The 144,179-nt window shown below is 39.0% G+C and overlaps 1 protein-coding gene and 1 non-coding gene across 4 annotated transcripts; one reads left to right on the top strand and one right to left on the bottom strand.

Moving 5' to 3' along the window:
- Positions 1–56,930: 56,930 nt before the first annotated feature.
- LOC124612697 (WW domain-containing adapter protein with coiled-coil homolog) lies at positions 56,931–143,516 on the bottom strand. 3 transcript variants are annotated; one of them, XR_006979563.1, is made up of 11 exons: positions 143,323–143,516; positions 143,135–143,168; positions 142,499–142,709; positions 140,478–140,563; positions 127,134–127,223; positions 109,094–109,292; positions 93,146–94,102; positions 62,731–62,909; positions 58,910–59,037; positions 58,655–58,833; positions 56,931–58,534 (listed from the first exon to the last, which is right to left on the bottom strand). XR_006979563.1 is itself a non-coding variant. In XM_047141040.1 (10 exons), exons 1-10 carry the CDS (start codon positions 143,361–143,363, stop codon positions 58,755–58,757), a joined length of 2,004 nt encoding a protein of 667 aa, XP_046996996.1. In that variant the 5' UTR covers positions 143,364–143,516; the 3' UTR covers positions 56,931–58,754. The 3 variants fall into 3 exon arrangements, 2 of the variants coding, with proteins under 2 accessions (XP_046996996.1, XP_046996997.1); XM_047141040.1 differs by having other exon boundaries at positions 56,931–58,833; XM_047141041.1 differs by lacking the exon at positions 127,134–127,223 and having other exon boundaries at positions 56,931–58,833.
- On the top strand, positions 92,344–92,418 carry Trnat-ugu. Its single transcript has one exon. It is a non-coding gene; the product is annotated as a tRNA-Thr (tRNA).
- Positions 143,517–144,179: the final 663 nt, after the last annotated feature.

Raw genomic sequence — 144,179 nt, 5'->3', positions numbered from 1 at the left:
CTCAAGATTTATTGTTGCAACAGTGCATATGGATACATCAAATTATTCATTTCAGGTCAATAGCACAATCAGTTCTATAAGAACTTGGTGTAGCCTCCTTGAGTGGCAATGCAAGAGCTGACTGACATCCAGACGATCGCACAGATGGTAAATACTGTCCTGGGATATGTTTTGCCACACCTGCTTGATCTGTTACCATAGCTCTGTAACACTTGTTCATTGATGCGTCACACAAGTCACTTCTGGTCCCATCATATCCCAGAGACAAGTTTGGATTTTAATTGGGCTATAAAGTTCATGATATCAGCCAATGATGGATGTAAGTCTATCAGCTACACACGTGAGTACATTTGTTAATGAAAGATGTTTTACTTTTAGAAATTTTTCGCTTTCTTTTATATAGAAAGGTGTTTCTTCTTTTACAAATTTTCTTCTTTCTTTCATACAGAAGTTTTTGTTTTATTAAGTTTTCTCATTTCTGGCATACACGAGCTCCACCATTACCTCGCCATTACGATTGATGTACTTGTTATACCAAGACGACACAAAATTTATGGAACATAGTACTTTATAGAGGCTACATAATTTACAATGAAGTACAGGTTGCATGTAGCACTGAACACAATGGACAACAGTAATACAGCTTGCAGAGTGGACCAGGCACTCGTTTGCGATCGCTTAAATAATATCGTTTCTTTGGCTGCTCACCAGAGCGCGCCAGGGGTCCGATTCAGGTGGGCTTTATAAGCAACCCTGTGAACTGTATGGACGTGGCATCTCTGAATTCGCGCGCGCCTTGAGTGGAGTTAGATCACTCCTCCCATATAGTGAATGAGAAAACGAAATACATACAAAAAACACTAGGCAGAGAGAGTACCTTGTACACAAAAAATAGGTGGTACAGAAAAAAAGCACTGGTACAGAAAAAACACTGGTACCAAAAAAGATCACTGGTACTGAAAAGGCACCATTACCGTGAAAAAAGTACTGATCTCACGAGGTACTGAGATTACTGGTCACAGAAACATCAGCGACAGCGCTGACATCCGTTTGATCGTCCAACAATGGCGGATGCTACAGCATGTGGCAGGCAGGCACTGGCGATTACGGCCAAAGTGATGAGGACGCAGTTTGGGGGGCTTTCCCCCTCTCATGAGAGGCTGTAGGGCAGGACTGAAAATGGCATCTCCATAGCGATTTTGTCGTCAAGGTCAGCAGTCACGTCGGAGGCAATAGTGGGGGTGTCAGAGATTGTGACCGCACAGGACCCAGCAACGGAGGCAGTGGTGGGATGCAGCATCAGGGGCAACGGTGGGTGCATGGCGACAGCAGTCGAGTGGGGGGTGGAAGCAAGGACCCCGCACAACAATTCACTAGGCAGCGACCACTGCTGCAGCACGAACCGGACCGCCTGCAACACAGGGACAGGTACTGGCGACGGCAGGGATTGGGGAGGCAGTGGGCCCTCTGTAACAGACCCTAACATAAACTGGTCGATGTGACGGGCGTCTGCCCATCAGGAGTGCAGGCGACGCGCAGGTGTTGGCCCCAGTGATGCTAGATAATTGCAGGAACCCAATTCAGGCAGTAACCAAAACCATAAGCCCAGACAGGCACACGCGATCCAAACCTTCGTGGAGCCAGTGACGCCAGGGGATGCAGCATCGGATGCAGCAGGTGGAGGGGGGTTATAGTTGGCGCCCATGCAGCAGCTCCACCAGGCTCTTGTCAACCCCTGGAGTGAAACAAAACGAACTCAAAAAACAGTATAAAGCAGCTTCAGGGGACCTGTCAGATAATACTTCAGCATCTGAGTTTTAAACATGTGAAACATGTCATTGACCTGACCATTAAATTGAGGATGAAATGAGGGAGCTTTGAGATGGTGACAAAAAGATGCAAATTCTCGAGAAACAGACTGGGGGCTGCTACCGAACTATGGTATACAGAAGTACCTCAACTACAAAAAACTTAGACAGGGCAGAAATTGTGGCCACCATAGACGTGCACAGACAATGCGCCACATAGGGAAATTTGGAATAGACGTGCACCACAGTGAGTCAACACCGATTTAGGAAGGGCCCATCAAAATCGACTTCTAAACTCTCTCAGGGACACTGTGACTTTGGCTAGGGGGAATAAAACCTCCCACAGAGCCACCCGTCACTGAACACAGCGAGTGTAAGCGCCGATAAGTGGCATAATGTCCCTATGTACAAGCTGGTGGGTCAAGGCTTTGGTGCGAGAGGTCCCCCAATGACTGATGTGCAGAAGCCACAGCACGAGGAAGTGGGGAGCAGCGTCCTCTGCAGCTAAGAAAAGAACCCCGTCAAACACAGAAATGCTGTGCTGGAGGGACAAGTAATTATGCATAGGATTCCAAGGCATGACCCAGGGGTTTTTCCAGCCACACATGCTGCACAAAAGAGAGGACCCAACTAAGTACAGGATCCATGACGATGGCCAATGCTATGCTGGCACTAGCGATTGGAAAACCATCGACTGTGTTCTGGTTCTCAGTATCGAAATAGAAACAAAGGGACTCGCCCTGACTAAACGCTGGGTCCACCCCAACTGGAAGTCAAAGTAAGGCACTGGCGTTGACATGTTGCGCCGTTGGCCGATAATGGACCTGAAAATGATAATTGGAGAGGAAGAGAACCCACCACTGCAAATGATGCACCACCTTTTCTGGCACAGGGGTCAAAGGGTTAAAAAGGGCGACCAACAGCTTGTGATCTGTGATTGAATGGAACTTAGAACCTTACAAGAAGATGTGATATTTCTTGAGGGCGAACACAATCGCTAAAGCCTCCTTTCCAACCTGAGAATATCGTCGCTGAGTGGGAGTTGACGTCTTAGAAGCATACGCAATGGGTCATTCCGACCCATCCTTGTCTTTGCGCACCCACGCCGCGACAAGACCAAGCTGAGAGGCATCCCTAGCCAGCATCAGATGCTGACCCGCCCGAAAAGTGGCCAAACACGGGAGAGATTGAAGCTTAGAGTTAAGCAAGGCAAATGCTCTGTCACAAGCCAGGGACCAGAAAAAGATATATTTCTAGGGAAAAGAGCGTGCAGGGGCTGAGCAACAAGAGATGCATCCGGTAAAAACTTACATTGGTATGCAACTTTATCTAGAAATGCCTGCAGTTCCTTAACGGAGGTTGACCGCAGCAAAGCCATAATTGTGTCAATGTACTGATACGACGACTTGACCCCTGTGCAAGAAACCTCAAAATCTAGGTACTCAATAGACGGCTGAAAATACTGAGATTTGGAAAGATTGCACTTGAGACCCAGAGACTGCAAAACAGAAAACAATGAACGGAGATTGCTAAGGTGGTCTTTGGAGGAAGAACCTGAAACAATTACACTCCTGGAAATGGAAAAAAGAACACATTGACACCGGTGTGTCAGACCCACCATACTTGCTCCGGACACTGCGAGAGGGCTGTACAAGCAATGATCACACGCACGGCACAGCGGACACACCAGGAACCGCGGTGTTGGCCGTCGAATGACGCTAGCTGCGCAGCATTTGTGCACCACCGCCGTCAGTGTCTGCCAGTTTGCCGTGGCATACGGAGCTCCATCGCAGTCTTTAACACTGGTAGCATGCCGCGACAGCGTGGACGTGAACCGTATGTGCAGTTGACGGACTTTGAGCGAGGGCGTATAGTGGGCATGCGGGAGGCCGGGTGGACGTACCGCCGAATTGCTCAACACGTGGGGCGTGAGGTCTCCACAGTACATCGATGTTGTCGCCAGTGGTCGGCGGAAGGTGCACGTGCCCGTCGACCTGGGACCGGACCGCAGCGACGCACGGATGCGCGCCAAGACCGTAGGATCCTACGCAGTGCCGTAGGGGACCGCACCGCCACTTCCCAGCAAATTAGGGTCACTGTTGCTCCTGGGGTATCGGCGAGGACCATTCGCAACCGTCTCCATGAAGCTGGGCTACGGCCCCGCACACCGTTAGGCCGTCTTCCGCTCACGCCCCAACATCGTGCAGCCCGCCTCCAGTGGCGTCGCGACAGGCGTGAATGGAGGGACGAATGGAGACGTGTCGTCTTCAGCGATGAGAGTCGCTTCTGCCTTGGTGCCAATGATGGTCGTATGCGTGTTTGGCGCCGTGCAGGTGAGCGCCACAATCAGGACTGCATACGACCGAGGCACACAGGGCCAACACCCGGCATCATGGTGTGGGGAGCGATCTCCTACACTGGCCGTACACCACTGGTGATCGTCGAGGGGACACTGAATAGTGCACGGTACATCCAAACCGTCATCGAACCCATCGTTCTACCATTCCTAGACCGGCAAGGGAACTTGCTGTTCCAACAGGACAATGCATGTCCGCATGTATCCAGTGCCACCCAACGTGCTCTAGAAGGTGTAAGTCAACTACCCTGGCCAGCAAGATCTCCGGATCTGTCCCCATTGAGCATGTTTGGGACTGGATGAAGCGTCGTCTCACGCGGTCTGCACGTCCAGCACGAACGCTGGTCCAACTGAGGCGCCAGGTGGAAATGGCATGGCAAGTCGTTCCACAGGACTACATCCAGCATCTCTACGATCGTCTCCATGGGAGAATAGCAGCCTGCATTGCTGCGAAAGGTGGATATACACTGTACTAGTGCCGACATTGTGCATGCTCTGTTGCCTGTGTGTATGTGCCTGTGGTTCTGTCAGTGTGATCATGTGATGTATCTGACCCCAGGAATGTGTCAATAAAGTTTCCCCTTCCTGGGACAATGAATTCACGGTGTTCTTATTTCAATTTCCAGGAGTGTATATCTTCGAGGTAATTGATTCAGCGATGTATAGAAGGTGTCAGCTTTCCCAAAAAAATAAGAAAAAATAAAAAAACTGAAAAATTGCAGCCACGCTAGCGATACCAAAACGCAAGTGTTGATAGTGGTATAGGCCAAAAGATGACAATGAGAAGGCGCCTAGTGGTCTCATCGAAGAGGAGCTGGACGACGCACCCCTCTGACAAATCAGTGTTGAAAAAGTAGTGGTCACCCAACGATTTTGCGAGCAGCTTGTCAAGGGGCGGGGAAAAGGGGATCTATCTAACACAGACTATGCATTAATCGTGACACTGAAATCACCACAGAGGCGAAGCTTGCTGCAGAGGTGTAGCTTGCCTCTCGGCTTCTTAACGATGACCAGTTGTGTAGACCGTTCACTGCTGGGAGAAATAGGCTAAATGACACTGAGTGTCGTCTAACGGTATAATTCGATCTTGACGCGGACGCGCAGTGGGACAGGCACCGGCTGCATCTGAGAAGAACGAGGGCGAGGAGACTGTTTCGTGGTAATGTAGGCCTGAAAACAGTTAGCACAACACAGGGGGAAACAGCGACGAAAACTCACAGCAGAGGGACTCAAGTCGCTCATAAGGAATTTCATCTGACACTACATGTACCTCATTGGCAATGGAGAAAGTGGAAGCATTAAACGCATAAAACCTAATGAGATCCGTGGTGTGAGAATGATCTACAACAAGGAAGATGAGAGGACGAACAGATTTGTAAGATACAGGAGCAAAGAACTGTCCTGTGATAGGAATCTGCTGTTTATTGCAGCTAACGAACTTCCGTGAAACCTGTGTGAATGATAATGATGATCTTTGGTTTCTAGGGCACTCAACTGCGAGGTATCAGCGCCTGTACAAAGTCCCAATTTTTACATAGTCCAATTGTTGAACAGTCCAATCTTCCACTGTCACAAGTGATGATTACGATGATGAAAAGATGAGGACAACACAAACACCCAGTCCCCAGGCAGAGAAAATTTCCAACCCGACTGGAAATCGAACCAGCACACCATGATCCAGAGGTAGCAACGCTAGTCACTAGGAAAACTGTGTGAAGGGAGAAGCGCCCAAGTGCATGTATCTTTGTGCATTTACTAAAGTCACTGCATTTCCTTGTCCAATTGCATTTTAACAGTTTATTAAACACATACAAGTCAATAAACAATTTGCTCGGTGAGACAGTCATTATGGAGAAACAGTTTGTGTCCATCAGTATTACTGTGTCCACCACATTTGAAGAGGAGTTACACACCAATGTAATGTGGCTTTTCTTTCGACACTTGTTGCAAACAGCCCAACACTTAGGGCACGCAGCACACTCTTGGTGGACGAAGCAGTATGGGCAAGGTGGGTGGGGGGCATGCAGTTGCTGTCATGACACATAAAAATCCACAGGGTTAGAAAATATTCCAGTCAGCGTCCTCAGAAATATATGAGCAACATAAAAACCTCATTAACAACAATAATTAATGACTCTTTCAGATCTCACTGCTTTTCTGAATACCTGAAACAAGCAAAAGTAATACCAATACTAAACAATGGTCATGCAGAAAAAGTAGAAATCCACAAACAAATTTCTTTCTTATCTTGCATTTCCAAATCAATAGCAACCATAATGAAAAATATACTAACGAAATAAAATAAACACAACCTTCTCTGCATTGAACAGTTTTGCTTCAGGTCCGCAAGAGGCATACAATCAGATACAGCACTGTTTAGTAAATTCATACTTGAAGCACTAGACAAGGGCAAGAATGCAACAAGCTTTTTATTATTATTGTTATCATTATTATTATTGATCTACCAAAAGTATTTGACACAGCTGACCACAGAATTTTATAAGGCAAATTAGAAGTGTTAGGAATAAGGGGTATGGCAAATAATTGGTTTCAGTCATATTTGGAAAACTAGATACAAAGAGTTAAATATTTCTAAAAGACTGTAGTAAAGCGCTTATCAGTTTTAAATGCATTAATGTAGGTGTCCCCCCATGGAAGTGTATTGAACCAATCCTGTTCCTTCTATAAATAATTCCCCACAGAGTGCCAGGTATGATGAAAAAAAACTATTTGCTGATGACAGCACCATAGTGATTACAGACAAAAATTCAACATAGTTAATAAAAAAATACAATGAAGCTCCCAAAGATGCCACTACTGGTCATTAAAGAATAGAGCAACTTCAAATGTGAAAAAGACAAACTGCACCAACTTCTGACTAAATAAAAATCCCAATTGCACTACAATGAAAGTAAACAATAATGTACTAGATTGAGTAGCTGATACCAAATTCTTTAGGATGAATGTAGACTGTCAATTGAAGTGGGCAGAACACATGAGAATTTTGGCAAAGAGGCCATCATCAACATGTAATGCCCTGCAAATCCTTGCACCAGAATATAATATTTCATGCCTCAAAGAAGCCTACTTTGGATATATGCATTCAGTCCTCAGTTATGGCATAATGTTTTGGGGAATAAGTGCTGGGAACATACAGACTTTTTCCAAGATACAGGAAAGAGCTGTACAAATAGTAAAAAATGGTAGTAACAGAGGACACCGTAAAAAATTATGAAAAAAGCTGCAAATCTGACAGTCCTGTGTGAAAGTATCTATCACAACATAATGTATATAAGAAAAAAATCTTAATCTGTACACCACAAACAGTACAATACATGAGCATGGAACCAAATCCAGACACTGTTCATATTTTAAATTATTATTTAAATTATAAATAGTTAATTAACTATAAATAGTTAACTAATATTCATGGACATTGTGTTGTGTAACAAATTATGACATGTTTAGAGAAGTAGGACTAAGTAAAGAAGCTATAAATACTGTAAGAGCCACATTTTTTAATAAGAAATATTGTGCAAATATTTGTGACATCCTTACAATGTATATTGTTTTATGGATGAATAAATAAATCAAGTCAAATAAAAATGGTAAATTTCATGTGAGCTAATGTGTATTTATAGACTTTGTGGCACCACTCAACAGAAAGGAAGTTTGACTAAATTTAAAAACATAATAATCGTTAGTGACTGCATGACTTGTAGTTGTGGATATGTGAATGAAGCATGTAGATGTATCGGCATTCTGTCTTTCAGTAACATATTCCTATTTCTGTGAATATAATTAAGGTGGGAATTTAAGGAGATGGAACCTGGATAAACTGAAAGAACAAGAAGTTGTACAGGGTTTCAGGGAGAGCATAAGGGAACAATTGACAGGAATGGGGGAAAGATATGAAGTAGAAGAAGAATGGACAGCTTTGAGGGATGAAATAGTGAAGGATCAAATAGTGAAAAAGACGACAGCTAGTAGAAACCCATGGGTAACAGAAGAAATATTGAATTTAATTGACGAAAGGAGAAAATATAAAAATGCAGTAAATGAAGCAGGCAAAAAGGAATACAAACGTCTCAAAAATGACATCGACAGGAAGTGCAAAATGGCTAAGCAGGGATGGTTAGAGGACAAATGTAAGGATGAAGAGGCATATCTCACTAGGGGTAAGATAGATACTGCCTACAGGAAAATTAAAGAGACCTTCAGAGAAAGGAGCACCACTTCCATGAATATCAAGAACTTTGATGGAAACCCAGTTCTAAGCAAAGAACGGAAAGCAGAAAGGTGGAAGGAGTATATAGAGGGTCTATACAAGGGCGATGTTCTTGAGGACAATATTATGGAAACGGAAGAGGATGTAGATCTACATCTACATCTACATTTATACTCCGCAAGCCACCCAACGGTGTGTGGCGGAGGGCACTTTACGTGCCACTGTCATTACCTCCCTTTCCTGTTCCAGTCGCGTATGCTTCGCGGGAAGAACGACTGTCTGAAAGCCTCCGTGCGCGCTCTAATCTCTCCAATTTTACATTCGTGATCTCCTCGGGAGGTATAAGTAGGGGGAAGCAATATATTCGATACCTCATCCAGCAACGCACCCTCTCGAAACCTGGCGAGCAAGCTACACCGCGATGCAGAGCGCCTCTCTTGCAGAGTCTGCCACTTGAGTTTGTTAAACATCTCCGTAACCCCATTACGGTTACCAAATAACCCTTTGACGAAACGCGCCGCTTCTCTTTGGATCTTCTCTATCTCCTCCGTCAACCCGATCTGGTACGGATCCCACACTGATGAGCAATACTCAAGTATAGGTCGAACGAGTGTTTTGTAAGCCACCTCCTTTGTTGATGGACTACATTTTCTAAGGACTCTCCCAATGAATCTCAACCTGGTACCCGCCTTACCAACAAATAATTTTATATGATCATTCCACTTCAAATCGTTCCGCACGCATACTCCCAGATATTTTACAGAAGTAACTGCTACCAGTGTTTGTTCCGCTATCATATAATCGTACAATAAAGGATCCTTCTTTCTATGTATTCGCAATACGTTACATTTGTCTATGTTAAGGGCCAGTTGCCACTCCCTGCACCAAGTGCCTATCCGCTGCAGATCTTCCTGCATTTCGCTACAATTTTCTAATGCTGCAACTTCTCTGTATACTACAGCATCATCCGCGACAAGCCGCATGGAACTTCCGATACTATCTACTAGGTCATTTATATATATTGTGAAAAGCAATGGTCCCATAACACTCCCCTGTGGCACGCCAGAGGTTACTTTAACGTCTGTAGACGTCTCTCCATTGATAACAATATGCTGTGTTCTGTTTGCTAAAAACTCTTCAATCCAGCCACACAGCTGGTCTGATATTCCGTAGGCTCTTACTTTGTTTATCAGGCGACAGTGCGGAACTGTATCGAATGCCTTCCGGAAGTCAAGAAAAATAGCATCTACCTGGGAGCCTGTATCTAATATTTTCTGGGTCTCATGAACAAATAAAGCGAATTGGGTCTCACACGATCGCTGTTTCCGGAATCCATGTTGATTCCTACATAGTAGATTCTGGGTTTCCAAAAACGACATGATACTCGAGCAAAAACATGTTCTAAAATTCTACAACAGATCGACGTCAGAGATATAGGTCTATAGTTTTGCGCATCTGCTCGACGACCCTTCTTGAAAACTGGGACTACCTGCGCTCTTCTCCAATCATTTGTAACCTTCCGTTCCTCTAGAGACTTGCGGTACGCGGCTGTTAGAAGGGGGGCAAATTCTTTCGCGTACTCTGTGTAGAATCGAATTGGTATCCCATCAGGTCCAGTGGACTGCGTGAAGACTTTGACAGAGCACTGAAAGACCTGAGTCGAAACAAGGTCCCGGGAGTAGACAACATTCCATTAGAACTACTGACGGCCTTGGGAGAGCCAGTCCTGACAAAACTTTACCATTTGGTGAGCAAGATGTACGAGACAAGCGAAATACCCTCAGACTTCAAGAAGAATATAATAATTCCAATCCCAAAGAAAGCAGGTGTTGAAAGATGTGAAAACTACCGAATTACCAGTTTAATAAGTCACAGCTGTAAAATACTAACGTGAATTCTTTACAGACGAATGGAAAAACTGATAGAATCCGACCCCACGGAAGATGAGTTTGGGACACGTGGGGCAATACTGACCTTACGACTTATCTTAGAAGAAAGGTTAAGGAAAGGCAAACCTATGTTTCTTAGAGAAAGCTTCTGACAATGTTGATTGGAATACTCTCTTTCAAATTCTGAAGGTGGCAGGGGTAAAATACAGGGAGCGAAAGGCTATTTACAATTTGTACAGAAACCAGATGGCAGTTATAAGAGTCGGGGAGCATGAAAGGGAAGCAGTGGTTGGGAAGGGAGTGAGACAGGGCTGTAGCCTATCCCCGATGTTATTCAGTCTGTATATGGAGCAAGCAGTAAAGGAAACCAAAGAAAAGGTCGGAGTAGGAATTAAAATCCATGGAGAAGAAATAAAAACTTTGAGGTTCGCCGACGACATTGTAATTCTGTCAGAGACAGCAAAGGACTTGGAAGAGCAGTTGAACGGAATGGACAGTGTCTTGAAAGAAGGGTATAAGATGAACATCAACAATAGCAAAACGAGGATAATGGAATGTAGTCGAATTAAGTCGGATGATGCTGAGGGAATTAGATTAGGAAATGAGACACTTAAAATGGTAAAGGAGTTTTGCTATTGGGGGGCCAAAGTAACTAATGATTTTCAAAGTACAGAGGATATAAAATGTATACTGGCAATGGCAAGGAAAGTGTTTCTGAAGAAGAGAAATTTGTTAACATCAAGTATCGATTTAAATGTCAGGAAGTCGTTTCTGAAAGTATTTGTATGGAGTGTAGCCATGTATGTAAGTTAAACGTGGGTGATAAATAGTTTAGACAAGAAGAGAATAGACGCTTTCGAAATGTGGTGCTTCAGAAGAAGCTGAAGATTAGATGGGTAGATCACGTAACTAATGAGGAAGTTTTGAATAGAATTGGGGAGAAGAGGAGCTTGTGGCACAACTTGACTAGAAGAAGGGATCGGTTGGTAGGACATGTTCTGAGACATCAAGGGATCACCAATTTTGTATTGGAGGGCAGCGTGGAGGGTAAGAATTGTAGAGGAAGACCATAGATGAATACATTAAGCAGATTCAGAAGGATGTAGGCTGCAGTAGGTACTGGGAGATAAAGAAGTTTGCACAGGATAGAGTAGCATGGAGAGCTGCATCAAATCAGTCTCAGGACTGAAGACCACAACAACAGCAACAATTAACTTACAAGTTAATTAACATTAAAATTTGTAACAAGTTACATTTTCCAATATAGTTTTTGCCTATGTGCTTGTTAGATTCTGATATTTGCCGTTAATGCTTTGTTTACCTATCTTTTAGGCAAAAAAGCAATATACCTCACTAACTGATTAAGCCATTAATTAAAATTTTTGCATAATTTACTGTAATTTTTAATATGGTGCTTGTGTGTGTAAATGGGGTATTCCCAGTGCCAATGCCTAAAATGGTTCCATTAACTTTTCTAATTTTATAGACAACTACGTATTTCATAAACACAGTTACTTTCAATACTTATAGTTCCTCCCAAGTAGCAAAATCTAACCTAACAGTTTTCCAAATGATTTTGTAATTTCTGAAATCACAATGCTGTGATGTTCATCTTTACAAGATCCACACAATTGCTTTACAAGCATTACATCGGTACTGCATGTATCTGGTTGTTGCATAATGTACTCCAGGAAGACCTCAGCACCTTCAGCACCAGCAGTGTAAGAAATCTTCATGCTCTCTCCTCCTGTGTCCTCTTCTTCATCACTTTCATCATTACTTTCTTGCACTCTTTTGATTATTTCTTTATCTGTTAAAGTTTGTTCCTTATCACAGTTTTCCTCATTCAGCCTCTTAGTAACATCTTCATCATCAATTTCTTCTCCTCCTGTAAGGTTGTGGAACATGTCAGTGTACAAAGTAATTGATAATTCCGAATTGACTGGCTCATCACTGTCACTCACTACTGGATCCAACTCGGCATCAATAGATGGCCACAATTTTCTCCAGCTCTTCATTATGGTAGTGCTGTCCGCTTATCCCATGCTTTGGCTGCTTGGAAAACAACATCACGTATGTCAATTGCTTTCTACACCCTCAGCATAGTCTCGATAGAGTCGTTTTCACTTTCATTCAGCAAGGAGACAAGAAGTGAATGTCGATAATGACGTTTAATTGATTCCAAAATTCCCTGGTCCTTGGGCTGAATTAGGGCTGTCATATTGGGTGGGAGAAAGAATGCTTGTATGTCATCAGACTTTAGAGAAACATCTGAAGGATGACTGGGGGCATTGTCAATTATAAGGATAGCTTTCAATGGAAGCTTTCTCTTCTCTAGCTCTTTTCTCACTGCTGGTACAAACATTTGATGGAACCGCCGAGAGAATGTCTGTCCATCCACACTTTCTTCTGAGTGCAATACTGCACTGGTAGAGTATTTACGTCAGTGTTTTGAAAACAACGTGGATGTTGGGATTTTCCCATCACCATAAGCAGTAGTATACGACTCCCATTTGCATTACAAGACGCCATTAACGTTAAGCGCTGTTGCCGTTGCTTGTAACCACATGCTTCCTTCTCGTTCTTGCCAGCTAATGTTTTTGAAGGAATCATCTTGTAAAAGAGTCCTGTTTTCATCAGTATTATACAAGACATCAGCAATTAAATCTTCTTTCTCTATTATCTTCTGTATCTTGGTTACAAACTCATCATCCTTATCGTTAGCTGAGCGACTTTCCCCGGTGAGGTGACTGTCAGCTGCCGAATGCTATGTCGTTTTATTTCCAGTTTGACAGCCAACCTTCGCTCGCTCCAAACAAGTTACTACCGCCAAGCACACTCCACTGCAGAGTGAAAATCTCATTCTGGAAACATCCCCCAGGCTGTGGCTAAGCCATGTCTCCGCAATATCCTTTCTTTCAGGAGTGCTAGTTCTGCTAGGTTCGCAGGAGAGCTTCTGTAAAGTTTGGAAGGTAGGAGACGAGGTACTGGCAGAAGTAAAGCTGTGAGTACCGGCCGTGAGTCGTGCTTCGGTAGCTCAGTTGGTAGAGCACTTGCCCGCGAAAGGCAAAGGTCCCGAGTTCGAGTCTCGGTTGGGCACACAGTTTTAATCTGCCAGGAAGTTTCATATCAGCGCACACTCCGCTGCAGAGTGAAAATCTCATTCTGGATTTTTGCACATGATAATTCATTGTGCACGTGTTTTTGCAAGTGTGCCGGATTACTGAGAGGTCGGACTACTGAGGGCCAGATTACTGAGAGTTTAGTGTAGTTAGTCTGTGAGAGCCATCGACTAGGTTAACACCTCTGCATTACTCTTGTGAGTAAAAAGGTCAGTGTTCAAATGCAAACATGCTAACATCTTCAAGACAGTACCTGTATCAGTACCTGCAAAAATAAATGTGAGTGCCTAATAACCCACCAGTGAATTCTCTAATGCAAGTTTATGTTTATTTTGACTAAATTGCATCACAGATAATGGAAAAGTTGGGTATCATTGTCGTTGAACAGTTGGTTATTGTTCGTTATGACTTTTGTTAAGGGCTGGATTGAGTTAAATACCTCTGTGTAACTTTCTTTTGAAGTATTACTGCAAGACACTATGTTTACCGTTCCACACTCAGCATTTTTTGAAGACTTTTATAACAACAGTTGATCCATTGATATTATTTCTAGACACTTTGCTTCAACAACGTTATAATTTATCTGATCAGTTCTTCCACTGAACAGTTGTTAGATGTCAAAGCTAACCTGACTTATGTGCTACTTATATTTCAAAGTTAAGGAACTTATCATCGTCCCTACAATAAGACATTAAGTTTAATAAATGTGTGAAAAAGTCCACCCAAAGCTGTGGAGGTGCATACACTATTTGTTAAGGTTTTCAGTTTCATTGATACAGGCTGGCGTGCTACTGAGGAGGCAAAGAATAAGTGATGATAAAAAATTAGATTGGTTATCTTACATCCGCTTCTGCATTTTTTCTGGTAAGCTTCCTTTGTTTTTTGTAGACACATTTCATGAAAACTATCGCAAACTATTCAGTTTCTAATGCACTTATGAGTAAATGGTGTCGCTGATGTTCCTAATTAAACTGATTTTGCTAAAAGCTGACAAAACTTATCAATAAAGACCTTTTTTGTTTCACATATAAAATAATGTCTGACAGCACAAAGAAGGAATGATTCAGAAATAAAAAAATCCATGTCCAAGGCAGTGAGTGATGTTAATAGTGACAAGTTCTCATTTCAAGGGGCAAGTATGATGTTCTGTGTATCTAAGTGTACTTTACGCCATTATGTGGAGAAATATGACGCCATAAAAAGGGCACAGATGGGTGGAAACTCATAATGACAACTGAACAAGAAAAGCAGGTATACCAGAGTCTTTTCTGTGTGTCTTCTGTAGGTTATTGTCCATTAACACATAAAATCCTTACAGACAACATTTATAATTTCTGCTAAGAAAACAGGATCTCAGCCTTTTTAAAAGTACTGTTGGTTGTAAGTGATTCTATAGCTTTGTGAAAGGAAACCTGACCTAGCACAATGGATATCTCTAAAATCGGGCTCAGGACAGGCTCTAAAATGGAACAAATTCGTAGTTTTTGATCACTGTGAAACTAAGAGAGAGTTTGAGTGGATACATTGTCTCCCAAATTCACTAAATCAATTTTCAATATACATGAATATGATGTCAGCTCCACTTCCATAAAGATCCAAGAGTTGTAGCTGGAAAAAGGACTCCATGAGCTTATATTGTGGGCCAAAAAACTGGGAAATTGTTCTGTTGAAACTTGTAGAAATGATGTGGGCCTTATTATCTCAGCATTACTTTTGTACTCAGCAGTGTGAAAGAAATAAGGCCTGGGAAAAATCTCCCTCTTGAGATCAATGACTCCTGCACTTATTTTTGACAGAGCTTATGCATGCCTTAACTACAATGCTAAAAAGAATGACATTATTCTCTATTGCTTGCCGTAGAAAACAATTCATATATAACAACTGCTGGACTAAAACTACTTCAGGTGCACAAAAGTAAAAGACTTTTTGACTGACATTGAGGAAAGTATCACATCACTTGATTGACCTTTCTTGTTGTGATTACCCCAGTATGGAGCAGACAAACGACACAATTCAATATGGTTACTGTCTTCACAGCCACAGGCATTTGCTCATCCAATCTGACAATGATCAGCTGAGGACCAGTTCCTTCTTGCAGCTCATTGGAACAACCCATTTCTCTTCTGGCGTAAGTCGCTCACATATCTCTATTAAAAGTCTTGATTTGTTGTCTTTATCTAACTCAGGTGAACCTGTTGACATTAAAACTTTCTTTGTTGATAAATATGAAGAAAGGAAGGGAAGAACAACAAGCGTCATAAGAACAGCCAGGATGATCATGAGATTGAGCTGCAATAAGTATTTACCAGTAAAAACAGTTCAGCCGTCCAAACCAATATAGGACCAATCATGAAAAAGTTATCTATGAACAAACTAATGAATAAATACCAGCAGTCCACCAGGAAAAATACTGATAAAACTACTGAAATTGAAAGTAGGTATTGCACCAGTTGTCAGGAGGAAGAAATGAAAGCATGTGCAGCTTAACATAGTCTTTGGGAATTTCTGCAATGAAGAGTTTGTTGGTCTCACTACTGCTGATAAAGATATTTTAATTTGTTCCAATTGCAACCAATAATTTTTTATCGATCTCATTTTTTTCTCTTACTCTTCTTTTGAATAGTTTGAAATAAACTGATGTTAATCATTTAAACACTTAACTTGTAACAGAAATCCTGGGTTGAACACACTTTTGAATAGTAAAAAGGATTATTTAATATCATGTTTATTCATTTTACACCAAAATTATTTAATTTTAGCAGAAGTGAACCATGAACCTGAAGAAGATATGACCTGTAAAACATGGAACAACAGGGGCTATATCTTGTTGTTTCAGAGCCGAAAAAGTCAGTATAAATTATTACAGACAAATAAATGCTACCAATCTTGAGAAGTGAGTACATGAAAAATTACTACTCAGTTAACCCAATGTTAGTATTATCATTGTTTATGATCGTCTTTACCAGAGTTCATAAAAAACAAAGGTTCCTCACAGTACGCTGTCAAAGTCAATATGATTAACAGGATGAGGAAGAAAAGTCATGAACACACAGTTCTATAATCACCTCAGTAAATGTGTGTTATTAATGCCAGCTATACAGCCTGGACAAAATATAAAAGAAATGTGTGAGACCACAATACAACAGAAGTATTTCTCTAGAGAAACTGCAAAAAGGTAACAAAGAATTCCGTTGTAGATGACTGGGAGATATTAGATAACATGAAATAAAATCAGAGAATATGTTTTGGGAAAAGGATGGATTAATACAAGACAACACAATAGACAAACTTATGTAGGATGTATTCTGCCAAATATTATGACGATGATGGCAGTAACTCCTCACGTTTTGCTCTGACTCATCCATCATATTGCACTGAATTCATTCGAGCTAGTAAGACCAATGAACTTGATTTTATTCCAACCAAACGATATTCAATTACAGGATGAGTTTCTGATATGAGTATGTGTCTCAATGACATAATTTAACAGCACGTTTTGGGCATTAAATTAGTGCTGTTCATAGCTGTACCATGTATGCAAGTAATGGAATGTATTTTTTGTCGTCATACACACAGAATCTTATTTACTTAAAACTTGTCAGTATTTCTCACTTAAGAAGGGGTGTGTTGCCTGCTCCAACATTTCACATGAATTTACCATTGATACTGGTTTCTTGCCCACATTTTATTTGCTAGGCCACCTCATAGATATGCATTATGAGGGTTCACAAATTTTTAAATTCAAATAAAGATGAGAGTGCAAAATTAATTGTATCTGCTGTATAATAGTTATCCTCATCAACTTATTTATACAACTTCAGCCACTGCCAATAATAATAATAATAATAATTATTATTATTATTATTATTATTATTATTATTATTATTATTATTATTATTATTATTAATTATAATATATAATAATAATTATTATTATTAATATTATTAAGTCTGAAAAAGGAAGAATTGTTTTGTGGAATTTTGTTGTTTTGTACATAATTAAGTAAAGTTTACAGCAAGAACGAAATAATGTTTAAGCTTTCACTACTCTCCGTTTCACATTTTTGTGTAAGTGAGAGTTTTCGTGCTTTTTTTTCATTTTCTTGGACGAACATACAAGATTCCTAATTCATGTATTAGTTAACGAATTAACTACTGGGGTGAAAATCAGGCATTCTTACATTGCACCCATTTAATTACTTTCGCTTATTGTACACTTCTTTGTTAAATGTTCACTTGTAGTCACGCTTATTTGATTTTGTCACTTTCTCAGACAACGAATCTGGTCTGGAATGCCTTGGTTCCTTTGCGGCTAACTTTTCCTGGTAATTTTCTTTTATGTTAGCTCTTAATACAGGTTCAACAGAGTTTATATTGACACTCCACAGGAAAGCCGATTCCTCCACAGTAGACAACCAACTCCAAACACAAACCGCCATTTGCGGAAATGATTAACGCTCAATCGGTGTTGTGGGGTATGAGGACATCCCCTCCAAAATTCCAATGCGCATACGTCAGAATTTTACGTGCTGCGCCTTTCCGCTTCCCGGTAGCCTTCATTCAGATTGTTATGAGCAATCGCAGTGAGCAGTCATTGTTGCGAGCTGCTGTTATTTTGACTTGGTAAGTAGAATAACTTGCTTGGGGTATCACACAACCCCACCACACACTTTACATTACAAACTCTGTAATTTTAAACACTTTATATTTTGCATTTCTTACAGAAATATCACTGAGTATGGCTAACAAGGCCACAGTGGGAGTTTCTGATACAGATTTTCAGACTGATATCACTCAGTGGTTACAGGATGTGAAAATATTGAATACAGTGATGCTGAAACTGATAACGAAAATGATCCTGAACGCAACAGTGAACACGATACTGAATCAGAGTCACCGAGCGAGGTGGCGCAGTGGCTAGCACACTGGACTCGCATTCGGGAGGACGACGGTTCAATTCCGCGTCCGGCCATCCTGATTTAGGTTTTCCGTGATTTCCCTAAATCACTCCAGGCAAATGCCGGGATGGTTCCTTTGAAAGGGCATGGCCGACTTCCTTCTCCGTCCTTCCCTAATCCGATGAGACCGATGACCTTGCTGTTTGTTCTCTTCCCCCAAACCAACCAACTGAATCAGAACTGGATATATCAGATAGTGACGAGTGTGAGCGAGTTAGAGAAGGAACAAAACATAACACTTTCTATCAACGCAACCGCTATAAGTGGTCAACAGTGGAACCTAAGAGAAATGTTCGAACGCCTGCTCACAATATTATAGTATATCTTCATGGACTCAAAGGGACTGCACAATGTCTTGGCCATTCTTGTATACCACTGCAGGTATGGGAATGCTCTGTCTCAGAGGACATGCTAACTGAAGTTATAACATACACAAATGAGAAAATCAAACAATATGGAAGTAGATATGCTGATGAAACCAGAACAAAATTGAGAGATGATTCACTGATAGAAATTAAGGCCTTTATTGGATTACTACACTACACTGCAATTTTCAAATTCAATAAAGAGAATCATCTCTCTTTGCTTACGATGGTACCGGTCGTGATACAGTGTCATTGAAACGAATGTTAGTTCTGCTAATCTGACTTCAGTTCAATGACTCTGGAACTAGGAATGAGAGACTGTAAATCGATCCTGCAGCTGCAATATCATATCTATTTAATTCAATTGTCAGAAACAGTCAATACTACTACCGCATAGGAGAAACAGCCTGTATTGATGAAATGTTGCTACGATTTCATGGAAGATGCAGATTTAAAGTGTTTATGGCATCGAAACCTGAAAAATATGGGCCCAAAATCATGATATTATGTCATGTCAGAACATATTATCTCGTAAACGCCTACTTTTATACTGGCAAAGGCAGCGACGGAATGGGTTTGTCACCAGAGGAGAAGAAATTATTGATACCATCACAGAGTGTAATTCGACTGTCAAAACCTGTCCAGGATACTTGGAGAATTATCAGAGCTGACAATTACTTCAGCTCAATAGAAATGGTTGATGAATTGAAAAAAAAAAACAGGAGCTAACTTATGTAGGCACTCTCAAGGAAAATAAAAGGGAAATTCCATTAGAGCTCTTGCCACAAAAGAAATGTAAACAGGGCTCTTCCGAATATGGGTTTACTAAAGACAAGACCCTGGTTTCATATGTGCCCAAGAAAAATACAGCAGTGGTATTAATTTCATCTGTGCATCACTGTTTCCATCGCTCATGGTCTCACGGTAGTGTTCTCACTTCCCGAGCGCAGGGTCCTGGGTTCGATTCCCGGCAGAGTCAGAGAATTTCGCCTGCCCTGAGATGATTGGGTGTTGTTGTGTCGTCTGCATCATCATCATTCATCCCCATTACGGTCGAAGGAAGGCAACTGCAAACCACCTCCTTTAGGACCTTGCCTAGTACGGCGATGCAGGTCTACCACATCATTCCCCTACGCTCTGTCAAGAAGCATAGGACTTCGTTTCCATTCCTTGCATCACTCTAAAAGCACGGATAATGAGACAGGTAAGCCTGAAATAATAGTTTTTATATAATCAAACAAAAGGAGGTGCTGACGGATTAGATAAAAACTGTATGAGATTTTCAGCTAGCAGGCGCACCTGTCGTTGGTCAATGGCAATGTTCTTTGGAATTCTTAACATTGCTGGTGTAAATTCAGATGTACCTTATTCAACCTTCAGAGACAATAAACCCCTCTCAAGATTGGATTTCCTAAAGGACCTTTCAAGGTAACTGTGTGTGATGTGTCTAAATGAAAGGTTACTCAATGTAAGACTTCCTAGAAAACTCAGAGGTTCTGTTGGATGTATTCTCAATAAGCCATTGACTTCTTCATTTCAAGGAATGTTGACATAATAAATAAAAACTGAAGCTAAATAATGAAACAATACGGAAATAATTCGAAAAGTTCGAAGAGAGACAATCTCTATTATTTTAGTGAAGACAATTCCACTACTTCATTGAGTGGACGTGGCCATGTGGCAAATCTTAACACTAGTCAGAAACTGGATTTGTGGTACCAAAGGCTAGACCACATTCACATCAATAAAGCAAAGAAACAAATCAAATGCAGTAGAACAACTCCCGAAGCGTCTAACGACCAGATAAATCAAATTTGCAGTGTGTGCATTGAAGACAAGATGAAAGCTAGTCCTTTCCCCAAACTGACAAGAACAGAACAAATTCACTGCCATGTTTGATACACAGTTATGTAATATGTGGCTCTGGCCCACAGTCACTTGGTGGAGCGAAATGTGTTGCCACATTCATTGATGATTACTCGAATATGTAATGATACATCTACCAGAAACCAAAAGTGAAATGTTTCAGCCGGCCGAAGTGGCCGTGCGGTTAAAGGCGCTGCAGTCTGGAACCGCAAGACCGCTACGGTCGCGGGTTCGAATCCTGCCTCGGGCATGGATGTTTGTGATGTCCTTAGGTTAGTTAGGTTTAACTAGTTCTAAGTTCTAGGGGACTAATGACCTCAGCAGTTGAGCCCCATAGTGCTCAGAGCCATTTGAACCATTTGAAATGTTTCAGCCATTTAAAGAGTATAAAGTGTAAGCAGAAAACTGTCAACAGACGATAACAGAAACATTGCATTCAGGCAGCAGAGCTGAATGTATGAGTAACGAATTAAACATACCTGGTAAAAGTAGGAATTCAGAGGCAGTTAACTTGTTCCTGGCACACATCAACAAAATGGTGTAGCAGAACAGCTAGACCTAACTCTTGCAAACATCGTGCCTTCCTGAAATATTGACATAGAAAAGGAGACCAAAAGGGAGGATGATAGTGCTGTAAACCTGTGCAAACTCCAATCATCATGACTGTAAAGCTACAAAATGCAAAAGATGAAGACAAGCTCAATGAACACGATGCATCAAGATACAGAACCACAGTCGGAAGTCTTCTTTACTTGGCAACAGGTATAAGGCCAGATTTAGAATACCCAGCAGCATGATTAAGCCATTTCAACAGCAATTCGAGTGAGAAGCACTGGCATGCTGTCAAACAAACACTACGTTATTTGCGAGATACAACAAATGATGCGCTTGCTTAGTGGAAGACTGTTAAGAAAACTGAAACGTCTATTGATGCAGACTGGGGAGTTGTCCCAAATCATCGTAAATCCTTTAGTGAATATTTGACAATTTTTGGGGTTGCAGCAACAGGAAACAACGAACTGTGGCACCCAGTACTGTCGAAGAAGAGTTAGCTGCACTGAGTGAAACTGTAAGAGAAGTAAAGTGGATGAACAGTTTTCTCAGTGAGATTGCTCGAAATTGTTTTCTGTATCATCCTATGAAAATTTTCAGTGATAATTAAGGTGCAAAGAAACTTGCTGAAAATCGTGACACTTCAGAAAGAACTAAACAATGGATCTAAAGATGTTCTTCATACAAGAAGAGGTGGAGGCCAAGAACATCAGACTGGAATATTTCTTAAGTGAAAAGAATGTCACTGACTTTTCGACACACACAATCTACAACCTGAAGTTGAAAACCCATCTGAAGTTAATTTGGGTCATGAAACAGTGATGTGGACTACCTTTCTTGTGTGTTCTTTGATATGTTGTTACTTTTGTTGTGATGTATTGAAACGCTGGACTTCTACCCATGTAAGTGTGTCATGTCACAATAAAATACGTTCTTTCAGCTATGACGAGCTGTGCATTTGTTTGTGTTCCCAGACACATACAAAAGAAGATTAATAAGTCGAACCTGCATCTTAAGTCAAAGCTTGATTAACTTTTTGAAAAATAATTTTCTTTGTATGAACATTAACAATGTACACAATTATTTGTCACCGAGTACGCCATTATCCAACAATGACAATTTTGACCTGAATTTAATGTTCATTTGAACTTGATTTTATTTAAATTGAAAGATAATCTATATTTAAAACAATTTTAAATGAAGATGAGAATAATTGACCGCCTCCTTTTTTTACTACCTTTAAAATGGAATCTTTTGTTTGACAACAAACAATATTGCTGGCGGAACATCCACAACTGGGCGTTATAGCAAAGATTGAAAATAGTGCTTCAGTTTTAAGGTTCTTTTTATTTTTCAGTGGTTAAAATATGACTAGTTTCGAGCTCTTACATGCGTATCATCAGGTGTTATACTGAAAATAAACAGGAGACTGGAGCTAATTATAGTTTTCACTCACAGTAGTACATATAAAAAAGCAAAAAACGAAGTCCCATATAACCATTTTAGAACACAGAGCAGTAAAACCTAAGTCAATGGCAAAGTGACACCAAGCAATACTACAGACGACTGTGTGGGTGACGAAATATGAAATGAACATCAGGACACTTATACTTTGTGCTATGACCCGAGTGCCATGATGGATGAGTACAGGATGCGGTGTCTCACCAGTGAGTGCAGAACATGCAGTAGCATACATGAAGGGGAAAGCAAACTGGTCAACCAGAGTGGCAAAGGTACTGCCATCTGTTGACAGGAAGACCAAAACGAGGCCAACTTGCCCAGCCATACACAGTTTGAGTTGGTGATTTACGTTCAAAAGGATAAAAACCATTAAATAGAAAGATGCACGAAAAATGTTAAAAGTACATTGTGAGTGTAAAGTAACATACTCAACAGGGACAGTACAGAACTGTAGTAAAACTAACTGGAAGCTGGTTATGTAAAGTTATGTATAAACCATAAAACACAATTAAAATTTTTCCGTTTCCATAAATGGCATGTAAGATTTTAATCTAGTGGGGATACACATCACGACTTGGAATAACATGCCACAGTCATGAGTTTAAAGAACATATACATGTGCCACTCCTATTAAAGAGCATCTCGCTATTGAACAAACTGGAAGGCACCAAACCTTAGAGTACACACTGTCAAAGCTGCTATACCTACACCAAGAAGAAATGCAGATGATAAACAGGTATTCATTGGACAAATATATTATACTATATCTGACATGTGATTATACAGGGCTATTACAAATGATTGAAGCGATTTCATAAATTCACTGTAGCTCCATTCATTGACATATGGTCACGACACACTACAGATACGTAGAAAAACTCATAAAGTTTTGTTCGGCTGAAGCCGCACTTCAGGTTTCTGCCGCCAGAGCGCTCGAGAGCGCAGTGAGACAAAATGGCGACATGAGCCGAGAAAGCGTATGTCGTGCTTGAAATGCACTCACATCAGTCAGTCATAACAGTGCATCGACACTTCAGGACGAAGTTCAACAAAGATCCACCAACTGCTAACTCCATTTGGCAATGGTATGCGCAGTTTAAAGCTTCTGGATGCCTCTGTAAGGGGAAATCAACGGGTCGGCCTGCAGTGAACGAAGAAACGGTTGAACGCGTGCGGGCAAGTTTCACGCGTAGACCGCGGAAGTCAACGAATAAAGCAAGCAGGGAGCTACACGTACCACAGGCTGGTGCTCCACCGCACTTCCATCATGATGTTCGGCATTTCTTAAACAGGAGATTGGAAAACCGATGGATTGGTCGTGGTGGAGATCATGATCAGCAATTCATGTCATGGTCTCCACGCTCTCCCGACTTAACCCCATGCAATTTCTTTCTGTGGGGTTATGTGAAAGATTCAGTGTTTAAACCTCCTCTACCAAGAAACGTGCCAGAACTGCGAGCTCGCATCAACGATGCTTTTGAACTCGTTGATGGGGACATGCTGCGCCGAGTGTGGGAGGAACTTGATTATCGGCTTGATGTCTGCCGAATCACTAAAGGGGCACATATCGAACATTTGTGAATGCCTAAAAAAACTTTTTGAGTTTTTGTATGTGTGTGCAAAGCATTGTGAAAAAATCTCAAATAATAAAGTTATTGGAGAGCTGTGAAATCGCTTCAATCATTTGTAATAACCCTGTATTTTCACGCAATTTGGGTGCATAGATCCTCAGAAATCAGTACCCAGAACAACCACCTCTGGCCGTAATAACCGGCCTTGATACGCCTGGTCATTGAGTCAAACAGAGCTTGGATTGCGTGTACAGGTACAGCTGCCCATGCAGCTTCAACACGATACCACAGTTCATCAAGAGTAGTGACTGGCGTATTGTGACGAGCCAGTTGCTCGGCCACCATTGATCAGACGTTTTCAATTGGTGAGAGGTCTCGAGAATATGTTGGCCAGGGCAGCAGTCGAACATTTTCTGTGTCCAGAAAGGCCCGTACAGGACTTGCAACATGCGGTCGTGCATTATCCTGCTGAAATGTAGGGTTTCGCAGGGATCGAATGAAGGGTAGAGCCACGGGTTGTAACACATCTGAAATGTACATCTGAAATGTAACGTCCACTGTTCAAAGTGCCGTCAATAAAAACAACAGGTGACGGAGACGTGTAACCAATGGCACACTTCCACACGCTTCCAGTGTGCGTTCACCGCGATGTCGCCAAACACGGATGCGACCATCACGATGCTGTAAACAGAACCTGGGTTCATCCGAAAAAATGACGTTTTGCCATTCGTGCACCCAGGTTCGTCATTGAGTACACCATCGCAGGCGCTCCTGTCTGTGATGCACCGTCAAGGGTAACCGCAGCTATGGTCTCCGAGCTGATAGTCCATGTTGCTGCAAACGTCGTCGAACAGTTCATGCAGATGGCTGTTGTCTTGCAAACGCCCCCATCTGTTGACTCAGGGATCGAGACGTGGCTCTACGGTCCGTTACACCCATGTAGATAAGATGCCTATCATCTCGATTGCTAGTGATACGAGGCCGTTGGGATCCAGCACGGCGTTCCGTATTACCCTCCTGAACCCACCGATTCCATATTCTGCTAACAGTCATTGGATCTCGACCAACGCGAGAAGCAATGTCGCGATACGATAAACCGCAATCGCAATAGGCTGCAATCCGACCTTTATCAAAGTCGGAAACGTGATGATACGAATTTCTCTTCCTTACACGAGGCATCACAACAACGTTTCACCAGACAACGTCGGTCAACTGCTGTTTATGTGTGAGAAATCGGTTGGAAACTTTCCTCATCTCAGCACGTTGTGGGTGTCGCCACCGGCGCCAACCTTGTGTGAATGCTCTGAAAAGCTAATCATTTGCATATCACAGCATCTTCTTCCTGTAGGTTAAATTTCGCGCCTGTAGCACGTCATCTTCATGGTGTAGCAATTTTAATGGCCAGTAGTGTATTTTAAGGGTATGGGTAACACAGAAGGATGTGCCAGAATTGGCGTTCAAAAAAAACACATGAAATTCGAAAAGTGTACCAGAAAATCGTGGGAGGAGATAACTAATTACTTAATTTGGCATCAAAGGCGGTAGAATAGTTTAAGGAAATTGACATGAAAAACCACTTAACAGAACAATAGGTTAAGTGCTGACAAAGGGCCAAACATTAGGTTAAGACAACCAGAGTACAGTGTAGAACATTAGGTTATGCAACATGTTTGCCCCATATAATTGCGTCTTGCAAGACCTAGATGTTTCCAAACAGCAGAGTATGATGAGCAAGAGAAATCCAACCCCCACAAACTGAATATTTTATAAATAAACAATATAACTTTTCATTGTATTCCATACATTGATACTCTGTTTAAACAATATCCATACAGAGCAATCGATTCCTCTCCAATGACCGAGATCAACTGAGTATTTTTCCCCCACTTTCTGGGGAGGAGAGGGTGGGAGGGGATGGGGGTTTACCAGAAGGGGGGAGGTTGCGTTAATTGATCACCTTAATTAAGTAGTCAATCAATTGATAGTAGTGATAGGGTGTATTCCAGTAACTCAGACCTGGGAAGCCTTGAATCACCTAAAACAATGTTCCATCGACAGAAATCGATTTCCCTCTAAATGACCGATCAATTGAGTCTTTTTTCCTCCATTTCCAGGGGGAGGAGGAGAGGGTGGGAGGGTAGTGGGTTTACCAGAGGGGTAGAGGTTAATTAAGTAGTCTCTCAAACTAATAGTAGTGAGAGGGGCTATTCCAACAGCTCAGACCTCAAAGTGTACCTGTAGCAGCGAGGGGAAGGTTCCCTTGGGGGGGAGGGGAAGAGTTGGAGGGGGAGGGCGGAACAATAGGTTAAGTGCGGTGAAATGGGAAACCACTTAATAGAACAATAGGTTAAGAACCTGTCAATCAAAGGAGAACAATAGGTTAAGGACCTGTCAATCAACGAACAATATGTTTGTCCCCGAGTGCATACCTGCCCTTGATGTAGACAATCCGCACTAACAGAGTGCACCAGCTTCTGCTTACTCCCACTAATTACGCGTCCACCTCCTGAGGCCCATAACGAGATATCGAAGGCGTCGCTGCTGCAGCGTGGGCAGGTCCAGCCCCATCGACAGGACGAGAGGAGGTGGAGGAGGCGAAGGCTCCGTCTCCATGGGGTCGTCCCGCGGTGTCGTGATGACACCCTCAGGCGGCTGCCGTGGCCGCGCTGTCCTCGGGATCCGTGAATCTGGAGGAAGATCACCGTGCACATGACAGTGACGAATTTGATTGTGATGTCGACGCTGCAATCCGACTGGGCCTGAAATGACATACATGCATGCTGCAAGTCGACGAACGATCTCGCCTCGCGCCCACCGTCTGCTGCCGCTAAAAACCTTGTAAAACATAATACCATGCGGCGCGAAGCGATACTTGCGACCTTACGTCGGCGCCGAATGCCGAGGAGGGTGAGGCAGGTGGAGCAGTATCCGATGGCGGCGGCCGTGAAGCAATACCGCCGGCGATGGTCCATCTAGTGGATGCGAACGATAGGAGGCGAGAAACAGTTGCAATGCTTGATCCCTGGTGTGTGCGGTGCGGAGCTTGGCCATCTGTGGCTTGAAGGTTCTGACAAAACGACCGCTTCGCCGTTTGACTGTGGGTGGAGCGGTGCCCTGGTTAGTTCACACAATGTTTCAAATTCATGTGACGTGAACTGATGGCTGCCGTCCAACACTATAACTTGAGGCAAATCCTCGAGGCACAAAATAGAGGACAACGCCTGAATTGTACTACGTTACGTTTTCGAGTTCACTGGCACAGCAAAAGGAAACTTGCTATAAGAGTCAACCACAATCAACCATCGAGTGTTCCAAATAGGTCCCCCAAGGTCTATGTGCACATGTTCCAATGGTGATTGCGACTTGGGCCTAGAAGAGAATTTTTGTTGCGGAGCGAACTGATTTTCCGCACATGCGTGACACTGTGACATCATCTGTTCGATTTTGGTGTCTATACCCTGCCAAGTACAGTGTCGTCGCGCTAACTGTTTCGTACGACCAATCCCCCAGCGTCCTTGGTGACGTAATTGCAACACTCGTTTTTGCAAAGCTTTAGGGATCAACAAACGTGGCTGTCCACTGTCATTTTGAACAAGAATCACAGCTTTCTGCATAGCGAGGCTATGCCGAAGTGCAAAGTATCGGCGCACTACAGAATTCTTTGTGCTATACAAGCGAGAGAGCGTGGCCAAAACAAGCGATTGTATTTTAGCAAAATGTTCAAATCTGAATCAGCTTCCGTAGCCTGTGCAATTTTCCGACAACTCAGCGGAAAGAATTGAAGCAATTCAATATCCTGAGCGTCGATGTGACAACAAGATGCAGCAGAAGTGTCAAAGTCTGTATCAAGGCCACTCGGAAGCCGTGAAAGTGGGTCCGCATTACCATATTGAGCTGTTGGACGATACACAATCTCGTACTGGTATTGAGACAATAACAAAGCCCATCTTTGCATTTTTTGGGCAGTTCGTATAGGAACCAGCTTCGTCGGTTGAAACAAAGGCCGCAATGGCTTGTGATTTTTCTGCCATGCAAATAGTGGTGGAATTTGGTGACACCATACACAATAACCAATGCCCCTTTCTCGATTTGTGAATAGTTACACTGAGCTTTGAACAACACTTTCGATGCGAAGGCAAATGGCTTGTCTTGTCACCAATTCTGTGCGAAAGCACAGCACCGATCCCGTGAGAGGAAGCGTCAGCTTGCAACACGACTGGTTTGTCAGGATCAAAGTACACCAAATATCGATCACTGAGGAATGCATCTTTTAAGTTTTAAAAAAGCTTCTTGGCACTCATCTGTCCAAACAAAGGGAACATTCTTGCAACGCAAGCGATGCAATGGAGCTGCGATTTGTGCAGCATTCGGTATGAACCGAATATAATAGTTCATGTTTCTAAGACTGACTGCAATTCTGTGACACTACGAGGAACTGGCAAATCACGTATGGCTAACTGATGCGACTGAAGAGGATGTACGCCTTGACTGTTTATGACACGACCAATATACTGAAACGCAGATTTTAAAAAAATCACACTTGTCCAGTCTACACTTTAGTCCTGCATCAGATAACTCACGAAACAAAGCAGACGAATTTGCAGAGTGTGCTTCGATAATATCGTCCAAATAGTTTGAACAGTTTGGTACTTGAGCAATCAGCAATTCCAAATCCGTTGGAAAATGGCGGATGCGTAAGCACTGCCGAAAGGCAAACGCAAATACTTGAACAAGCCCAAATGAGTATTCACAACACACACCTTTTGAGATTATTCATCTAGTGATATTTGAAGATATGCGTCGCGCAGATCAATTTTCGAAGAATAGTTACCAGCGCCTAAGCCGTCCATAAGATCCTCTGGGGGTGGCAATGGATAATTATTAAACATAGTTTATGGGTTGACTGTAGGCTTAAAGTCAACACAGAGACGAATGCGACTGAAGATTTGGGGAGCAAAACCAGTAAACTTGCCCATTGTCTAACTTGCATGGGCGCAATAGCTCCTCTATCCTGCAATTCTTTAAGATCAACAGCGATGTCAGGGATACCAACCACTTCCTTCACCGACTCTTCACCATACCCAGTTATGTTCTGGATCACTACTCGTCACTGTTGATGGCACTTCCATTTACACCAACATCCCTGATGCCCATTTTCTTGCTGCCATTGAACACTAGTTCTCCCAACGTCCTTCAGAGTCTCAACCCACTACCTCATTCCTGATACACCTTACTTGCTCTGTTCTAACACAGAATCACTTCTCCATCAAAGGTAAGGTGTACAACCATATCTGCAGCATAGCCATTGGCACATGCATGATACCCTTCTATGCCAAGGTCTTTATGGGCAATCTAGATGAAACCTTCCTAGCCTCCCAAACCCATAATCTGGTTCAGGTTCATTGATAATATCTTCATGCTCTGTATTCAGTTCCAAGGCAGCCTATCAGCCTATCCTCAATTCTTGACACTTAACACCTTCTCTCCCATCTGCTTCGCCTGGTTCTCTTCAAACCAATGGCCCACCTTCCTGGACATCCCCTCTCTGACTCCTCCTCTCTGATGGATCCATCCACGCCTCTGTCCATGCATTTCGACAGCTGTCATCTCTTCCAGACCAAAAAATGTCTCCCATACAGTCTGGCCACCGAGGACAAAATATCTGTAGTGACAAGAACTCCCTTACCCAAAATGCAGAAGGTCTTGTAAAGGCCTCCACAGTCAGGTACTAACACCCTGATCTAGTCTGCAAACAGATTTCCATGCTACACCCCTACAGACACCCGATCCTCATACAACCACCAAGAACCAGCTACAAAAGAGTACCCCCTGTGTTACCCATTACCACCCTAGACTAGAACAACTGAACCACATCCTTCATCAGGGCTTTGATTATCTATCCTCATGGCTTGAAATGAGGAATATGCTGGACAATCTTCTTCCCACCCACCCCCAAAGCGGTATTCCACCGCCCACTTGAACTCCACAACATCACAGTCCATCTCTACGCCAGTCTCAATCCCAGAGCCTTGCCATAGAGATCATATCACCCAGGTGCAAGAACTGTTGAATCCACACAGCCAGCACTTCCTATTCCAGTCCTGTCACGGGGTTATCCTACCCCATCAGAGACTGCACCATGTCATATACCAGTTTTGCTGCAATCATTGCTAAGCTTTCCACATTGGTATGACTACTAGGGTAAATGACTAATAACAAAGTGTGGCCAAAAGCTAAGTGGACACCCTGTGGCAGAACATGCAATTGATTTCAGTGGCCAGTTTCACTGCCCAGGCCATCTGGATCCTCCCCTCCACCACCAGTTTCTCTGAACAGTGCAGATGAGAAATATCCTTCAAAGCATTCTCCATCCCCGAAATCCTCCTGGCCTCAACCCGAGGTAACCTACTGTCCCTACATTTCCATCCAGCAATTTCTGCCTCCTCTATCCTATCATTTCTTCCCAATTCATGTCCCACATCATTATTTTGTTCCACTCTCTGTCGACACCACGGATCTTCCCCCCTCCCCTTCCCCCACTGCTCTCCTCCTTTTCTGTTTTCCACTTCCCTCTGTTCTCTCCTATAGCGTCCCTATGCTGTGCCAGGCAGCCTTGTCTGACCACCAACTGGTCCCTGCACTCTCTGTCAGGCAAGGTTGTCTCTTCAACCCTGCTAACCCTCTCTATTACCTGACCACTCCAGATTGCTGTTTCTGCTCCACATGACAGCACTTCAATCTGATTGCAGTGGGCAGAGAGAGCAGTCATGTGAGGTATGCTTGCTTGTGTGAATGTGTGTGTTTTCTACTCTTTACTGAGAAGGCTTTGGCCAAAAGCCAAGTGTGTAACAGTCTTCTTGTTATGCCTGTTTGCAACTCAACGTATCACCTTTACAATGAGTAGCAATCTACCCTTTTCATAAAACTGGTGAAAACACTCGACATTTACCTCTGAATTCTCATGTACTTCTGAAAATAATCCAACACATTTTCTTTAATAAGCAATGCCATTCTCTCATCTACATACATATACATACAGGGAAAGACACTAGCTCATAAACATCCATGCCCAGGGTTAGTTTCAAACTAGCGACCTCCAGTAAGCCATTATGATGCTTTATCAAAGAGAGCAACAAGATATAACAAATACCATGGGACAGGTCCCAGTGTGACAGGGCATTCATGAAAGAGTTAGGTTAGGTTAGGTGTTTCTTAAGTTCAGCTGTTGGAACTGTGACATTGTGGCCTACATTTCTGGAATGATGGATGATGAGACTCTGATGCTCTTCCTCTACATAACGGTTTTGATAAGGGGTTTGAGAATTACTTATAAAGGACAATGTCAATCATTCTGCATATTGGTAAATTCATAGAAGGTGCAAAGGAGCAGTTATTTGAACCTGAAAGCAAATGCTACAAAGTGGTAGTAAATTTGCCAACTATTTTGTGCTAAAAACGAATCTCTTATTTCAATGGCAGCTGTCATGGAACCACTATGCTGGCAATTTCCAGCTGATGTCCCATTTGTTCCATTGATAGCATTTCAAGATGTTCAAAAAGGCAGAAACTTAGTTTCAACTAAGTTTCTTTGGGATTTGATACTCTTAGTCCCCCATTCATATCTCTAGGCGGGGACTACTAAGGAGGGCTTTGTTATCAGGAGAAAGAAAACTGGCATTCTACGGATCGGAGCGTGGAATGTCAGATTCCTTAAGTAGACAGGTAGTTTAGAAAATTTAAAAAGGGAAATGGATAGGTTCAAGTTAGATATAGTGGGAATTAGTGAAGTTCAGTGGCAGGAGGAACAAGACTTCTGGTCAGGTGACTACAGGGTTATAAATACAAAATAAGTTAGGGGTAATGTAGGAGTAGGTTTAATAATGAATAAAAAAACAGGAGTGCAGGTAAGCGACTACAAACAGCATAGTGAGCGCATTATTGTGGCCAAGATAGACACGAAACCCACGCCTACTACAGCAGTACAAGTTTATATGCCAACTAGCTCTGCAGATGACGAAGAGATTGATGAAATGTATGATGAGGTAAAAGAAATTATTCAAATAATGAAGAGAGACGAAAATTTAATAGTCATGGGTGACTGGAATTCGATAGTAGGAAAAGGGTGAGAAGGAAACGTAGTAGGTGAATATGAATTGGAGGAAAGAAATGAAAGAGGAAGCCACCTGGTAGAATTTTGCACAGAGCATAACTTAATCATAGCTAACACTTGGTTCAAGAATCATGAAAGAAGGCTGTATACATGGAAGAAGCATGGAGATACTAGAAGGTATCAAATAGATTATGTAGTGGTAAGACAGAGATCTACGAACCAGGTTTTAAATTGTAAGATATGTGCAAGGGCAGATGTGGATTCTAACCACAATCTATTGGTTATGAACTGTAGATTACAACTGAAAAAACTGCAAAAAGGTGGGAATTTGAGAAGATGGGACCTGGATAAACTGAAAGAACCAGAGGTTGTCGAGAGCTTCAGGGAGAGCATTAGGGAACGATTGACAAGAATGAGGGAAAGAAATAAAGTAAAAGAAGAATGGGTAGCTTTGAGAGATGAAATCGTGAAGGCAGCAGAGGATCAAGTAGGTAAAAATACGAGGGCTTATAGAAATCCTTGGGTAACAAAAAAGATACTGAATTTAATTGATGAAATGAGAAAATACAAAAATGCAGTAAATGAAGCAGGCAAAAAGGAATACAAACGTCTCAAAAATGAGATCGACAGGAAGTGCAAAATGGCTAAGCAGGGGTGGCTAGAGGACGAATGCAAGGATGTAGAGGCGTATATCACTAGGGGTAAGATAGATACTGCCTACAGGAAAATTAAAGAGACCTTTGGAGAAAAGAGAACCACTTTACATGAATATCAAGAGCTCAGATGGAAACCCAGTTCTAAGCAAAGAAAGGAAAGCAGAAAGGTGGAAGGAGTATATAGAGGGTCTATACAAGGGCGATGTTCTTGAGGACAATATTATAGAAATGGAAGAGAATGTAGATGAAGATGAAATAGGAGATATGATACTGCATGAAGAGTTTGACAAAGCACTGAAAGACCTAAGTGGAAAACACGCCCCGGGAGTAGACAACATTCTATTAGAACTACTGACAGCCTTGGGAGAGCCAGGCCTAACAAAACTCTACCATCTAGATGTATGAGACAGGGGGAAATACCCTGAGACTTCAAGAAGAATATAATAATTCCAATCCCAAGGAAAGCAGGTGTTGACAGATGTGAAAATTACCGAACTATCAGTTTAATAAGCAACAGCTGCAAAATACTAACACGAATTGTTAAGGGACGAATGGAAAAACTGGTAGAAGCCGACCTCGGGGAAGATCAATTTGGATTCCATAGAAATGTTGGAACACGTGAGGCAATACTGACCCTACAACTTATCTTAGAAAATAGATTAAGGAAAGGCAAACCTACATTTCTAGCATTTCTAGACTTGGAGAAAGCTTTTGATAATGTTGACTGGAATACTTTCTTTGGAATTCTGAAGGTGGCAGGAGTCAAATACAGGGAGCGAAAGGCTATTTACAACTTGTACAGAAACCAGATGGCAGTTATAAAAGTCGAGGGGCATGAAAAGGAAGCAGTGGTTGGGAAGGGAGTGAGACAGGGTTGTAGCCTATCACTGATGTTATTCAGTCTGTATATTGAGCAAGCAGTAAAGGAAACAAAATAAAAATTCGGAGTAGGTATTAAAACCCATGGAGAAGAAATAAAAACTTTGAGGTTCGCCGACGACATTGTAATTCTGTCAGGGACAGAAGACTTGGAAGAGCAGCTGAACGGAATGGACATTGTCTTGAAAGGAGGATATAAGATGAACATCAACAAAAGCAAAACGAAGATAATTGAATGTAGTTGAATTAAATCGGGTGATGCTGCGGGAGTTAGATTAGGAAATGAGACACTTAAAGTAGTAAAGGAGTTTTGCTATTTGGGGAGCAAAATAACTGATGATGGTTGAAGTAGAGAGGATATAAAATGTATACTGGCAATGGCAAGGAAAGTGTTTCTGAAGGAGAGAAATTTGTTAACATCGAGTATAAATTTAAGTGTCCGGAAGTCTTTTCTGTAAGTATTTGTATGGAGTGAAGTCTCGTATGGAAGTGAAACATGGACGATAAACAGTTTGGACAAGAAGAGAATAGAAGCTTTCGAAATGTGGTGCTACAAAAGAATGCTGAAGATTAGATGGGTAGATCACATAACTAATGAGGAGGCAATGAATAGAATTGGAGAGAAGAGAAATTTGTGGCACAACTTGACTAGAAGAAGGGATCGGTTGGTAGGACATGTTCTGAGGCAGACCAGGAGATGAATACACTAAACAGATTCAGAAGGATGTAGGTTGCAATAGGTACTGGGAGATGAAGAACCTTGCACAGTATAGAGTAGCATGGAGAGGTGCATCAAACCAGTCTCTGGACTGAAGACCACAACAACAACAAGGGGCTGAAAATGGTTAAGAGGATTAAGACAACCAAACTGCTTTAGTTTCAAGAAGGTACACACTTGTTGATCTTCTTCTCTCACATAGCAACACATTCCTAGATGAATTGTAGGAATCGCGTCACTCTATTTATTTTTATCCCATACTCTGATTGATGCCTTCGATATCCAATAGCATATCTCTATTTTTCCATTTGATTGTGGATGATATGCTGTTGCTTGAGTTAATTTAGAACCACAAATGTTACCTAATAAACAGGACAGCTCTGACCGGAACCCAGTTCTTTGGTCGGTCACTATTTACTTAGGTGCTCCGAATCTAGTGATCCAAGAGTTACAGAACACTTGTGCTATGGTTTCTGCTTGAACATCACATAGTTACTAAACTGATCAATACTTGTTAAACACCATATGAATTCATCTGAGAGAGGCAACGGGCCAATCAGATCGATGTGTTCCACCTTATATCGCCAATCTGTGCTTGGAAATTGACGAATAGCAGATTTAGTATGTCTAATCACTTTTTTCTTTTGACATGATCCTACACATGATTTTGCCCAGTTTTGGAGATCTTGTTTGATGTTTGACCAAATAAATCTGCATGTAAGTAATTTCACAAAAGATTTAATAGCAGGATGTGTCATACTGTGTCAATTCTGAAAAACAGAATACCTAAATTGCTGGGAAATGGAAGGATGAGTGTTACTTGTTGATGCATCACACAATAATAACCTTCCACCTGGGGTTCCATGCTGTTTAAATTTCAGTGTGTCATGAGGACTAGAGTGAAGTTTCTCGAGTTCTTCCTCACTCACTTGAGCATCTGCTGTATTCCCATAATCAATTAGCACTACTTCTTCCACTCTGGATAGGTTGTCAGCCATGGTGTTTCTTTTTCCAGAAATGTGTCTTATATCTGTTGTAAATTGTGGTATGAACTGCAGGGGATGCTACTGCTTATGGGTTGCCTTATCATTTCGTTGTTTAAAAGAATGCATCAAAGGAGCATGGTCAATATGCACTGCTAATGAACCTCCGTCAAGGATGTACTTAAAATACCTTTGTTGCCATTTACAAGCTAAGAAGTTCCCTATAATATGTTGAACATTTCTTGTGGGATGCCGAGAACATTTTGGAGCAGAAACCAGTTGGTATCTATTTCTTTCTTTTTTCTATTGCAGCTCTCCACTGCATGCAAAATCTGAAGCATCTATAAATAATGGAAGATCATTGTTCACATTCAGGAATCTTAACAGGGCTGTATCTGCAAGTTTAATTTTGCAATTCTCAAACTGCTTTACTGCAGTGTCTGTCCACTGTATGCTTCTTTTGTCATTTTTCTTGGTATTCTTCAGGTAATCATTTAGAATAGCTTGATGTTCTGCAGCATGTTCCAAATGCCTTTGGTAAAAATTCAGTATGGCAAGAAAATGATGTAATTCTGGCAAGGTACCTGGAAGTTTGAGATTAGTTACCTCCTGTACTTGTTTTGGGTCTCGATTGATACCTTCTGCAGTAATCACCTGACCTAAAAAGCTAATTTCTTGAACTCTAAGCACACATTTTCCAACATAATCATCAGCCCGAAAGTGTTCAGTTGGAGAGCTATAAGCTATCAGTACACCATCTAAATATGCAAAACAGCTATATAAACCTCTCAGAGCTTGATTAATAAATCTCTCAAAGGTATTGGGTGCATTCCAGAGGTCAAATGGCATGAAACTTAATCCATGAAGTCCAAAAGGTGTGACCACAGCAATATTTTCCTTATCACTTTCAGTTAGTGGGATTTGGTAATATGCTTTGAGACGATTGACTTTAGAGAATATTTTCTTGCCCATAAGGATGAAATTTACATTATTTATGTGACGAACTGGATAGCAGTCAAGAAGGATCTGGCCATTAAGACGTAAGTAGTCTCCACAAACCATGTGCAAAGAACTAGCCCAATGGGATTTAGAAGGAAAATATTATATTATGGTTCATTAGGAACTGCAATTCTTGTTAAGCCAAATTTAGTTTATGTGAATCTAACCTACATGCTTTAGAGTAAACTGGTGAGCCGCTAGTGGTTGCATAAGTGTGGGATTCGTCAGTTCAGGACAGCTTTTAAGTGGTTCAGTGTATTTACAGTTAGCATGACATGAACTAATGGCAGCAGGCAAATCAACCGCACACTGTAGTGGAGCCAACTAATAATTTTCTTTTCAGGTCTATTAATAAACCAAACTAATGAAGAAAGTCTACACCGATTATACATTTTGTTGTGCTGGCTACAATGAAGACCCACTCAAAACTGTTTTAAAGTTAAATCTAGATTCAATAACTTTCATCCACAAGTTTTAACCTTAGATCCACTTGCATCATAAAATTTGTAGTCTATCACTTTAACCATATCGTTGGGACATGCTACTATAAGGCCAGTTCAAACTGGCCATCATGGCACCGTCACATCAAGGTATATCCACATTGCCCATCATGTCACAGCCCATGGTACATTAAGTCAATTCAAGTCACGTGATCTCAACTCCCACAGTCGACCTCAGCTGTTTCTTTTTCGCGGGAATTACGATCTTTCTAAGATAATTTTCAACTGTTTCTACATGTGAAGTGCACAAACACAATGCAGTAGCTTATATAACTGGATGCTGGAGTTCACAGTTGTATGAAAATGACATTTGTTGTACTCAAATAGTTTGCACCTCGCAGGGATAGCTTGTATATTAGAGAAGGAACACAGAAGTTCAAAACAACACAAAAAGAGGATGTGGGTCAGAAAAATGTCGTTATGTTGTACTTTACAAGGAGCTCAAGGAAGAAGAATCTACATTTTATATTTTAGAAAGTTGAAGCATCAGTTTCTCATTTCTTACATAAAATTGCACCAAGATTTACTAAAAAGAACACATTGTTATGAGCTGTCATCACATCCCATGAAAAACTGGTGTGTGTAATGTAAGTTTAGTTGCTAGTCCAGAGGTAATTTTTTTGCAATAGTCATATCTCTCTCAATGCCTTTTCGTTTAAGATTTATAGGGTTTCTTTACATCTGGTATTTGGCTTTTAATAGTTCAAGTGTTTTATTTGTACTGAGATTAGCTAGTAAACCACATAAATACTGACCACTGATGCTTGGAAAACTATACTACATCCAACCCAGAGAGCTACTTAACCATAAATAAGCCCACCACAAACGCATATTTAAACAAACATCTTGCAGTATCTGAAGGTTTCCGTTTATTTCTTTATGGAACACTACATATCCATAACATACAAATAAATTCCACCTAGTAATCAATGTAATTCTACACACAGTACTATTTCTACTTTCAGTTGCAGCCATAATGAAATCCACTTCATTGTAAAATATTAAATGCGGTACTGGTATGTATAGAAATTCACTTCATAATATTAGTAGAGCACAAGTAATTTAGGATGCTCATGTTATACAGTTCAGACAGCTGCCTGAATGCTTCAATCAATCTTTCGTCATTTATTGTAAATTTTAACAGAAGAAATAATGAGAAGAAAAAATTTACAACAAATAATGAACAAAAAACAACTGATATCAACCATGATGAAACGAAATATGGAGACCCGTCATGGCCATGTATCAGGAGGAAATGAGCTTGGTGGTCACGTGTTCAACATCAACTATCAAAACTTTCTTCCCAAGAAATCTTAACAGTGCTGCGACGTGATGCGATGTGATGTGACGTGATGGGCTGGGATGGTCAGTGTGGATGCTGCCATTTGAAATGCATTGCAGAATGTTTTGATGAGATGGTATGTGACATGACATGATGGTGAGTGTGAATTGGTCTGTAATGGAAACACCAGCACCGCTATTAACCAGAAAATATAGCCCTGAAATTTTATCCCTGACAAACAGTCGATATTAGCGGCCTAGTATAACCTTTGGGCAGAACACTTGGGTGCTACCATAGTCTAACATGACAGTCACGACACTTCGCCTCGATTTTGTTGCCTACCATGCCAGCAGCGCCCCAAGCGGCCAGTAGCTTAAACTGTGAGTTGGACGCGATCGTGAAAGCGAATAGTGGTTGTTTCTTTTGATTTCTACAATGGTTTTTACAAGCGGAAGCGTTTGTAAAGCAATAAATTGCAGCAACAACAGAAGGAAGACACCACAACCTAATTTTTTTAGGTTCCCAAGGATCCTGAGAGGTATATACCATCACGTTACTAAACTGTATCGTCAGGATTCACTTGCAAACTACATGTGTATTAATGATTAATGTTTCGTTTTAGGAGCAGAAAACGGCTAGTTAATAGCAGACGATAAGACCTTATGAAAAAATACCCAGTTTACCTGCATAATAATATCAGGTTTTGTTCACTTCATTTCGAACAAAACCAGTTCATGAACACAGACAATAACAAACTCATGAGGAATGCAGTACCCACACTGTTTGACATCTCAAATAAGCCACCTCAACTGACGATGAAGAGGAAACTGCCACAAAGATTCGACAATCCATCCGAAGCTGTAAAACAGTCCTATGACACAGAGGCAGCCAGTTCAATTCTCCATGTATCGGTACCAGATTCGTGAGAATCGTCAACAAAGACCTGCTTTGACGATGAAGTGGTTAGATTAAGTGCAGTTATTCGTGTCTTACAGATGCGTAATGTTTGGTATGTATTTCATTCACTTCTGTTGTTAGTCACTTAATTTTCCTTGCTTCCTTGGTGTGATGACATTATTTTGTTAGCACCTTGTTCACTGACAGATTGTTTGAAAATTATTCAAATATTTGGTTTTGCGTAAAATGTAATGTAATTAGCTCATTATAATGTTTTCAACATATTTCATCCACTATTTGGCAGTTGCTTGTCCTTCTTAGAATAATATAAAGATTAAGGCCGTACTTGTGGCAACAGGCAACAATGTCAAATACGGTAGATCTACCGAACGATAAATGAGCTGTCGATCACTTTTGCGTGTAGAGGTAAATGTCTGTACTTCTTACATGTAAATCTGTGTGTTTATATTCTGTTGATCCCAACGAGGTAAGCTGCAATTCTATCCAACGTCACAAGTGTTTCTTCACGAATGTCTTGTAGCTTGCCACTCGATTCATAGTTTTTGTCCATACTTGCGCTTATTTTAGAATCATTTTTTGGAAACATATATGCCTTCTGATACTACACAAACCCTTGGAGGCAAGAAAATAACTAAAATATTTCTTGAATTACATAGGAAATGGATGCAAGACAAATATGCTTACGACGCGATGTTCACCTTACTAGCTGCTTGGAGCGCTAGTGTCGCTCCATCTGTCAAACGGTAACAACTTTTACAGCAATGAGTGTCGCGACTGTTATGTTAGACTGTGGCGCTGCTGTATCTGCTGATGGAGTTTCCCTCACTTTTCCATTGGCAAGGTTGGACAACTTCTCAGGTCTGCACTTTGAGGCATAATGAAAATGAAAATAGTAGTACTCTCCTGAACTATTGTATCTCAGTTTGCTGTGGCTTCTGCTTCGAGAAAATCATCATGATTGATACTGTGGCTCCTGAGATCTGGATTTTTGGACTTTAGTTTCAACCTCTTCGATCCTTACCAGAAGATCTTTCACTGATAGAGAAGAATCACACACAACAGGGGACACTTCCATTGAAGATGATTGAAGCTGCTGAGTGTTTCGCATTTCCCTCATCTGATCAGCCATTTCCGCCAGTCTCTCCACATTTTTTTCAGAGACTATTAAAATATTCGGACACTACAGAGGCAGTTTGTCTAGCAGAGTGTCTTTAAAACCTTATCTGAAATGTTTGGTCCTCCGTAACCTTTCATATTCCAATGTAACTGACTGGGTTCCCTATCACCAATTTCTAATTCGCTAATTAATTTCTTAGTTGACATTCTTCACTTGTCTTAAAAGTAATTAATAGTCTCTCTTTAGCTAACGAATATTTGTTGCTTTCGTCACTGTCCACGAGATCCCATACATTTTCGACAAGTCAGGACTAAGAGCTAACAAGTAACTGAATTTGGTTGCTTCATTCTGTGTTCATGATTATAAATTGCGCTTCAGCATGACAAAACCATACCGATATATCAGGCTTTTCAGTTTCACACTAACTTTTTCCACTTTTATTTTCGTTTCACTGTTCGGGATATTATTGTTCCCTCTACCTTCCACATATCTATTTCTCATTTAAATCACATCAGGGTCACCAGTTGTTGGTCTTCTTGTACAGTTAATCGCAAATCACAGCGTTTTTGATTCGAAAATTTTATTTGGAAGCTTTTGTTTTGATACAGGATAAATATCACACATCCAAAACGAGTAATTTGATACCTATATCTCCTACTCTGTGCATTTCAAAATGTCATGTGGTTTCAAAGAAAAATAAAGTCAACACAACAAAGCATTATTTATAGAACTGCAGGTTATGAACATAACACTACATCGTCATTGCCAAAAGCTGTTAGAATTCTCAATCCCATACTTATTGTAACTAATTCTAATTTGGGCCAAAAGCGAGTGTATAGGATTTTTTCAGTACTGTTAGGAAAAAAAACTGACTTTGTGGCCCCATCACCAATATGCCATAGCGCGAATTCCGTGAACTTATAACTTGCTCACAAGTAACTGATTCACTGAGAGTGTACAGTTACACAGAAAAACAGTTTGACTGTTACTGAAGAAACCTGTACAAAAAAGTTCAAACGTCATGTATAGGTGATTGACACTCCCACAGCAATGTGAATGTAAAGTAGAACTTGCTGAGAACATAGCGTGATTGTTTGAGAGTATGGATGAATAATCAGTTGTCACATGTCTACAATACTCTTGTGAAATATGTTGGGATTGAGACTGTAGCCCTAACAAAATCTCATCTACTCAGTATTAGAAAAGCATGTTCTTTGCACATTCAAGAGAAGGAGCTAATCAATAAATCATGCTGCTGTGACACATTGGACAGGGAATAATCCTCTTAAGTGCACAAGTTCGAGGGTAAACATGTCAGTTTTAGCAGATGGCCAAAATAAGGCAGAAGCATGTAAAGAAAAAAAAATCAGGTACAGGTAAAGCCGCTGCAGTTAATTTGTCAGAGAATTTCTCAGTTCATTCTACAGATGAAGAAAAACTGAATATTTATGCCATGTCCGATTCACACACGCAACGAAAGTGTCTATGTAGGTAACAGCATAATGCAGTTGCATGTGTGAACTCCCAATTTTTAGTGGCGCAACTTCAGAAACGCAACTTTTGTCACGCTGCAAAAAGCTGTAGTTTGTTGCGCCACTTTCGTACCACCACCGCTCCCTGTTGGTAGTATATCGAAACACAAGCATTTTGTCACAGTTGTTGTGGAGTAATTGCAGATGTAGTCCACTCGATTTCAGCGTGTTTTTATTTTATTTCTGAAAAAAGTGAAAATGCCTATATCAACGAATACAACAAGAGTCTAAAATTTTGGAAGATTGGCGTATACGTGGATGATATTTACATGCCATCTGTCGGTTACGTTTCCACTGCAGACAGCATTTTCGTCTCCAAATGTTATTTATGTTATAAAGGTGTTTGTGGCCCTGATTTTTCCTGTGTTGTATTTAACTCTTGTCAAAGTTCTAAAAGGCCATAATTTGCTCTATAACATTCGTATCCGCTCGAATAATTTCAATTGACGCCGTACTGGAAGCTGGGGAACTACATAGAATTCATGGTGTCCTGTGTGAGCGGTAGCTCACGATACCACTACAGAAAGCTACAAGCTGTGGCGCCACATTAGATGCGTGTATGAACTCAGCTTTAGACTGGCCTGGCACTGAAACAACCATCGCTAACCACGCGACAGTCGACGTGTTAAATACATTCTATAACTGAAATAACTGAGTAGGCACTTTGAACCAAGCAGCAACAATACCATCAACTGGGGCTACAATGGCCCAATTATTTGCAATTTCTAGTTTAATTCTGTAATATTTCGAATAAATCTGAAACAATAATTTCACAAAAAAATTGTTTTATTTAACAGATGTTTTCTCAACTATTACACCACATTAATGGCTTCTGCAGACCTTTATGGTAACTGATTTTATGTTTTGAAAATGTGGGTCAATTTTGTACCGAAGTGGGGCTACTTTGTCCCAATAAATTTTTTTCCTAATTAACAACCCTTTTCATCGTTTTGGGTCAATTGTACATCTGATTATAAGGAATTGTGATAGTACAGCAACAAAACTAGCAATATTTCAAGGAATTTTAGTTTATTTACAAGAAAATTCTGAACCAAACAAATCCATTACCCATACATGCATACAACAAATATTATTGCTAAAAATGTTTAAACAAAACAGACGGACACTTTACACTGTATCTGATATAAACTGTCTAACTCAGGCACTTGAAATAATTCCCTCTTGGAAAGCAGTATTGGGGGGGGGGGGGGAAATTTTTCTTGCAACAGATGATCACAGATATGTCATTATGTCTTTCTTGTGGGGCCACTTCCAGCATTTCTTACTTTTCTCCATACAGTCCACTAGGACCTTCCAGAAGGTCTATTTTTAGGATCACTGCAGGGTATTCTTGTTCATCATAAATAACTGTCACAAAGTCACCCACTTTTACAATAGTCGAAAATCCTCTCTTGGTAATATGGGGTGAGTTGTATGTGTAGATTCTTGCTGCTCAGATTTCTCCCTCAGAAATTTCCAACTCTGATAATGAATCATGAATGCTAAAATTATCAGACTCTGACTCTGAAGCTTCAAAGGCCTCTATTATTTTTCTTGGTCTTCTCTTCTTTTTCGGAATAGAACTGTCATCACTCGAAACAGAGGCAATTGTACCTGAAGTTAGGGGTGAATCATTCAAGTCTTGTGGGCAGATACTTTTTCCTGGTGGAACATTTAATTTCCTGCATGTCCTCTTTTCTACTGGTATCTTACATTCATTCCTTTTCTGAATCAGATGCTGTATGAAAGTGTTGCTAACATCCTCTACTGCAACTTCTACATTTGGCAAAGAATTCAAAACAGCATTTTTATCAAAGGGATGTATTCCACATTTACGGAAGCCAGAAATTAATTTTTTTGCCTTTCCACTGTGTTCCATCTCTTACATTAGTTTCCTCAAAAGTTGTGGGAACACATCTTTTGGCAGCCCTTCATGTTTCTTTCCACTTGGAGAGTCCTTCCACTGGCTCAAAATACAGGGCTATTACAAATGATTGAAGCGATTTCATAAATTCACTGTAGCTCCATTCATTGACATATGGTCACGACACACTACAGATACGTAGAAAAACTCATAAAGTTTTGTTCGGCTGAAGCCGCACTTCAAGTTTCTGCCGTCAGAGCGCTCGAGAGCGCAGTGAGACAAAATGGCGACAGGAGCCGAGAAAGCGTATGTCGTGCTTGAAATGCACTCACATCAGTCAGTCATAACAGTGCAACGACACTTCAGGACGAAGTTCAACAAAGATCCACCAACTGCTAACTCCATTCGGCGATGGTATGCGCAGTTTAAAGCTTCTGGATGCCTCTGTAAGGGGAAATCAACGGGTCGGCCTGCAGTGAGCGAAGAAACAGTTGAACGCGTGTGGGCAAGTTTCACGCATAGCCCGCGGAAAATTTGCTCATGCCACAACTGGAGACCGACAGCGCCGACTTCATCTTTCAACAGGGTGGTGCTCCACCGCACTACCATCATGATGTTCAGCATTTCTTAAACAGGAGATTGGAAAACCGATGGATCGGTCGTGGTGGAGATCATGATCAGCAATTCATGTCATGGCCGCCACGCTCTCCCGACTTAACCCCATGCAATTTCTTTCTGTGGGGTTATGTGAAAGATTCATTGTTTAAACCTCCTCTACCAAGAAACGTGCCAGAACTGCGAGCTCGCATCAACGATGCTTTTGAACTCATTGATGGGGACATGCTGTGCCGAGTGTGGGAGGAACTTGATTATCGGCTTGATGTCTGCCGAATCACTAAAGGGGCACATATCGAACATTTGTGAATGCCTAAAAAAACTTTTTGAGTTTTTGTATGTGTGTGCAAAGCATTGTGAAAATATCTCAAATAATAAAGTTATTGTAGAGCTGTGAAATCGCTTCAATCATTTGTAATAACCCTGTATATCTCCAAGCTTTCTTCATTGGAGCAAAATGTGCTACATCCAGAGGCTGTGTGAGGTGGGTGGAGCTAGGAGTGGGGACACACAAGTCTAATGTTATTTTCCTCACACTGTTTTAGGATTTCTGGATTAATGTGAGTAGACAAGTTGTCACCAATCACTAATTTCATGCCTTGCTGTTTGTTGAGGCTTGGTAGCAAAAGAACCCTAAACTAGTCCTCAAATGTTGCACCATCAAACCATCCATGTTTAGTGTAATTGTAATGGCATCCTAATGGACCACCTTCAGTCCATGTTGTCCACAGATTCTCAGCTTGATAGACAACATATAGTGGCAACAGCTCTCCCACAGCATTCCCATACAGCATATAGACGTTGAAGTTTTTGAGCTATTCATGATTTTCTCCACATATTTAATCCCTTTCATGCAAATTACATTGACTGTACCAGGAGTATCACTAAGGTTGGTCTCATCATAATTCCAAACGTTTTCTGGAGAGACATCGTTAACTGAAACCTCAAGGTGGTCAACATACTCATTAATGACAGTCTTGTCAATTGCTGCTCTCACACGTTTGATATTGCTACAAAATCGTGTGGTTAGTTCTTTATGCTTTCTAAGGAAGGATTTAATAAATTCGTAACCAGGTAGATTGTCTTTGAAGCAGTTGATCACAATGCCTTTCTTGTCCATATAGCTTTTAATAACAAATCTAAGATCAGTCTGAACAAGTGGGAAGCCAAATTCAGCTATTTTACTGATGTGATCCACAAACATTTTCTCCTCCTCAGGGCTATATGTTGTTGGGTGACCATGTTTGTTACTAAATTTCCCTTTCAGTTTATTCTTTAAGGTGCTTCTTGGAATTCCATATGTATTTGCAACAGTTCTCTGACTTTTTGACCTGACCTAATTCCTTCCAAACACTTTTCGAGATCTTTTGTATAATTTCCGTAATTTCTCGCTCCAGTCTTCCATTTATATAGACTTCCCATATTTATAATCTGAAATTAAAAAAGAAAAACAGAACATTGAAAAACAGACCTAAGACAAGTTGAGAACCTAAAGCTAATTTACCTGCGGCTACTTTGGCCAGGACAAAGTAGCCCCTAAAATGGTGCCAAGTATCTCACAATTTAATCATTTCCAAATTAACCATGAACTACAAAGAAATAATCAACCTTATCATCTCAGCGTAAGAGTAAATGCCTTAGAGCAGGCTGTTCCAACCGAGCTCCAGGGAACCGGAGCGCTCACTGCTGCAGATCGGAGCCCGCGTGGAGGGGGAAAGCGAACTCACTGCCCCCTGGCCGCATGCAGCCGCAACTGACGCAATAATCCGTGTTCAATGACAGCTATGACTAGCCGCGGGAGCCCTGTGCCTCTATTGGAGGATACCTTTCTATTCATTGAGAGGGATAGTCGTCCGCAGTGTCTTGTATGTCATAAAGTATTTAATTCTGCGAAGAGATACAATATACAACGACATTATACACGTCTTCTCGCAGCGCACTACTATCAGGTGGAAGGTGTTGCACGCAAAGAACTGCTAGTCAGGCTTGAGAACGACATACTAGGAGACGTAAGTTTAAAAACGGTTTCGTAATACGGAGGGTATCAAAACATGCAACATAGTTCATGTTCTGTAATGCGTTTATTATTTTCAGGTGAATGAGAGCGGAGAAAACACTACAGAATCTGCAATTCAGGCAAGCTACAGGGTCACTCACATCATTGCGACGAGTGGCAAGCCGTTTTCGGTGGGACCACTCGTAAAATCGTGCATGGTAGCAGTTGCAGAATGTTTGTTTCCAAGGGAGGTGCAGGCAATTGAAGGGGTTTGCCTGTCGAAGCAGACAACGTGTTCAGCACTCCTTTTTCAGTTTCCCATGATGACTTATCATCGTCACTTCAATTGGAAATTATTGATTTGCAAAATTCAACTTTGTTGAAAGAGAGGTACTACAACACGTTGGACTTATCACGATGGTATCGTTCATTACAGCAAAAAACATTTCCCAAGCTTCACAACAAGATGATGTGCATGTTTGGATCTACATATTGTTGTGAGAAGCTTTTCTCAGCAATAAAAAGAGTAAAAAGTAAGGAACGATCGTTTCTTCAGGATGCAACAATGAAGGCTATCCTCCGCACTAAAGCTGCGAACACTTTGACGCCTGATATTTCCGATCTTGGGATGAAAAGAAAATGTCAAGCTACAGAGGTCCAATAAATTTAGTATGCAATTTCTTGTGGAACAGTTGTTTCTTATTTATTTCCTGAACATCGTATTTTCTGGTGTAGCATGTCTCCACGTCTTAGCGGCTAAGAGTATGAGGTTGTCGATTTTGTAAGACGCAGCTGGCACATCAAGACGCTTGCCTTGCCGCCTGCCTCAGCCAGCCGTGCCACGTGCCGGCCCACTTATAATGGTCACACCGAGCGACACGGCTCCCTGGAGCAGGGAGCGCTCCGCGGCTCACAACGGAGCCGACGAGCTGGAACAGCCTGCCTTAGAGGGTAAACTATCTACTTACCAAATTTTTCTCGCTTGTGCTAGTCAGTGTACAACACAAAGTAGGAACAGAACAAAAATCGTACTTCTTTGTTGCAGTCAGAAAATGACGACACTGCACTCTGGTGGGCATTGTGGGAAGTTTTTGCGATATCACAAAAGGTAGCCGGTGCTGCCACCTACGATGTAGTATAAGTACTAGGCGCAATTGTTGACGTGCTTGCACACACTGAAAATCAAAAACTTTTTTTTTCGTTGTGGGCCAAAGTAGCCTCGCAAGGGCAAAAAAATACACATCGGTTTTGAATCGTGGAGCACATTTTTGTTTGTCAGATGACTACGTAGTCTGTATTACTTCGGTTTTCATAAACCTGAGCATGCTTCCGTTTGAATTTCTCGCTTTTCTTCCTTGCGTGTCTATGGTGCAATTTACTTCTGCGCATTGTGTACTAATAGTGAAAACATTTCACTGGAATGGAGAAAACTACGCAGCAACTGCGAGATTTCTTCGCAATGTTGTACAGCACAATGCATCAACAAGTCGCAGACTGACAGTGATGTTCCATGAAATGAGTTGAACAGTGAACATTTTGAGATATCTAGGCGCCTTCGTTCAGGCCAATCTGTGCAAAACATTGCAGTGGTTTTTGGTAGTGTGGCTGTTACGGTTCTTCGCCACCCCCACAAATTGGGCATTCTCCGATATCTTCTCCATTACCAACCATACAGAATTCATGTAATGCAGCAGCTGAATGAAACCGATCACAAGAAAACGCGTCATTTTTGTTGGTAGGTTTGTGAGATGAGTCATGATCTTCAGTGATGAGGCTCACTTCCACTTAAATGGATACGTGAATAAACGATACTGCTGCATCTGAAGCTCAGAAAGTGCTTGCATTGTTCAAAAAAGGGAAATGCATCCACAGCAAGTGATCGTTTGGTGTGTGTTTTGGGTGGGTGGCATGAGGCAAGTACCATGTAATTAAAGATTTTTTTGTGGCCTCTTTTCAGTTGAATGGACATAAAAGAGTAGTTGTGTCAGAGGGATGGTACCACCCTGTCACATTTCCCGCGAAGCAATTGAGATGTTCCATGAGCAATTTCCAGATTGCCCCATCATCCGTAATTGTGACCACGAAGTTCTTGGAACCTAACCCCATGCGATTTTTATTTTCAGGGGGGTTATCTCAAACTACTGGCGCTATGTCATCAAACTGAAGTATTCACGATATTTGACAAAATAATGTACCGGCTTGCCCTGTATCTGCTATAAGACTGAAAGAACTAATGACATCACACAAGAAGCCACAACTTAGTTTTTCTGAGTATACTGATGAAAATATTTGTGACAGTTACACTCCAAAACAACAGTTCGGTTACATTTCTGTAAGTTATAAGCTCATGCTTGCCCTGTAAAGTTGATCATCATCTGTCACCATTCTAAGGCACTGTACATTAATCTGAGGTATATCAAAAATCCCAGTAAGAACTCACTTTGAACTGTTGATATTCGAATGTAGTATCAGTAGACAGGCAGGAATGAGGAATCATCTCTCAAACTTAACATTGCTGCTTTGCACTAAAATTAGTCAAAGAATCAAAGGCTGAAGGTTCAATGATGACCCACGAAACACGCATGTTCAAAACAATGTAGGTGCTCATAAATCTTGTCATATAAAAACCATGTTTTGTGCAAATTAAGAGATTCACAGGTATGCAAATGTTGGGAAACTCCTATCAGTTACCACTCACAGTGGAGAAGAAATCTGGATGACGATGCTGCTCACGATTGTGAACATGAATCAGGATGTTTATTTCAATGTCCTTAGTGAGAGTGTCGCCTTTTCTTCTAAACTATGATGAGAGTACGGTAGTATTCCAAGATTCACAGTGCAGCAAGAATGGTTTAACAGAGAGACTTTCTTCGTATAGCACTTCAACCTCGTCAACCAGTCTCAATCTTATCTAAAATCTTTGGGTCGATTTGGAACAGCATGTGAAACATAGTGGTTTACATACTTACAATTTTGTAGCTATATTGAATCATATTGACTGCAACTGCCACCGCCACCTCACCCTTCCCATGAACTTCCACTTTTACCTCCACACATTTTATTGGCTACAGTATTTGTTTATTAGTGAGGCATATGCCAGTTAACAGCAGCCTATTTACACTGTTTACCACTGGTGCATACTGAGTGCATTTACTTCCCCCATCCAGAATACATGGCTTCATGCATGTTTCATGGTTTTCTGTTCCTGCACGGACACTTTTTTAATTGTTTCCAGATTTTCATCTTTGGCCTGATGATTAGGTTTTCACTTCAACCATTTTTTCCACGAGTTTAATACTGGCTAAAGTGATTGCCACCTTAGTTTTTAATTCTGACTCACGTGGCCTCAGCTGCATTTTTGAAATATGTTTGCATTCTTGCACCACGACCTTACTCTACCACTTAACAGTTCAGATTGGTTCACAAATTGGAACTATGTAATAATACATTTTCACATTTTGTAGTTGATTTGATGATGTGCTAAGGGCACAAAGTGAGATTAATCATTGAATACTGCAGCGTAGACTACCTTATTTGGCTGACTGTGAGATGTTCGAAATTTTATGTAATGGTGTCTCTGAACTTAACAAACATGAGAGTCACACACTTCCATTTCACACAACAGATTCTATATATGTGTGTAAGATATAAACAAATAGTTAGGCAAAAGGTTTCAGTCTGATCACACTAAAATATCACACTATGGCCAAGTAATGAAAACATGTGCCAATTTGGGTGAAACACACAGCTGATATGCTTTATTTGTAGCTAAACAAACAAATCTGGGAACAAGTAAAATAATCCATAATTCAGATTTGAAAACCCATCCACACACACACACACACACACACACACACACACACACACACACACACACACCAACCATCCATTTCCTCTTCGCCTCAAATGGTTCAAATGGCTCTGAGCACTATGGGACTTAACATCTATTGTCATCAGTCCCCTAGAACTGAGAACTACTTAAACCTAACTAACCTAAGGACATCACACACATCCATGCCCGAGGCAGGATTCGAACCTGCGAGCGTATCAGTCTCGCGGTTCCAGACTGTAGCGCCTAGAACCGCTTGGCCACCCTGGGCAGTAAAACAGCATATAGTTGTGTATAAAATGTCTGTTTATATATAAGGAGAAAAAAATACACGAGAGAGAAACAATTTGTCTCACTTTAAATGCTCTGCTATAATTTCACAGCACAGTGTAGCCCATCAGTTTCTTTCTCGGTCAGTTTTAATAGAAAACCTGGTATGTGCATGTATGTGTGGACATTTATTACAGTATCATGTAAAGATCTGAAGTAGATCAGTCACATAATTTTCGAGATTTTTGGTAAAGATGACTGCTTGTCTTGATGTAGTAGTATAGATGAGTGGCTTCAGCTGCATATGGAATGTGTGAAGAAACATATGAACACACTTCTTCACTGATTTGGTGTCATCATCAAAGCTAGAGGCAGCACCCAGTGGTTTTCACACTGGAGATTCTGTTACTTGATGCTAAACACCTACAGACGCCTGAAATTCCCCACAGTTAAGTGCGGATAATGTTACACCACTTTTTTGTCTGAAAGGACTCAACTTATAAAACATACACACATTCCATCTTAAAACATAGACTTCCATGGGATTAGTGATACTGTTAGTGTAATGCGGAACAGAATAAAACCATGAACTCTGAAATCTTACACAACCTGAAGCTGTTTCTTTAAAGTGGAAAATGTGTGTTTAAAGTGGAAAATGTGTGTTTGTTAGAAGGCCAAATGCTAGACATGTAGTTTTCGGCTATTTGTCATTTCTCTGAATCTTTCTGCTTTTTCTTGCCTCTATGTCTAGGTGAACAATAGCTGCTTCTCACTGTTTTAGGTTCATCTTTGAAATGTTATGTAAACCATACCGTATTTACTCGAATCTAAGCCGCACTCGAATCTAAGCCGCACCTGAAAAATGAGACTCGAAATTCAAGGGGAGAGAAAAGTTTTAGGCCGCACCTTCAAATCGAAACAAAGTTGGTCCATTGTAATATGAGAAGCAATTTAGGTCGAATGAAAGACGATACAGCTACAATAGTTTGGTTCGAGTCGTAAGCTTAGCAGTTAAGCTTTACCAGGTAGTCATTGCTATGCGTCAGGCACTCCGTCCGTATTTATACGGGTACCCTTCCTTTTTCACGTGCTTCGTGTGGTTTGAATCGATTGCTTATTTTGCTTTGATCTGATAAGTGCCGTTTTCTTTGTTATAGGCGTTTACGTCACTCTAAGCTGAAAATGCATTACTGTACTGCGTCATGCATTGTTTGTCGCATTCTGATAGTGCGTGTTTACAGCCTGTCGCCGCCCGCGGCATGGCTTGCTTTTGTGCGCGCTACCGCCGCTTACAATTAAGTCATTTATGGGGGGAAGGTATCAGTCAAGAAGACGTGTAAAAATCAAATTTTTGGGCCAAATAGTTTTTGTGAAATCGAATGATAAAGAGTGTCAAAGCAGTGGGAACACCATGTGTCTGCACAGGCGAGCAGTGCAGTGATGACAAAATCGCGCACAGCGCGGAATGCGGGGAGCAAGTGTCTGCAGCAGCAAAAGGGTTAATGAAGAGACAAAGCACTAGAAATTTAAAAAAATTGCATTCAAACGAATATAATTCGTGAAGTAAGGCACTTCGATATTGTTTTTAAATAATGAAAATATTAAGCACTGCACAAGGTTTGAACTCATAACCTTTCGCAAAGAAGCCCAACACCTTAACTGTTACGCTAACGCAGCTCGTCTGACTACTTAACGCCATGAGGACTAACACATCACGCAAAATATTGGCAAACACTGTTGGTATGACTATGAATTACTCACGCTTCGTCGAAGTGCAATAGGAAATAAACAATTACCGCTGTTCTTTATTGCGAAAAAGCGGTTCGTGAGATTGATACAAACACCTTTCCTTGCTATCGCCTGAATTAGGAGTCTTATTGCTTGTTTGGTTTAATTAATTAATAGAATATGAAGCAATTGGTATAAAGAATACTTTTTCCAAACTTTCTATAAAAGAAAGTCTGCTATCAAGACATTGCTGTTGTTCCATTACTTTATTTATGACTGAACGTTTCTAAAACTGATGACACTCATCCATGCTCTGCACTGCAGTCGAGATCTGGCAACGTCTTTCTCTGTTCATTGGCTGACTGTGTTTTGTGACGTCAGATGCGCAGAATGAACCTAAACTCGGCCGCCAACATAAATGACGCGCACTTTAGTGCGTGTTTACGGCCTGTCGCCGCCCGCGGCATGGCTTGCTTTTATGCGCGCTACCGCCGCTTACAATTAAAAAAAAGAGAGGAATTGTCTCATTAGCGAAACAATGGCGAGTGACTGCTACTTGTTGTTACTTACACTGCTGCTTTCTTTGATAATGATCAACAAGAACCAAATAATAGACTGCGTTTGATAGAACATGTTCTGAACGGGAGTTAGGCGAAAATTTTTCTCCGTTTGAAAATCTTTGCGGCCGCTTCTTTAGTACATCAAATTCTGCACAGAAATGGATCATTTTAGATTTAAAAATCTTGTCAGTTGCCATGCTTCATTTCTGACTGTATCACTATTAGGCATAAGAATAATACGAATATAAACATGACACGATACGTATATTCTTCCGCGTTTGCTGTTGTCTCACTCTAGTTTCGTAGTTTATTAGGCAGACAGGATTTAAATGAGATAGCAGCAAACACGAAAGAATACATGGCAAAATGCTTATATTCGTATTATTCTTATGGTGATTCACATTTCAGCAGGTTCCTATTAGCAACAGTCTTGCCAGTCGGATTTTCGTAGTACATTGAAATTCTGCTACTTTCGAAGATGAACAATACGGAATTTGTATTTACTTCGTTGGATAATGTACGAAAATGCAGTGGTCGAAACTCGGGGCGGAGAAAAAAAGCTCGTCTTCCACCTTTTTTTTTTTAAATTTATTAACTGACGCAGAGGTTTTGGCGCCAGTATTTATCTCTGTGCCTACAAAGCATGCCTGTGTAGCGCTACATATATTCGACGGCAGAAGTTAGTTGTGGCGGCACCTACCAACATTTTTCAGAACTTCCGCTTGCTTTGCACTCGATTCTAAGCCGCAGGCGGTTTTTTGGATTACAAAAACCGGAAAAAAAGTGCGGCTTAGATTCGAGTAAATACGGTATTTCCCAGGTGCAACAGAAGGAACATGCGTTACTATTGTTTTAACTATGTATTTTCCATTCTGTGCCGTTTCATTCTCTCATTGGAAATTTAGTAAAAGTAAAAAATCTCTAGTCAGAACATTGTCTTATGCTGGATAACAGATTTTATTGACAGATTTAATAAATAGCTACGTATTTCGATGGAACTCAAAAGCAAACTTTGTGACCAATTAATTTTAAAAATACAGCATGCAAAAAAATGTGCTAGAGAGGCTAAAGAACTTAACTGATGTAATCCGTGAAGAAGGAAAGGAATCCTCCTCAGAGGGGGGAGGGGAGGGTGCGGAGATTTCAATACTGCTGGGAAACCACTTAGTATTAATGTCTGTCCCACAATCCAATACAACGGTAAGAGTGCCGTATGCAATTTATTGAGACTTGTGCATCCACTGTTTAATATACTGTTATCTCCATCTGAATCTGAACCAAGCAAGCAGAGGTTGAAAACACTGCTTCAGTTGTAACATTCTTGTTATTTACAATATGACCGGTTTCTGGACCATACATGCCCATCATCAGGTGTTATAACTGTGTACTATGACCTCAAGCCCTGTGATGGACCAGTATAGGACACTGGTGTATCAAGTCCTGTGCTCATCCACTGTGGCACTCAGGGTTGCAGCCCAAAGTTAAAACACCTGATAATGGGCATCTAAGAGATCAAAACTGGTCATGTTTCAACTAGAGCTTTACAAAGCTTTACGACTGAAGCGGTATTTTCAACCTCTGCTATAATGCTCAGTTGCGGGTGTTCCTCTGCCAGCATTGTTTGTAAAACAAGCAAATTTTCATTGGTCCACATTTAACTGATAAATAATTACATTCCACCCAGCATGTGTCCTGTTTGATAAATGTTTATTTGGGTGCGACAGGTACCAAATACCTCACTACTTCAAGTATAACAATACTAACACTAATAATAATAATAATAATAATAATAATACATTTCTCCCTCACTATGATTGTCATTTTCACCACATTATCTCTGTCAGAGTTGTCAATCTAGTGCAGTATCCCAGAGATGATCTGTATAGTTAGGAAATGTGGCAGAGTTCTTACATGCTAGAATTTTCAGTTGGACAATGGGTAATATTCAAATGGCTTACCTGACAGTGTTTTGGCCGCAAAAGGAAAAACTAATTTGGATTTGAGTCCTGGCGCATTATTTGTTTTAAAAAGTAAGTAGTATCCATTGTAATCACCTTCTCCACTCATTTGCTTGGAACATTGTCTTCTTTGAACATTTTTACAATTTTATTTATCTTTGTTTCTGTTTTCAACATCTTTCACCTGTTTTTTTTTTCTATTCAGTTGTATATAATTCTATTCAGCTGTACATAATTCACTGCCACCATTTGCTCGCAAGTCTAGTGGCATGTACCTACAACTACTTGTTGTGTTCCTTGGTGTGTGAATACTCTTTGCTTTATTCCTCTGCATGGCTCCTGCACAATAACTTAGCATGGATCCTGCATAATAACTAATTGTTTCTACACAATTTCCATGACAAATTATGGAATACTTTATATTAAATTAGCTGGAGCACTTGTAAAAAGAGGATTTAATTTCTCAAAGTGTAAATGTTTTGCAAATCATATTCATGGTTTAGTTTTACAGGTTTCTTCAAAGTGACAGTAGAGAAAGAAGAGTGGTGTTATGAAAGGAAGGTGATGGTGAAGAGAGAATATTTCCTTTGTTGCTAGTAATCTGCCACTCTTATCTACATGTCTGATTTCTTCATCTCAGTCCAGCCAAGAAGGAACATGACCCAAAATGTGGCCTTTCCTTTAGGGTTCAAGTTTTTCCAATATATCTTAAAAGTTGTAGTGCAAACTTCCTTTTTATGACTACGTAGAAGGCATTCCATCTTCCTCTGTGTTATTTAATATCTTATTATTTGATTAGTTTCATTATCTTTTTAGTTGATGATATGATAAACAACCGCCTTTTTCCCACAAATGTTAATTTCTGCTTTCTGTTGTCCCCTCTGCAAATATCTTACCGGTTAACCAAATTCGGTTCAAACAGAAGCTTCAAGTTAATTTTCAAGTAAAAAATATGATTTGACATTTTTTCTGAAGCAAGCACATATGATGTGTCAAGATTAATGTAGAACCAAATCAACTAGTGGTAGGAACAGTTTTGCGACAGCTATCACTCCTATAATATACAGCAGAACAAAAAGACTCACAAAATAAGCCTTCGGCCAATAACGCCTTTGTCAAAAATAGACAACACACATACACACATGTGCAATCAGTCTCTGGCAGCTGAATACAGACTACGAGTAGCAGGACATGATGGGAGAGGCAACCGGGTGGGGAGTAAGTAGGAGGCTGGGAAAGCTTATTTTGTAACAGTCTCTTTGTTGTGCCTCTCTGCAGCTAAGGATCTCCACTACATGGAAAGCAACTATCCTTTTCATTGTGTATTAGACCGGGGACCTAGAATGACGCCATAGCCCTCAGTGGTTCACAACCCCACAACAAGCCACAGCAGCCACCCCTCCACTGCCGCCCCACACCGAACGCAGGATTATTGTGCAGTTCAGCCTCCTCCAAACCTATGAGAAATTGAGAGGAAAGTACTGCTGTTCTTGTGATATACTGAAGATAATCAAAAATTAATATTTATCATAAAGTTCTAATAACTTAGAAACAATGCGCATTCTCTTCTTAAGCTTTGTTCCTAACATTTGCAGTTACTGAATAAATTGTTAAAATACCATTGCCACTTTATGAATGAAAACAACGCTAGCGAACAGTTATTAACGATGGGACAGAACTTGAATGCATTCAAGACAATCCAAAACTTTCTAAAGAGATAGATACTGGAAAAATACACATCCAGTACTTGGTTTGAAGCTATACTTCGAAATTTACCAAAGAAACTGAGCCTGTTACACAGTGATGTATAATTTCTCAATGCCTGAATTACGGGATGTTAGCAGTATTTCCTTTATCATATAACCTGTTTGTGAATGCATCATGTCTTTCAGTTCACACAGTGTATCAGAATATTTTCATGGAAACATTTTTGTTGCTAGTGCATCAAATTGAATAAACATTAAAGTTAATTCTCGAGGGCAGATGATGGACAATATGAATAGTGAAGAGTGACCTTGAGAAATCATTTCCCACAGGTATTATTTTGATATGTTATCAATACAGGACAAATTATTTTTATGACGACTTTTCCAAATCCAGAAGCTTATGCAGGAACTAACAAAGGAGGTACTTTGCAGATGGTTGGGATCAATAGGAACAACACTAAGGACAGAGCACAGGAATAGTCCTTTCTATTTCCATGACAGGTTTTCTGCTTTATAGGCATTAATAAAGGTATAATTGGAGAACAACAAACAGATTGTTTAATTAAAATTATTCCTTCTAAACACCACAGGCTGTGGGCCCAGGTACCTAACATTTACTCTTAGATTAAATGCAATAAAACAGTCTATTTACTGCAGAGGAGAAAAAAAAGTCTTTGACAAATGATAACAGTCAATAAAAAACTGCTATCTGCATACAGAGTATAAATAATTATTCTTGGAAAAGAATTCTGACATATCATGTAGCTATTTCTCAACAGTGACTGTAGCAAAAAGATTTGTGTAAATTACACAAATGGTTTAATTTTTTCTACTTGTCCCATCAAATAATGCTAGAACTAAATCTACCTCCACAAAGCAAAAACTCCAAACATTCAAATGCTAATAATCTTGCTCATCAACAAACTACAAATAATTATGTCAGAATCCAAAAAAAACTTTCAAAACAAACAGTCAACTTTAAAGACCTTTCAGATATGTACACTGTTACCAATGATCACATTTAACCAAACTTTATGAAACTCCCAAGTAGAACAATAAATTCTCACCTCTGGAAAGAAAACATTATCGAAGTGGATACCACAGTGATACAGCAACAATAATGACAACAATAGTAACAATAGGAATTGTGTTATTAAATACCCAGGATTGCTTAATGACTTCAATATTATTTCAATTCTTGGTGCCAACGGCAACAGCAGTCTTCACAAAATGTTTCCAATGGAAACAAATGACACTAAAATCTCTGTACAGCATGCTTAAAGACTGTTCATATAAGATTGTATATTTATTTTACAGTCTCCTTGATCAAGATTTATACAGAAATGTGTGTACACTTTTTCGCATACCATTGCTTTACTGTCTCTGCACAGAACAAGAGGTAAAATATTCTAACATTCAAATCATTTTTAAAAGCCAGGAGCATTTAATTTTATGTACAGACAAGTAGATAAAAATTTCGATACTGGGGAAAACTCTGGTAACAAGAAATTTTAGACTACTACACTTACAGAGGCAATTGAAAGTATCTCCGAATTTCTTTTTCAGATTTTTTTCCTTTATTGTATCAACAATATGACGTCACTAACTGAAAAATTATGGACTCCTCAAGAACTGCAGACAAGAAGAATCAACATTTTTTTTTAGTAACCATGGAGGATGATTCCACATTAACAACATATACAAGTTGCTTTGCTTCATAAGCAGGAATTTGTAACACAGTCATCGTACCTCACACATTTCATAACTATATACACATATGAAGTGCAAGAGAAACTTGAGAAGTCCATACAACTATTTCATTTTATTGTTATGTACAAAAAGCTAACTTAAATCATTAGGTCGCCTGACCATTTCAAGTTGTCTGCAGGGCTTTGTCCTCCAACCAAACCTAGCTTGCAAGCAGCCACACATACAGAATGTCAGTGTAAAAAAATTAATACAGGTTGCAACAGTATTAAATAATTTACGACTCATCTAGCATCTGAATTTCAGTGCATATGTAGTACTACTTGAAGCAGCTCAACAGCACAGGAAAGCTAATTTCAGTAATCTTCCCAGCATACATGCAATCCAAGAAATATATAACCTTTACATAAAAGAAGTCCACTTAGTCTCCATCTACAATAAAAAAAAAAAGGGAAAATTACATGACAGCCATTTTATAAATGAGATACAAGATAAATGCTGGTTCACTCAAAATCTGCCAATCCAACATAGCAACACAGAGCAAGAATGCACCTGTAGCCAGCAGGAACAATAATGGAGAAAGTTTCCCTGCGAGAGCAACCACTTCCTTATTGTGCGGTGATATCACACACACACACTTCCACATACTGCACTACGAATCATCAGACATAAAGGAATTCTGAGATTTCAATTGTTCCAAAGTCTCGATTTGTTGACGCAAGAACAATATCCTGAAACAAGAAATTTCAAATTAAATACAGAAATGAAAAAAATGAAATCCAATTAAGAATCTTATAAATGTGATACCTTTGCTCTTGCAGCGTCGCTTGGATTTCAGTAAGTCGAACAATAGACCTTGCAGTTTTCAGTTCTGCCGATACTCGTGTACACTGCAAGCTTCCCATTGTATAACCTTCTTCACTTAATTTTTGAGCCTGGTTAAAAACAATAAAAAATACATAAATTTTCTACTTTTATGAAATTTAATACTGAATATTAAATCTCAACGAAGATGTGGGTCAGGTGCTGCTAGAACAGAGCCACAGGTCCAGACTTTCTGCACAACGGATTTTCATAGTCATAAAACAGCTATCAGCTTTTGGTGTGTTCCATTGTTAGCGCAATTTATTCACTTTCGTGGATCTGATACAGCTAACTACCTCAACCTTTGGAATCATCCAAAGGAAAATGGAGTGGTAGTTTACTCACACAATTGTTTACAGAACATAGCACATACACCAACAAGCACAGCAGTGTTCCTGCTACTGAGTGATTTTAGTTTCTTTTCCTTTCTGTTAGCACCATTCTCTGTATATATCACTGAAAGGAGCAGCTGTGCAGTAATGACTTCCAGTGAATCACCTTCAAAGGACCACTATAGTTTTGGCTTTTGTTATAATTTGTTTTGATACCAGTTGTATCAACAATTCACTGGATGAGCAATTTCAATCTACTGAGTTTAAGTGACCATACATATGACTGAATATCTTATCTCCTCAATTGTTAATCTATAGTTTTCAAATTCTCACAGAACTTTATTTACCCTCTTTTATCTCCAATCAGTTTTTAATTCTCAGAATAGTTTTGGCTTTACTTAAAACTGTGATGAAGCTCACTCCACCCTCGGAATACTTTCTGACTTTTCTGTTGATTCACGGTGAGTCAATCAAATCATTCAGTATCTCAATTAATAATAATAATTATTATTATTATTTCAAGGACTAAGAGAAAGAGGTACCAACTAAATACATGAATGCAAATGTGAGAAACTGAAGCAGCCACCTCCGTCCCCAAAACACACACACACACACACACACACACACACACACACACACACACACACACACACTTAAATCATCAATAAGAAGGCGAATATTTAACTTAATGGAATCAATGCTCCCACAGTCAAATTTTATTTTCCTCTCTAATTAAAATGTGAGGACCTATATGGAGACTACATTAACTGTTCATTAAGGCTACAGATGTCGTATCATCTAGAAACACAGGTAGATGTTTAAGAAGTGTAGAGCATATCAGACATGATCAGATAGAGGCCACACAGTTCTTGCAATATTTGATTGTCTTCTCAAATGGCTAAGAGTATTACAGTGAGCATACTAGAATTTGTTAGATGTTGTGATGCCTACAGCGAGTGTGGTGGTCGTCTCATGTAAATCTAAGTATGCACTGTGCATAATGATTTGTGTATTACACCAAAGTATTTCACTGATCTGGAATCAAACATACCAATTATATCCTTGTGAACACAATATATCTTCCTTAAAGCCTCCCTACTCTTTTAAGCTTCTCTGCTCTAGCTATCTCTATATTAATTTGTTTTTTATCTTTGAAAATAGTGTAGACAACTGAAATGCTTCTAAAAGACACCGACTGAATATGTATGCTTCTGCTTCACAGAACAAACCACAGATTGCAACAAAGAGAGGGAATTTATACCACATAATATTTGCCAAAGTGGTACAAAAATGAAAATTTTGCCAAACTTAAGTAGTTTCTGAACACCAACCAAAGAAAAATGGAAGTGTGTCAGTTACAGGGAACACCATTTACAGAGTGAAAGAATGCAAGTCATTTAGCTGTATGTTAATATTCCCCTGCCAACGAGGGTGGTCGAGGACACCTATACTGTGCAAACCAGTGGAACGAATGACACACATCATGACTGCATGCACAGTGCAGGAAGCATTGTGTAAGTTTTGCCAGTATTGGATACTTTAAAATAAATTATAGGTAACATAAGAGTGCAGTTTTTCACATCATATCGCGAGCCAATAGTTGGTTTTTCATGTTATGTCCCAAGCCAATAACAAAATAATTTAAAAAATTGTAAAATCCTTTGATTTTCTTTCAGGCGTGCTATGGAGAAGTAAAGATGAGAAACGTGGGGAGAAAAAGGTTTTGGTCACTGTGACAGATAGTGCTGAAGGGCGCAGAGTGTTTCCGGGTGTTTTACGCTAAAATTATTCACCTCTCGTGTCTGTCTCATGGCAACCATCGAGTCGCTGAAGAGGTCAGAGCCACATTGTCAGAGATCAACAGCCTTATATCTTCGGCAAAGGTTTTCATCAAGGCACCAAGCCCAGCGAGAGCTTTCCAGACTGCTCACCCAGACTGTCCTCTGCCACCTGAACCAGTCTTGACAAGGTGGGGAACATGGTTTTTAGCTGCAAACTATTATGCAGACAACCACAGAAAAGTTGCAGAGGTATTGATGCCTATGTAGTTCTGGATAAATTGAATAAGCAAAGAAAACGAACACAACATAGAATTCCAATATTAAGCTTATGTCTCTGTACAGCAGTTTTCAGCTTGTAACAGACATTCACTAGATTATTATATCCTTGTTCCACGTCCTAAAGGGCTTTGAAGACAGCGAAAATTTAGCCATACCAAAAGCCAAGGACACCCTGAAGAATTCCAGCATGTTACACAGACTATCTTTCATCCGAGTGCACTTGGGTGGCCTTCCAGACCTAATTGAGAAACCAGAGACTCATAGCATGGAAGTTACGGAGGCAATGGCTCTCGTTGAAGGACTCAGGACACAAAGCAAAGAGTTGGCCAGTTCCGATCAGTGAGAGACTTACAAGAAAATTGGATGCAGTTCTTCATAGAAACCCTGGTTGGCCTACAATTCGGAAGATCCCTCAGTTACTGGAAGGAGATAAACACTCCAAGAATCTAGATGATTTCGTGTCGTCTGATTTCTCTGCTATTAACTTTTTACCTGTAGTGTTACGTGATGTTGAACGATCATTTTCAAGATTGAAAATGTTATCAGACCATAACAAAAATTTTCTTGTACAGAATAGGGAAAATATATTGGTAGTTCAAACAAACTAATTCTTAGAATTTACCAAACTTATTGTGTAAGTACATATGTTATACTTCACCTTACTCATTGAATTATAGCCACTATTGAAAATATTTGATGGTTATTCTTTAATTTTCCCAAATAAGATGCATAGTTTAAAGAATTTATCTACAAGAAATGCATAGTTAAAGAATTTTAGCTGCATATTTAAAGGCACATGTTGGCAGGAAGAGCATATTTAACTGCACATTTCGAGGAGTTTTGGCGCACAATTCGTGGGTTGTAAGTGCAAATCGATCTGAAGACTAGTATTTTTTTCCTTACTTTCTGTGCTTGGGTGTGCACCATTTCTTAACCTCTTCTTTATTCTGGCGAATGAAAAAAATCAGAGAGTGAAAAAATTGAAATTTTCCTCCCCTATATATTCATTCTATGAAATCTCCAAGATATTACTGCACTGCTTTCTCTGCTATATACATGCACACAAAAATTTTCAATCAATTTTTGCAGAAGGGATGCTGCTTCTAATTTCTTTCCACAATAATTTCAGTAACAATTTTCTAGATGGAGGTCATTTAAACTTTACTACTGTCCATGTCTTTGGGGTTTCTCTCTTACAATTAATTCAAAGAATGAGTTCTGCTGCTGCAAGCCATGGCAGCTGAACATTTTTAATGTTAAAATGGTAAACAACCTGATAATTAACCACACTCCTGAGCTGTTTAGTCTGATTATGTCTGTAACCTATCCTAATAATGGTGTTGAACAACTCCATAACACACTAACACCTTACCTGCTTTTCCAAAGCATCAGCAGGCCAGCCACGTACATGATTGACCAAGTCGTCACGATAATGGTTCAACAGACTTGGTGTCAAATGGGTCCCTTGTGGACGCAGTGCATGTAAAGAACTGCAACTGCCTACTGTGCCCAAATTCTGCAAGGAGCTCAGGTTACTGGGCGGACTTGCCACTGAAACAAAAATGTTGTGAACATACAATGTGTGCTGCAATTTGAGACACTAAACTGTACCATCAGCATCTCACAATTTTTCCTACATATTGGTACAACAACAAACAACAAAGCCATTCAAACAGTTAAAATTAAATGGACTGGAAAAAAAAAAAAAGCACAACACTTTCATCTTACTGAAGAAAAAGTAATTGATACAATAGGAATACTGTATGCTGCAGCTGTGCCTAGTGGTGTAAAATGCCTGGCCAAAAAGTTGGAGCAAATGCCCAAAATTTGCAAATGTCCAGGCATTTATGCATTTTGAAGACTGGTAAATGGTGCTTTAAAAAAAAATAAAATAAAATAAAATAAATAAAAAAATGGGGGGGGGGGGGCAGGGGGCGGGTATTCTTTACTGGAAAAGGTGTTTTGCAACACTTGCTTCTGCAGTGGTTGGGTAACAAGAGTTGAAAAAGGTGCTTAAGAGTTGGGGAGAGTTATTAGGGGGAAAGCAATTGGACTGTAATCATAACTTTTTACGTCTTTAATGATGTCAATTCTTGGGGTAGTACATAATAAAAATAGAAATAACATTAAAGTTTAAAATTAATTTTTGAAATAAAATTAATTTATATTAAGTAGCTAGGCTGTAGGTAGTATTTCTACTTATACTGTACTGCTGCAAAGAATTATAGTAAAAATTTTATCTGTAACAATTTTAATTAGGCATGTATCATATTCTGATTCTGACTCCATGATTCCAAGAATCCCAGATTCTCTACGAATAGACTAGTATCTCGATCGAGTGACTCCAGCATCTTGGGCATCGATTCTTTGTGTTAGTGTTCTCATTTTATCTCCACAGCAGTGCAGTCATATAAAAATAGATAAAGAAAGCAGCAAAACAGTAAACTACAGTGTCTCAAACATTGCTATATCTGACAACAAAGCATTCCCCCCCCCCCCCCCCCTCCCCCCCGTTGGAAACAGTTCAATATTTAACAATACATTTATCACCAAGAAACACATGCCAGTTGTTTAATACATTCAGTAATAATTTTGCTAACAATCATCATCCTTCAATAATATTCAGAGATCTGACACGAATTATAAAAAACAAAGATGATGTGACTTACCAAACGAAAGTGCTGACAGGTCGATAGACACAAAAACATACACACAAAATTCTAGCTTTCGCAACCAACGGTTGCTTCGTCAGGAAAGAGGGAAGGAGAGGGAAATACGAAAGGATGTGGGTTTTAAGGGAGAGGGTAAGGAGTCATCCCATTCCCGGGAGCGGAAAGACTTGCCTTAGGGGGAGAAAAGGTCGGGTATACACCCACCCACACACACACACACACACACACACACACACACACACACACACACACTGTCTGTATGTGGGGGGGGGGGGGGGGGCCACGGGCGCGCCCGCGAGAGAGAGAGAGAGAGAGAGAGTATGTAAAACCTTGTTACATATCACACTACTACATGTGATGGTGCAATCAACATCATTAGCCATTTGGCTTTGCAAACAAATAATATCAAAGTATGTAAAGTGTACCACTGTAGTGTATATACTGCACATGAAGAAAGACTCTCAGTATAACAATCTCTCTTCACGTGCAGTATGTACATTTCAATGGTGCTCTCTACATACCATGAATTTATTCATTTGATGAAGCTGTAATAGCTAATTATGTTGACTGCACCATCACATGTAATAGCATGATATACGTAATGCAACACGTTTTTACTCAGGGCTGAAGATTGGTAATGACAATCGAAATTAATAACCCGGTTACAAATGAACATTGTTATCCAAGCAAATCTAAGAATTCGAATTCCAAAAGTAGTCAAGAACCCCTTAAATCCCAACACCACCTCTCATAGTGATTACCCTGGGAAAATTAAACATATTCGGGTTCGTGCAGTAGAGTTTCAAGAATCTTTCTGCCCAAAAACCATATGTAAATTAAATAGGAAAATGAATTTAATATACTATTTACCCACTCTGTCACACATCACACAGTAATACTTAAAGTTAATGAGAAGAAATTGTATTGAACAGGAAAGCCTAGGATGTTCTCCTGTTTATACAGGGTGTTTATGTAAGAGCAGGCAAAAATTTAACACGACAGAGGATACTCCACTGAACAATTTGAGATAGGGAACCTGGGGCTACAGGAGCCAGCTTAAGGAGATAATAGGAATAAAATCTCATTACTATGTACTTTTTTATTTGCATCAGTTACAATTAACTGCAAATACAATCACTGACACAATGAACGTATCATTCATACTGTATCTTACAAAAAGTGCTGAAACTGACAGCCATTAACCTCAATGCCAAAATGACACTGGCACAAAAGATTCTACTGCACCATGACAACTATCCCTGGGGCGCTTTGAATAACATCACAGGCAGCTACAATTCTGGCAACTAATTCCATCTCTGTATCCACTGGGGTCTCATACACAAGTGACTTTAGATATCTCCACAGGAAATAATCAAGGGGGTTCAGGTCAGGTGACCTTGCAGGCCATGGAACATGATCTCCCCTTTCAATCCAGCATCCAGGAAATACTGCAATGAGATAATTGCGGACATCCACATTGAAGTAGGTGGCGCACGATCATGCTGTATCCACATCCTCTCATGAACAGCCAAGGGTATATTCACCAGCAGATCACAAAGAACTCTCTGCACAAACCTCAAGTACAGATGGCCATTCAGACTGCCAGGTAGAAGATATGGTCCAATGAGATTGTTGCCTACAATACCAGCCAAATGTTACAGCAAAATATACTTGTTGGAATGAATCTACCACAGCGTGAAGGTTTTCCTCATTCCACACACGGTTATTCCCACTGTTCGAAATACCACCATGGTCAAATGATGCCTCATTAGTAAACAGCAAGATCTGGAGGAAATCTCGTTCAATCTATTGTTAGGGCAATCACTCATACACTGTGACACTCGGTGCAAAGTCAGACACAAGCACTGCATGGACTCATTGTGGGTGATATGAGTGTAATTATTGTTTGTGGAGTACTTGTCACACGCTAGCATGTGCAGCGCCCATTCCATGTGCATTATGGTGAGTACTTCTAGTAGGGTCTGCTGCAACACGTTCCAGCACCACCTCTTCGAAATTGGGTGTGCAAGAGGTCTTCACGCTGTCAGGTTCCTCGTTTCTTCTTTCCAATGAACAAGTGTCCTGCATTCGTCGATCGATAGAAATAAACACTCGTCATAATGGATAACGCCCATTAGAAAATCGTTCCCTGTACAGCCTTTCAGCAGCGAGACAATTACAACATACTTCCCCTGTGAGTTCTGCAAAACTGTACTGGTACTGCTCAATTGTATTTTACTGTACCTCTCTGAATAGCACTGAATAATGAATGAGTCTGTCATTCTTTCATAGCACTTTCTGTCATTGGACAATGTAAATACAATATAACAGAGCCACCTTATGGACAAGTAAAGTACACAAAATCCTGCATCATGACTTCCCAGTAATCAGGCTCATCATCTGTTTCCTCGCAGGAAATAAAGAATGTTCATATAAATAAACAGCACAGTATGTGCAAACTTGTACCCATGTTAGTTGTGAATAAGGTGGAAAACAGTAATGCTACACAAAGCAGTACAGAAGTTTACTTCTATATCTCTAAGTTTGCTTCTCCAAGCCCACGTTGCCTACTTCAAATTGTTCAATGGATCATTCATTCTCTATGTCCCGTTACATTTTTGCATGCTCTTACGGAAACACCCTGTATGTAATATATTAATACCTAATGCACTTGCAAACAGAGAGATGGTCATTAGCAAATGCAGCAATCACATACGTACGTGGACAATTTAGCCACTTCGGAAAAAATTTTTTGTCCATCCAAGCAGATTTTTGGTGGACTTGTGTAACAAGCAGTGCAGAAGCAGTAATATTTTTTGAAGCCCTGGGCTTAGCAGACTTCCCCATTACCAGCAGCTTCAGTTTATGGTCTCCACTTGCATTCAATGCAGCAAGAACTGTTAACCTCTCTTTACATTTTCTGTAGCCCGGGGCAGCCTTTTCTTCTTTTGAGACTAAAGCTTTGGATGAAAGCATTTTAAAATTCAACCATGTTTCATCACAGTTACACAGGTTATCAAAAATAAGCTTTTCTTCCAGTGTAAGTTTTCTTAATTTCTCCCAAATCCGTGTAACAGTCTGAGAATCTGCAAAAAGTTTTCCCACCGCAAATTTCACTCTGCCTTGTGCCATAGTGCTTCTTCCATCTATCCAACTATCCTGAACTTGCAGTAAAGTCTTTCTCAGCTTCCTTTAACTCATTTCTAAAAAATACAGCTTTTTCTTGCTGAATAAGCCCTGAAATTTGATTTCCTTTTTATCTTTGCTGAGTAAAAGAAACAAACAAAGCTTCACATGTTTTTCACACTCTGATTTCTTCACAATCTTCTTTTGAAATAACAAAATAGAACATTTGCTTGATGAAAATTTTCAATTGTGTCTGTTTCTACACCAATATCCAAATATCACTTCACCAACTCCAAACTCAACAGCAAGTTTTTTCACTGTTTCTCCTCTGTCCTGTCTTTTCAAAGTCTCCAGTTTCACATTCAAATGCACAAATTTTCTCTTCCGTCTACCACTCATTGTAATGTATGAATTAAAACATTAAGAAACACACAGTTACATCTGTACAGTACACTGTACGTACATAGAACACTTTAAAATGAATGTGACCCAAGTGGGTTCCCAACAGTACGGATGTTACTACACAACCAACCACAATACATACAACATTGCTCAGCCAGTGTTGTAAAATGTGTAAAGTACTGTTAATTAGGCTAATGTATTTTAATGAGAATTGTTGCTGAGTAGGCACAAAAATACAGGTAACAACAAGGACGGTATGCACTGTGCAACTCATTGTCAGGCAGTCACAGTTAAAGAAGGGTCGACAAAGAAAGAGCAAGCGCACTCCATGAAACCTAATGCTACCTGTCCACCTGTAATAGAAATACATTACTAGTCTGAGGCCAGGGTTACATCTGTGCATTATGAACAAAAACTGTACGTGGGTCAATTTTACCTGCCAAAGTGGGATGGCTTGCGTGCCTGAGCAACATAGGCAGCCACACCACAGATGCAACCATAATGAAGTGGCACTTAGAGAGGCAAAGCAAATCTGTAGATCCTGAAGACAGGCAGACGTCTTTCCATTAGTTGCAGGTGCAACTGTCTGGATGAGTAACTGATCTGGCCTTTCAAAATTAGCCAAGATGGCCCTGCTGTGCTGGCACTGCAAACAGTTTGATACAAGATGAAACTAAAGCCAATGTGTTTCAAAAAGACATACAGCTCTCCTCTATGGCTGAACGATGATGGCATCCTTAATTAAATTATTGTTGTTAGTGAAGGGAGACAAAAATTTAATAGCCATGGGTGACTGGAATTCGACAGTAGGAAAAGAAAGAGAAGAAAACGTAGTAGGTGAATACAGAGTGGGGGTAAGGAATGAAAGAGGAAGCCGCCTGGTAGAATTTTGCACAGAGCATAACTTAATCATAGCCAACACTTGGTTCAAGAATCATGAAAGAAGGTTCTATACATGGAAGAACCCTGGAGATACTAAAAGGTTTCAGATAGATTATATAATGGTAAGGCAGAGATTTGGGAACCAAGTTTTAAATTGTATGACATTTCCAGGGGCAGATGTGGCCTCTGACCACAATCTATTGGGTATGAACTGTAGATTAAGACTGAAGAAACTAAATAAGGTGGGAATTTAAGGAGATAGGACCTGGACAAACTGAAAGAACCAGAGGTTGTAGAAAGTTTCAGAGAGAGCACTAGGGAACAATTGACAAGAATGGGGGAAAGAAATACAGTAAAAGAAGAATGGGTAGCTTTGAGAGATGAAATAGTGAAGGCAGCAGAGGATCAAGTAGGTAAAAATATGAGGGCTTATAGAAATCCTTGAGTAATACTGAATTTAATTGATGAAAGGAGAAAATATAAAAATGCAGTAAATGAAGCAGGCAAAAAGGAATACAAACATCTCAAAAATGAAATCAACAGGAAGTGCAAAATGGCTAATCAGGGGTGGCTAGAGGATGAATGCAAGGATGTAGAGGTGTATATCACTAGGGGTAAGATAGATATTGCATACAGGAAAATTAAAGAGACCTTTGGAGAAAAGAGAACCACTTGTATGAATATCAAAAGCTCAGATGGAAACCCAGTTCTAAGCAGAAAGATGGAAGGAGTATATAGAGGGTCTATACAAGGGCGATGTTCTTGAGGACAATATTGTGGAAATGGAAGAGGAAGTAGATGAAGATGAAATGGGAGATATGGTACTGCATGAAGAGTTTGACAGAGCACTGAAAGACCAAAGTGGAAAAACACCCCGGGAGTAGACAACATTCCATTAGAACTACTGACAGCCTTGGGAGAGCCAGTCCTGACAAAACTCTACCATCTGGTGAGCAAGATGTATGAGACAGGCGAAATACCATCAGACTTCAAGAAGAATATAATAATTCCAATACCAAAGAAAGCAGGTGTTGACCAATGTGAAAATAACCGAACTATCAGTTTATTAAGCCACGGCTGCAAAATACTAACACGAATTCTTAAGGGACGAATGGAAAAACTAGTAGAAGCCAACCTCAGAGAAGATCAGTTTGGATTCCATAGAAATGTTGGAACACGTGAGGCAATACTGACCCTACGACTTATCTTAGAAGAAAGATTAAGAAAAGGCAAACCTACGTTTCCAGCATTTGTAGACTTAGAGAAAGCTTTTGACAATGTTGACTGGAATACTCTTTCAAATTCTGGAGGTGGCAGGGGTCAAATACAGGGAGTGAAAGGCTATTTACAATTTGTACAGAAACCAGATGGCAGTTAAAAAGAGTCGAGGGACATGAAAGGGAAGCAATGGTTGGGAAGGGAGTGAGACAGGGTTGTAGCCTATTCCCAATGTTATTCAATCTGTATACTGAACATGCAGTAAAGGAAACGAAAGAAAAATTCGAAGTAGGAATTAAAATCCATGGAGAAGAAGTAAAAAATTTGAGGTTCGTCAATGACATTGTAATTCCGTCAGAGACAGCAAAGGACCTGGAAGAGCAGCTGAATGGAATGGACAGTGTCTTGAAAGGCGGATATAAGATGAACATCAACAAAAACAAAACAAGGATAATGGAATGTAGTCGAATTAAATTGGGTAATGCCAAGGGAATTAGATTAGGAAATGAGACGCTTGAAGTAGTAAATGAGTTTTGCTATTTTGGGAGCAAAATAACTGATGATGGTTGAAGTAGAGAGGATATAAAATGTATACTGGCAATGGCAAGAAAAGCGTTTCTGAAGAAGAGAAATTTGTTAACATCCGAGTATAGATTTGAGTGTCAGCAAGTTGTTTCTGAAAGTATTTGCACAGAGTGTAGCCACGTACGGAAGTGAAACATGGACAATAAATAGTTTGGACAAAAAGAGAATATAAGCTTTCGAAATGTGGTGCTACAGAAGGATGCTGAAGATTAGATGGGTAGATCACATAACTAATGAGGAGGAATTGAATAGAATTGGGGAGAAGAGAAATTTGTGGCACAACTTGACTAGAAGAAGGGATCGCTTGGTAGGACATGTTCTGAGGCATCAAGGATCACCAATTTAGTATTGGAGGGCAGCACGGAGGGTAAAAATCGTAGAGGGAGACTAAGAGATGAATACATTAAACGGATTCAGAAGGCTGTAGGTTGCAATAGGTACTGGGAGATGAAGCAGCTTGCACAGGATAGAGTAAGCAAGGAGAGATGCATCAAACCAGTCTCTGGACTGAAGACAACAACAACAACAACAACAAATTATATTGAAGTTAAAATATTGCTCATTCAGATCTCTGCACAAGAAGTAATCACAGGGATGACATTATGAAAAACAAATCTAGGGGCTCTATGAGAGGAGTGCAGAATGTCAAATCCTTTAATCTGGTAGGTTGGTCAGAGAATTCAAAAATGGAACTGTATCAGTTGAAGTAAGACACAGTGGGGATTAATGGAGTGTGGTGGCAGCATGAACAGGATTATTGGTGAGGCTGGCTCAACTTTATCAATATAAAATCAAATTGATGTAGTCCATGAGCAAGCCTAAAATGAATAAGAAAATAGGAATGTGGGTAACATACCATGTGCAGTGTTTGGATGCCTTAGTGTAGTCAAGATAGGCAAAAACCCAACTCCTTCCACAGTAGTATATGTTTATTTGCCTACAAGCTCCACAGATGAAGAAATTGAAAGAATCTATGATGGCACCAAACAAACTATTCAGTTAGTTAAGGGAGATGAAAATTTAACTGGCAGTAGACAAATTCAACAATAGGAAACAAAAGGGAAGAAAAAACAGAAGAACATATACTAGATGAAAGAAGGGAAAGGGGAAGTTGCTTGGCAGAGTGATTGGTTGGTTGATTTGGGGGGAGGAGACCAAACAGTGAGGTCATCGGTCCCAACAGATTACGAAAGGATGGGGAAGGAAGTCTGCCATGCCCCTTCCAAAAGAACCATCCTGGTATTTTCCTGAATCAATTTAGGGAAATCATGGAAAACCTACATCAGGATAGCTAGATGTGGGTTTGAACCGCCATCCTCCTGAATACAAGTCCAGTGTGCTAACCACTATGCCACCTCACTGTTTGCTTGCCAGAATTTTTCACAGAATGTAATTATATCATTTCTAACACATCGTTTGAGAATCATTAAAGAAAGTTGTATACATAGAAGAAACATGGAGATACGAGAAGGTTTCAGTTTTATTACTTAAGGATAGAGCAAATGCCAGAACCAGATGATACACTGCAAAATATTTCTGAAGGCAGATGTGGACTGACCCTAGTTTATTCATTGTGGACAGCAGATTAAAACTGAACAAACTGCAGAAAAATTGGAAAATAAGGAACTGGGACTGGATGAATTTAATGAACCAGAGATTGTTTAGAGCATCAAAAGAGGCACTGGGCAACAACTGGCTGAAAAAGGGGAAGTAATGCAATAAAACACAAATGGGTAATATTGAGAGATGAAACAGTGAAGGCAACACAATAAAACAGGCAAACAAAGGAAGAGCCCTGTAGAACCCCTTGGATATGCAAGACTGTACAAGCATGCATGGCTGGGGGAAAGATAGATGCCACCTATAGGAAAATTCAAGAAATCATTTGAGAAAAGAGAAGCAGCTGTATAGATGCAAAAAGCTCATATGGCTAGTCAGTACTAAGCAAAAAAAGAAAATGCTCAAACGAATATCTAGATGGGTTGTACAAGGGAAATGAAGTTCAAAATAATAATATTATAGTAAAAGAAGAGGAAGTATATCATGATAAGGAAGATATGGCACTACGACAAGCATTTCACAGAACATAAAGACCACAGTTGAAACTAGGCCCCTGGAGCAGATGTCGTTTCCACAGAATTGTTCAGATCCTTAAGAGAGCCAACCATGACATAACTATTCCACCTGACATGTAATGTTTACACGACTGGCTAAATATCCCCAAGACTTAAAGACAAAGGTAATAATTCCAATTCCAAAGAAGGCTGGTGCAGATAATTGGGAATATTACCAAACTAGTAGTTTACTAAGTCATCATTGCAAAATACTGACAAATTACTTAAAGAAAAATGGAGAAACTAGTTCAAGCTGACCTCATGGAAAATCAAATTGGGCTCTGGGCAAATGCAGGAACACATGATCCAATACCAACACAAAAACAGAAGATAGATTGAGAAATAGGAAACCTACTGAGGTAATTAGATTAGGAATTAGAAAATTAAACACTAAAGTAGTAGATGAGATTTGCTACTTGCTCAGCAATACAACTGAAGTTCTAAAATGCAGAATGGTTAAAGCACGAAAATCTTTCTGAAAATAAATTTGAATGTTAGGAAGTATTTTATCAAAATATTTGTCAAGAGTGTAGCCTTGTATGAAACTGAAATGTGGATGAACAGTTTAAACAATAAGTTTTTGAAAAGTGATGTTAAAGAAGAATGATGGTTAGATTGGACAATCAACAATGATGATTAAGATTATGGGTTTAAATGGGGCTTAAATTAACTGGTTATCAGGCCCTCCATTCACATGAAAATGACGTACAACAATCATAAATTGGAAAAGGAGAACAGTCAGCGTCAGCATCTGTGACTATATCATTGTTGAAAATGTGTGCGACAGTAGCTTTAACCAGATGGCTGAAAGTGAGAGAAAACCCAGGCACCTAAAAACTGTTGCTGGTCACCGAAGTCAGGTCTTCATAGTCAGTACAACTAAAATGGGGTGAGAAAATGCAGACTGTGTGGACTACAGAATTAATTAGCTTAAGCAGCTACATAAATGAAATACATACATAAAAGTTTAAAAATGCACGACAGTGTCGTGGGAGAAAGTAACCTGAAGCCGCTCTGAATATAAGCTATAGTGTGAGGTACTACCTTCACAACCCCTCTGACACTGAATTTTGAGGTGTATTTTTTTTTTTTTTTTAAATATAAAAATCAGCTTTCCCCTTAGAAAGTGTAGGACTTAGGTAGCTGCTAACGCATCGTTCACAAGTATCCGAGGTAGTGAGGTAGACAGGTCGATGGCTCCTCTTAGATATGCCAGCAGCTAGTTCTGCTGGAATATGCTAGACTATGAATGATGGTAAAATGACTGCCCTAACTGCAATGAAAGGAGCCCCAAGGTGCGTTAAGTATGGTGTGGCCAATATGCGGTCACCACAGAAAGATGGCATCTTTCAGAGAGGCCTGAGCAAATGTATGCCACGTATTGGTGGTCCCCTTGATTGCTTGTTGAGTGTCATTTTAGCCTGCGGGTTCAACTATGTCTCCTGTAGGTGATTTTGTAGTTAACTTGTCAGTGAGTTCATTTCACAAATTAATCATGTGTCTTAGTGTCCAGATTAAAGTTTCTGTCATTCCACAGTTGAGGTGGCCAACTAACAGGTCTTGGTTGTTAGCAAACTAAAGGCTTTTCAGTGAACACAGACAGCAACTCCCGAGGTTGCTCTACAAACCAGGAATTCCTTTGTTTTGAAAAATTGAATGTACTGCAGAGCCCACAATACAATGACCAACTCTGCAATGAATACAATGCAGGCGCTCTGTAGAGGAAACTTCTCATGCCTCATGCCTTTCTGTGTGCAAATAACCAACTGTAACTTACTTTCGATCCATCCATGCAGACCTGCAGAAACGAGGTGTAAAAAAGGGCCCTACAATGAAAGTTGATTCTGCACAACTACTATATTCGAAGCTGAAAGGAAGTGGCTTTCGAATGAGAACTGAAACTTTGATGACAAGATGACAAATCAATGGAGTTCTCCCCCGGAAAACACATCTGGTGTCTCATATGTGCCATTAGTGACAGTACATGTGTCACGTGATAGGAATCTTGTATCGACACACCTAATTTGTACACCTGGTGAGTGGGTGGGTGAGTGAGTGAGTGATGCCTCCAGGCCCGATTTGGGTGTTCTTACGAATGTGAATGTGATCACTCCCAAGGAAATAATGAAAACATAATAGTTTGTCACGTAAGCTGCAACAAATGAATGCAACAGTTTCACAATCACACAGTTTCTCTGTGCTCTGTCAAAACACATTTTCAACATTTTTGGAGTTGCATTCCATTTTGGAAGTTTTGACACTAATTCCTTTGTTGTAACAAGGTTCACATCCATCTATTTATTTGTTTTCATTTCTGTAAGACAACTATGTGCTACCTCGCCTGCTCTCACTATTTATCACATTTACTTGTGATAGTAATGTGTCCTTACCCCATAACTCATATTCTATAACCACCGTACAGTATGACAACTGCCAAGACTACAGAACGACAATGAACATTTCAATGACCAGTTGGACAGTTCATAATGTTGTGGGAAAAAAATTAAAATTAAAAATAAGTGGTATGAGGGAGTTCTGAACCTGGCTCACCCGCCTTACAATCAAACATCGTACCAATTAACCACGCCACTGTGGCTTTGCCAATTAATTTGATGTTTTACTTATTAAGCTTTGACCGTTCACTGTTTCTGTTTTCCCTTTTTTTCATAGTTCAGCAAACCCCCTTCCTGTTTTCATGCTTGATCTGCGTTCAGTTTCTGATGGGTTATCCAATGGGCCATTTTACCACTAAATCTGACAGGTGTATGATGGGGAGGTTCCCTCATAAGTATAAGGCGAACAGCAAAAGAATGGTTTCAGTCCTTTCCTGGAAAGAGGGTGGAAAAGCTGGAAATAATTCATTATCAGCAGACATGTATAAACTTTTAGAAAAACAATTATCAGATAAGAACTAAACACTGATGTTCCTCAGGGTAGTGTACTGGGTCCAGTTCTGTTCTTAGTATATGTAACTGACATTCCAGATAGTATAGGACAAGGAGTAAAAGTTCCCTTTGACAATGACTGCATCATCACAGTCATTGATGTTTAGAATCGTGCAGTATGTAATAAATTAATTTTGAACATAAAGAAAACTAACAGTATTTGTGCTTCAGCATAAAGAGTAGAAGCAACTCTAACTTCAAAAACAGATGATAAATCTATAGATTGTGTAGCAAACACCAAGTTTTAGGGATGAACAATGATTGTCAACTAACATGGAATGAAAATACCAAGATACATGCAAGAAGGACATTATCAGCATGTTACACTTTTATGATTTTAGCATCAGTCTGTAAAAGCCAATGTCTTGTGCCGATATTATGCCTACACAGAAAGTTCTTAGCTACAAGATTCTTTCCTGGAGTTCAAAGTTACAAAATGGATATGATTTTTGAACTGCAGAAAACTGTCATAAGAATAATAACTGGAAGTAGTAGTTGGGCTCATTATAAAGAGCTACTTAAAAAACTGGGCATTCTTACTGCACCTGGTGAGTACATCTACCAATCTGTGGTGCATATCAGGGAAATATAACAATGATTTTGTGATAAACCCATATCTGTGAGAGACCAGTGAAGTATCCAAAATTGTGTCATTTCATTAGCAGAAATTTAACTAATTACTGCACTAATAAATCTATACATAATTGTGGAAAAAGACTCAGCTTGGCTTTACGTTTCCCGCAGAATATACAAAAAAACCTCTAAACTGTATTGGACAGCTGCTAAGCACCATGCAACTGACGTCACAGTCCACAGCATGACAAGGTGGACTGGATGTAAACAATATGAGAGCTGAACCAATGTGGAGGTTACAAGCAGCAATGCAATGGCAGTTGCAATTTGTGTGGAAAATAATTAAGGTAAATTCATATTGTAATTATCTGTAAAAATGAATGACAGTGAAACTGAAGACAGTGTTTTATGTGAGGTGAGTGACAGGGATCAGACTTTGTTTAAATATTTGAGAGAGAGTTAAGCAAATTCAAACATGGTTAGTTTTAACACAAATACAGAAAAAATTTATAGTGATATTAGAAGTAGCATCAGAGTGTGTTTTGACAGTTCTGCATCCAGAACTGGACAACAGTATTGAAAGTATAAATAATTACATAGTTTCAGTGCAAAGTTGTTTGATGGAGAAAAATAAAATGTGATTGAAAACAACTGTAATCAATGAATGGAAGAAATTGATTTTGGCTGACTTAACCAAAGCAGAACCAAACTTCTTTTAACCATAGATAAGTAAAGAGAATGTTTATGTGAATGATGTGACATTTGATGTTGAAACAGAATGCGTGCTGACAGTAAGTGAGAAGGTTGACGAAGTAGTAGTTGATTTGGGGGTAGTACAGATAAAGATGGACATAAATACTGTTATAGGTGGTGGTGGTGGTGGTGGTGGTGGTGGTGGTGGTGGTGGCAATTATGATAACGAATTGGTTGTGGGTTGTGGATGTTGCTGTTCAGGATCTGCAGGTCAATCAGAACACTGGTGTAAATTTGATGTTTTTTGGTGCGGAAAAGGTGCGTGTATAGGTAGTAAATTGAAGTGTTGATAAAGTTAATGATCTTGTTGGTAAAGAATGTACAGCTTTGATAATTAGTAATAAGGCAAGTGATATGCAATTAGTAAATTCAAGGTACATAAGCATGGGTTAACTGAGAGGAGACAACTCATCAAATCACAGAAACCGGTTCTCAAGTTAGAGACACAAGGAAGTGAATAGCTTACAAAAAGTAGTATTTGGAAAGTTTTTAGTGAAGGTGTACAGCAAGCAATTTGTAGGGATAAGAATCAGGAATTGATTTTCAAAGCAAATGCATCAAGAACAATTTTGAATGCAAATGTCAAAGAAAGAAATTTCAATATAAATATGATGGGCAGTGTATTTGTATCTGCTGGGGGTGGATGATCAAAGAACTTATGGTGTTCTTTAATGGTCTAGTAGAGCCTCTGAGAGACAGTTGTTGGCCAGAGATCAGTAGTGAAAAATTAGATGAGAGAGCAGGGGGTCTCACTGTGAACCTAGAAGGAAGTAGAGGGTTCAGTGTTCTGTATTCAATTAACTGTGTGGCAATAATATTTCCCCAAGTTTAGTGTTCTCATTCTTGCTTGTTCCTGAGCCACTCAACCTCTTCTACCATCCTATCAGTAGCTTGTAAATGGATCAGTAATGGCCCTCGACTGTTTCATGAGCTTTGGTATGGTGACATTTCAGTTTCTTCTGTACTGCTAGTTTATATTGGCTTAGTTATCAGAAGTGATGGAACTATAAGAATATGGAAGTGAGGACAATATACACAGCGTACGGTACTTGGTAAAATTGATGAGGTGTTGTATTCATTTTAATTTTAGAAGTCATAGGGAGAATTTCGTTTCAGCATTAATACATTTGCCAGCCAAAAAGTAGGCCGAATGGAAAGTGAAAAAAGTTCAAATATCTGGAAATCGTATTTAAGATCTGAAGGATCAGCTAATGTGCGGAGTTGGTAGGAATTTGTGCCGCAGCAAAAGAGTAAATCTTGAATACATGGTTTAGTACTATTTTGTGCTAACAAAGTTTGTGCTCAGTGGAGTTAGTTATGGATATATTTGTCCATCTGTGTGAAATGTGTCATGCTACAGCACTTCCGGCACCAGTAAGTAAAACTGAAGCTGAAGTATGGTTCTCTACAGTAACGCATGTGGAAAGGAAAAGCAAAGTTTGTATCCATATTACCCAGTTCTGGCCTCAATTTAAAGTAATATGATAGAATACAGTGACGTAAATATTTTAGCAACTGACATGTTGTCTGTTATGTTAACAGAGTAATGTTTGCATGTATAATACTAGAATCTGTTACTGTGGAGTGCAGTTCTGTAGATTTTTTTGTATTTGAGGAGCAAATCAGGTGTTTATTTCTTAAATAACTGAGTAATGAGGTAATAATGGAGTACAATGGTGCATCACAAAAGTAATTAAGTAATGATTGTAATGAGGAATGTGTTAGGGTATTGATGGGTGAGAAGCCTGTCTTTGCAATAGAGTAATTTTTGAGAATGCACTCCTATAGATAACAAAATTAGAACTAGTAGGCTATGATGGAATTAACAGACAAATGATTAATGTAATGCTCACTATATACAGATAGATGTAGTTTTGTTATAATGAAAATGTGTTTTGAGATAGGCAAAAATTCATAATATTTGTATGTGTAATTCATGACAAAAGAAGTATTTGGATAAAGTATTAATTATATACTGCTACCTATTTGGTTTCACATGCTGTTGGAAACGGCGATTTGTATTCTGGGTAGTGACTGGCTTAAGGTAATGATACAATAAGGGAAAATATTTTTGCTTATTAACTAGTAAGTGAAGGTAGTAATCTAATTTACATGAAGTAACGTAATTCGATTTGACTAGTAATTATGTACTGGCATTGTGATCATGGTTTTGTTCTCTTTGTAATACATAAAACAAGGGCTTGATCATTTGAAATACAAATTGAAAACATTAATTTTGAGTTCAAAGATTTGAGATACTACAAAGGAGTGTTCCCTTTGTTATCCTGTACCACCCCGGAGGAAAAACTGAACCACTTTCTTTGCCAGGGCTTTTATTATCTATCATCATGCCCTGAAATGAGGGACATCATACCCAAGATACTTCCCACCACTCCTGAAGCGGTGTTCCATCACCCGCCCAACCTCTACAACATCCTAGTCTATTCTTACGCCACTTCCAATCCCGACCCCTTGCCACATGGATCATACTGCGGTATGGAAGACAAGTGCAAAACCTGCCCAATCCACCCACAACACTTCCTACTCTAGCCCTATCACAGGCTTATCCTATCCCATCTAGTGCCAGGGCACCTGTGAAAGCAGCCATCTCATTTACCAGCTCTGCTGCAACCACTGCACGGCTTTTTATATTGGTATGACTACCAACCAGCTGACCACCAGGATGAACAGCCACCGCCAAACTGTGTCCAAGAGCAAAGTGGACCACCCTTTGGCACAACACACTTTATTTCAGTGGCTGCTTCATCACCCAAGCCGTTTGGATTCTTCCCTCCACCACCAGCATTTCTGAACTGCGCAGATAGAACCCCTCCAGATTGTTGCTTGCATTCCATGTGGTGGTTGCATTCCAGCCCAAGATGCTGGAGTTGGTGGTCATGTGTGCATAAGGTGTGCTTGCTTGTGTGTGTAAATCGTTGTGTGCTCTCTCTTACTGATGAAGGCTGTGGCCAAAAGCTTTATGTCAGTGTCTTAATTGTGCCTGTCTGCAACTTAACACGCCTTCTTTATGTTAAGTAGCAATCTGTCTTTTCCAATATTGTAGATAATTATTTGAGTCAAAGTACAAGAGTACACTGAACAGATTCCACTCACTTTATATTATCTTTATAAGTAAACTACTGTGACATATTGAGGAATACATTGTATATTTATGTAAGATTACGTAACAAATACATCTTTGAAAACTGAAAGATTTCTGTATACCCTAAAGTAGGATATTTTGTTTTGCTTTTCATATACAATGACTGAGGGTAACCACCTCCCAGGATACTGGTGAAAATGGAGGGCATGGGACAACCATTTTGACCTGTAAAAGGCATGGACCCAACTTCAGTTAAGTTAAACAGTGGAACTTAATTGTTTAAGAAGAAATCACTGAAATGAGTGGAAGATGAGGAATTCACTCCTTTTGTAAAATGAAGAAAGTGTTACATTTCAAATTGTTTTTTCTCTTCTTGCTATATAACTTCTGATTTTCAGGGACAAGCATTCTGGTATTGAAATACATTTTTTATTATATGGTATATGATTCTGTATTTGAATGAATTTTTAATAGCTTGTAATTCTTTCTATAAGTTTGTGCCCAGTTTACGTAGTAAAAAAATATTGGATCTGTACACATAACTACTTTGTAAAAATCTTTGTGGGTTTTTGTTTAGACATTGGATAATGCATTGGATTAGATTATAAATAACGTACTCTGTGAACTATGACATTAGTAATGAACTATGTTATATTCGAATTATGCATACTGTGGACATCACTTTCATTTTGATGCGACTATATACTTGGAAGGGCAATATAATTAGAAAATTTATTAATGGTTTACTTGGGACATGAAAACTTGTGTGTCACTTTCAGTGTTAGGTTACCGCACTCTTACAAACACAATATAGGACGTCTATCATGTGCAGTATGTGGCTAGCTGTTCATCTGTGCATAAATTATAGTCAATGCATCTCGATCTTGTCATACACTGTAGGTTATTCAACAATAAAGGCAACTGAAGTATTTGGACTGAAAATTTTGTGTGGATCACATCATTTAAAATAGCCTACTTTATACAACCACTTTACAGCCAAATCTGATGGAAGTGCAGCAACAGGAGGCACATTATCACAGGTAAATACAGCAATGCTTCGCACAGCTGATCACTTGTCTGATCCCCATAGGCTACCTATCCTATACTCAAAGCATGTTATGTATACCATGTGTTGTATTTTTTGACCTATCGTTTTGCATTTTGTTACCTTGAAAAATCTAATATCATTGAGAGACTATTCATGGATTAATAAAGATAAATAAAATTAATTAAAGTTCAAAAGGTAGCCACAAAAATGTTATTCTGAGTATTGAGGTACTTTCAGAACATAGCCATCCTACATCTGTCAACACTGAGCACATAGAAATGATAGCTTTCGAAGAGAGAGCCGGGAAGGGTGTGCGGTGAAAGATATTTCCAATTCTATGACAGAACGAATGATTGGCATTAATTTCAGAATTAGGAGAAATGTTTCATGATAAAATAAAGTGGCAAATTTGTCTCAATTATTTCCCCCTCCCTGTTTTAAGTTTCCTGTTATGTTTACGAAGTTTTCCCTTGGGTTTAGCAATAAACATTCTCCAAAAACTATTTGAGGAAATTTTTTAACATAATTTGACATTAAATTAACAACGGTGATGCATCAATGCTCAGGAGTCAATTCTATGCAACATAAAACTGATCTTCCAGTATCTTGCAGTACTTTTGCATTAGTATCTTTCCAGTCATGATCCTTTTGCATTACATATTCTTAGTGTACTTTATTTTTACACTTTTCTGTGACCTATTAAAGAGGCTACATATTTAAATTTCTTTATATTAAAGAGGCTACATATTTAAATTTTTTTATGCTCTTCATTATGTATCTTTTGTTCCAGACTAAGTAATGCGACTTGCTAAGCAAAATGATGAAGATCTCTCTTCTGTCAATAAAAAATTATCTTCCCAGACAGGTTAACTAGTGTGCTGTGTACTGTAAGGTGGTTTCCAGTTATTTGTGGAACAGCCTGAATTAGGCTGGAATCACCACTACCTGCAGATCCTCTCAACAGTTATGTCACTGGAGATCTGAGAAATATTTTGCATAGCCAATTTCTGAGGGATGCTAAACAATCTCAGGTCAAGTAAGAACCAGACTTAACTATTGCTCTGGCAGGGAACCTTTGTGCAGCAACAACTACCAGGTGTCCAAGTGTCACACCCTCACTTTTGTTGACAACAACCAGATGGCACTCCTTTTGGTGAAATTTATGGCAATCTTGCCAGAGCACACACAGCTCCAAGTGACTTTCCACTGTCTTGTGTCTGAAGTAAGTTGTTACTGTTATATTGTCATTAGTAAATGGAGTTGTTATGCAGTGTGTCTGCAACTACATCAAATGTGGAAGATGACTGCCATGTCCTCATCTAAAATTGTTTACATTTCCTGTCAAAGATGGAGATTATGGAACTGGATTTTCAATTCAAAGCTTTTAGTAAACAATACCATCTAAATTTTGTCCATCTTACATGCTGATATTATGGAGCACCTGCACTTCCTGCACAAAATCATATGCTTCATTTGTGTGTTCTAAAGCCTAGAGCAAACACAAGTGAACAATTCATTTGTTCTTTCTGCATTTACACTGAACTGAATGGAAGGTACCACAATAGAATGAGCATCTCATCATGCAAACACTTTTGAACATTTATAGAGTATGCATGTATTACTGCACTGTTTTTCACTTTGAAAATGCTAAGCACTAAAAATCAGACAACACAGTGTGTACAGCCATGATTTGTTTCAGTTGTGAAGTAAATACAGTCACACAGAAGACGATATAAAATTTCTGTGTCTGAACATTCGAAGTATCATCAGAGACATCGTGTAAAATGAGCTGTTTGCTCACACTCACCTACTGTTTACATACAAGACAATGCTGTTTTCACTGACGTATGTTGGCTCAACATTAATCGGGCTTAAAATATCCTTGAAGTAAAGTCTATATTCCCAGACCTTAGGGTATGAAATGTAATGTAGAGCATTCCTTTGAGTGTGCACTGCATTTCGTTGCCTACTGACACTGATACAATTGTAGGTCTATATGAATCAGCAAAATGACACAGAAATGTGTTTAGACCCTACTGTATACTGAGCAGTGTATTCATCATCCCGTTTTTCCTAAACCACACCTGATTTTGTATACAAGTGACAGGCTTCAGATGTTTCAGTCAGGACTTAAAGCCTGGAGACGACAGTTGCCATGCATGTGATACTTGCACATGAATGAATGTATGTTAATTTGAGTGAATTTTCTACTTCTGAGAAAGGACTTAGTCTGAAAACTGAATATGTGTAGCTTCTTTTCCATTGTGACTGACTGCAGCCCAATGTCTCCCCTATGTGGTGAGCATCAATATATCTTTTCCCTATTGTTGGGATTTGGTTGGTTGGTGGTTGGTTGGTTGGTTGGTTGGTTGGCTGTTGACTGATTTGATGGAGAGGACCAAATAGTGAGGTCATCGGTCCCTTGTTGAGATATCTGATGTTAATTGTACGAACATCTAATTCCATTACTGAATAAATGAGACCCATTTTAACCAAATTATCTGAGTATCAAAATACTAAATGTCCTCAAAGCTTGAAAACAAACTATCAATAAATATTTAATGACAGATTCCCTTTTATGAAGCTTATGCAGATTAAGTTAGTAAATTTATTAACGAATTATTTAATACATTTGTCTGACAGTTATTTTTAGAGATAACGCCAGATTTCTAGATGGTATACAGACGAGCTGCACAACACATCACTGTGTGATATTCATTGCACAGACAACTTTTATTAACATCAAGAAACAACAACATACACCCCATGACAAGAGGGATCTAATGATGACATACAAAATGGTTTAATAAGGCTGGCAAATTTCCATTAAAGATTGAAATATTTTTGTTGCGCCTTCATGGTTGGTAAGCTTTAGCATTCCAAGGAAATCACTAAGAATTTCAACAGCATACAGTTCATTGATAGCCATCTGAATTGGTCAGAGTGTCAACTGCAACTGAAAATGAAAATGGAGAACACTGAATTTAGTGCTGTTATTAAACATTTTCATTTGAATGACCGGAATGCCGCATAAATCAAAACAGATCTGGATGAATTTCACATGGACTCTGCACCATCACTGAAGACCATTTACTTTTGGATTTATAAATTTAAATCTGGTCGGACAAGTACCGAAGGTGAAGCGCACTCCGGCTGTCCAACTGAGGTCACCACTAAAGCAAAAACACTGACGAAATTCATGATATGGTAATATATAACTACTAAATAAAAATTTGAGAGACTGTAGGCACCTCAACAGAATGAGTGCATAACATCCTGCACGGAGAATTGGGAATGAACAAACTGTGTGCGAGGTGGGTGCTGTGACTGCTCATACTTTATCAAAAGTGCTTCTGACAACATTTCAACACAATGGCAGGCGATGTTTAATTGCAATCTGCAAGACTTTTTGCATCAATTTGTGACACTTTATGAAACCTGGAGCCATCAGTAATGAGTCAAAACATCAGTCAAAACAATGGACAACAGTGGTGAAAGTGCACCAAAGAATGCAAAACCCATTTGTAAACTATTTTTTGGAATTCCTAAGTAATAATAGTCAGAGATGCCTCATGGATTACTTGGAAAAAGGCAGAGCCATAACTGGACCCTTTATGCTTCACTGTTGGATCATTTTGCAACTTGCATTGGCTGAAAAAAGACCAAGGTTGACATGCACAAATATGTTCTTTCACCAGGATAATGCACCATCCCACACATCAGTGATAACAATGATGAAAGTGCTTGAATTGGGTTCTGAGTTGGTTTCTCATCCACCCTATGCATCAGACTTAACCCCATTTACCAGACTTAGCACAAAGTTCTTGTTTGCTAACTTGAAGCTTTGGCTTGCTGGGAAGAAATTTTCAGCAAATGACACAACCTATTTTGCCAATGGGATGGAAAAGCTGGAAGATCACTGAATCAAGTATATCCCCTCAAAGGAGACCGTGTTGAGCAGTAAGGTGATTTGTTTATGAAACAAGAATTTTTTCCTTGCTTTTTTACCCAAGTTAGCAAACCACCATTGCATGAACAAACTTAAATTTTTAATCACCAAAATTCCAAGTCAGAAAACAAAGAAGAATATACAGTGCAATTAGTCATGTACTGGCAGAAACCAGACCAACAAAATGTAAGTGTGAAGCATTTCCAGGCCTGAAAGAAGTCTTAGAAATGTCTGCAAGGCAAATTAAGAGGAAAAACTGGATGATGATGCCACAAAGAAACAAAGACAGGAAACTCAGAATATGAACAGAGCTTTAAAAAACCAAACTACTAATTTGTCAAAAATAAAAGGTAGGTAGACTGTTGCATTGTAGAATGCTCAAATAGTATTACTCATATGTTCAGCAATTTTTGTCTATTCAAAGTACATTAAAACATCCCCCAAGTGGATCTCTGTTGAGAAAAAACTATTTCTAATGTTTTATGAATCCCTAGCAGCATTTATTTTATTTTTTACGAAAACTAGGTACCGTATGACCAGTGTCGTCTTTGATTAGGCAATGAAATAATGTTAAATTTCTGCCAAGCTTGAACAAAACTCTCTTCAATCAACTGAGCAAGTAATTTGTGACACAAACATCTTTAGGAAGAGCATGTGTAATACTTTTGCTGAGAAGTCAATCATCCAGCATCTGGAACATTCCGAAGACCATGAGATAGTAAAACATTTAGAGGACATAGGTGATAGAAGAAGGAAAAAACATCCTGTAATTGTGAACTTATGTTTATGATTAAAGGCATTGACAGTAATTAGAAACTGCCGACTTCACACTGTCAAATTCAGGAGTAAAATGAAATTTTTTTGGAACATTTTTTTTATGTGAACTAATTATTTACAGGTGTGTATTTCAATTTAAATGGACAGAGTGTTAGCTGTTTACGATTTCACATATTTGTTCAAAAACATGTACCAAAATATGTTTGGCACTTACTTCTCTTCCAGCAAGGCCTTAATTAATTTGAAGACACAAGGAAGGCATACAACATTGTCAGGAACAATAGAAAGATGCAGAATGTAGGTAATACTAACCAACAGTGATTTGTAACCACATTCATTTCAAACAAATGAATATGAAAATTGTAGTTCACTTCCTTAGCTACTCTGTTACTGCAGTTATTAGAATGTATATAAGAATGAAAAAAACTGCAGCATGATACAGCAAAACCACAGTTTTAAATACTTTATCTACAACTCACATTCTGAATAGTAGAGGAAACATTAGAAATGGTAAAATAAGTTTTATGATGCTACAATATATAATTAAAAGAAAGGCAAAATAACAACTCCGTGTATTATTGGACTGAAACTGTTAATGCTACTGATCAGTATTAAGTTGAGGAAGAAACTGTTAGAACTAAATTTTTACTGAGCAGCAAGTTGAGTCAAAAAACAGTGGGCACTTGTTCCAAATATGTACTATTAACTCCCTTGAAATTGTGAACAAAAAAAGACAATTATCAGATGTTCTTTCTAAACAATTGTTAGTTGAAAAAGAAAGATGAGGCATGGCTGTTTGAGGAGCCTGAAAATGTGGAAATTACAAATGCTGTGATTTAGAGCATCTTTCTTCATCTCAGAAAGACACTTCTATTAAGTAGTGTACAGTAGCATAGCTCATTATTGGATCCAGAATTTTCATTGCTTCATCTAACGAAGAGCTCCAAGACAAGAGAATTATTACTCCATTACATGGTAAATGGTACTGCGTATCATTTTGCAGGCACAAGTTGTATGTTGTACAGTTACCATATTTACAGGAGTATAAGACGAACCCCTGAATGTAAGACGAACCCCAATGTGGCTTCTTCAGGAAAAGTTATTTTTTAACATAATCTGACTATTCAAAATTACAAACTTTTCGTGATGTAAGGAATCTGCCTGAACAGTTAACATTACACCTATTCTAAACTTACGCCATTTCCTGATTGTCTGCATTTTGATAACACAAGGAGAAATTCCTTTTCTGTTTACTTTGCCTGTCGTCTGTGGTATCACTGTTTTTAATCATCGTCACTGCCGTAATAGGACAGCTGTGAAACTTACATCTTCGTTGTCACAAATGTTTGGCTGTTTTGTTCTGAATATATTGAGATTTCTGAGGTGGCGGTGATGGTGAGACCTGAGAATACAGCTTCTTTGCCACAATACATACTGGATTTCACTTCTATACTGACGTGAGAAGGTTAGAATGTCTCTTGCTTCCAAATATATCATTTGCCAGCCACTTTCTCATTGGCTGTGTAGAACCAGCAGCTGACACACCCTCTATCATTTCCGGAATATCTCATGGTGAAATTTTGAAGCAGAGCATTAGAATGTTGTAATGGTTAGTTCATAGTTTCTCGCGTATCCCTTGCACTAGCAAGGCGAGTCAAATGTCACCTGTTTATTCAAGCAAGGTCGTTAAAATATCAAGCTCTTCAGTGTATCGGGAAATCTCAAGCCTGTTCAAATGCAAGTATTGTTTGCAAAGCCCTACCCTTCGGAATCCTTCAAATTACATTTGTATGAAACCTCAACATACAAAGCTTCACCTGTAAACATAAGGCGACCTCTATATTAATCTATTAAACAATGTGAAAAAGTTTAACTCAATAGCAATAGTTTATAATCTGAATATAAGATGACCCTGTATTTATCGAATGATGAATTTCGGAAAAAACTTCAGCTTTTAGTCAAGCGGCAGCACAAGAACACACATTAAAAGAGGATTTTACATCTGCAATCTTTTGGATCCAGTGGCTCCCCCTTCCAGCAGAAGGGCTGAAGGGGAGGGAAGAGAGGTGAAGGAAAACAATGGGAGAGGTTTACGAAAAGGTTTAGAGTTCAGAAAAGTTACCCAGAGCCCCGCATCTGGAGAGACTTGCCGGACAGAATGAGAAGGAAAGACTGGACTAATTATCAGGTACCAACATCAAACAACGTAAAATCCAGGATGGAATGTAACAGTGTAGTTTCAGCTCTCTGAGACTGCAGATGAGTCTGCAAGCTGTGCTTGTGCTTGTGTGTGTGTGTGTGTGGGTGTGTGTGTGTGTGTGTGTGTGTGTGTGTGTGTGTGTACTGTTGGCAAAGGCCTTAATGGCCGAAAGCTATGATTGTGTGAATTTTTTTATTGTGCCTATCGCGGCTCAGCATCTCCGCTATCAGGTAAATATGGTATTTTATAAGAAAAATGTGAAGTTGAGGGTTCTTAACAGCTTTAAATACTCACTTTAACAGTTTCACTGATGGATGACGAGTGTGGAGAACAACTCTTCTTGCTTAATGTGAACTGTATAATAATTGCAAGAAAATATTCAAATACAAGTCAAGTTCAGACACAAAGTACTCAAAAATACACTGTAGAGCCAAAAAAACTGCTACACCTGCCTAATATTGTGTAGAGCCCCTGCACGCATGCAGAAGTGCCACAATACAATGTGGCATGGACTCTACTAATTTCTGAAGTAGTGCCGGAGGGAACAAACGCCATGAATCCTGCAGGGCTGTTCTTAAATCCATAAGAGTACAAGAGGGTGGAGAACTCTTCTGAACAGCACGTTGCAAAGCATCCCAGATATGCTCAATAATGTTCAAGTCTGGGGAGTTTGGTAGACAGCAGAAGTGTTGAAACTCAGAGAGGTGTTTCTGGAGCCACTCTGTAGCAATTCTGGACGTGCATGGCATCGCACTGTCCTGCTGGAATTGCCCATATCTGTCGGAATTTACAATAGATATGAATGGATGCAGGTGATCAGACAGAATTATAGCTAGATGTACCAGGTGTCCATGTCACTCCAACTTCACACACCCCACACCATTACAGAGCCTCCACCAGCTTTAACAGCCCCCTGCTGACATGCAGGGTTCATGGATTCATGAGGTTGTCTCCATACCCATACACGTCCGTCTGCTGGATAGAATTTGAAACAGGACTTGTCTGACCATGCAACATGTTTCCTATCATCAACAGTCTAAATTTGGTGTTGACGGGACCAGACAAAACATAATGCTTTGTGTTGTGTTGTCATCAAGGGTACACACGTGTGCCTTCGGCTTCAAAAGCCCATATTGATGATGATTCATTGAATGGTTCACACACTGACACTTGCTGATGGCCCAGCATTGAAACCTGCAGCAGTCTGCGGAAGAGCTGCACGTCTGTCACACCAAACGATTCTCTTCAGTCTTCTTTGGTCCTATTCTTGCAGAATCTCTTTCCAGCTGCAGCAATGTCAGAGATTTGATGTTTCACTGGATTCCTGATATACACTCATTAAAGGTCGTATGGGAAAATCCCTACTTGATCGCTACCTTGCAGATACTGTGTCAAATCGCTTGTGCGCTGACTGTAAAACCACATTCAAACTCACTTAAAATCTTGATAACCCGCCATTGTAGCAGCAGTAACTGATCTAACAACTGCACCAGAATCTTGTTTTATGTAGGCGTTGCAGACCTCAGTGCCGTATTCTTCCTGTTTACATATCTCTGTATTTGAATATGCATGCCTACACCAGTTTCTTTGGCACTTCAGTGTGTGTAGTTCATTTGTATTGAACTTACGTGCCAAATAAAATATCTTTCTTACTTTCTTACATTCCATTAATATATTTCGTTGTCTTTCCTTCATCACTCTTCCCATTGTAACTGAAGGAAAGTAGTATGTTAAATCTGAGAAAAATGATATTGTTTGTCACGGATGCAGAAGTCTTGACATCATATTGAAGAGGCTCTCAAGTTTTTTAGTTACCAGCATACACACTGAGAACAAATTTTAGTTGGATTCAAAATGTGATTGTGGCTAAGGAGGCCTACACAAATGCTTTCAAAGGGAGCAAGTATTCTTCTCAGGCTTGTTCACTGTCTCAGATGAAATGAAACATATGCTGTTATTATTCCCCTCATCCCCAAATATACTATTTGCATTATTAAAGGCTATGTCCATAGTGTCCCAACATGATGCCCATTGCTACCAGAGATTTATTTATTAAAGGAGCTAGACTAAAATTATTTACTTGATCAGTGGTTGCAATGAGCCTTCTGCATCTGTTACAGGTTAGACAAGTTTTGGATGTGACGAAGTGAAGTCTCTGTGTTTTGTTACGTTAATTTTGAGATCAGGCAGGAGCATTCAAATACAGAAAATGGGCAGTAAGAAGAAGAGTAATGGGGGCCCGTCTTGGAGCACACCAAGAGTCTAACACGGAAGTTCACAGGGCAAGTGCATCTAGTAGAGTAAATACTGCTGCTAATGACTCATAAGCAGGAATCAGAGAGTCTATGATCTTACTGACAGGTGATTAACAACCATAAAAGAGCTAAGTGGGAAAATAGAAGAGCTATTAATCATTGTCACCTTTAGTAAAATTTTCTAAAGGACTTCCAACTTGAAGACAATCCTCTTCTTGCAGTTAACTAGTGTTTTCTTTGAGTTGTGTAGATGCAATGTGTGTTTATTACACGTCAGTAAATTAATTGATTAGATTCAAGGAAGATGAGAATAATATGGAAGTTTTTTACTGTTATGCCTGCAACCAAGCCTAAAATGAATATGAAGAAAGGTTAATAAACAATTTGCCCCATAATTATCTTGAACAAGCAACAGAACATCGAGTAAGCACATGGCATGGAGGTCGATAATGAAAATGCTAACTATGCAATCGCAGAAATCCAGGGCTTATCACAAAGCTTTTATGTCTACTTCAAAACACACTGCAATCAAATACTAACACACAAGAAATGGTTAGAAGCACTATGTTTCTTTTAGGTATCATCATTTATTTATCGCAAATATAATTATAAGAAGTATCCCAAGAGTGGAAAAAAAAATTAGAATTACAGGAGATAATGTATATCCATTGACTGAAAAACTGCAGAAAGAAATTGTTACCAATCATAGGGTAGAGTCAGCTGTCAGACAAACCTGCTTGGCATATAGTACTACAGCCTACCACTGCTGATTGACAAGAAACCTCTCCCACATGCAACACTTTAGTAAAGAAAATGACAGCACGGTGAATTCCACAACATGCCTACGTTAACAAACACCATAGTACTGCTTGTGACATCTGCTGCGTGACAAAGTTATTTACACAGCTCTGTTACACCGTAAGAACTGGCAATTTTTAATTACAAGGTCAGGATTACAACCTTATGGAAATTCAAAAAGAAGTAACTTCAACAGCAGTTCTTCTGTTTGTTGACTTCAAATTCCAAAAAAACATGCTATGCAGGGAATGAATTCTTCTCCAACATTTCAATTCAACAACCATCGAACAGAACAAAACTTACAGGAAAAAAGTTTGCGCTAGAATGTCTACAGTAGTTAAGAGATCTTTGTACTAATACATCTTTGAACAGATTGTTGAGAGCATTCAGACACCAGACTATGCTTGGACATATGTACATAAAGATATGCAGCAACAATGGCAAACATTGCACTAGAAATGTTACTCAGACATAGAGACTGCTCCTAACTCACTGTTTTTATTTCTGTATTAAACTGATAGAAGTACTGGGACAAAGCAGAAAGATCTGGAACATTTACTTTTTGCGAGTACTCTCAAAGAATTTCGTAACTACTGCTAACTACATACCAAAAGTATAAAACCAAAACAATATATATTTACAGTATTACCAAAAATTCTGAACATCATAAGCTCTTGTTTCTGCCACTGGCCTTGGAAAGTCCATTATTATTTTCAGGTCACTGCCTCATGCCTTGTTAGGGTTGTGTTGAACGGCCTTAAACATACGAAGACTGCTAGCCGAAATGTGTTTCGAACTGTATTCACTGAAATGTGCTACTCACATAATTTTATACAGTGTATCATTTATATATGACGGTAGTATCTGTTCCCGAAAGAACAGTTACCGTGGATGACCATGCAGCTTTGCTAGAAAAGAAATGATAATTAAATGGACACACTAGCTGCAAACAGGCGTTGATGTACTTCATTGGGGACATGTTGAAAATGTGTGCCCCGACCGGGACTCGAACCCGGGATCTCCTGCTTACAGAGCAGACACTATCCATCTGAGCCATCGCGGGCACAGAGGATAGTGCGTCTGTGGGGACTTATCCCATGCACGTTCCCTGTGAGATCCACATTCCCAACATGTCCACACCACTATATTCGTAGTGCACCTAATAGATGTTTGCCCATCGTACTCATTACTCGTGGCAGAAAAATCTACCCAGTCCCGTACGAGTTCGGGCATAGTACCAAATGAAGTACATCAACGCCTGTTTGCAGCTAGGGTGTCCATTTAATTATCATTTCATTTCTAGCAAAGCTGCATGGTCATCCACGGTAACTGTTCTTTCAGGAACAGATACTACCATCATATATAGTTAAAATATGGCTTCCCGGCCACTGACCTTCCTGTGCGAACGCACACGCTATGCCCGAACTCGTACGGGACTTGGTAGATTAATCTGCCACGAGTAATGAGTATGATGGGCAAACCTCTATTAGGCGCACTACGAATGTAGTGGTGTGGACATGTTGGGAATGTGGATCTCACGGGGAACGTGCACGGGATAAGTCCCTGCAGACGCACTATCCTCTGTGCCCGCGATGGCTCAGATGGATAGAGCGTCTGCCATGTAAGCAGGAGATCCTGGGTTCGAGTCCCGGTCGGGGCACACATTTTCAACATGTCCCCAATGAAGTACATCAACGCCTGTTTGCAGCTAGGGTGTCCATTTAATTATCATTTCATACAGTGTATCATGTTTCAAAATTAAAAGTGACTGCACTATCGTCAGTCTTTGATACATGATACTGTGCTAAAGTTATGAAGTACTAGTTTGTACTGGAAAGTAAGAAAACTACAGCTGCATACTCTGCTGATCAGCAAAAGGTGCATTCAAACATATCAGTACTTACATATTTAAGAAAAATTATAATTAAAAACCCCACCTCCACTTTTGTCTAAAGGTGGAAACAACAAAAACATGACAAATTCTCACATACACATTGCACTGCTAATCAAGCAATGGACTTGGCAGCCCAAGAGCCCATTGGTAATATGGAAGAACTTTAATAAGAATAAGTAAATTGGAGTCAGCCCGAATGAGCAACAAATCTAGGCATTGCTTTGTCTTCCCATATGTGATGACTTCACTACTAAAATAGTCAAAATTACCAGATTTCTTCAAAATCCCTTAATCTTCAAGAATTTTCCTAAAATTGTGTAGGTAAAATTAATTTCCCCGAGAACTGCAGGTTTTGCACGAAACTTGTCACCCAGGCTGTTCTGTTCAGCATGGAGGAGGAAACAGGACAAGTAATTTAATGGCAGTAAGATCTGTAACTACATGCATGCAGTCTTAACTACAAACATAAGTGCAAAATGTGTTAAATACTCACATTTTCTAGCGTCCACACAGTCCTGGCTCTCGGAGTGTGTAGGAGTGGGAGGTCCCTCTCCCATGCTGGCAGGGCCACTAGTGTCCACTTTCAGTGGCTCTGTAGCACTACGCTGATTTGTGAGAAGCAGCACATTCTGCAAGCTCTGCAAGGTTTTCTGCTGCAAGACATCTGACTGTTCAAGAGCCTTGCCGCCTGCAATCTGTGATAGTATTCGTGGTAGACTAACGAGGTTGCTAGGTGGGCCAGGAACATTGCAGGTTGGGGTTGGGGCCTGTGGTGGAGGTACTACTGCAGGTGGTTGCGACGACAACCTAGGTAGGACTGCAGCTAACAGTACAGGACCCTGTGAATGAGAAGGTGTTGAGCTTGCAGCAGCACTGGCAGATCCCGCATCTGGTGTATGACCATAGGATGCCTCAGATGTGGGTGTGCTGTCACCAGGAGATATGTCCATATCCTGTGCAGCCTGCTGCCCATCACCATCTTGCACTTGTGATGTTTGCTGCTGCGGCTGTTGTTGTGACTGTTGTGCCTGCTGTTGCTGTGATTGTTGCTGCTGCTGCTGTTGCTGCTGTGGTGGTGTTACTTGCTGCTGCACTTGTGCAACCTGTTGCTGTGACTGCTGTTGCTGCTGCTGCTGGTGATGGTGGTGGTGATGCTGGTGGTGGTGATGGTGGTGGTGGTGATGGTGAGGTGGTTGCTGCTGCTGTTGCACCTGTTGCTGAGACTGGCTCTGAGGCACAGGTTGCTTTCGCAGTGCACGATCATCACCATCAACCACGATAGTTGGTGGAACCTGCAACTGCTGCTGTTGTGACTGTTGCTGTTGTGGCTGCTGCTGTTGCTGCTGCTGGCTAGCCCAGTAGGAATCACGCTTCTCCGGCTGTCTTTTGGAACTGCTGTCCCGTGAGTTACTCAGTGAAGTGCTTCGTGAGTTGGAATGTTTATCATGAGCTGGTGGGAGAAAAAGTGATCCCATTATATATACATGCATACTGCACTACAAAGTCTAGTTTAAATCGTATTTTACATAATTATCTAAAGGATTCTGCTTCATAATTTAAAGTTTTTATACCTAATAAACAAGTATAAATGAAATCATTTCTGTACATCTTTCAGATAACCCTAGGCAACCTATGTTTAAAATATCACAGACAATTTAGAAATTATGTAACCTTCCTTTTATTTTAGTGGCATTTTTGCTAGTTAAACTTAAAAAAAATTTTTCATAAAATGAAGTGTTAAAATAGTGTGTCGGACCATATCTTGGCACTTTACCCTTGCTTTTCCAATAAAGGAATCTCACCATGACTCATGAAAGGAAAGCAAGTTGTGAGCCCCACTTAGACAGCTCAGTCAGTAAGAGCACTGCCAAATAAAACATTTAAGATTAAACTACAAGGTACGCAAAAGTATAAACAGAAGTGTCATAAATAACTGTAATTGGCAATATCAGACAATTACATCACAAAACGAGGAAAAAAGTTGTGGAACAAAGTGACTGACAGAAACATAGTGTGTCAAAAGTGATTGAAAGAATTCATACTAAAGACCCAGATATGAAGTAAGTTCCTTAAAAAGTTGACAGAATCTAAAAATTCAATAAAATTTTTACACAAAACAAAGTGATTACTATAAAAATGGAAGAAGAGGCAGAAATGAAACTCAAAGTGATGGCCCAGATTACCTCCACACAGAAGAGAGGAATTTTGATAGGTAATAGAGAAGTGAATACATAGAGACTCTTCAAGTTCTGAGATCTTAATATTTGTAATATACCTTTACTACGGTTAACATTATGTTCATGTTACAGTCTTCAATCACTGATACACCAGTACAAAGTGCCTGATGAACATTGATTTACAAACAGTTCTCCGAGTATTGTGTTTAATTTCAGTATTTGGTGCCCAAATCATCATTCCTTCGACCCACAACTACCGCTGCTGTTCTCAACTAGCATTAGGTGTTCTGCACAGTGGGGGTGTTTGATAAAGCCACAATGCTCATTCTGCCACAGAAAATTCCACTTCTTAGATGGTCCATAATGCACACAATTTATCACAGCAGTAGATCTAATGCATTTTTTCAATATCCCATACCACTGAAAGATATTCCATGCATTCTTCAAATGAATTTTATTACAGCATCAACTATCCCCAAAGTTCACTGGTTGGATTGACTTCTCATTTACCACATGTACTGTAACATAGCATAAACTCCGCCAGGCCAGAAATATTAGCCGGTCGCTGTGGCCGAGCGGTTCTAGGCACTTCAGTCCGGAACCGTGCTGCTGCTATGGTCGCAGGTTCGAATCCTGCCTGGGGCATGGATGTGTGTGATGTCCTTAGGTTAGTTAGGTTTAAGCAGTTCTAAGTCTAGGGAACTGATGACCTCAGATGTCAAGTCCCACAGTGCTTAGAGCCATTTGAACCATAAATATTAGATTTATCCATCTGGGAATCTTCCTCCACTGCACGACTTCTTAGCATCACGACTTCTTAGCATCACAACTTTTTGTATTTAATGGCATCACCAGCAAAGAATTTCTAAGAGTTTCAAACTTACACATGCCATGAATAGCAATCTTTGACAACACTCTCTAAGCAACCTCAACAAAACTTATGTCCAATATCTACCTCTGGCAACAGCATACTGGGTTCTGTTCAGATGACTATTCCTCATCCAGTCCACATTGGATATGCTATTTGCAAAGCACAGTCTTTCATTAGTAAGTCACTCACAGTGTGTCAAATGCTTTACTGTCAAGAAAGCATCATCAATCTGAGCAGCTCTGTCTACAGCTTCCTACATTTCAGTTGATGGGAGATGGTCCTGTTTTTGCTAAGTAACATGGTTGGATCTATTGTATGACAACAGGTCCAATGGCCTCGCTTTTATCAACATCAGTCGTGCTTGACCTCTGCCATCTCTTCTAACATTTTTGCTTCAAAGCAAAGATCAAAAGCATGAACTACGAGGGTAATCCCAAAAGTAAGGTCTCTTTTTTTATAAGTACAGAACTCTGTTTGTCTGGCAGTTGGTCACACTTATGAAAAGTGCTTCACACGCTGTGAGTAAACACGCGCACGTCGCACTGAGGGGCTGTCTTGGCTTGGCAGTCGTTGAGAATGGAGCTCCCACTGGATGTTACCGCCAAGTGCGAACTGCGTGCAGTTATTCAGTTTTTGAACGCAAAGGGCACTGCGATAATTGAAATCTATCGCCAATTGATGGAAGTGTATGGTGAGTCATGCATGGATGTCAAAAATGTTCATAAGTTGTGTAGAGAGTTTGCAGCTGGTTGGACCGAAATTCACAACGAACAGCATGGTGACGAGCTGGTATGACATGGGCATATAAAAACTGCCACAGAGTCTACAAAAATGCATTGACAGAAATAGTGATTATGTCAAAAAATAGCTAATTGTTCAAGCTGTAAACTGATGTAAACCATTGTAGAAATAAATAGGTCTATGTACTTATAAAAAAACAGGAGACCTTACTTTTGGGATTACCCTCGTATAATCCAACATTCTTCTCTGAAAATTTTGGAAAACAGATTCAGCCTTCATTTTTTTCCATCGTTTATTTCATTAATTACCTAATTTACAACTGACAAGATGTTTTCTGTTGACTGATTTTGCAAAGGATGAAACATATATTTATTTTTCTATCCAATATATTTCATAGCTGTCTTTATGCTGTTTGATTTGTATTTTGTCAGAACTATCAGTTAATGAAACATTCTCCTTGTGAAGGCACCAGCATATATATGCGGAAAAAACTGGTCTGGTGTTCAAGAATTAACCTCCTTAAGTTTTATGTGTAGTAAAGCACAATGGTTTGACAAATATTCTTACAGACTATGACATATTTTGAATGTGTGATGTAGCTCCCTTTATACAGGGGAGGAGGGGCAGCAGTGAGGGCTTTTCAATTTGTCACTAACATCTTCCCCTTCATCCTTTATAATGTATGGAACACACTCATTTAGCAGACGCACAGTGCAGTATGTACATAAAAGCTATGTGAAAGCTGCCGCCACCCCCCCCCCCCCCCCACCATTAACCATGGACCTTGCCGTCAGTGAGATGGCTGTACCACAAGTGCAACCGCAACAAAGGGGTATCTGCTGAGAGGCCAGACACATGTGTGGTTCCTAAAGAAGAGCAGCAGCTTTTCAGTACTTGCGGGGGAAACAGTCTGGATGATTGACTGATATGGTCTTGTAAAATCGACCAAAATGACCTTGCTGTGGTGGTATTGCCACCAGCTGAAAGCAATAGAAACTACAGCCATAATTTCTCCTGAGGACATGCAGTTCTACAGTATGGCTACGAGATGATGGCACTGCTTGGGTAAAATATTCCGGAGGTATAATAGTCCCCTGTTTGGATCTCAACAAATCAGAGCATGGAATGTCAGGTTCCTGAATCAGGAAGGTAGGTTAGAAAATTTAGAAAGGGAAATGGATAGGTTGGAGTTAGATATAGTGGGTGATAGTGAAGTTCGTAGTGCAGAAGTAGGTTTAATGTTGTTGTTGTTGTCTTCAGTCCAGAGACTAGTTTGATGCAGCTCTCCATGCTACTCTATCCTGTGCAAGCTGCTTCATCTCCCAGTACCTACTGCAACCTACATCCTTCTGAATCTGTTTAGTGTATTTATCTCTTTGTCTCCCTCTACGATTTTTACCCTCCAAGCTGCTCTCCAATACTAAATTGGTGATCCTTGATGCCTCAGAATATGTCCTACCAAGCGATCCCTTCTTCTGGTCAAGTTGAGCCACAAATTTCTCTTCTCCCCAATTCTATTCAATTCCTCCTCATTAGTTATGTGATCTACCCATCTAATCTTCAGCATCCTTCTGTAGCACCACATTTCGAAAGCTTCTATTCTCTTCTTGTCTAAACTATTTATCGTCCACGTTTCACTTCCATACATGGCTACACTCCATACAAATACTTTCAGAAACAACTTCCTGACAAATCTATACTCAATGTTAACAAATTTCTCTTCTTCAGAAACGCTTTTCTTGCCACTGGCAATCTACATTTTATGTCCTCACTACTTTGACCATCATCAGTTATTTTGCTCCCCAAATAGCAAAACTCATTTACCATTTTAATAATAAATAAAAATGCGGATATAAAGACAGGCATGAATTCCACACATACCACAGTAGTAGAAGTTTATATACCAACAAGAACCACAACTTTTTAAAAAAAATGGAAGAAATTTATGATGATATAAAAGAAATTATTCAGATAGTTAAGAGAGATGAAAATGTAATAGTGACAGGGGACTGGAATTCGATAGTAGGAAAAGGAAGAGAAGGAAAAATAGTACGTGATTATGGACTGGGGAAGATGAATGACAGAAAGCCACCTGGTAGAATTTTGCATAGAGCCTAATTTAATCATCACTAGCACTTGGGTTTAAGAATCAAAAAAGAAGACTGTATATGTGGAAGAGACCAGGAGACACTGGAAGGTTTCAGATTGATTATATAATTATAAGATTTCGGAACCAGGTTTGAAACTGTAAGACATTTCCAGGGGCAGATGTGAACTCTGACTACAATTTACTGGTTACCAACAAGAACCACAACTTTTAAAAAAAATGGAAGAAATTTATGATGATATAAAAGAAATTATTCAGATAGTTAAGAGAGATGAAAATGTAATAGTGACAGGGGACTGGAATTCGATAGTAGGAAAAGGAAGAGAAGGAAAAATAGTACGTGATTATGGACTGGGGAAGATGAATGACAGAAAGCCACCTGGTAGAATTTTGCATAGAGCCTAATTTAATCATCACTAGCACTTGGGTTTAAGAATCAAAAAAGAAGGCTGTATATGTGGAAGAGACCAGGAGACACTGGAAGGTTTCAGATTGACTATATAATTATAAGATTTCGGAACCAGGTTTGAAACTGTAAGACATTTCCAGGGGCAGATGTGAACTCTGACTACAATTTACTGGTTATGAACTGTAGATTACACTAAATAAACTCCAAAAGTGTCAGAAATTAAGGAGACAGGGCCCTGAGAAGTTTAAAGAACTAGAGTTTCAGAGGGAGGATAAGGCAGCTGTTGACTAGAATGCGGAAAAGAGATAGGGTACAAGATGAATGGGAAGCTCCGAGAGAGAAAACTGCTAAGGCAGCAGAGGATCAAATAGGTAAAACAGACAAGGCCTAGTAAAAACCTTTGGGAAGCGAAGGAGATACTGAATTTAATTGATGAAAGGAGAAGATACAAAACTGCGGCAAATTAAGTAGGCAAAATGGAATACAAATGTCTAAAAACTGAGATTGACAGGATGTGCAAAATGGGTGAACAGGAAAGGGTGGTGGGCAAATTTAAGGATTCATAAGCGTATTTCACTAAGGGAAAGATAGATACTGGCTACAGGAAAATTAAAGAGGCCTTTGGAGGAAAGAAGCAGCTGTAAGCATGTCAAGAGCTCATATGGAGAACCAGTCCTAAGCAAAGAAGGGAAAGCTGGGAGGTGGAAGAAGAGGATTTATACAAGGGAGATAGAAGACAATATTACAGAAATGGAAGAGGACGTAGATGGAGATGAGATGGGAGATAAGATACTGCGAGAAGAATTTTACAGAGCACTGATATACCTAAGATGAAACAAAACCCCAGGAGTAGATGACATTCCATTAAAACTACTGATAGCCTTGGGAGAACCAGCCACCTCTTCCATCTAGTGTGCAAGATGTACGAGACAGGCAAAATACCCTCAGGCTTAAAAGAATGAAATAATTCCAATTACAAAGAAAGCAGGTGCTGACAGGTGTGAATCTTATCAAACTATCAGTGTAGTAAGTCATGGCTGAAAAATTCTAACACGAATTCTTTATAGAAGAATGGAAAACTTTGTAGAAGCTCATCTTGGGGAAGATCGGTTTGGATTTCGGAGAAATGTATGAACACAAGAGGCAATACTGACCCTACAACTTATCTTTTAAGGTAAGTTAAGGAAAGGCAAACTTACATTTACAGCATCTGTAGACTTACAGAAAGCTTTTGACAATGCTGACTAGGAAATTCTCTTTGAAATTCTAATGGTGGCAGGGATAAAATGCAGGGAGCAAAAGGCTATTTATAATTTGAACAGAAGCAGTTTTAAGAGTTGAGGGGCATGAAAGAGAAGCAATGGTTGAGATGGGAGTTAGACAGGGTTATAGCCTATCCCTAATGTTACTGAAAAATGTAAATTGATTGAACAGTAAAGGAAACATGAGAAAATTTTGGAGTGGGAATTAAAGTTCACAGAGAACAAATAAAAACTTTTGTAGTTATCCCGACAACATTGTAGTTCTGTCAGACACAGCAAAGGACTTAAAAGAGCAGTTGAATGGAATGTACAGCATCTTAAAAGGATGATATAAGATAAACATCAAAAGCAAAACAAGGATAATGGAATGGAATGTAGTCTAATTAAACCAGGTGATGCTGAAAGTGTTAGATTAGTAACTGACACATTTGCAGTACTAGATGGGTTTAGCTACTTGGGCAGCGAAATAATTTTCAAAGGCCAATGTAGAGAAGACATAAAATATAGACTGGCAATGGCAAGAAACATCTTTCTGAAGAAAAGAAGTCTGTTAACATCAAATATATACTTCAGTGAAAGGAAGGCTTTTTTAAAGATATCAGTGTGGAGTGTAGCCATGTACGGACAATAAACAGTTTAGAAAAGAAAGAACAGAAGCTTTTGAAATGTGGTGCTAGAGAAGAATGATGAAGATTAGATGGTTATATCATGTAACTAATGAGGAAGTACTGAACAGAATAGGGAGACAAGAAATTTGTGATACAATCCAACTAGAAGAAAGGATCAGTCGACAGGACACATTCTAAAACATCACAGGATCACCAATTTTATACTTGAGGGAAGAGTGGGGCGTAAAAAATCTTAGGAGGAGACCAAGAGATGAGTACAATAGGCATATCCAGATGGATGTTAAGTTGCAGTAGTTATTCAAAGATGAAAAAGCCTGCACAGAATAGAGTGGAGAGCTGCATCAAACCAGTCTTTGGAATGAACACCAAAACAAAATGGGAAAGCCATGGAAGTCTGTGCCACAAAATTCCATTTCAAGTATTTTCTGGCACTATTCTTTGATTCCAGAACTGAACTTGAGAATTATGACTGCATGTGAGTTTCTCATCTCAGATTCAGCACTATTTACTTTTGCCCTGCATATATTTTTAAAATCTTCAACAACATTAAATTTAACTCACTATGGACTAACTGTAGCAAAAGTTCCTGATTTATCACCGTTTCCATCTCAGATTGCCAATGTGCAACATTGCCTACTTGACAAGTTATCACCGAATTCTTTCAGTTGAATCACACATACTTCATGTAATTACCAGAATATTTTTGAAATAACAGAGGAGAGTGGGAAAACTGATTTATTATGGCAGGGTTGGGTCATTCCATGCCAAGTGATCTAGAGGTTCCCGCATGACCATCACGAATTTTGATTAAAATTTGTATGAACTATTGTCCATGTTCCCAATGGACTTAAGTAAAGTTTCATTATCATTAATTTAATACTTCCGGAGATATAGTCATTTGTTTGACCCTATGACACAGCTATCAACAGTGCATCTGTGAGTTGTCGGCGGCTTCGAGGCATAATATTTCCGGCAATATTTTCTTGAAACAAAACAAAATTTGACTTTGAGTCTCTCTTGAGCAAAATAATAATAAAAAATTTCCTGTGAGATTTGCAGAAATAACTTGAAGCAAAGCCCACTTAAAAAATAGACTCGCGACAAAAATGTGAAGTTTGGTTTTTTATATCTCCGAAAATAACTGCAGGATAACCCTGAAACAATACACACAACAACTTACCAATACAAGAGCTTCAAATACAAAATTTCACACTCCTACTGCTTTCCAATAACACAATCTGAGGGCAAAAAAATAGCACTTTCTCTAAAAATGTAAAAAATAGCTATGTTTGGTCCACTTTTACAAAAAAAGTCTTATGCAAACTCTTGTACCATATGCATTAGAAAGACCAAGTTGTAAACAGCCTGAAAAGCTGTATTTAGTTTCACAATGCAAGCATAAAGGCCCCAGAAAAGACCAACAAGGTGGAGGTGCACTGAAAATGGACCCATATTCTGCTGGTACTCAAATCTGACAACATCTATGTTCTACAAATGTTTAGTACTCTCTGAGAAAGGCAGTAAAACGACTATTGGAGTCTGTTTTTCTGCATTAGTACAGAATCAAACTGGTTATAAACTTCACAATCAAAATGTGCATTACCGAGGCAGTGGAGATCAAGGCAGTAAAATTGTTGCATAACAACTGCAGTACACACTGTATAAATTAGCTGCAATTTTTACATCACTGTCACAATGTGAAAAGTTTGGTGACATACACAGCAGTCTTCCTAACATTTTTTGAAATGGATTTATCTTATAGAGAATGATTAGTATGTATTTTTATTGTGTATTGCTACTGATATGCTATTTTAATTCTGGTTTAAGGTATAGAGCAACAACGGTTAGCATAGTTTGTGGAACATTAGTGTACACACGAAAAATTGTATTGATGTGTTGGTATGGTGCATGGCGGCATAACCAGATATGCCAAGTTCAACAGAAGTATCAATAATAGGAACAAGAGTGAAAAAAAAAAAAAAACAGACAGTAAAAAATCCAACTTTAAGTTTAATTATAACTCCTGAAAGATAAATTTGGGCCTTATTCGCTCGTAAGAAAGACAGGAGGGGTGTTGGAAATTTAAAAATCAGATCTCAACATTATGTTTTTCAAAATGTAAAATACAAATGCTTTTTTAAAGCCAAATGTTAGAGGAGTGTGAAGTAAGATCAATTTAAAAAACATTGCATAACCAGAAAGCACAATCAAGGACTTTAAACTATTGTTACTTACACGCAACCAAATGAATATACTTCGTACAGGATAAAAATTATAATTCTCACAAACACAGAGTAGAACACTGATGTCACTAGCCACTTGGGAACTGTGCCCACAGTTGCTAATAATGTGTTCAATATACTTGCAATGTAATTGTGAAGAGACAAGAAAGACACCTAATAAAGAAAACACTCTGGTAGAGTATATGTGACTTTAAAAAGAAATAATTATATTAAATTTTACTTTCCTTTACCTATGCCTGAAAGAAACTAATAAAATTGCAAGAGGTCATTTAAATGCTACTCAATTGGTTTACACTTGACAGCAATGTCACAGTGTGAACATCAGTATGCCAATTCACAACATGACTACAAGTTTATGCACCCTCAGAAGTGACATCAGCAAGGTGTCACTGTAGTAGAAAATTGTGCTAAACAGATGATAAAAGAGTATTGTGTACTGAACCAACACTGGTTCACAAAATAATTCAACGAAAAACACTGAACTGTCAAACCACTAAAATAAATGAAATAGCCAATTCCATACTTTTGCAGAGGCTCCTGTGAGACCATAATTTTAGGCCAGAAATCTTGATAATTATGGACAAATCTCAATACTTGGCAAGTCTGCTTAACCACCGCTGGTTCCTTTTAAAGTGAGAAAAGGGGCCACGCCCAATAGCTGTGCAACAGCAGACTCGGATGAGTTTCTTTACCTCAGGTTCCCAAACCAGATAAGAAGTTCTTTACAGAGGATCTCGAAGATAAATTTTTGTTTGTCAGAGGCCAAAACTAGTAGAGGTCTCTTTTAGGATCCTAAGGTTATGTTTACTTCGAGCTACTTGAATTTTCTACACATTTCATTATTTGATATAGAATGTCATTAGGGAAAGTACACTGCCGGCCAGTTGATGCCAGTGATGGCACTGATTGGGAAGAAATTCTGATGAGGCAGAACACAAAAATTACACTTTTCAAATGTGATTAGGTAAATTATTAGGGTCCCAAAAAAGAGAAAACTGTTTTTTACATTGGGTTCATTATTCCATTTTATTTTTTATAAAAAGAAATTTGTAGAGCTGAATGTTACAGTGATGTCTAACAAAATAAAAAAGCTAGTTACTTGCAGCTTCTCTGATTCAACCTTGGGACTTTTGATATTATCTTCCACAGACAGTACTAAACAATTGTAGAACATTATAAAAGGTGTCAGATTTAAATGAATTTTATTCACAGTGTGTGCTGTTGAACTCCGTGACTGTTTCTTTACAGAGGGCAGAAAAATTTCTGCTACCTGTCACAATAAAAGAGTATTTAATCTGTCACACGACCCGTTTCTGGCATGTGCCCATCCTCAGATGTTTATACATTTATGTAAATGTTTATATTGCTGGATATCCATGTATAAATATAAAAAAAAAATATTTGCTGGCGACTACACAGCTACAAATGGGACAATTGTAAGTGACAATGCAGAATTTGTCAAAAATATATCTGTATCTACATACAAATGAAGTATCATTATTATAGTTACACTGTGGTGACAGTTTTGCCATTTAGTTGCACTTATTATCATTTTCATGTCCATATTTCAGTTCTATAAAATTTACCTGCGGATTTCACTATTACAACGTGCATTCCTGAAACACACGGTGATAACACACAAACGTGGGCTGTGGTCAAAGAACTTAAATGTAGCAGGTGTAAAGATGTCACTCATACAGAAACATTAAGTTCTGGTCAAAGAACTTAGCCACAGAAAGTGCAAGGATGTTGCATATATAGAAACTTGAAAAGCTATTATAGGCTACAAAGTTTTTTTTTTTTTACACACATTATGAAAATTTTTTTATCCACACTTTTGTCAGAGAACTTAGATCTAGGAAGTACAATGATATTACGTGCATGAAATTTTGAAAGCTGTAACAAATTATGAAAATGACAGTTACAGCTTGTGTTTACAATATGACTTTCACAAATTACAATAATGTCGCTTTAACTGTTGTATAACTGTTACATCGAATTTCCTTATAATATTACTTTGTTATTATATCAGTGAATAATTAGTATTTGTTTTTGAATATTTCATGAAATATGTGAAGATGATTTGTTCACAAGTTCCATTTGTTCGTTGAGAATAAGGTCCGGTGAGTTAAAGCAGTGGATATAAATTTCTAGTTCTTCAAGATTAATTTTCTTTCCTTTGACAGTGCGCAGTATTTGTTGGTTGTCTGTAATGACTGTGGCTAAGTGACCATGGTCTTTCAGATGCATTGCAAAGGTGGATTTATCAAAGTTATTTAGCCGGAAGGCATGCTGTGGCTAAGTGACCATGGTCTTTCAGATGCATTGCAAAGGAGGATTTATCAAAGTTATTTAGCCGGAAGGCACCCATATGCTCACAGTATCTTATAGTGAAACTTCTTCCAGTTTGGCCTACGTAGAACTGTGGGCAATTGTCACATAAAAGTTTGTAAATACCTGGTTTGTGGTGGCATTGGTTATTTGTCTTACTGTTGTGGATGATGTGCTGTTGTAGCTTGTTGTTAGTGCTGAAAGAAATTTGAATACCAGTTTTCCAAAAGAGGTTGGCAATTTGGTATGAAATTTTATCTATAAAGGTTATGTGGGCAAATGTGTTTTTTCCTTCTTGTGGATCTGAGGTGAGCATAGTTTCTTTTTGATTCTGTTGTTAAGTTTATCAATTACATCGGGGTTTTATCCATTTCTATGTGCAATTTCCCTAATAATGTTAATTTCTTTTTGTTCATCATGGGGACTGAGTGGGATTTTATGTATACGATTAAGTGTGGATCTGAAGAATGCCATTTTGTGTTGTACTGGATGACATGAGGAGTTGTTAATGACAACATCACTAAAGGTGGGTTTTCTGTAAATCTCGAAAGCATGTTTGTTGTTTACATTAGATTTGGGAAGGTCAAGAAAATTGATGCCTTTATCTACTTTTTGTTCTACAGTGAAGTAGTAGTTGTGCATGCTGCCAAGGCCTTTAGCTAGTTTCTCAATCCATTCAGTTGTACCATTGTACAAGATAATATTATCATTCACATACCTTTGGTAGTGTATTATTTTATTTTCAAGTGATCTGTCTGATCTGAAAATTTTGTTTTCTGACCATCGCAAGACCATCTTCTTGTTAATAACTTTTGTTATTAAACGTAAAATAATTGTGTGATAGGACTAGTTCTAGCAGGTCAATGAGTTCACACATCTCAGCCTTGGGTAGCTTTTTGTGTTTTGATAGGTTAGTTTTAATTATCTGAATAGTGTCATGTATAGGAATGTTTGTGTAAAGTTTTATTATGCCCACTGAGGCAAATTTGGCATCCTCTGGTGTTGGTAAGTCTTTGATATGCTCAATAAGTTCACAGCTATTCTTAACTGAGAAATTGCTTTCACAGGTATAAAAGTTACTAAGAGTGTCTTTAAGGTTCTAGCTAATAAAATATGCTGGACTGTTTCCTGAGTTGATCATGGGGCATATAGGACAACGTGTAAACACTGCATTTCATGAGTGCACGTTATAAAAGTGAAATATGCGGCTAAAATTTATAAAACCAAATTATGGACATGAAAATGATAAGTGTGCAACTAAGTGGAAAAACTGTCACCACAGCGTAACTATAATAATGATGCTTCATCTTTATGTAAGTACAGATATATTTTCGACAAATTCTGCATTGCCACTTACAATTGTCCCACTTGTATCTGTTTAGTCATCAGCAAATATATTGTTTTTTATTTATACAGTGATCTCCAGCAATATAAACATGTAAATGAATGTACAAACACCTGAGGATGGCCCCAAGCCCGAAACTGTCGTGTGACAAATAAATAACCTTTTTCTGTGACTGGTAGTAGAGTTTTTTCTACACCCTATACATCAGATTTAATTTGAGAACTAGTGGAATATTGGTCCATTTTCAATGTACCTCTATCTTACCATCTTTTTATTGCCTTAAATGCTCACACTGTGAAACCAAATACAGCTTTTTAGGTGGTTTATAATGTGGTCTTTCTAATGAAAACAATTAGTTTGCAGAAGACCTTTTTGTAAAAGTGAGTATTTACAAAAATCGTCAACTTTGCCCACAATTTGACAACTGTTGGGGAGCAATATGAGGATGAAAATATATATTCCAAGACCTTGTATTGCTAAGTTTATATGTGCTAAGTTTCAGGTGCATCTCACAATTACTTCTAGAGATATAGAAAGCTAAACTTCACATTTTTTCGGTTGACTTTGCTTCAAATTATCCATATCTAATTATGTCAGGAAATCTTTTATTATTCTTATTTCAGTTAAGAAAGTGCAAAAAGTTGTACAAAATGGTCTAGTTATGTTTCTTTTGAGAAAATATCGCCACAGATATTGTACGGTAGCATGGGTTATTGGTGAGAATGACATATGTTCCATTGAAGGCGCTCGTGTTGTTGAAAGATGACGATTCTTTTATAAATATTTTACGTAGTGTGAAAAATATACTGTGCGCACCCCGATCTGTGATCTATGCAGATGGTGCATATGTAGCAGCATAACAGCAGGAGCTAGGTGTGGCATGGTGAGCACAGTAGCACTTCATGCACAAGGACATTTGTGGATTGGTGACATCCCTTAGGGCTCTTATGAACATCTCAGAGAAATATGGAAATACTACAATGTAAATATTAGAAACAGATGAAGAACTGTAAATCTAAGATCTTACATTGAGTTCGGTAGTTAGATATACTGAATGACCTATTTGAAGCTATAAGTTATTGATAATTGGATCTGTCTTCACAATTACTATGCATAGTTAAAGCAACACAGAGATTATCGTTGAAGATGTGTTCATCATTCAGCAGCTGAAAACAGAGAGACACTCTCCTACAGCATCACTCCACCTGGGGACAGAATCAGGAAGAATAAATTCACACACAGCCATTTACAGAGTAGCTGGACCACGAGAGCAAAATAAAAAGGTGACTGTACTTGCAGAACAGTAAAAGGTAGCTTCGACCACATTACACTGACAGATCTGCCACGCAGTGTTCCCTTTTCATGGTGTTACAGTCAATTTGCCAAACACACACACACACACACACACACACACACACACAAGGGAACCACCACAATATTATGTCTCAAAGCTGCCAAAACTCATGGAAGCACTGCTGGTAGCTTCACTATGTGGTCAAACAAAAGACTACAACTACCTAAGTATTGAATGAATGATGTGAACCTTTATCAATGTTGGACCATATATGAATGTTCACAAAAAATTTCAGCAAAATCCCTTACAGTCATACAGGAACTTTATTCAAAATTAGACCACTTGGTGTGGAATGGCCCTCTTCTGAATGAATAAATGTCCAACTATTGTTCGATTGGAACTCAGGAGCACCAACTCGCCTATAGTGCACATCACATTGGCAGTTTTGAAGAATTCTGCACATCCTCATCCCATCCCAACGTCCAATGAGGTTTAGTCTTCCTTGGGATGCCTTGCCGTAAACAGGACTGGATGACAATAAATGCTCTCCACCAAAATGTGGTGTGACCATCCTTCAGAGGCAATGCAATTTTATTTACTGCAGTCTGTAGCAACACTCCACATGCCATACATGCAAGCCAACCCCCCCCCCCCCCCCCCCCATCTGATTAAATTGTTAGTTTTAGTTTCTTATTCCTGCTTTAACCACATAATCATGTTCTATTTAACAAACTAATGACTCGAGGATCAAAATTTCGCCAAATTAAAAAAAAAACAATGTATGAGGAACATTCTGTTTCCCTGAATTAAAATTGCACTCTAAACTATCTACAATGTCCAACAATGGATATATTTCCTGTAGGAAATCACATTTTGACAACAATTATCTCAGCACTAATATGCAGATTGTGCAAATTCATAGTTAAGTACACAATAAAAGAAATCACAAACAAATGCTTGATTTATTTTGAGCATGGCTATTACTAAAGACAGGAGGTCATAAGACATAACAGAAATCATAAAAATATTCACATGATCGGCTGGTACTGCTGTAGCTGCGATCTGACTCCCTTGTCTTCTCACGACACCTCTCTCGTTCAATCCATTCACGAGGTTTTTCCCATTGCGAAACTTCTGTCTTGCAATTGTAATAATATTTCTTCCCAGAAGAGCTGATGTGCTCTGACCAATCACCAACACGTGCAATTCTCTCTCTCTCTTCACGTTTATCCTGAAATAACAATTTCTTTTATATACTTCCTCTCTGTGAAAAGATTATTTTAAATACATCACAAAGAAAGAAATACCACTGTTCCAACTGAAGCTCTACTTTTTAATTCATTGTCTGGAGACAGGTTATCAGCAGAAGAGGATATTTTTATTAAAGAGTCATTACATGTTTTCATAACCCTAAATCCAGGTGTATATTTTATTATTTAATTCTTCAGGTTGATCATTCAATATGGCCAGCCAAAGTTCAATGACATTTTCCAAGAACGGCACAAACTTCATGTGATGGGAAATTTTGACTTTGTAGGACTCTACTAATTAATTCATACCTATGAACAAAGAAAGAACGTATCGCAGTAGTTAAAAAAGTAACTGGGGGAGGCTGAGTAGTATGGAGAATAGCTGAACTGAGCAGAAATGAAAACCGTACATTTTCAAGGTGTAAAACTTTTGGAAACACATCAGAAAATCCAACTGAATGTAATAATGAAGATATCTATGATAAGTACCAACTGCATTACAGGGATAATGGCATAGTATAGCGTGTTATGCAGTAGTGTGTGTCTTATGCAGTATTTCACAGTGTTGCATAAAAAACAAGCACACTAACTTATCTTGCATACTTCCACCCCCCCCCCCCCTCCAATGAAACTATCTTCTGGAGTAATGCAGCTATATGAAAGCTTTTTCTTTCCTTCCAGTAAAATTGAAAATGATTGTATTTTTACGAATATACTGCATCTTTACTTCCTTATGATACTAATGGAATGTTATGAATTAATTGTATTTTACACACAATATTCTTGTCTAAGGTTAACACTAGGGTTCTATATTGTGGTGTGAAGCACTTCAAAGCTGCTAGTGGGCAAATTATGAAAATGGATACTTAGCAAATCCAAAATAAAATTAAAAATGTATCAAGCACACTCTGAATAAAACTACCGAGATTCAGGAGTTGAAAATGTCTGTTAGGAGCAAAAAAATACTTTCAATGTGAACAGACACATTATTACAGAATGTAGATAATGGTTATGCTTTGACATTTAACAGTCTACATGTGTAAAAAAAATAGCAAACTAACAGAAGCAACTTGACATAATCAGGAAACCAGTAACTTCTTAATAAGGAAACCTTTTAAAAGAGTATAGTCTCTTTGCTAACAGAAGCAATTTTACTTGCAGCATTTCTATACACAAGTATACTAAAGCAGATTAATAGTTTGTTACTACGATCTACAGAAGAAAATTCTAATAATTCTTTTCAACAACAGTTATTCATTCCAAATCCGCGACTGTTCTTCAGTGGTATAAGTACTTCAGTACCATGTTTCTAGTGACTCAATATCAACACTATTTTAAGTTGATTAAAAGTCACTGGAGGCTGAGCATAAGCTCTGATAGGACGAGGAGGGAGGAAGGGCAGGAGGACCAAATGAGTTACACGATTTTCAAAGAAACTGTTGTGTCATTTGTCTTAATTTTGAAATGCAAATCAAGATAACCAGATGGGGATTTAACCTCCTGAAAATTATTCCACTACCACACTGGTAGCAAACTCTCATTACAAGGAATAGGTCCTTGACCTGAGATCTGACTCAGCAATACATGAAAATCTACAGAGTAAAAAACCAATTAATTGCATCAAGCACACTCATATTTATATTACAATGAAATACATCATCAGAAAAAATGAGAACCATCCAGGGCTTCAATACTAAGCAAAAAGGAAATGATCATATCTGATATAGTGGGGGCAATCAAGCACACGGAAAATGTAGAAGATAATCATTCAATTTAGTCCTTTCCATACATTTCAACAGGGCAGTTGCAACTGAGGAAGAACAATTTATAAATGTTGGAGGTGTAATAAAGGACTAATTGAGGGGGAGGACTGAATCCAAAAGGGACACAAAATAAGCATTTAAAAAAATAAACACCAATATAATTAGTAAAACAAAATGTATAGAGCAGACAAAATGCTACTCAAAGACAGACAGCAGAGTATTGTTTGTTGTGGTACATGACCACACTATTGGAAGAAATCATGAAATTTATCTCTAAGACCACAAATGCATACCATGACATTTTTAATCTGAAACATAAGTCATCCTATCTCCGGATGAATTCAATTTGCAAAACATCCATATGTAAGACGTAATTTCTGCAAATTATCTCTGTTGAGAAGCGGGCTTACCAGTGTCAGGACAGTGGTACAGACAATAGCCAAAGATTGTTACCACCATCAATGAAACCAGGATCCTTTTCAGTCAGCAGATACAGACACACGTATTTTGGCCAACAAACCAGACATAATAATTAGAGACCTGAAGAAGAAGATCTGAACATTAGTAGATGCTGCGAATACTGAAAGGCCAAAAATTAACCCAGTAACACACAGGAAAACTAGTCACGGAAGCAAGCAAAGCATGCTAACAGTACTTAAAATACGGTGAGTAAAAACTGGAATTATTCTTGTGATGGAACATTTTTATTAATGTCACAAATTGATGGGTCTGGTGTTAGGATAGAGATATCCCACAGATGTGAGAGGGAAAAAAGATTAACAAGTAATGTGTCCAAATACATCAAAATCTAAGTATTAATATCTTGTAGTCATCTTTTCATCTACATGAAGGCACCCATTTTAAGCTGTAATATTAGTGCCAAGTGGTGTTACTCCACAACTAAAGATGAGTTGATTGTCGAAGAGATTTGCTGACAACAGACAGACATTTTAAACTTACCAATTCTGCACTACATCTTCAATACTACAATGTTCGTAGCATTACATTTTGATTTCAATATTTTAAATATTTTTCAATATGAAACTAATACAATTCCAGTGTTAATAATATATACACAAGTTAGAATATTCAAATGTTAGACATCACAAAGTTGACCATCATGTGAGAACAAAATGGAGATAAATGATACGTCTCATGTGGGAAGAAATGAAAATGCTACAAAACGTCCTAACAAGACAAAAACAAATGGCTGTGAAGCCTATGTAAGCTAAACAATACAAGCGAAGTCCACTTGCATGTGAGGTGCAATTTGCGTAACATACTTGCAGTGAAGCCAGCCCTCAAATGCTGCTATTATGTCTCATTAGATTAGCAGACAAAATAATTTTCAAAATATTTAAACATTAAAGGCGTATAACATTCAACATTTGTCTTAATTTCACAACAAAGGTTATATGCATACATAAATATGATTGAAGTGATTCTTTGGTCCTTCAGGCACAATGTGAAAATACAAACGAACAGTATCTACGTTAAAGCTCTGTGATATTAGAGATTTTCAGAAAAAGACTTTCAACTGCAAGAGGAGACAGGTCTACGTGGTCATGTCAATAGGAGAATGATTATATTGAAACTTCGTGGCAGATTAAAACTGTGTGCCCGACCGAGACTCGAACTCGGGACCTTTGCCTTTCGCGGGCAAGTGCTCTACCAACTGAGCTACCGAAGCACGACTCACGCCCGGTACTCACAGCTTTACTTCTGCCAGTACCTCATCTCCTTCTGGAATGATTATATTATTTGCATTTTCCGAACTTTTCAAATGCTTCAGTTATTCTTTGCAACATTTTACAATCTTAAAAATAAAGTTTTTGTGAAACAAGTAAAAAGTTAATTATTTTTCAATTAGTTGTATATTTTTAGCTCTCTCTCTCTCTCTCTCTCTCTCTCTCTCTCTCTCTCTCTCTGTCTCTCTCTCTGTGTGCGTGTGTGTGTGTGTGTGTGTGTGTGTGTGTGCGCGCGCGCGCGCGTCCTCAATCAGTGGTTTAGTGGAATATTCGAAAAATATGATAAATGAAAAACAGGACATGTCCCAACCTCATGAATACAATGCTGAGCATTTAGTAAGCCATTTACATTCTAGTCCGAAGTGTGTGCATAAGACCAAGAACAGACTGAACACCAAAAGGGATACTTGTCAGTGTTAGTCTTACTCAACAAAGAAATTATGTAGTATGCACCATTTGTTTATATTAATTACAAATTACTTCCATGCCTCAAATCTTGATAATTACCTGCCGAGTGTAGAAGTTTCAACATTATAAAGAAGTGACAAGCATTATCTTTAAGTGAAACTGCCTTTAACACACAAAGGGCCAACTGTATAAACATTGCTGCCTGGTGGTCAATTCTGACGTTACGTCAGAAACTGACCTCTGTTTATAACTCCACTGCATGGCATAGCACTGAACTTGGATCCACTAACAGCAGAATTTGGCTCTCGTCACAATTATCACATTTTGAACGCAGAATTAATCATATATCCTAAACACATAGTATTTATTCTCAAAGTAAGGTAAGTAAACCAAAAAATAACCAATCTTTGAACTTCTCCCAACTCAAATGAAAATTTCAACAACTGTATATGAAAAGAAATACCAAAAACTGTTCCAGTAGGACTAAATACTTTGAAAATAGGTGTGCTACAGGCTGTTCTACATTTCAATGATGGTGCAGTGTCAAGGCTTAATGTTATGGAACTTATGGGAGTGCCTCATGGACTAAATATGCATAGAACTACTAGCTATTGTCCGAAGGAGACTTTTCGAAGCAGAAAAATCAGTGTTGGAAGCCACCAAAGAAGCAAGAATAAGAAGTGTGAAAAAGAGACTGGAGGAAGAACAACACAAGAAACAAGATGAATATGGACTTAGTATGTATTAGTGCCATCCAAGTTTAATATAAAAAGCAAGTTTTAACTTTAACTTGAATTTCCAAAAGTTAAATTATTTTACATTCTGGTACACTTTGGCTAAAAACTATTAAAGATAGGGTGCTGGAATTCTGTATACTGTCTTAAAACATGCTTAACTAACAAGCAGACTACTTTTGTGACTTAACTTCGAAAGCAAAATACTTTTTTGAAGAAAAACCACGAATTCATTTCCAAAATTTTTGATAGTCATACTTAGAACTTTTGTACGAAAGTTTAAATCAGCACCTTCTTTTCAATAGTCTGCTTTAAAGATAATAGTGTAAAGAACTTACAGGAAAAAATAAACCTACTTTTTTGTATTTTGAGTAATATGTGCTATGATTTACATAAATAATTAGCATGGTTTATTCACTTGCAACAAAAAAATACAATCAAAAGAAGTGTGAGCAAAATGAGTGATTCAGACAAAAAATGTTCCAACAGATGTCTTAAAAGATGGTAAGCATTATATGGGCTTACAAATCTTATTGTTTGAGTTACACTGTTTAGAAAACTGACAATTTTTTCACGGTTTCCCCTGGTATTCACAGACCAGCCCACTTAACCTAACCTTATAGATCATAGGGACGGGGGCGAGGGGGGGGGGGGGGGGGGGGGGCAATGAAGAGGAAGTAATTTTAAGCTTCAGTGGTGTGGAAGTGGCATAGTTACATACTGAAGTGTTAATAAAAACTTCTTTGTTATTTCAATTTGTATTTGTGCAAAACAACTTTTTGTAATGTCTACACTGTAAACTGAATTACATTTGAACCTGACTTTGATCTGTGAATTTTCGTCAGTCAAAGCTGATCCTGCTTCACCCCAATATAACCCGCAATTAATGTTTATACAACACAGATTTCTGAGTTAAGCTTCATCTGAGGTCATTTTCTGGATTAATTTCAGGTCAAATGCTTTCTACAACTAGCCCAAGATATTATAGAATGTAACAATTTTCACACAGAAATTGTAACTGACCGAAACAGTAAGGACACTGATCTGCAGAATAAATTCAAAGCGAGACAGAAATTGTTAGGAGGGGCGGGGGTGGTGGGGCTTGAGCAGAATCTGCGCAAAACACAGTAAGAATATACGACAAGGCAGGAGATGGCTGTGTCAGCACTGAAGAGTATGCCACTGTCAGTATGCAAAAATAAATGTACAGAAAAAATCTCAACTGAAGTTCGCAAGAAAATACTTTTTCATAAATGGTAGATTACTACAACAGTGAGTAGGTTGTATTTTTGATTTGCTAAGAGTAAATGGAAACTGAACAGATCAGAATAAGAAATAAGATTGAAAACAGTCTACAGGGTGGTCAGAAACAGTCTGAAAAGCTTGTAAGGGTGCTGCAGTGTAAGATGTGCTGAGAAGTAACAGTTACGAAAAAAGGTCAAAACGTTGTGCCGTTTCCAATTTAATTAGCACTGAAGTTATCGAATCAGGCCATTATGTGTGTGGATTCAAGTGGCATATATATATATATATATATATATATATATATAGAGAGAGAGAGAGAGAGAGAGAGAGAGAGAGAGAGAGAGAGAGAGAGCCAAACATATTCTTCATTTGGTTTCCTAAAACTGAACAAGAGAGCAATACAAGAAATGGACATCAGAGAGAGGTAGGGATCGAACGCAGACTAAAGACTGTGCAGTCTCGTATGCTAATATCTTCCCAATAAGAACACTGACACTAATTCTATTCAGAAGGACACTTGAATTTGCATGCAGAACTGTTTGATTGGCCAAGTTTGATGCTAATTAACTCTAAAATGGTGCATCACATTGGATCTTTTTCTTAACAATTATTTCCTAGCACAACCTACCCTTCAGCATCTTTACAAGTTTTTCACACTGTTTCTGACCATCCTCTATTTAGGCAAGTTGACAGCAAATACCACAATCAGTACATACTGAAAATTAACACTTCCAAGTCGTACTTTTTGAAGATATCTGCTAACAGTGGGAAGATCTGTGCATCATGATGATTTTGTATGTGGGGCACTCAACACTATTGTCATCAGCACACTAACAAAAAGTCAGCATGCCATTCATGTGGGGGGACGAAGGCTATTCCCAGATGCAGAGTATGTTGTAATGCATTAAAGTCCACCTCCCTCCCCAGCACTTTAGGGATGAGGTCCAGCAGTTCACAAAATTTCAGGACCCAAGCAACATTGGTGTGTGTGTGTGTGTGTGTGTGTGTGTGTGTGTGTGTGTGTGTGTGTGTGCGCGCGTCGGCGAGGATGGTGGACATATCTCCAACCAAATCAAGGGCTACAGTGATGTCAGTATTACGACACACACATCTAAAACATAATGAATCGAAAGTGGCACACACAACCTTAGTGGTGGATCCTCCTGCTAGAGGAGGAAACCATGAGTTCAGGGCTATGTCCTACATGCAGTGGGGGTGGCAAACCTGCCAATGGTAAGGCCAGCATGAAGTCCACCATATCTGTGTGATTTAAGTGACAGCAATTCATTTTCCCACCGATGCGATTCGTCTCTCAGATAATGAGAGGATGGTGTGCAAGGGGATGGCACATCAATGAACACCCCATCCACACGTGAACCATGAGCTGAATCAACTTATCTACCATGTACACTTGGTGGACCAGTTGTAGTGCACTAATGAGTCAGAACAGATAAGAAACCTTGCACTGTGATGCCTGCCAATCCACTCCTGTGCAGTCATTAATGCCATACAACTCCACGTCGTAATTTGTAAACTGTTCTGGAGGGCACACTTTGAAAATCTTATCCGAGGAAACAGCTGAACAACTGAGGGTATTCTCTTGTTCCATCCATATAAACAACGATGAAACTGTGGTACACACACAAAACTAATGAAAACAGAGTTGTAAAAATGTAATCTGGCTTACAAGTTTTCTTATACTGCTTCAAACTTCAAATCACATTGGGCCTCTGATGATGCCAAGAGAGCAATTCATTCCATGCCTGGTTATTTATTTTGAGGCCTGATATATCCAGATGCTTGAGACAATCAGCAGCATGTATCCCAAATGTCTTGGTAGCAAGGGGCCAATTCCTGAACAGTTGCTCAAAGTTAGAGTGGATTGCTACACTAAATGCAATGATTGGGGCAACACTGAGATTTTAAGGTCCTGCCGAGCCAGTAGGCGGCACTGATAATCCAGAGAGGTGGTTCACGAACTTCTGCACACATACTAAACTGGGTTGGTCTGATATGATCCAGTCAATACCTAAATGCTCTCATGGTGGACAGCATCTAACATCCTGGGATAGGAAATACAAACTTATCCATAAAACACGTCTCCATAATCTAACTGTGATGCCCTGTACAACTGCAACAGGCAGGACCTGTCAGTCCTCCTATTGCTTTCCAGTGAGGTATTTCAAAATATTCACTGATTTGAAACACTTTTTTTCCAGGACTTTCAGATGCAGTTGCCGGGTTAATTTCAAGTCAAACAGCAGGCCTAAAAAACACACAGTGTCCTTAAAATGTAGAATATTGCTCCCCATTTTGAACTCCGATGGGTTAAAACTTCAACTAGCAAAGATAGAACTGACACACACAGTCTTTGTTGGTGAGACCTTAAAAAGAGTATTATTGGTCCTAGCTTCCGGCGTCCTGATGGTCAGCTGTAGTTGCCTTGTCATTTTTGTAAGATTGGAGGAAGAGATGAAGATTGGGAACTCATTCACAAACAAAGAGCATTTAACAGATCACAATACAGGTCAAAAAACATACCAACCAAACCGTTTCACTGTAAAAAGGAATCGCATATAGCCATCTCTAGTAAAATTAAGTTGTAAGGACAGAATGGTAGCACCTAAAACCACATCGAGAGAGGCACGGGTGACCTCGGGATTCAAGGAGACAGACAAGGTGGCAGTTAACCATGTGCTTGAGAGTGTTTCTCACACATCTGGTATGGACTACAACACTCCGGTAACTTTTAGGGTCAGTATGATCCTTGCCTGGTTTCCCTTATGGAATTAGTTTTGCGTCCTTCCAAATCATGGGTACAGTCCATGAAACCACAGCCGACTGAAACATGATAGGGGCTCACCTTTGGCTCAAGGGCAAGACGAGTGAGCATGGCATAATGAGTCTAATCTGCTCCTGGAGCAGTGTGTCTGACCATGGACAGAGCTGTTTCCAATTACCACATGGAGAACAGAAGACTAGAAGTATTCATTACATGAGAAGCAGCATCTCTGTCTCCACAGTCCTATAAAAGAGCTGGAATCCAGAAGCTTGTCTGGGTGACACAGTGACAGTAAAAATGTGTTCAGCTAAAATTTGAGCCACATCTTTAGACACATACACCAAGAGCCCATTTCTCAACACAGCCATAAGGGGAGGTGTACTGCCCTTGCCTAAAATCTGGCTGAGTCGCAAACTAGCACAGTGGAACACAACCAATTAATGGAAGTCATGAATTTCCTTCAGAAGTTCCTTTTCTATCACTCACCTGGCTTGTACTCTTGGCGATCTCAAGGCACAGAGGTTTTTTGTTCTCAGTTTTTGAACTTCCTCAAAGCTGTGTACCTGGCACTGCAGAGTTACATACGTCACTCCACCTAGGGACAGGCCGTCATCTAAGGTGGTTGCTAGACTCAGAAATGGAATCTACAGTGGCTCATTGACTCTCAAAGATGATATGGTCCACCATCTCCTGGGCACAATGCTATTGTTCGAAGATGGCTTGTTGATTCTATCTTAACCAACTTGCCCTTTGAACCAGCTGTCTTCGTGGTCTCCTGTCAGCAAGTCAGCAGACGAATCCACACTGGAAAGCAGTCACTGAAATGCAAATCTGTGGCCACTTCCCACTAACTCTGTAATAACTGGGGAGCAAAAACAAAAGTCAATAGCTGGAGATGACCCAATAGCTGTGGAAAACCATGTTATTTGACCAGAGTTCAAAAGGCTGATGTTCTCTGAATGAATGAGGCACTTGATAATTAAATCCCTGGAACAAGTAGTAGCTGAGTCCCACAGCACATTGTGTGCACTTAAGTCTCTCCCCCCCCCCCCCCCCCCCAACCAAGGACGAATGGGTGGGGAAGTGCCCAGGAGATTTCTTCAAGAAAGATAACATTGATTTTAACTGGTATGAGAATCTGCACTGCAACTGTTTTTATGGCTGTGATAAAGTCTGGCAATTGTCACTGATGAAAACAGCCATTCCAACCCTAGCTGTCTCCGGCAACAAGCAATTCAGGCGTGTTAGTGACATTAAAGTGAGTTTCCCGAAAGCAGATGCAGAGCAGTCTTCTCTGAGCCAGGAGCTTCAGCTCTTCCAAATGTGATTGGCATCCGTTTAAGTTCTGCTGCAGCAATGGGAGACACTGATTAGTGAAGGTTATCCTTGTCATCACACTTTGGCGGTGGTGATTTACCTGAGAGGTCGCAGTTCCCAGCTGTTTGGTTTCTCCACAACACTACCAATAACCTCTAAAGTAAAAACACCATATGAAAGGCAGAGTGCTCACAGGTCTGATGATTTTTATGCCGCTTTCTACAATTCTGAACAACTTTTCCTTACTTTTGTGAGGAGCTGCTTGCAAGGGTGGTGAGGCTGGCTTAGTGGGCTTCTGACTGGGTGCAATGGTATGTCACTGAGATACCAAGTCTGTCTTTGACGGCTTCCAAATGATTCTGGGTTCAAGTGCAGTTTTCCCCCCACAGTTACACTAACGAGCGCACATAGTCTTACTTGAATCTGTGGTCTGGCTCTGTGAAGAGGCATCGCATTTGGTGACTGACTTCTTAAAGTCCAATGCAAAAGAAGTAGCAAACACCAGAAGTTGCATAGCTTTGAAAGCTGCTTTAGGTTCACCACAGGGTGTGTGTGTCTCCTTTCAACATTTATGCATTTTGGAGGAAGTGTACCAGAATCGCCAGATTTGTGAGTTGAGCCTCAGCAATTGCCTCACGTAGCCCTCCCATTACATGCCCTAGTGGTATGACCAAATCTTTGACATTTGAAGCATCACTTTGGGTCAGTAACAAATGGTCAAACCTTCAGACAGATACAGCCTACAAGAACATGTTCAGGTAACTCCAGTGTGTTGAACATGAGAATAAATGTTGCAGTTTTCTCTAATGTGCCAGCGAATCTCCTCATACAGTTCTGCGCTTCCATGACATCCATATTTTTCCTTTCTTCACGTAACTCTACAGGGTTCGCCTCCATTATATTGGAGCAGGTAACCATGCTCTTACACAAGCTAAGAGTGTTACACAACTCAGCCACAACAGGGTAGTCACAAAATTCTTGCATTTCAGAAGCTTAGATACTTGGTTTGGCATAACAGTTTCAAGTACAAGTGTTCCATTACAAATTCATTTAACATTTTTTAAGGACCCAGCAATAACTTCCAACCCCTTGTAAATATAAAAAGAAGAGATCTTTGCAATGATTACCTCTTGCACTGATTACCAACTTGCAAGTTGCATTTGCACGTGTATGTGTGTGTTTGCCATCTAATTCTCATGAAGGCCTTGCTGGCCGAAAGCTATTATTTGTGACAGTCTCTTTGTTGCGCCTATCTGCAACTCAGCGTCTCTACTGTATGGTGAGTGGCAACTTTCCTTTTTAGGCAATTTTTGCATCTTGCGGCTCTTCCAAGATAACAAATATTTCGAGAACACCGTTCATTGTCATACACACAAGCAACATACTGGCCAGGTATCAGGTTTTATTGTTTACCCAAACAAGGATTATCTGGTTCAATATCTTGTCCAACTTTGGCCACAAACTAAATGGAGAAATTCTAAACAGTCTTTTGAAACTCTAATCTTTATACATATCATGAGGAACAAATTTGTTCTTATGTTCAGACAAGATTCCAAGTCTTTTTGAATCCTTTCTTCTGGGTCAGTCTTCAGATTCAATCAATTTTTTTTTTTTTAGTGAATAAATGGTTTTTATATGTTTTGATCACAGAGATGGAACAAATCTCCTGTAAAAAATTGATGTATCACTGTGTGTGTGTGTGTGTGTGTGTGTGTGTGTGTGTGTGTGTGTGTGTGTGTGTGTGGTAGTGTGACTAGTAAAGGTATCCTACCAACAACACAGGACAATTTACCGTGGTGGGAGAAAGGGGGAGGGGGGGGGGGGGAGCAGTAAATCCAAAATCCTGTTTGTGATGGCACAAATGTGCAACTTTTTTGTGAATACATGCACTGTAAGAGTGTCATTTTGTGAACTATCAATGATACACTAATGCAATTAACTTAACTGCCGTGAAAATCAACAAGAAATTCGCATAATGTTGCCTGACTATTCTCCCAATGCAAATCCTGCAGAGCATTCCAAACCACAAGAGCAATACTCTGCAAAGTACACAAACACAACAATTTCACCAGCTTTCAAGTTTTCTCTGACAATTTTAAACACTGTGCCTTGTACTTCGATACAAAGTAATGGACTGAAAGCTCAAAAATTTTTGATGCCAAGTGTTTTAGACAAGCTTTAACCAGCATTTGTTGAGTATGCAGTGTAGTTTAATACATTTGCACTCACGGTTTAAATGCTATCATTTCCTCAATGACAACACCACTGTACACATCTGACAATTTATCCAGGAGATTTGACACATCTGTGAAACTTAAGCATACAAAGCTTTAAACGTCACAAATTATTCTGCTCATCAAAATACATTTTGTAGGTATCAGTAATACTTTTGGACAGATCAAGTTCTACATTTTGATAAGCAAAGTAGACACCGAGTGAAAGCCCGGTGAGCCAACTACATAGTATTCTGACCAAAGGGCAGAGAATTTTGAAGCCCATACATCTTGGCCATGCATACTGACAATACACAACTTGCTTTTCGCACAAATTACTGAAAAAGCATTTTTGTTTGGCACTACACAGGTTACAAAAATCATGAGACAGCAATATGCATATACACAGACAGCAGCAGTATCACATTCCCACAGCATATAAGGGCAGCAGATTGGTGGAGCTGTCATTTCTACTCTGATGATTGATGTTAAAAGGTTTCCGACATGATTATGGCTGTACCACACAACTTAACAGACTTTGAACACAGAATGGTAGTTGGAGCTAGATGTATGGGATATTTCATTACAGAAATCATTAGAGAACCCAATATTCCAAGATTCACAGTGTCACTCTCATGTGACTGGGCTACAATTGTTCGCGATTGATATTAAGAACATTCTGGATAATTCGAGCGAGTGATTTGGCCTCCCAGACCACCCAACATGAATCCCATTGAATATTTATGGGCCATAATCTATAGGTCAGTTTGCGCATGAAATCCTGCACTGCTAATACTTTTGCAATTATGGACCACTATAGAGGTAGCCATGGCTCAATACTTCTGCCGTGGACTTCCAACAACTTGTCGAGACCATGCTAGATCGAGTTGCTGCACATCATCAGGTGGAAAGCGGTCAAACACGATATTTGGAGCTATCCCATGACTTGTCAGCTCAGTGCATTTTCACCATCCATTTGAACTGCAACAGTACCCTTTTCACCAAGGCACAATAAGCTACATTTGTCTTCATCTAAGAAAGCTAAAACCCTATTTTGTGTCACCATAAAGAACATTTCCCTTCTTCCCGGTGCTGCTAAGACACTCACCCTGCCATTTCCACTTTCTGAGATATCGCAAAGCTCGAGAGATGGCAACCAACTCTGCATTGCATACACTGCAGGCACTTGGCTGGCAGTGCTTCTAGTGTCCCCTTGCATATGCAAAAGCATAACTGACCCTGTTGTTTACTTTCAATCAATATGTGTAGATGCATATCGAATTGGAATAATCTTGGGAGGATTGAAACAAGCGGGTGTCAGGGAAGGGTAGGGTAGGGTCAGCATCCTTCTAGGAACCACAGAACATGCCCAGCCCGGACAAGGTACAGCCCACAGGGGATATTGAAAGGAAACTCTAAGAACACAGACTAACGGAAGCTGTTGGGAGTTCTTCAGTAGAATATAGAGTCGGATCCCAATTTTGGGCAATGCACAAACAGTCTAAATTGCTGGTAGTGGAACAGAGTTGAGTGACACAAGTGCATAGGCATCTGTCACATTGTGACTGCATAATTTGCCAGAAGTAGCTTAGTTTCATTGTGTAAGGAATGTGTGTGCCATGTCCAGCTTAAATGAGAGATGGTCAGCTAGGGCTGATTCCTAAAACTGGTCCACTTTATGTGGAATGGAGCTAAGAATCAGCCATTCCTACCAACAATTGTACAAAGGAACAAGTAATAGCAAACAAATTGGAGGTCACTTTTTGAAAGAAGGAGTGTAAACTGACTTGGGATCACTGTTGCTCGAAATGAACTATGAAGTGAGGAAAATCATACACTAGCGAAATTTATTTAAAAGTAATATACAAGTGTTCTCATTTTCCCCTAAAAACTGTTCCAATGTATAAATTATATTTACCCCTCACTACACCACAGTATTCCAAATGCAAAGTCTTAGTCTATACATGAAATGAGAGGCAAATCTGCAATTGGAATCCGTCTATGATTACCGTATTTACTCAAATCTAAGCCGCACTTTTTTTCCGGTTTTTGTAATCCAAAAAAACGTGTGCAGCTTAGAATTGAGTGCAAAGTAAGTGGAAAAATGTTGGTAGGTGCCGCCACAACTAGCTTCTGCCGTCTAATATATGTAACACTACACAGGCATGCTTTGCACGCAGCAAGATAAATACTAGCGCCAAAACCTATGCGCCAAAACCTATACGTCAGCAAATAAATTAAAAGAAAAGGTAAAAGACTGTAAACATTATGCCGTGTATTCTTTTGTGTTTGCTGCTATCTCATTAAAATTCTGTCTGCCTAATAAACTACGAAACTAGAGTGAGACAACAGCAAATGTGGAAGAATATACATATAAGTCATGTTTATATTCATATTATTCTTATGCCGAATAGTGATACAGTCAGAAATGAAGCACGAATCTAAGATGAGTCTAGTTTATGTGCAGAATGTAAGGTACTCAAGAGGCGTCCGCAAAGATTTTCAAAAGGAGGAAGATTTTCAAACGGAGAAAAATTTTCACTAAACTCTCGTTCGGAATAAATTCTATCATACGCAGTCTATTATTTGGTTCTTGTTGATCATTATCAAAGCTGCATAAGTAACAACAAATAGCAGTCACTTCCCGTTGTTTCGGTTATGAGACAATTCCTCTTTTTTTTATTGTAAGCTGTGGTAGCGCGCACAAAAGCAAGCCATGCCGCGAGCAGCGACACTCATTATCAGAATGCGACAAACAATGCACGACAGTACAATAATGCGTTTTCAGCTTAGAGTGACATAAACACCTACAACAAAGAGAACGGCACTTATCAGATCAAAGCAAAATAAGCAATTGATTCAAACCAGATGAAGCACTTGAAAAAGGAAGGGTACCCGTATAAATACGGACGGAGCAACTGACATACCAATGGCTACTTGGTAAAGATTAACTGTTAAGCTTACGACTCAAACCACACTACTGCAGCTGTATCTTCAACCTCAATTGTGTCTCATGTTACAATGGACCAACTTTGTTTCTATTTGGAGGGGCGGTTTAAAACTTTTCTCTCCCCTTGAATTTTGAGTCTCAAATTTCAGGTGCGGCTTAGATTAGAGTAAATACGGTAACCAGAACAATTCCACAAAAATTTTGTGTTTCAAATTTTTGGTAATTTGACCTAAGTTTGTTATGCTCACAAGCAAACTGATCAAATGGTTTTAATGTTTAAACAGTCTTTCAGTAAACAGCATGTTTGAAGACCAGATCATTTCTTCCTATAATATTATTTCTGTCAGGAGTCATTAAGACATTTACAAGATAATTTTGAGACTGGCACTCCAATGCACCACTCAATTATTAGTTTTCAGTACATCAGAATTGCAGACTGACATTTATTTCCTACTCCTAATTTCCGTGAAAAATGTCAGGTGACAGACCATTTTTTGCGTCTTTTTTTCCAAATGAAGGGAAGATTATTACATATAAACTGTAATTTCACTGTACATGCTTCATGAAATAATCATAAAAGAGAAAATGCAGGTTCTCAAAGTTAGATATATGCAGAATTTGTTCAGTAAAAGACAACTGTCAGTGAATTTTAGTACCAGCAGTGACATCCAATGTCACTACATAGAGAGAGAGAGAGAGAGAGAGAGAGAGAGAGAGAGAGAGAGAGAGAGATCTTTTATGACCTATTCTGTACAAGGAAATCAAAGTATCCATTCTGATCAGTGATCTGATTACCACTCCCTTGCCTGTCACAAATATCTTCTCAGAACAGGTTACAATTACTAAATTGCAACTCTTCAACAATCACCTGACCCTAATGAAGAATTTTCAGTGGTGTTGGGTGCTGTCAATGTTTTACTGTCTTCAGATATTTCTAGCAATATGCCACCTGCAGCAAATCTGTGCAAAATATTTTCGGAGTCACAAAAGGTGTTTCAGACGATGCTTACTACTTGTTTGTTCTTACTACTTGTTTGTTGACATTTTAAAATGTCTTCACTACCCACACTTCTCTGATGTAGGCATCATGCTTATTACAAATTATCCTGTTTTCCCAACAATCTGGTATTTATCCAATATAAAATGTTCAAAAAATTCTGTCAAACTGATGAATAGGCAATTTTTTTCTTTTTTCATTTGAAACATGTAAAGGCTATTGAAGTTGAAGTGTAAGGTTACCTCAATAGGGACAGAAAAATATTGCACGAACAATAACGTGAAACAATGTGAAATGGGCTATTTTTTCAATATCACAAAATTTGTAATTTAGCTGTAAAAAGCAGGTTGAGGTTCGCGTATAATCAAACTGGGAGTCATTTCCCATATAACGACACTGAACTTGGCCAAAAAACAAAACGACACAGAGCATAGCCAAAACCAAAACGACACAGAGCGTGGCGAGCAATGCAGAAAACGACACTGTAGTGCAATAACTGAAGAGTAACTGGATTACCACAACTCTGGGCACTTTCAAAATAGTTATTTTGCCCAGTGTTACACTGTACAGTCACAGTCAGGGCCAGCTTGAAAACATTTCTCCACACAAGCATCTTAAAATTTGGTGCCCCCGCCCTTCCTCCCTTTTCACTCTTATATTTTCACCCATGTCAGTTTCTGCTAATTATCTTACACTTGAGTGCCCCTCTCAGCTTGGTGTCCCAAACAATGACTTGTCACCAGCCCTGGTCAAAGTACAGCTAACTTTTTTAAAAAAATTACATTTACACTGTCAAAAAGAAAAAATAAAGGAAATTCAATGAAGTGTGTTTCCACAAAAACTGTAATGTATAGCATTAACTTAAGCATGTTACATGCAATATATGTATCATGTTATTCCCACAGAGTTAGAAATAAAAACCAAACTACTCTATTGGTGTCACATTCAACGGAATTGTTGGCTACTGAAATAATAATTACACTGAATCTACATTACGATACCTGTGTAAAGGGTCAAAGTAAGTAGAATTTTAATGGCTAATTATATGACATCTGACTGAATGTAAAATCAAATTTACACAATAAGGAAAAATGCAAGTTTCTCAACCTTTACTCATTGTAACAAGGTGTGTTCATTTCTGTGCAAGGCTATTTTTTTCCTATTAGAGACCTTGAAAAATTAGTGATGAATCAAAAGCAAGCAACCACAGAGAAAATAGTGGCATTTTACCATGAAATTAAAAGCAACGTGCGAAAAACTACAATAATCAAAAACAAGAATTGGGGCAATTCAGTGGTTCTTCAGAATGTTACGAACAGTCAACAAATTGAATAAAAAGAGCTGTACATGAATAAACATTTTTGGAATTCGAGCTTTAACACTCTACAGTAAGATTTTAAAGTACAACAGAAGACTGATAATAACTGCCGTTATAACTGCATCAGAAGAAATGATGCTAACCGTCCATGGTATTAATTAAAAAGATGTGTATCCCTCAAGTCATAAACCTCCACGACACCTTTATGCAGACAAGAGGAACACGTATTTTAGCATGCCCTACATTTACAACATAACTAAATTCACATGCCATAGGTTTACAAACCTAGGAGGACACGGCATGCCTGAAATTAATGTACTGATGCATTCAGCTGCCGTGTCACTCACCTGACAGGAATTATGAGGAAGTTTGCGCTGTGATGAATCTCGTGAGGTTGAATTCTGTGTTGCTAGTTTAATCGGATGTAGTATAATTTTCTGAAAATTTTTTAAAAATACACTGCTTAAATTTGAGATAACATGTTCTACTATAAGAAATCCCAGTCTAATGAGAAACTGAATCAACTAATTTCAAGGGAATTTGAGCAGCAATGCACCTAACATACCTAACATGTAAGGTGGTGGTGGCTTAATCATGACAAATGAAGTCCATTGACTAAGAAGGTAATAATATGAGTCATTATTAAAAGGTAAACAATGAATCTGTATGACACAGAGCTTTAACTGCTGTTTTATTATTGAAACAATCTAATTACTCCCCTTAATTCTGGAGTTACATTCCACATTATGGAACAACAGAGACTATACTTAATATTTTAATAAAGAGCAGTCTAGACAGCAATACATTTTTTTTCTTTTTATTCTGGTTACATGTTTTGGACTGCATGGCCATTCTCAGACCAAGGCTCCTGATGTCACAAGTAGCCAGTACTGACTGGTACCTGTCATTAACTGTTTCACTAGTCAGTACTACACATCTCTGTGCTCCAGCTCCTCATGTGACCTGGAGCCTTGGTATGAGGATGGTCTTTTACACCAAAACCAGTGACCAGAACTAAAAATAAAAAATGCATTGCAATCTGGAATGTTTTTTATTAAAATAAACAGTAATTATAACCACTTGCTGCCAATGCCATGTATACTTTTTAATATACCAATTAAAATGTATTCCAATTTATTTGACAAGAGCATTATGTTTAATGTGTGACTCAAGTGTTACAGAAGGCAGTAGTTCCTGTAAAATACACTTACTGAACTAAAATTACACAACTGTATGAAATATGGAACATCCCTGCAACATGTCAAGGGTTTCCGTGCTGTTAATCATTTCAATTTGACATTACTGAAAAGTTCAGGACTCGCCTATATACTTAGTAAACTACTGGTTGCAACCAAACTATTTATTCGATATTGCAGTGTCTGTATTGATCAAAATCACGATGCAAAGTTCCTTCGGGCATGCATGCATGACACATTAAAGTTTGGGTTTGGCCGTGAGTCGTGCTTGGATAGCCTAATTGTAAGGCAACTGCTCATGATAAGAGGAAAATGTGGTTGTGAATACCGGTCTGACAAATTTTCATTGTCATCATTCCATTATACAGCTAACTGCAGTCCACGTTCACAACTGCATATACATTTCATGGAAACTATTTGTGAAATCAATATTCTGACACTAAAAATTCAATACATCTACATTTACACTGTACTAGAATATATATACATGGTGTTACAAAAAGGTACGGCCAAACTTTCAGGAACATTCCTCACACACAAAGAAAGAAAATATGTTATGTGGACATGTATCCGGAAATGCTTACTTTCCATGTTAGATCTCATTTTATTACTTCTCTTCAAATCACATTAATCATGGAACTTTGTTACATGAAATGTTCAAAATGTCCTCCGTTAGCGAGGATACATGCATCCACCCTCTGTCGCATGGAATCCCTGATGCGCTGATGCAGCCCTGGAGAATGGCGTATTGTATCACAGCCATCCACAATACAAGCACGAAGAGTCTCTACATTTGGTACCGGGGTTATGTATACAAGAGCTTTCAAATGCCCCCATAAATGAAAGTCAAGAGGGTTGAGGTCAGGAGAGTGTGGAGGCCATGGAATTGGTCCGCCTCTACCCATCCATCGGTCACCGAATCTGTTGTTGAGAAGCCTACGAACACTTAGACTGAAATGTGCAGGAGCTCCAACGTGCATGAACCACATGTAGAACTTACTACATGACCTTCAATAACATCCTCTATGAATTTTGCTTTGGTCATTAAAAAAATACCATCATTGGTACTTCCTTAATGTTGTTACTTTACTTTAACTTTTTGTAAAAAGGATGTTACCTCATTCATTTGAATACTGGGCGAAGCGTCACTATTATACCGATGTTTAGTTTATGTGAACACACCATCATCTGACAATGTCATTCTATAGACGCACAATTGAATCGTCCTTAAACCTAAACTATAGATGGCAAGCTGCACAAGTGACAGCACTCAACAAATATTCCAATTTATACACAGTAACAACCAAACATGACAAATGAGACTCAGTAAAGGAATATTTCAGTGAGGATGGTGCACTACAAACACTTCCCACGAATAGCTAACTAAGAAAAGAATTTTGCTCATGTAAAAGGAAGCTTCACAGAATGTGGGTTTCACTGGGTAATTCATTTTGGCAACGGGTTGCGGACTTACCAAGAAAGTTTTCTCCGAAAAGCACACACACAATTGGCATCACCCAAGGGAGAGATTCGTTGTGATAACAAACATCAGTGTTTGCAGCCCCGTTCACCAGGTACCGGAAACTGCCACTGGAAATTTCAGTGTGCTGGTGGCAAACAGCACAAAATTACTGAATACCATCACAGACAGAAGAAGGGAACAGTAACCCATCACTGGCAATGTCAGAGTATGACGAAAGATAGGGTCAGTATGTTACCATATGAAATGCCATCTTTGTGTGTTACAAGAAGAAATCTTAACTGAAATATTGCCTTGTGTGTGTGTGTGTGAGAGAGAGAGAGAGAGAGAGAGAGAGAGAGAGAGAGAGAGAGAGAGAGAGACACATCTGTCTCTCTAACTGCCACTGTCTCCTGTCTCACAGCAACATCTCTTTCATTCTGTCCAACTACTACTGTTTCCTCTCATATTTTGACTGTCATTGTCTCCCTCTTGGTCTCTCCAACTGCTATTATCTCATTTATTTTTCTCCACTGCTGCTATTCCTTCTCACTCTCACCTCTTCTCAACCCCCCCCCCCCCAAACGACACTGCAACATTCATTCTTTCTATACTACAACCATTGTCTATCTTCCGGTATTTATTACTTTTTGATCTCTTTCCCACTGCCACTGTCTTCTCCTCCTTCAGCATAAAAAAACTGAATATGTTCGCATACCAAATTTTTTGCAGAAAGTTTTAAGATGCTGAGGAAAGTAGAATAGGTAACTGGTACCTTACTTTTCAGTCAGTCTTTTAAATATGGACATACCTGCCTTTTTTGTGCTCCAATAGCAGCATTTTTCTTCCAATTCCCTTCTCTTCCATGCCAGAGCATTGTATTTTACTCATATAAAAAGAACGTCATTGGATCAGTAAAATTTTAGTTTACTTGTGTGAAATTGAAACAAGGCAAAATTAATTTTAAACCTCAGACTGGATTTTATGTGCACAAAAATTTTGCATGTGCTTCAGTACTGCAACACGGAGTTCCCAGAACCTTTATGATGATGGTACACACACTTTATAGCATATTTCTCCATGTTTCAGCCTTACACAGGATTTTCACACGCATATTTTATGTGCACAAGTACAGTAACCTTGAACCTCTGTTTCTTGGAAATGGATGTGCAGGAACATATACGCTGCATATTTTCGTATTACGAAAGCATAAATTCGAATTTCACCAAACACAGCACATTAGTTTCTGGAGCATAGAAACTGAGATTGTGATGCCCATTCATAAGCCAATCATAGCTAATGCCACGTGATCTCACCAGCCGATGACAGCAGATATTAAGAGCATAGGACAAGCGATATAGTCAGCCAATAGCAAGAACAGTGTTAAGTAGTGTGAACACACAAAAAGGAAAAGTTAACGGTTTACATTAATACACATAGTGTAGCTACAAGAAAAGCTAAGCTTTCAAGTATAATATTGGTCTCTCAGATTAATATTTGTCTTTTTTTGCGCGTATTACAGTTTAAGATACATCATACAAATCTGCCAGCGAAATTTAAAATAATGACATAATTGTCTGTCTTCTGAACTCAAAATTCTTCTAAATGGCTGGTCCTCAAAGTGTTAAGTTTTAAAGGAGAGTCAAACACACTATGATTTAAGAAATTAATTGCACATTCTCACATGTAACATAATTCATCTCGCGTAAAAGGAAATTTAGTTTAAAAGTCACACTTTTCAAACCACCATTTGCAACAGTTTCCCGAAAAATAGGTTCATTTCAGCAGTTACCAGAGAGTGCCAGAAAAAAGGCATTATTGCGCATGCACAGTTGTAACCATGTAGGAAGCCCATAAGTACAAAGCATTAAGAGATCTTACATTATGTCATAAAAGGAACAGTACATCAGAGAATATGCCAAGAGCATCGGAATTTCGTAAACTACAATAAAATACATAATTGAGCTTGAAGTGCACATCGATTTGTCCAGATTCACAATGAAGTAGGCCCCACCATATATATATTAAGCTTTTCTGTGTGGTTTTCGGGATGTAAATTTTCTTGGAGTACCAGTACTGCACTTATCTTGTGTTTGGTTTTTTACTATGGCATAATGGCATACATGTCAGAAGCTGAAAATGTGCAACTGAAATTCAGCGAACAATTGGAACTAGCCAATACTGTGGAATGAAACACTTAATTTCAAATAAATTGACTGCCTCAGTGGAAAAGATTAGTAAAAGCCAAATTTCTTTAGCAAACAAAAAAAATAACTTCATTATTCTGCAGGGCAATTAATGCTTGACTGCCAAAAATGTGGAAAGAAAATCAGAAAACTGAAAATAGTAATATATTTTTGCATTCCATAATTATGTGAATGTATTTTAATTCACCTGATAGCTCCTGATCACAGAAATCCATTCTGTTATTATTTGACATAGGAGTCGTAAACTAAGAGAAAACAGCGAAATCACTAAACATAAACACAGATCAAGTGGAGCCTACCCCTCTCCCCACTTCCAACTCTGCACATGCACAAATCTGGCAGATAGGGCATGCCAGAAAAAATTTTCTTGTTAGCATCTGGTTGCTTGTTGCTGCTATCAATACAGCTAACAGTCACAACTTCAAGTAGCTGGAAGCAGGAGAAGGTACTGCTCACACACGACTCAAATGCACATGTGCATGAGCCCACCGGCAACTGCTGAAAAGACCCTAATGTATACAGTTCTGATGTCGCACTCATAGAAACCATTTTACTGTTACTAAGTATTGCATAGTCTTCGTACAAAGGCCTTTGACACACTTTGCTGTTGGCAGACGTTTGTGTGCGCACAGTGTTTTGTTATTGTAAATGGTGCATTCCCTTGGCAACTAAAGTTTCATTTTTTTCCCCTCTTGTTTATGTTGTATTGCTACAGTATTTTACTGCAGTAATGATGTACAGTAATATTCTTTGTTAGAGTATCAGTTCTTACTAGTCCAAATTACAAAACTTTAATGAAAACTTAAATGATGAAAAATTCTCGGAATTCCTATAAAAATTCCCAGTTTTTCCCCAGATGAAAAAATTCCCGGTTTTTCCCAGCTGTCCCAGCGTGTATAGACCCTGTAGATAAATGCCTAAAGAATATACCATTATAATTTGTGCAACTTGCTGTGGCAATTTATTTATATATTCACTGTTGTCTGGGGGGGGGGGGGGGGGGGGGGGGGGAGGGAGGGAGGAGGAGAAAAATCCTTTCTCAAGTTTTCTCACGAACCACTCATGAACTAAATGGTGCCTTCATAAGCCCCTTAAGATACACTGTAGACCACATCTAATGGGAAAAAAAGCAACTAATTTGCTCCATTTGTCTAAGTTGGAGGAAGTTTGTGGTATTCAAACTTTGACCCTGTGCAGTAGGATAGTTAAAGTAAGACGATTCTTCTACTGGGCAAACAAATGGTCTTTACCACAAGGGCTATCCAAAACACTTGACCCTACCCAACTATCACCAACAGAACCTGAAATACGAGCCCCACAAAAATCCAGTTTGTTTGTATTGTGTTTCGAAAGCTATTGGTACCATATCCAATCACATGTGTACCGATGAAAGGTGGGACCTGCATATGAACCACATACTGCATAGAACAACAGAACAGTACACATCTAAGGCAATGAGAGAGACACAAACGTGCCATTGGGTGCATACATTACACCAAGCAGCAATGGAACAGTTAATTCATTCCCCTCATCCACATAATATGCCCCTCAGGTGTATCACCTGTAAAGTACCCCATGTGTAGAAGTGATGACAGGCATTTTGTCACTTAACTTAATGAGCATTTGCACTTTAAATTAATATCGGACTGTGTGTAATAAATCTGAACTAATGCGTTTAGAGTAAGTGGTTTATCAGTTAGAGAAAACCAAAAAACGGAAGTCATTCTTTCTTTTCAACGGGCTAAGTATGTTACTGCCATCATCACGAAGTATCTTTGGATATTATTTAAATGTGTATGTACGAGTTTGCTTCAGGGAAGGATCACATCACTAATGCAATTCCGAGGCATCTGGCACTCAGAACTTAATCAGGACACAACTGGCAACTTCCGAAAAATATATTCATGTTTATTGTAAACTTCTGTGGCATTCAGTAGGGAACTTAACTAAAAGCCTCACACTTCATCCAAATAAATATCAGTATATCATTCTTTCTCATACAATGTAACATTTCTCCTTAAATGGTTCTTTCAGAAAAATGATTATCTCTGCCGTTTGTCTGCTGTGTATTTAGTACAGAAAAAAATATTTGCACCAATTACTTTGCACAGCAGATTCCATAAAACACGCCAAAAAGTTATAAAATTAAAGAACATATCTGAATAAATACAGTTACTGTGTTAACCCACACACAAGACCACCCTGAAATAAGATGACCCCACTTTTAAGAGGCTCATCAAGAAAATTTTATTTTAACATATTCCTAATAAAATTACGAAATGTTTTATTGATATGAAACATCTGCCTAAGAAAGAGATTATACCTATTCTAAACTTACGTCATTTATTGATTCACTGCATTTTGCTTACTATCTAACCAAGTCATCTGTGGTATCACTATTTTTAACAACCATCACTGGGATGACAGTTTCACCTGACCACTAAAAGTGAAATAAGAGAAAGTATTTCTATATTCGAGCAGCAATAAAATTCACAATTTTGGTTGTCACAAATATTTAGTTGTTTCTTCCCATTTTGTTGCAATTTCCATGGTTGTGGTTATGGTGGGGCCTAAGAACATAGCTGTTTCATACAAGTACATAGGCAGATTTCATGTCTATAGTGATGTCAGAATGAGCCAATATTCCCGCGGCTCTTGCTTCTGCTTACACAAACAGGTCCGCCTGCTGCTCTTTGGCTGCATAGAATCAGCAGCTGACATACCTCAAGGTGAGAATTAACAATATTGCTGCACGAAACATAAGTACACCACTTTCCCCATCTACACTTTTACCACTTCCTGCAGAAATGGATACTACTGTTCAATATTTGTACAATTTTAAAGTCATTCGATTCCGACTGCAAGTGGATTCAGGCAAACAGCAGTTGAAACGTGGTGCAAATACGTAAAAAGCCAGAGTACATGTTATAGATTCCCATGGTTGGCAACAAGACAAAATTTGTTGCTCATTCACCACTCCCCTCTCCGAAAACATCTTAGCTCTCAGCCAAGTTGGTGTCACTGTTCCCTTTCCAACCTTCACTTAGTGCCAAGCTGGAGCAACTGTGAGAAACAGACTGAAATATTTTCTTTATAGCTAAGTTTTCCATTTACACTGCAAGTAAGAGATGGTAAATTAATATCCATACTTTCAACTAGGTAGTTAATCAATTTAATGTGAAAATTCGGTTTTATTATCACGTACTGCTGTTGTATGTAACAACATTAACTAATATACAAATAAAAGATTGCAATTATGATTCAGTCCTATTCTCAAACTTTCGCTCGTCCGGCGACCTATTGCCATCTGTTGGTACTATCTCCACAATGGGACTTGCAGCTGTAATTTATTCTTGCAGTATCAGTTACAGTCAGTTTAATATGATTTATTTTCTTTGCTAGACATTTCATTTTGGATTAATTTTCCTTCTTGTTTTCAATTAATTTCACCATCATCATCTAAAGCGGATTAAAAGCTGGTAACATTTTTATCTGGTATTCTAATATGTGAACAGCAACCAATTTATCATTTGCAATCCACTCAGTAAATCATTAGTCTCTCATAATCAAAAATTGGTCTGGGTTCTGAATCATCTAATGTGTTCTGATGGACATTTCTGTTTTTGAATGTTACCTTTACTTAAGAAGCAGCATTAATGTTTATATATAGTATCCATATATGTATGTGAACATTTATTGCAAACCTGTTCAAACACAAGAGTTTGTAAGATGATAAAATTTAATGCTATTTCCTCCTGTGTTTCAGAAAATCGTCAGATTTTAATCGCGACTCAATGCCGCATGACTGATCGAGCAATATTTACAGCTGTATCAAGTGCTTCTATGTTTACGGAAGTCTCGAGCCTGTTGGAACGTGAGTACTTCTGCCGAGCACTGACTTTCAGTATTCTTCAAAATAAATCTGCAAGTGACTTCAATAACCACAACTTCATCTCTAAATGTAAGAAGAAACCTTTAAATGTTTGAATGTTCATTTATACTCTACCAAACAATGTAAAAATGCTGACAGCAGCAACAGTTTAATCTGCAAATATAAAAAAGCCCTGTATTTTTCGAATGATGTATTTGGGGATAAGACCTCATCTTATATGGGTAAATACGGATGTTATTTTCCCAATTTTTATAGCAACCTCCAGTGCATCTGTGTCAGCTTCACGCTCCTATATGAGTGTCATTACTTGCACTGTTTTGTATACAACCAATGCCAGGCTTCATTGAAGTTCAAGTTCCACATAAAACAGGGAATGCCTAATAACTGCCTGGATTAGTCTGTACATTAGACTTAGAAAACATGGGCTTCTAATGGGACCTTACCTAGTAAAGTGTTAACGTTTTCAAATCCTGACCTTTGAATCAATGAATGGTTTACTTTAAACAAAACAACCAACATTTGCTAATATGTTGGGAAGGGACAGTACAGATTGTGGAATGCATGTTAGAAGATTGTGTCACACACAAAAAAATAAGTTCAACATCTAGACAAACATAATTCAGAAATTTTTTTTAAACATTATACTTTTACACTTTCATTATTTTCAGAAATATTTCTATGCAGCCACAAATACGATCAAGAAGCGGTGAAGATTAGCAACATATGAAATTGTGGATAAGACAAAATTGCCCTGTATTCAGCATTAAAACAACTGTGGACTGGAATCTCTGAAAGAGTACAATTTAAGTGTATAAGGTTCCACAATGAAGCCAAATTACATATCAAACCCTCTGCCAGGCACTTAAATGTGATTTGCAGAGTATCCATGTAGATGTAGAAAGCCAATAAAATATTGTAACTGCTTAGTTATGGGCCACAAATCTTTCTGTTTGTGTAGTATGACACATAGTAGAGGGCAACAGAGAGGAATTCAGATGGAGTGATTATTTAAAAGCTTAGTATCAACAGTAGTTGATTGTCGAAGCATTATGCTGGATGTCAATGACGAGTGTTCATGGCATTTAAATACAAAAATGAATGCCAATGAGAAATGAGGGAATGTGACTTTCACTCTCAACAAACAGTATCATTTTTCCTTTAGCAGCTAAGTTTTTCATTTACAGTGCAAGTAAGGAATAGTAAATATGATATCCATACTTTTAATGAGGTAGTTAAATAATTTAATGTGCAAATTCAATTTCGATATTACATACTGCTATTACTTCTATGGGTGTTAATTTGTCATCTTCTGAACTGAAACTTTTAGCCCACAAAACTGCAACATATAATACTCAAACATGGTTCCAGCACTTTATTATCTAGATTATGGTGCCAATGGAAAGAGGAAAGTATGAGAAAATGCTGCCTCCAATGATGATGATAATAATGAAGAGGAGGAGGAGGAGGACAACAGAAACACCCAGGCCATGGGCAGAGAAAATCCCCAACCCGGCCGAGAATTGAACCCGGGACCACGTGATCCAGAGGCAGCCTCCAATGGAATGTCAGGAAACTATCACAGCAGAAAAAACATTCTAGTCACAGGGATGCATACTCAACATTTTTACTATCTAACAGTGACAATCTTGACAGTCAACAAAAACGTACTTTTTGCTGTTGGTTTGCTTTGGTGAACTTCAACAACTGTGAACCACACAACTTCAAATGTTGCACACTAGAAAGTGTTTGGCATCTCAAGAAATGAAAATCTGGAAATGCCATAAAACTTAGCTCAAAAACAGAGCTTATCGGCAAAAGGAGTTGAAAGGTTTACTGGGAATGATTATTGCCCGATTCACTTGAAAGTTATTTGATTTCACATTGATATCTGTAATGTAATTATTGGTTAGTTAAATGATTATATTTAGGAAAACTAATTTTCATAATTTTGTGATTACTATGTTAAACAGACAAATAGATGAAAAACAAAATTCAAAATATTGCTGCACGTGTTTTCTTAGTATTTCTAGCCATTCTCATTTTAGTTACCAAGTCACTGTACATAACTAAATCGATCTTTATAACAGTAATGTCTTCAATACACCACCACTTTGGGGTTACACTGACAATGTAGTCTTCCTTTCACAAATGAAAGACTGGAGTGAAAATTCTGATTCATCACATTCTACAGATGGAAGGTTCTGAAACACCTGACATGCTAAAAACAAAGTAATCAATGTTAAAGGGCAAGTAACTGAGCCCCTAATCCAGACATCACAGTTCCATCACTAACGACTTATCTTTCTGACACTATTTTAACTTTAGCTTCCCAGGTCATTTTTGTTCTCACACAGTCCCTGATGCAGTCTACATCAACACTACATTTAAATACCCATAATTTCAAACTCAATTTCAGGGAACAGTTCAGATTTTATGTTAAAGATTACATTAAAACCACACAAAAAATATATTTTTCTGTATATTTTGAAAATTACTTTCACACAAAAGCATTTAATAGAAAACTACAAAAATGAACATAATATTACATGATAATGTTAATGCTACACCTACTGGAAATTTCTGTAGTGATTTCAAGTCAGATTGGCTTCATGCAACAATGGCAAATATAAGGAGCATGTTTTGCATTTTCCCAATCGTTCTACAATGACTTCTACTCTTGGTTCTACTAACCCAAAACATGGTGAAGGGTGCATAAAGATCACGGGGTATGTGACACTTGTTGACCTACTTAAATTTATTGTGGTGTCACCAACAAGTTTACAATCTTCAAAAATTAAAGTGGTTCACCTGAGTACTGTCCTTGCAGGAATTGTACAGGCCTAGTCCCCCACTTATGTCCAAAATGCAGAAAAATAATGCCATTGGCCATCACTGGAATACGCTTCTAAGAGCAGCGATATTTGTTTCACAGAAGAAAATCACATGTGCCAAAATAAATTAGCACCTTCACACTATTCCTGTATTGCATTATGTTCACTATCTGATCCAACATCACTTCCTAAACTGTCCCCAAACCATTTTATAACAGTATACTCAAAGTCAGACTCCGTTAAACATGAACAGTAGACAAAGAACTTGCTGCTGAATCCATAACAAAGTCTCGGGTGCAGTCCCTGAGACCACTGGCATGAAAGAAGCAGTAAAGCAGAAGCCCATGTACATTCAAGTGGCTACTGACAAAGGAAACCTCATCAGCATCACAAAATAACTAGACAACATTCTAATCTCCTACCCTACCATTATGCATTAGCAGCAGAGTAAAAGTAAACACTAGTGATCATTCTCCCCGCAACTAAATTTATTTTTCACACAAAATTGCAACTATGCTTAGCAAGGTGCCTTAAACACTTAGGAAGGAGTCCAGTGTATCACATTAAAATTTATGACACTGCAAACTAGGCCAGCAGATAAAACAAGCAGCTATTAACTGCTGAAAAATCTGCAATTCGCAAGAAGCAATGGCAGAGGGTAGGAAGCACAAACACCACTTCAATTTTTTTTTCTTCTTTCTTTCTTTATCTTCCATTGGTATTTTTGCAATAATATAGACCTCAGTTTAGTAATTGCTATTTTTTGTTCAACTTACCGATCTTTGTCGATTTGGGATGTGTTCTAATGAGGACTTGTTGCCCTTCGAAAAAATGTGTAACTCGTTTTACCTTTTTGTTGTATACTCTCTTTCTGTATTCTGCTCTATTCTCTAGTGTAATTACTGCTTGTTTGATTTTGTCCTGTAAATTTAACTCTTTAGTAGGTAATTTTGGTATGGGTGATTCCCATTCGTCAGTTTGCTTGGTGTTAAACGTAAGTTCTTACAGCGAACTCTGTTCAGAGGGACTGCCTTAATGAAACAGCATCCTTGCAGTCCTTTTCTGTTCTGCAATGCTGCAAGCAACATCAATAAAAATTGCAGTAGTCACGGACGTGGTCTTGGAAACAACAATACACTGTAATTGTCTCAAGAAACGACCACAATTTTCTCTGCACTGGCATCAATTCCCATCTTGTTTCAGCACTGTCTCTGTATCTCATACAGTGACAGCACTCAATCTGTGACACCACAATATGAAGACATGTAACAAGTTTTCAGTTCTTCAGAGTTGTTGTCGTTCACAAATCCTAGTGTCCTCCTATCACAGCTAAGCCTTTTATCCAACTGATGGTCCATGAATGTATTCTAATCAATCTCCCTTGAACTGACACACACTCAAAAGCACTGTTTTACACCCATAAGATGATTACTTCATGTCACAAACAACATAAAATGAACTTTGGTGTATGTTACACCAACCAAGACAAGAAAGCATTATTGTTCATTAATTCAATGCACCGAATGTGTGCACGTTAAAGACGATGAAAATGCAGCATATTTCACTAACAGAAGTATGTCCTGCCATTACTTGGGTGAATAAAAATTACACACTTCTTGTACACTAAAATACATAATTCTGTTTCAACTAAAAACTGTAAAAGCTGCATGCACTTCATAATTTCCAATTCACAAATTACTTATCTCAAAAGTCAGCCACAACAGGCAAGTGAGTCTGTATGTTACACTATTTTTTGTTTAGTTTTTATTCCTCATATGCCTTCTCAACTTCCACTTACAATAAAGTCAAAACCAAGAAACTTAGACCTGACCAGAAAACAACTATCAACCGAATAAACAGCTAATAAGAAATGCCATTCTACTGCACTATGACATCCACTCCCAACCAAACGTCAGCAATCTACTGAAAACTGTGCATAGCCTGTTAAAATGTACAATCCAACACAGTTTCAGGAATGTGTGGTATAGCATATTTATAAGTAACTGGGAAAGAAAGTATGGTCTAATGCAAAATTTATACTGATGTCCTTTTCCCCTCCACCACCAAAAACAATGTAAAAAAACAACACGAAGTATTGGTTCTTACCTCTGTACTGCTCCTGTCATGATTAGTCCTGTGTTCTGAATCACGGCTTTCCCTGCTCCTTTTATCTTTTGGAGACCTGGCACAGTCTGTAATGTATTACACATGTAAGATGTAAACATTATTCAGCAATAATTAGACTCACTCTCAGTCAATACAGTTTTTTCTGCAATAAAAATGCAAAATTTTACATGTCTTATTTAGATGATGTTCTTACTTGGTTCTCTGATGCAATGTAATAAAAAGATGGGAGTTTTTTTACTCTGGAATTATATTCTTAAGTTATGTTACTAATGTGTTTTGAACTGGAAGAAATGTTCTGAACTGATGGGTAGAAAGTAATCCAGTCCACTTAAGGTGTCAACATTTTCCTTCGCCAAGCCATGTAAGACAGCAGAGAAATCTACAAACCTCATGCACCTTTCTAAATAGCAATCACAGCAACTGAATATGTAAAATTACTCTATCAATACTTTCATCCTGCCTCTATGGCAAACAGCTACTTTATGAAACTGATCAGAAACTATCACTTCAGAGAGGCATGCTGATACTGTTACAATAGATCAAATATTGCAAATAATGTGTGTTCTTAGGTAGTGCAACATTGGTACAATGTCACTTTTAGAGCAGCCCTTGCATTGCTCTCCTTGTTGAAAAGAGACTGTATTTATTAGTCAGTAGGATGTCCCACTCAAAAATAACTTTCAGAAGCCCTACAAAGGAAACAACCACTGAAGGATAACACTAGAAAAACCACTGATGAAATTTTGCTTCTTCCCAGCATGTACTTTCAACAGTTTCTCATATGAATATTAATGATGCCACTCAGTTACAATACAAAAGGTGAAGGAGAAGAAAGAAGGTTGATTGTGCAACTGGCTGACACCCATAAAGCCTCAATAGGAATTACAACTGAACCACATTTTGAAACATAGTTAAAATCGAACTAAAAACGGAAACAGAAAAGTACCTCCCTCAACACACACACACACACACACACACACACACACACGCACACACAGAGAGAGAGAGAGAGAGAGAGAGAGAGAGAGAGAGAGAGAGAGAGAGAGAACCTCCATAAGAATGCGAAATCACAAGTTCTCTTACTGCTAACACATTTTGCTATTACTTTATGCCACGTGCATTCATTTCAGATTGAATAACCTAAAACTTTGTAAATGGCTGACGGGAACCATTGAAAGGTAAACTGTTTAGCATGAAATGCTCTGTGACATGATGCTTATTTAATTAATATGCACAATTTTCTAGTTTATAGATTCCTTCACCAACACATCATTGAAACTAACTACAACAATAATTATTACTGTTAATACATCTAAACACAACAATACCACATTGTTAACTTAAGATATATCATCACAATTACTTTATTTATACCAGTATATATCAAACTAAAAAGAGGACTTTACATTCGTGCAAACTTAACCCATAGCAATGAGTGAAATATGTCTAGTTTGTAATTTAAGAGTTCACACAGAAGGTGTCCATCATAAATATTTTCCTTTGCAAAGCTGAAGTTGATAGCCAACAGTTAGACCCATATAACCTTGATGCACATATTCAACAGAACTACGCTCACCAAATACTCAGTGCACTGCAAAATACTGTGGCGTGATGGACAGTTTTCATATATCTAAAGGCAGTACCTATGAAATTCACCTCAAATATCTTAAGGTAACAAATATAGAATTCACTCTAAATTGTTTGTTTCACTAACTCTGCATACTACCAATGACTGTTTTGTTTATCCATGTGTCGACTCTGCTTGAAATGACACTGCTAATGAAATCTCATCTACAAAAATATCACAAAACGCTTAATATTGTATTATTTCACACATTAGGTCCAGGCACTAAACTCCTCACACTAAAAGTTTGGTATGTAAGATAAATCTAGAAGTATGCTACCACGAAGTGTTTATAGACCATTAACCTTCATTAGAGCTCTGAAATTAGGGATACCCAACAACTGACACAGAATGAAACAAAGACACTGTTACTTACCGGAATATTTGTCTCTTGATTTGTAGTCTCTGTTTTCTCTCTCCTTCTCACGAATTTTCTGTAAGTATGAATTTTTTGCTTGGTAATTCCTATCTCTTGGACTTTGTGAATCTGGGCTATCTGAACGATACGAGTTCCCATTGGGTGAATCTCGCACTCTCTCGTGGTTATATCGTCCATCGTAGCTTTTAGAGCTGCTGTACTTCGAATTCTGAAAAACATATTTCTATGAAAACCACTAACTCATTCCACCACACACCACAACCTGCACTTATACTATGTTGTCAATAAAAAGTAACGGAATAGACTAAACTATAAAGTACATCGGAACAATACATGCCGACGTCTTCACTTTATATGCACCAGTAATTACATATAATATTTATTTTGGCTGCCTGTGAAAGATTACGGCATAACCAAAGCGACCTTCTGAGTCTCGTTGAAAAAAAATAGTTACTGCCACGAATATAATTGCTGTGAATTCATCGATCAGGATTCTCATACCATTATACTGTTTTTATCCTTACAGCTCAAAAAATAATGATATTTATTAGTTTATCATACAACACGACTCCGATTGTCATCTGTCGCGGACCCAAAACCGATCGTTCAATTTGTAACTAGTACTTTGTTTACCTGATAGGGATGGGCTTGGTGTTTTTCAAAGTACCTAAAATGAAACAAAGAATAATATCAGTACGTACAAACTAAAATTTAAAACTAAACAAAGAGAAATTTTGTTGCTTAGCACATCCAAATTAACTGAATATGGCGAGAGGTTGTGTCAGACGAATTCAGATTTATATTGACAGGTTGGTGCGTACCCATCGGAAATCCTCTGAGGTTTCCTTGCATGCATTACCATCAATGCAAGTATCTATGAAATATGTGTGGCTCCAATTGCAGCCCTGTTGCTGATTTACTGTCATAAAAATAACATCAACATTTATTTAACTACAAACTTCCTTCTCAGGCGCCATGTCACATTCGGAGACGTGAGCTCCGGCTGATAGGTCGAGAGCTCGCAACCTAATTGGACGAAATGTTCGTAGTAGTGTAGGAAGGCACCGCCAGAGCGAAGAGCCAAAATGGTGGACAGTTTTCCGCTCAAAAAGTTAACATACTGCGGGGCAGGTCATAAGATGTTTTTTGTCATCACGTATTAAATGTTTCTAACGTGAATGTATATCCTTAACATCTGCTACATGAGCTTTTCTTGTTTCAAGTGTTAATGGTTTGTCATTGTGTTTATCTTTCTCATGACAGTTGCCGTTCTCCAGTTCTGTAGGAAAAACAAACCAAAGATTCTTTTCTTTTTTAATTTCGCACTCTAACTACAGTGGTAATTGACAGGTAATAAAAATGAACTATTCTTTTAACAACACCTTCGTAACAGGAAGATATGTAACAAACATACACAAGTATTTTTCGATGTTTTTTAACCCACTATTGTTATTCACAGACAAATACTGTAATCTATTTGTTTCCGAAAAACTCAATTTCTGTTGCCATTGACAACTTCAACTCCTACACAAACATGTTTCGAGGGAACAAATTTCGTATAAGATAACTTATTGCTACAAACATTTTTGAATGTCAAGAACACCAACTTCTAAACTCCAACTTGCTCGTCAGCCTGTGGCCCTGGAGCGTTTTTTAATTGCCCTTTGTCAGTATGATC

The sequence above is a fragment of the Schistocerca americana genome, chromosome 4 (assembly GCF_021461395.2).
Source record: "Schistocerca americana isolate TAMUIC-IGC-003095 chromosome 4, iqSchAmer2.1, whole genome shotgun sequence".
Taxonomy (NCBI): Eukaryota; Metazoa; Arthropoda; class Insecta; order Orthoptera; family Acrididae; genus Schistocerca; species Schistocerca americana.
This window is presented reverse-complemented; position numbering and strand designations above follow the sequence as displayed.

Excerpts from the sequence above, each read along its gene's own strand:
- LOC124612697 (XM_047141040.1), bottom strand. The coding sequence starts at position 143,363 with ATGGTAATGCATGCAAGGAAACCTCAGAGGATTTCCGATGG. Across the intron at positions 140,564-142,498 it reads ATCAAGAGACAAATATTCCG|ACTGTGCCAGGTCTCCAAAA; the intron begins GTAAGTAACAGT and ends AATACATTACAG. Across the intron at positions 94,103-109,093 it reads CAGCAGTACCAGCCGATCAT|CTCATGATAAACATTCCAAC; the intron begins GTGAATATTTTT and ends TTCTCCCACCAG.